Source organism: Sander vitreus, chromosome 7 (genome assembly GCF_031162955.1).
Source record: "Sander vitreus isolate 19-12246 chromosome 7, sanVit1, whole genome shotgun sequence".
In the NCBI taxonomy this organism is placed as follows: Eukaryota; Metazoa; Chordata; class Actinopteri; order Perciformes; family Percidae; genus Sander; species Sander vitreus.
This window is the reverse complement of record NC_135861.1, coordinates 19,119,090-19,232,246: the sequence shown is the minus strand read 5'-3', so window position 1 is coordinate 19,232,246 and position 113,157 is coordinate 19,119,090. Positions and strand designations below refer to the sequence as shown.

Here is a 113,157-nt window from a genome sequence, read left to right as displayed (position 1 = left end):
TAAAAGAAAAATGTTTTCCAAAATGAAGTTTGAAGGCTGAATTATATAATTATGTACAGTTAGTCTATATCCTTGACGTTCCACTTACAGGATTTCTCCGGAAATTCCGCCAGATGCATGTATTTTCTGTTTCCTTCTGCTTTTTTCATGTTGGAATTTTAAATTCCAAAATGAGGACTATTGCTAACTGCTGCCTCTCCGGGAACCATCACCTTATCGTGGTGGAGAGGTTTGTGTGTCCCTATGAACCTGAGGGCTGTGTTGTCTGGAGCTTTGTGCTCCTGGTAGGGTCTCCCAAGGCAAAGTGGTCTCAGGTGAGGGGCCAGACAAAGAATGGTTCAAAAACCCTATGAGTGACCGAGGAAGAGATGGAGTGACCCCGTCTGGAGCCAGGCCACCACCACCCAACCACCTGTGGGAGGAACCGCTGGGGTCGGGTATGCTGCCACATGGGTGGCAGTGAAGGTCAGGGGCCTCGACGGACCAGACGCAGCAGACGCTGGCTCTGGGGACGTGGAATGTCACCTCTCTGTGGGGGAAGGAGCCAGAACTTGTGCGGGAGGTGGAGCGCTACCGGTTAGATCTGGTGGGGCTTACCTCTACGCACAGTCTCGGTTCTGGAACCATACTCCTGGATAAGGGTTGGACTCTTTTCATCTCTGAAGTTGCGAACACCGTGGTGGATACCAGTGGTCAGGGAAGTCGTCCGACTGAAGAAGGAGTCTTTCCGGGATATGTTATCCCAGAGGACTCCGGAGGCTGTTGCAAGGTACCGAAGGGCCCGAAGGCAAAGCAGCGGGTGTGGGAAAAGTTCGGAGAAGACATGGAGAAGGACTTTCGGTCGGCACCAAGGTGCTTCTGGAAAACCATTCACCACCTCAGGAGGGGGAAGCGGTGAACCATCCAAGCTGTGTACAGTAAGGATGGGACGCTGTTGACCTCAACTGAGGAGGTAATAGGGCGGTGGATGGAGTACTTTGAGGAACTCCTAAATCCAACTAATACGCCCTCTATGGTAGAGGCAGAGCTGGAGGATGATGGGGGATTGTCGTCAATTTCCCTGGTGGAAGTTGCTGAGGTAGTTAAACAACTCCACAGTGGCAAAGCCCCAGGGATTGATGAGATCCTTCCAGAAATGCTTAAAGCTCTGGGTGTGGTGTTGTCTTGGTTGACACGCCTCTTCAACATTGTGTGGAAATCTGGGACGGTGCCTAAGGAGTGGCAGACCGGGGTGGTGGTTCCCCTTTTTAAAAAGGGGGACCAGAGGGTGTGTGCCAATTACAGGGGTATCACACTTCTCAGCCTCCCCGGTAAAGTCTACTCCAAGGTGCTGGAAAGGAGGGTTTGGTCGATAGTCGAACCTCAGGTTGAAGAGGAACAATGTGGATTCCGTCCTGGTCGTGGAACAACGGACCAGATCTTTACTCTTGCAAGGATCCTGGAGGGAGCCTGTGAGTATGCCCAACCGGTCTACATGTGTTTTGTGGATCTGGAGAAGGCGTATGACCGGGTGCCCCAGGAGATACTGTGGGAGGTGCTGCGGGAGTACGGGGTGAGGGGGTCCCTTCTCAGGGCCATCCAATCTCTGTACAACCAAAGTGAGAGCTGTGACCGGGTTCTCGGCAGTAAGTCAAACTCGTTTCAGGTGAGAGTTGGCCTCCGCCAGGGCTGCGCTTTGTCACCAATCCTGTTTGTAGTATTTATGGACAGGATATCAAGGCGTAGTCGGGGTGGAGAGGGGTTGCAGTTCGGTGGGCTGGGGATCTCATCGCTGCTTTTTGCAGATGATGTGGTCCTGATGGCATCATCGGCCTGTGACCTTCAGCACTCACTGGATCGGTTCGCAGCCGAGTGTAAAGCGGCTGGGATGAGGATCAGCACCTCTAAATCGGAGGCCATGGTTCTCAGCAGGAAACCAATGGAGTGCCTTCTCCAGGTAGGGAATGAGTCCTTAACCCAAGTGAAGGAGTTCAAGTACCTTGGGGTCTTGTTTGCGAGTGAGGGGACAATGGAGTGGGAGATTGGTCGGAGAATCGGCGCAGCGGGTGCGGTATTACATTCAATTTATCGCACCGTTGTGACAAAAAGAGAGCTGAGCCAGAAGGCAAAGCTCTCAATCTACCGGTCAGTTTTTGTTCCTACCTTCACCTATGGTCATGAAGGCTGGGTCATGACCGAAAGAACAAGATCCAGGGTACAAGCGGCCGAAATGGGTTTCCTCAGGAGGGTAGCTGGCGTCTCCCTTAGAGATAGGGTGAGAAGCTCAGTCATACGTGAGGAGCTTGGAGTAGAGCCGCTGCTCCTTCGTGTCGAAAGGAGCCAGTTGAGGTGGTTCGGGCATCTGGTAAGGATGCCCCCTGGGCGCCTCCCTAGGGAGGTGTTCCAGGCACGTCCAGCTTGGAAGAGGCTTCGGAGAAGACCCAGGACTAGGTGGAGGGATTATATCTCCAACCTGGCCTGGGAAACGCCTCAGGATCACCCAGTCGGAGCTGGTTAATGTGGCTCGGGAAAGGGAAGTTTGGGGTCCCCTAATGGGGCTGCTACCCATGGTACTATCTGTCCAATCTGAGTTTTCTTTCGCACAATGATTTTGCAGCTGTGTGGAGCTGTGTGGAGTTTAGCGCTGCCCATGACGATTCTGATTGGTTTAAAGAAATGCCAATAAACCAGAGCATCCTCCCATCCTCGAATGCTATCTGGAGTAGCCAGACCCTCCTTCAGTATGCTTTGGAGGAGGTTCTGGCAAAGCGAGACTAATGTACAGTTAACTGTAGGCACACTTGGTTTCAGTTTTTTCCTTTTTCTTCAACTGAGCTAACGAATGTATGTATACATATCCCAGTATGTGTTATTTTGCTCTTGTAAGTTTACTGCTATTGAACACTGTGGTCACTACATTATAAATACAAAACATTAGGGGCATTGGGTTGTTCCTATAGCAGAATAGAGACTCTCAGATGGTGTTTGGTTGCAGATGTACTAGGTACTGAATGGCTTTGCTATATACGCAGAGGTCTTTCTTCTCCATGTTGACCAGTATCTTGTATCTAATGTATTTTAGCGGGTATACTGTACTATATAAATATATGGGCCAGAATGGACATATTAAAGTGCATATTTCTTCTTTCTGATACACTTTAATGCACCAATTTACGGTGGAAATACCTTTATTTGGCCTATGCGAAGGAAAACACAGATGGCAATTCAAAATATATTAAACATATAATGGAAAGTATGTTGTTACATGTCATGCATTTTTAAGTGGGTATATGGAAATCCTGGAGCTTTCTTAGTGGGTATACCTGCGTATCACGTAGACTACACAACTGGTTCCACCCATTAGCAGCTGGCCCACCAACTAACACACTAATGGAGAAGACACTGTCAGTGGGTGTGCTAAACATACACAGGTCAACTCACTGCAGGCAGACATGCACAGACAGTCAGTTCAGAGTGTGAGCAATAGCATGTTAGCATGACTTTAGCTGAGCACATGCAGAAAACAGCTGTCATACCAGTGGTGTCCTGAGGCTATCCAGAGCCAGAATTCAGACGTTTCTGAATTAAGATAATGTCAGCTTTGATTTCTTAACATACTCTTCACAGAATGTTGTTGTTGTTGAATTTGATGGCTGGCAGGTCTGTCTTGTGTTCTGTGCTAGTTGCTGCCTTTGAGTAAGTTAGGGCAGTAGCATGCAAAAGGTTTAAAATAGACCAGCAAGGGGCAATCTCTAGCTCACAAGCCCCCAAAAATAAATCTTTAAAATAGACCAGCGAGTGCTACTGGTGCTGTTCAGGTTTCTATTTGTAAAGTGTAGATTCCATCTAGAAACTGCAAGAATGGAGGCATGACATTTACAGGTTGTTGACCTGTTGAAGAAGTAACTGATTAAATTATAGAATGCATTGTTACCTTGGCTAAACACACCCACTACCACTTAGATTGCATTCCATGTTCAACAAATCCCTTCCTGGAATCATTTTATCTGGTAATTATTCCATATTATAGTATGATTGACAGCAGATTTTATGGTGGTTATAGTTACTACTGATTGTGTGTCAGCAGCTCCATGCACATTTGTTACACTAAGAAATAACTGCAGCAAGCCTTTAGCGGTACATTTTATGGGGTGGCTTTGGACAAGTGATGAAGACCACAACTGAACACATACAGTCAAACATTAACACAAATGTATCCACACAAAGAACATGATTGTCATTTTATGGACTGTTGCAGGTCCAACAGGTCGCAGGAGATGGAAGGTGTGTCTGCTTTGTGGACAGGTTATTGGACTGGCTTAAATCTCCCTGCAGGGTTATTCAGGTTGTTTTCTAACAATATTTCCAGTGTAGCATACTACATTACACAGTATGAGCAAAACAAGGTGGTCCTTACAGTCTATAGACTGATTAACCAGTGACACTTGGTGTATGTATATATGAACTTGCCTCAACATGTGAAACATACTGCATCTGTCAGGGTCGTGCTGTCCTCTGTGTACAGAGCAGGAATCTGCATTTACAAATGAAGTGAAAGGACTTAAATTTCTTAAAAATGGCTAATTTGCAAATTGATAGTTTTGATAATACATAACCATTTACAATCCCAGTCCAAAGTTTGAACAAGCTTTCCCATTTAAATGAAGCCAGTGGCCATTTAAGGGCCATTTAATGGCACTTTGTTGACAAGTGTGCTTGAAAATAATAATCTTTTAATGTATGTCTGGTACATCTTTAAATTGAATGTGGCTGGTCCAAGCATCCAAGTACAATTTCTTAAGAATTTTCTTGATTTTATAACTTTTATATTGTATGACTGTTATACACTTAATGCTCTGTAGGCCAGCGTAGCTGTTTTTAATTTTTTAAATTATTATTTTGGCACTTTTAGTCCTTTATTTGACAGGACAGTTTAGACTTGAAAGAGGAGAGAGGGGAAACGACATGCAGCGCACATGGGGCGCACACCCCACAAGGTGAGTTACGGAGGCACCCCAAACCAGTGTAGCTTTTAAGGCAATATTGATCTATTGGTCAGTACCACTTTGGTCCAGACTGAATCTCAAAATGTATTCATGGTCCCAGAGGATGAATTATACTGACTTTGGTCCCTTGACTTTACCTCTACCACCACCATGATGTTGACATTTGTGGTTTTAAGTTAAATATCTTAGTAACTATTAGATGGATTGCCATTAATGTTTGACATCCATGTTCCCCTCAGGATGATAATGATTTGTAATAACTTTGATAATCCTCTGACTTTAATTTTTATTATTAACCAATACTTTGGTTTATGACCAAATACCTAAAAAATAAGGACATTCCCTTTAGCATCAGTTGTAATTTGTGTTTAGTGCTAATTAGCCAATTTTAGCATGCTAACATGCTAAAGTAAGATGGTGAACTTGGTTAAAAAATGTGCTAAACATGAAAGCATTGTTGTGAGATATGTTAACATGCTGGCTTTAGCATTTAGCTCAAACCACAGCCTCACAGGGCTGCCGGTGTGGCTATAAAATCTTAGCTTTGTTATATATTTTCATATCTGTTGAAATTCTATGTCCAGTCATTGTAAAACAAACATGAACTTTAAATGGGTACTGTAACAGAGAAATATGCAAAACACACAGGTTGATCCACCTCTATGTCTGGACTGAATTATTTAGGTATTAGGTGTTATTGTCAAAACTTGATGATTTATCTGGCTATTTAACTATTAATGACAGATAATACAAGAAGTGGGCAAAACAATCCTACATTTGGAAGTCTCACAAGTGTTAATGATGCACCAATGACAAGATAACAGTGAGTTTATTTTTCTGAATATTTGCCTTTGCTCAGCTCACGCATTTTGTTTGTTATCCTGTGCAGCACATATGTAGATTTCTGTCATAATGCTTTTGTATTTGTCAGCTTCAGCAGGTGTTTCCACTCTTCTCTGAGAGCAACAATGATGAGGCATCTGCAAATAACACACTGATTTACACTGTGCCCTCTCTGTTACCATAAATTCCCTATGTCTTTATATCTCTATAAAAACTGCACAAATATGTTGTTTAATTAAAAGTAGTCCTATGTTGTTTCATGAAAAGGTAATTCCCTAAAACAGATGGGCACTGTAGTGTTTTTAGCAGATGTTACTCAAATAGGAGTAAATAGGGCATTTTTGGGGAACTATTTTTAGTGGCGGATTCATACATATTTGTTACTCTATGCTGCAAAATAGGCTAGCAAATAACTTGTTTTGGTGGAACATGTGTACGTTTAAAACTTGTTTTAGTCGTGCAACAGAAAACTCAGATTGGACAGATAGTCTAGCTAGCTGTCTGGATTTACCCTGCAGAGATCAGAGAAAAGGTTAATCATAGTCCTCATAAATCTACCGGAGTTTAAAATACCAACACAAAGGAAGCCCAAGGCAACGTATATCCGGCCTAAATGAATGAAATCCAGCGGATTTTCTGGCAGCAACGGCGCGATCCCAGAAGTGGAACGTCAAGGATATTGACTACCCATTTGTTGACCGCTGCTACTGACATGTTGGTTGATTTAATGATTGTGATGGTGTTTATTCTTGTCTGTTTGTTTTTTATGTGACTGGTTGACTGCAAAATTGAATTGCCCTTCAGGGATAAATAAAGTTGTTTGAATTGAATTGAATTGAAAAATGAAGCCCAAAAGTGTAGTCCTGTAAATTCACACATTTGTGTGTTAGGACAATAAACACACAAATAGGATTTCATATGTCCTATTGTTTCAGGCCGGTCAGTATATTTATTGTAACAATAACAAATAAACAACCAGCTACGAAAAACATGACACGCCTCCCGCAACTGTGGTCAACTGTAACACTTTAACATCACACGCTGTATACTTAGCAAGCAAGCAGACAAGTCCAAAAACCTTTTTACTTTTGTGTGGTGGAAGTAGTAACATGAATACAAACATGAGACAATTTACTGAAAAAAGAGACCGAGCCCACACACTGACAATTCCAGGATCATTGATCGTCTTCTAACAATATTGACTTTTTTTTATAATATTGATACATTGTGTTGAATAACATTGAAATTAAACATATCAAACCAACCTATCAAATGTTTTTCGATCCAAAAGAACAACATGAATTTTGACTGAAATTTGTGTAACCTCATACTTATTCTGGGCTCTGATACATTCAAACACCTGTAAATAATCTGGTGCATTCAGTGATAGTCCTGTGGCAACTTGCATGCTTAATGCTTAGTGATTTGAGTAAAACAAGTTCTGTCTTTACTTACAAATGTATGAAATTGTGAGTGGAGATTGTAGAATGTTCCTGCAGTTCATGCTTTGTTATCCTTTTAGCTGTGCTTGGTCATCAAAACAGTCCATTTCACTTCATTTCATTTTTAACGGCACACTCTGTGCAAGAATGTTTCCTGTTACGTCAAACAATCATCCATTACTGCATGCAATTTCAGTCACAAAAGGGAAGGCTTTCCCTGTTAGCCATTTGTTCTTTTGCCTGTAATCATTAGAAAACATAAAAACCAGGAGAGGCTCAGAAGTAAACTAATTTATTGTTTACTTGTATTTAAATGTATTTTAAGCACAAAGAAAGACATTATGCACAGCATTGCTAAAGGAGTGAAGCATGTAACTTCAGTTTTGCTTTTGTAAAAAACAGGGTATACCATCAGCTGCTCCAAGACTAAAATAAAATACAGCTACACATCTTTATCTTCCACTGACATGGACATTTTGCTTCAAATTCAAGCACTTGTCAGTAAATGGACTGTATTTATATAGCGCTTTTCTAGTCTTAACAACTACTCAAAGCACTTTTACATAGTACAGGAACCATTCACCGTTCACACTGTGGCCGAGGCTGCCATACAAGGTGCCATCTGCTCATCAGATAAACATTCACACACATTTACAATGTCTTGCCCAAGGACACTTCAACATGGGACACCGAACCACCAGGCTTCCGATTGGTAGGCGACCGCTCTATCACCTGAGCAACAGCTGCCCCAGTAAATAGAATTTAAACATAAAACGACATGTTAATGATATCACAAAGATATGTCTGTATGTGTCCTACCAAGTACGTATCACTGATATGCACGGTGCAATCTAGCAAACATAGTAATGCTAGAAAGTTTTAAGATTACAATTGGAGTAGAAAAATTGACTTTTGTTAAAAAAACAAAAACAAAACAGTTTATCCTTCTCGTCTCAAACCTTCATCCCCTCTTTGGTCCACATTTGAGCATACACTGCCTCTTTCACACAGACTGAAAAAAAGATCAATAATGAAAGACATTTTGACAAAGACCCTATAAAACGTTAACCAGCTCAATAAAAAACATAAAATAAATTATTTGAAGGAACCCTGTCAGGAGTGTGACTGATACATTTGCGTTATAAGGTTACCTAGTTCAAAGGTAAATTGGCTTTCATTTAAAAAGTTTTGAAACTAGAGTGATATATTGGGCCCTTTTTAAATAGATAGAGAGACATATTGTGTATTATACTTCATCCATAATGTTTGAGTTTGTTCAGCTAATTTCACCTCTTGTACCGTTTTTGATTTTCAGTGTCTAGTAAGACACATTCATTCTGTTTAGTACCTTTTATTTCATTTTATTTAGTACTGACACTTAACATGTTATATGAGAGAGAAGGTGACTGTATGTTAAAGAGTGTCCCGCATTTAGAAAAATTGCAAAAATTTGTACATAATACTTCTGTTGACTCGTGATGGTAGGAGGGGGTTGCACTAAATTTTGATTGGTCTCTTTATTCACTGAAAACAAGAAGAGAAAATGTTTAGACAGTATAGATGCCACTCAAAGGAAAGTTTTAATTAAATAAAAAAAATTCTTGACTAGCCACAGAGATTTCAAACATGTACTAAGCAAAATCTGCTAGTCTCCATTCAGTCATAGGTTTTATTGGGTTTATGTAAACAACCTTTAAAAAAAAAAAAAGACTGCCAAATTCCATAAAGTGGCACAATGTGTCACGACTTTCCTGCTGACAATAAAAATATTGTTACTTCATATCCTGAATGAGAAAGGTTATTGCAGCCATAAAGATAAGCATTTTCTTTTAGTCAATCTAGCACATACACACAAAATTAACCATCATACAGTTTGTCCATAAACGAGTGAGGCGCTTCATCAAAGAAAAACAACAATACAAACTTTAATTTTGAACATAGAACTAAATAATGATCACAACGTGTTTTTCCATTATGAATTTAACAATTGTTGTCAGTTGCAGTGTTTCTGTGTGACTCTGTTTACCAGTTTTTCCAGTTTGACATGCGTGAAATACTTGTGTTATTCCATATGTGTGTGTGTGCATGCAGAACAGGGACATCTGGGTGATTGGGCAGGAAATACACAGTCACTCCCACAGTCCTAAAACACACACTGTAAATCAGTATAGAACAGCGAGGAGGCTTTGCTCTCACAAACTGTGGGAGCTCAAAGGGAAGGAGGTCTGCTAAATTTGGTCTAACAGACATGGACATTGAGGAGAGGGACTGTTCAGATGGGGGATATTTTGTGCAGAGGAAGGTTCTGGATGAGTTATGCCTGGATGAAGTGGCACAAAAAAGGACGTGGTCCACCAAACCAACCCTGAGTGAACGGGTGAAAGAGTCCCTGAGGTAAAGATAAAAAGGAGATGATTCTGGGGATGGAGGTGTGAAATACTGACGAGAAAACTTATTTTATTTAGTTGGAAGTGTTCATGATAACCTGTGACGCATCATATACGACTTCTAAAACCAATTTTTATGATATCACAATAACACTGAACATGTTTTAAGATCAAATATTCCCAATTAAATTTAAACAATGAGTGAATTGTTCTAATCTACATTTTAGCAGAGGAGGACAAAACTCAGTGTTATTGTAACAAGTTGCTAAAACTCTTCTTGGAAATATATTTAATATTTGTTTACCAAAGGCATTCTTACATTTTAATATTGAGTTCATTGCTACATTGTAGGCTATCTGCCATAAGAGGTGAACAGCAGCACATATGCCAGTGTTATCCACTGTGTCACTGTTTTACAGGGTCAGCTGATAAAAACTGTAGCAGGTGTTACAATTTACAAGTCTCATTTTATGATGAATAATTATTAATATGTGAATTATTAATATGTTTTCCAAGGATGAATCACTCTTCATCAAAATGTATTATTTTCTTCAAATTTCAAATTTCAAATAAAGTAACCTGAACTTGAACCTATAGAAGATTAAAGTTACAGGCTTTTCAGATAGACAATTCCATGGGTATATAATTTGAAAGTGAAACTGTGTGCTCAGTTATTTCATATAAATGGTTAGTACTACATTACTGGGATGACTGTTGCAGGTGTTCAGTGCCCAGGCTGAAGCGCACAGCGTTGAGCTGGGTCCCTGTTCTCAGCTGGCTGCCTTACTACTCCATCAGAGAAAACGCTATAGGGGACCTGATCTCTGGCTGCAGTGTGGGCATCATGCATCTACCACAGGGTTTGTATGATGAATGTGTACTAGGGCTGAACAATATATCATTTTTTTGTATCGTTATTGCGATATCATCTAGCGCAATATACACATCCTGAAAGGCTGCGTCATATCGTGAAAGACAGAGATTTTTTTGTCTGTATTTCTGTTAGCTGAAAGAAAATCAGTAGCAAACTGCTTTAAAATTTAACTGTCATTCTTTTTCATGTCATGTCTTTTATATTTATTTCAATGTTCAATTTGTTAAACAAAATAATGTTGGAAATTATTTGCTTTTGATTTGTTTCAAAGTAATTTGTTGTATTTTAGCAGAATATTGAAAGTAGAAGAAATGCAGAACTGAGTGCACTTTAAGAGCTGTTTATTTATTGCAAGTAATATCGTTATCGCGATCTTCAACAATGTTATCGCATTTTGCATATTTTCCTCATTTCATGCAGCCCTAATGTGTAGCCTACAGTGGAGGGAGCTCAGAGTTTATCCACATCACACCTCACAAACCTAGCAAATTTGTCACGTCAAAGGATATTCAACATTTTGGGAAATGCATCTATTGTCTTTCTTGCCAAGAGTGAGAAGAGAAGATTAATTCCACGTTCATATGTGTCTGTTCAATATGAAGCTAAATATAAAGTTCTTGTTTTTACACTTTATTTAAATTTTTGCACGGATTAAACAAACAAGATTAGTGAGCTTTAGAAGTTCTGGTAGGTAGGCACATTTTGTTACTTAATTTAATTAATTTATTAATTATTATTTAGTTTTTAATAAAGCTAGGGTGGCTTTTTCCCAACGCATTCTCATGAACAGGTTAGTATGATATCAATGATATCAAAACGTATAATACGAAAACTAGGAGACCTTCGACTGCTCATGTGACATCGGCTACAGAGCGTGCTACAGAGCGGCAGTTGCTAGCTGTTTACTAATAATAATAATAATAATAATAATAATAATAATACATTTTATTTATATAGCGCTTTTCATGGTACTCAAAGACACTTTACAGTAAAAAACAGCATTTATATCACATTAAAAACAGATAAGCAATGAAACAAACACATAAGCCGCTGCAGAACTTCGTGCCACCGACTACGGTGCTCCGCATTGTGCTCCGTCAGGTCTGTGGTAGTTGGTGGTTCAGTTACCCGAGAATAGGTCACTGTAAGCCGGGTAAAGAGCACCGTAAGCTGCCGGTTGAAGTGCTCCGCAAGGTCAGCGGTAGTTGACTGTCTAGTTACCCCAGAATAGGTGACTGTGCGCTGGGTACAGAGCACCGCGAGCTGCCGGTCGTGGTGCTCCGTGAGGTCAGCGGTAGTTGGTGGTCTAGTTACCCCAGAATTAGAGATGCACCGATTACAACTTTCTAGGCTGATTCCGATTTCCGATTTTCTTTGAGTTAGGCCAGCCGATACCGATTTTAGCTGATTCCAATTTACTTTTTTCTAACCACTTTACAGCACACACAAATATTTATTTTCTATCTTTTCTTTAATAGAAACTTTTACATTTTGCATAGAACGTAGCACATTTTTTAAATAGATAATCGATCGCTATAAAATACAACTATATAAATTACTCCTGGTGGGAAATTCACACACATCTAAAGTGCAATGTTATGGAGCTGCCGGTCATAGTGCTCCGTCAGGTCAGCAGTAGTTGGTGGTCTAGTTACCCCAGAATAGGTGACTGTGTGCTAGGGTACAGAGCACCGCGAGCTGCCGGTCATTTCGGCGGAGATTAGGGTTAAGTTTAGGCAAGAAAAAGTGAGTGTTATGCAGCGACAAAAGTTACGTTTAGGAAAAGAACATTGTTTGTATTAAAACACTCCCAAGGAACATGCATTTATTGGATGAAAGTCTTCTGTTTTCCCCAGAAAGCGAACTCCACTCTCTGGCTTGCGAGTCCTGTATGTTAACGCCAATCCTCCCTACGCGACCTGCCGCATTGTTATACAGAAGCAGTCAATGTAGTGCACACAGCATAAAAACCGTGTAAATCATACGACTTACAGTGCTTAACTTTTTGTAGCTTTTCGAAAGTATGGTTCATGAGAACAGGCTGCTTTTTCCACCTGCCTCCTGTCTTTGTTTTAAGCTAAGCTAATCGTCTCCTGGCTAAAGCTTCGTATTTAACAAACAGATATGAGAGTGGTACTGTATTGATCTTTTCATCTAACGCTCAGCAAGAAAGCAAGTTTGTAAATTCCCCAAATGTATTAAAATGTTTTAAAGAGCAACTCTATCACTGAATTTGTGAATCACTCGTTACTTATTTCTTTGTTTTTACCAGGCATGGCATATGCCCTTCTGGCTTCCTTACGCCCAGTGTTTGGCCTTTACACTTCCCTATACCCAGTGCTGGTCTACTTCATCTTTGGTACTTCCAGACACATCTCAGTAGGTGAGTAAAAAGATGTCTGTGAAGATGGCAGTTACTACAATTTACTGAAAGAACATGAATAAACATGCTTGTATTTTGTATGTTCAGGTACGTTTGCTGTGATCAGCATCATGATTGGGAGTGTGACGGAGAGGCTGGCACCAGACAGTAACTTTATTGTAAATGGCACTAATCAGACGGGAAGTGTGGACCTCGATGCACGGGACGCAGACAGAGTACAGATAGCATGTTCCCTCACGGTCTTGGCAGGAATCTTTCAGGTATTTTGGTCTTTCCATTTTTACCAAATTGAAAACTTTTAGTCACTGTATCGACGAACTGAACAACCCTCTCTCTTACCATTCTAAGATCTTGTTAGGTGTGGTGAGGTTTGGTTTTGTGGTGACCTACCTGTCTGAGCCACTGGTCCGAGGCTACACCACAGGATCAGCATGCCATGTATGCGTCTCCCAGCTCAAGTATCTTTTTGGTGTCACGCCAGCTCGCTTCACTGGTCCGTTCTCTCTTATTTATGTGAGTATGTTATGTATTACACCATTCGCATATGGATACTGACAAGAGATTGATAGACTTATGCCTCATTTCAACTGAATAGTTCCGCTTGACTTGACTCAACTCAACTCACTTTTGGTACCAGTACTTCTACCAGTAATGCTCTGCTCAGGACGCCATTACTCCACTATATCTTTACATAGCAAATATTTGTTTGCTGCTATATCAATCTTCTGAACAGGGGCGCCACCAGGAATTTTGGGCCCCATGTCAAAAAATCAAATTGGGCCCCCTCTGCGCAGCTGTTGTCACCACATCTCTAGGACCTAACTGTCCCATCAAAAGCTTTACATAACTCTAATTAAAGGCTTGCAACTGTCTTGCTTCTTGTAGTTCAATACTAGTACTAGCACAATATTTACTGCTTGTGATTTGTACATGCATGCAAGTCTAGTATGCAGTTCACTATTTGATGCAAGATTAAAAGAAATCATAAAAAATGTGCTGAAGGCCATCTTTTACAGTCTCAATGTATTTTTATTGTAAAATTTGACAAAATGGAAAATTCTCTTAACAAAATTATTATTATTAATTATTATTATTATAATTATTAATGAAAGATAAAAAAAAAAAACTTAAATATATATTAACTTTTCAATCAAAATAAATTATTATTATTGAACACAATGTTGCTCACCTTCTTCACTGGAACAGGGAGGGGCACAGTTAGGGGGAGACTGGGGTGCTGCTGACTCATCTGTTATTAAGTCTGCTAAAAGGGGCAGGGACAATGATTTAATATGAATATCTTGCTAAACGTTTCCCTGCACTGATTAAATGGTGATTAAATGTAGGCTAACACTAGTCTGTAGCTAGCTAGCTTATTTCACTATGGACATTAAGCCAACAGGTTAATACCACTCACAGACTATAGGCTACCCACCTTTCTTGGTGAAAAACTGGGTTACAGTTTGACACCCTTTCCTTTGTCTTTCCTCTCTCTCTTTTCTCTCTTTCCTTTTTTGAAAACCAGATTTTGATTTAATATTACTTGGCAACATTGTGGTCACTGTATTTCTGGCGCATCTACTGACTGCAACTAACTAACTGCACCGTCACTGAGTGCGCTAAGGCAGGACCAAACCATTTCACGCAGATACAGGGGGGTGGTCGGTCAATATGGATGTTTACTTTTTGGTCAATGGGGATTTTTAACTTTTACTGCTAAAAACAAGTAAAAAACAAAGAGATCAGTAATTGTATTATTATATATATATTATATATATTTGAAATATATATACTGAATGATGATGGTTTAATAATTTTATATTAGGTTTTACCTATTTTTTGGGGCCCCTGTCAGTCATGGGCCATTGGAATTGTCCTAACTTTTCCGGTGCCCCTGGTTCTGAATGTTGAATAAAGAACCTCAGTAAAGGAATAGTTTATCATTCTGGGAATGACTGACAAATACTCATGTGTCTGTCTGTTAAATATGAAGCTAGAGTCAGCAGCTCGCACATAGGTAACACAATCCACCTACCAACTCAATAATTAACACAATATTCAGTAGTATTGCATTGCCAGACCTATCTTCACAGCACTGTGAAGAGTAGCCTAAGCCACACATTCTGGGATAGGAGAAAAAAACGCGTTGGGTTGGGTTGGGTCATTTCTTTAAACCAATCACAATCATCTTGGGCGGTGCTAAGCTCTGGACACAGAGGTGCCTCTGCAAAATAGTCTTGGGAAGGAACTTGTTTTGGTGGAATATTTGCACCCCGCAAAAGAAAACTCCACATACAATATTACACACAATGAATACAGTAACGTGATCTATTTAACATGGTTAAACATCATTTTCTTATACCAGTGAATCGCCATATGTTTAGAGCAAAAGAATGAGGCAGGCCTGCCTTGTTGCACGATCCAAATTTTCTTCAAAACTTGCCATTTTCAGCTTGCTAGCTGGAGGTTTGTTGTTTCCCAAAGAGAACAGAATTTGAGAACGGCAACACACAGAGAACGGAAGGTGAGGGATGTTAGGCAGTTATCCTGGAAATGTACTTCCATTGGTCTGGACTAGCTAATGAGTAAAAAAAAACTCGTCATTTTACAGACTGGACTATTTCTTGACCAGGACGCCCATTTGCCACGCAACCAGCAGCATTGAGCAGTTAATGCTCCTATTAGTGTACCAAGAAAACACTTTTGTACAGATTAAACAAATTAGATATAATGTGTTGGTAGAGGGATTTTGTTACCTTGGAACTGAACGAGGCTAGCTGTTGCCACCTGAATCCAGTATTGTGCTACGATAAGCTAACTAGCTGTATCCTTTTATTGACACAGCTCATATGCGAGTGGTATTGATCTTCTCATCTAACTCTCTGCCAGAAAGCGAATAAGCGTTTTTTTTTGTTTTTTTTTATCCCTTTAAGATACTTTTCAGAACTAATACTTGTTTACTTACATTTAAAGGCCCAGCACACCTACACAGGTGTTTTCAGTTACATTGTTTATTAGATCTCTGCTTCGGTTGAAGTTGGGTAGAGGTAGGCAGGGAAAACTAGGTACCATTATATATAATAAACTGTTCTTCTCCCTGCTTAAGGTGTAATCGAATTATCCTTCTGGTGGGGTCTCAAAAATATGAATATCAGAGTAGAGTTGAGTAAAAACAAAAATACACCTGTGACAGTCTCTAATTAACACAAAACATTACAAGCTTTGTATTTAGATTCACTGCAGGGGTGTATTGTATTGTTAGACATTTTTTACAATTGTGTTCACCCCTTCTACTTAGGAACAGCATGGTGGCAAAGCCAGTGGGCCGACCACCTAAACCTGTGCACACTGATTTCCAACTTTCTTCCTCCGTTCCATCCTTCTCTCCTCCACTCTTCTCCTCTCCAGACTCTGGTGGATGTTTGTCGGCTGCTGCTGGAGACTAAAGTGCCAGAGCTGCTGGTCAGCCTGGTTGCGCTCTTTGTTCTTATTGTGGTCAAAGAAATCAATGCCTGCTACAGACAGAAGCTGCCTATGCCCATCCCAATAGAAATCGTAGTGGTACGTCTCCTGCTTTGCTGCTCTCCCCTCATTGATACAATAGGTGTGTTCATTTAATAGTCCAGCAGGGGGCATCTTTACCACAGTGATCATACTGGACTGAGGTACTGATGACCTTGTTTACACTTGCCAAAAAGAGGACTTGTGTGTTCTTAATGTAATGATTTACCCCACATACAGAACCAACATTCCTTGTGCCCTTTTGCAACAGATCATAGCAGCAACAATGATCACCCACTTCTGCAGACTGACGAGTAAATACAGCATTGATGTGGTTGGAGAGATTCCCAGTGGGTAAGGTCATCTTGTGTGTTTGAAATGTGGTGTTAGTGCAATACTGTTCACAAGATCACAGACACAAAAGTACAACATTTTGTGGTTGTGGAGATATATTGCTGTTGATAAGACAACTTTACACAGCCTGCAAAGAAACAGGGTCACAGTGTATCTGAAGCTCCTGTGGTGGAAATTGTTTTTTCCCTAGGCATAAAACATGGATGTGTAAACAAACGGTATAATAACAGATCATTGTAATGCATAGACAAGCTAATAGGAGCTTTTGATATTAATGGAATTCTAATTTTTGTCATTTTTGGTAAAAAAAAAAAAAGTATTGAAGTCAGGCAAATACCATATTATATGTTAAATAATAGCTCCAAGACTGAAAGTCAGTAACAGGTCACACATGCTGCTGGAGTTTGAGACATATCACATCAACATTTAGGTCAATAGTCACAATTTAAATTTAATGTCAAGAGTTTTTAACAACCTGATAATAATGTTAGCTGTCCTAATGTCCTGTTTGTGGATCTGCCTGTGTCAGGACTCTGTACAAGATAAAAGTGCTAAACACCTGTACCTTTCCTCTTGCTGTAGGCTTAAGGCCCCTCAAGCTCCAAATGCCACATTTTTCTCAAAAGTGATAGGTGATGCTTTTGCAGTGGCCATTGTGAGCTATGCCATCAACATTTCTCTGGGCAAAACATTTGCCCTCAAACATGGCTACAAGGTGGATAGCAATCAGGTGAGGAATACCCCCCCCTCCTCCCACACACACACACACACATTTGAATATACAAATATGTGTATATTCTCTGCTTGTTCACAGTTGATCATGACTGTCACATCAGTGGTAAAATAATCCTGAATAAAGCTGCACCCCGACAACAGAGCCATGAATAACTTCACAGACCTATGTTTCTTTTTGTACTTATTTGTTTCAGGTGCTTAGTTCATTTCAAATAAGTTCAATTCAGGTATTCTATTGCCATGAATTATAAAAGCATACAATTCATCTTGGATTGAGATTGAAGTCACTGCAGTGTGTCAGAAGCAACAACATTAGTTTTATGTCATACTAATCCCTAACTAAAGATTTAAAGAACAGATCAGCACAGTTTCCAAATTATAATTTTTCATTTGTGCACTTTTTCTTTTGTTTCTCCAAGCCATCCAATCTACAAGTCATTTTATGCAACATCAGTTTCTGAATTATATCCTAATAGTACTGACAGGCTGAAATTTGATCACCTAAACCACTTAAGGAGTTGGCCAAAGAGGTATTCAAGCCAATAATTATACTAAACCATTTCTAAATGTAATAATGTTTTAAACAGTGCATGACATCATGTTACAAAGCCATCTAGGATCACATCACAGTTGAACACATACATATGTGCTACAAGCATTGTTGCAAAACTGAATAAAACGTAGACACGTTTCATGAAACAAGCATGTAGAAAAGAGATGACAGGTACTACAGAAGAGTATGTATCGTGGAGATGATCTCTTTTGTTTATTTATTCTCCTCTGATTATTCATTCTTTATGCCAAACCATTGCCTGATATTGAACTACACGTTCTTCCCTTTGCAAGTACATCAAGCCATGTCATCGCTTTACTGGAAAAAAACTATTAATATACCCCTGGAAATAGATACACACACAAAGGAAAAACCTCTAACAACCTGTGCTTTCTCCACAATTCTGCATGTGTTGACATACAGAAGTTTTTTTTTTTTTTAAATCTGTCTTTATTCTCAACACGCTTTATGTAATCAAGTGTCTTAAATATGCTACATGGCCATAAAGTTAATGAATAAGTACACTGTGTTATTAACTGTGTTATTAACCCAAAGGTTAAAGACCTATATATTATATATATATATATATATATATATATATATATATATATATATATATATATATATATATATATATATATATATATATATATAAGATAGTGCTACAACCAGGACGAGCAACAAAGGAGGTAGCGAAGCTAGTTGATAGATTAAACTTTTGCCGTATCCGGTCGGCAAAACTCCGAACACATCTTCCTTTTTTAAGAATAACTTCAGTGCCGTTCTTTGTTCTTTTCTCAAAGAAAAGCTTAACTCTAAGTCTTCCAAAAGACTGCTGTTCCCAGCAGCAGCAGCCATAAGCCCGCCCACCGACCCTATACGCAATGTGATTGGCCTGACTAGAGTTTAGTTTTTCCAGCTTGCAAGCCAACAGAGAGTGCCTAGACCCCCCCTGGCTGCAAATTAAATTTGCTGCCGCTAGGGTGCGTCTAGATTTCTAGGCTAGCATGTTTTTACTTTAAACTAAAACGTTGTGTCTGTTTGCTGTTTCTCTTTTATCCAGGAGCTGGTTGCCTTGGGTCTTTGTAACACTGTTGGCAGTTTTTTTCAGTGTTACTCTGTGACTTCCTCCTTGTCTCGCAGCCTCGTCCAGGAGAGCACAGGGGGCAAGACACAAGTAGGCCTAAACACACACATGGACATTAAGGGTGGGAATCACCAGAGTTCTCACAATACAATATTATCACAATACTTATTTCACGACACAATATTATTGCGATTTTAAACATATAGCAATATTCTGCGAAATTTATTACCTTTTTTCCAAATTCAAATTATGTACCCAAAGGAAAACTTTGTCAACATCTGTTTTATCTAAAAATATTTTTAAAAAGATATCTCAACTGCACCATCTAGTGGACTGAAAAAGCAATTGATTTTGGTATTCTAGTACCAAAAAGTTAAATTGTCATGTGCAATTTATATAATTAAAGATTGAAGATGATGACTTGGCGTCCATGTATCGATACAGTATTGTCACGGAAAATATCACAATTCTATGCTGTATCGATCTCCCCCCCAATGGACATATGTGCACACACAGCACAAATACCTCAAATAACATGTAAGTCTTATGTTGACCACAAGACCATTTATTGTATAATAAGTTTGTGTTTGTGTGTGTGTTTATGTTTTGTCAGGTTGCGGGGGTGATTTCGTCCATCATCGTGCTCATCACAGTTTTGAAAATAGGTTCTCTCTTTTCAGACCTCCCCAAGGTTACACTCTAATGCTGAGTATCTTTCTCCACACAATTTTTAACAATCAATAAGGTTGTGGGTATATGCCAATACATCTGTGTGTTTGTGTTCCTCAGGCTGTCTTATCCACAATAGTGTTTGTTAATTTGAAAGGAATGTTTATGCAGTTCATGGACGTGCCTATGTTGTGGAAGACCAACAAGGTTGATCTGGTAAGACTTTTTCCTCTATAAGACATTTTGCTCAGTTATATATTGTACGAACCTTATAGCACTTTGACTGATCTGCTAACTGTCAGTGTTCATGCTGCCCTCTAGCTGGTGTGGCTGGTAACGTTCACAAGCACACTCCTGCTCAACCTGGACCTGGGTCTGGCTGTCGCCATTGGCTTTTCCATGCTCACTGTCATCTTTAGGACACAATTGTAACTACATGCCGCTAATTATTAATTGTTGATTTAAACACTGATATATTTTGATGAGATTTTCACAGAGCTGCAATAACGATGTCATTTAAATACCTTTCAGACCCCGCTACTCTATCTTGGGCCATGTTACAGGCACCGCCCTGTATCTGGACACAGACACCTACAAGGAGGTAAGAGTCTTTTAGTGAAAAATTAAAGATGCTCAGTAACATATTCATCCACAGAAAATTAAAGGGTCAGTTCACCAAAATCATGAGAAGATATTTTCTCAGTTACCACTTGTAGTATTTAACCATGTAGATAGCTTTGGATTGAATAATTCAGAGTCTAGGTTGTTTAGTAATGTATAGAGTTCACTGTCAGCAGTGTTCATTGGAAATAATTCCATATTGCTGTTGAATTGCAGGCAGCCTGGCTAAGTATGGCACTGTTGTTCAGTAAATCCAGCACTTTGGTCCAGATTTAAATATATTAACAACTATTCGATGGATTGCCATGAAATTTGGTGCAAATATTAATGGTAACCTAATGACTTTGGTGACCCCCTGACTTTTGTAGCGCCACCAGCAGGTTAAAGTTTTCACGTATACTGAAAGATGCAAACATTGACCAAATGGATTGGCAAAAAATGTTGTACAGACATACATCATTCGCAGAGGATGAATCCTAATGACATGATGATCACCTAACTTTTCCTCTAGCACCACTGTGAGGTTGCATTGGGGATTTTGAAATGTGTTTATTGAAAACTATTGCCAACTATGAAATTTGGCAGAGACACTGCTATGAAATCTGGCACAGACATTCATGTCCACCTCAGGATTAATTGTAATACTATTTCCATATAGCATCAGGTCCAATATCTTAACATTTTTTCACACAAAATCAAAACTATCTGTGTTATGAGATACAATTAGGGGTAAAGGGTAAATGAGAACATATTCTTTCCCCCCTTGAAATTTTGGTGGACTGACCCTTTATAGAAACACTCTGCGGAGAGAGTTAGCCCAACCTTCAGTCATTAGGTTGTAGAATAATTCCATTTAGTTACACAATACCTGGGGGAGGTACATAGTGCAAATAAAAACAGAACAGGGTAGACGTTTCTGAACCCTTCTGCTTCATGATGTATCCCTACAGGCTAAAGAGATTCCAGGAATTAAAATCTTCCGTTCATCTACAACTATTTACTACGCAAATGCTGAGATGTACTTGGAGGCCCTGCAAGAGAAGGTGTGTTTGCATTGATTACAAGATGTGCTTCCATTATCACTCTCACTCGTCTAACTTTCCCTGTTCTCTCTTTAATGTGATGCTTGGCTTTTTGTGCAGAGTGGACTTGAAATTGGGAAGCTGCTGACTGCAATGAAAAAACGAGACGCAAAGCTGAAGCGTAAACAAGAAAAAGAGAAAAAGGAAGCTAAAATGGAGGCGAAGAAACAAGTATGATATCCTAAATGACACATTAGAGATACCTGAAGTTACACAAATTATGGATTTGAACTGATAAATCACTAATAGTTATTCCCATTTTTATTAACCTTTTGGCAGAGAAAAGCAGTCAGCCACCTGTCCAATGGCACATTCTCAGAGGTGAACGAGAGGAAAGTCTCTGCAGGAGTGAAGGGACAGAGCCAGGGGAATGTTGTAGCCTTAAGCCTGACAGAAACCTCTACACATGGCCATAGTAAAGGCCAAGTAAACAGGGCTTACCAAGATGACACAACCATGTCAGACTCAGATTCAGACACGGGTAGCCACATTTTTAACAGCATCACCCAGATATCGAAACCGGGTGGTGAGAAAAAGGGAAAGGCCTGCGGATTGAGTACGCACAGCATCATCTTGGATATTGCGACAATCAGCTTTGTGGACACAGTCACTGTGAAGACCTTGAAAAATGTATGTGTCTGCCAGGTGTTCATTAACATTACTGATCAGTTGAACAATCAGTTGTTTAAATAAGTGAATAAAGAAGTGTCCATCTACATTTTTAAAAGAATGAAGACAAAAACAGACATAAAGTGATATTTGTCTTTTTCTACCAGATATTCAGGGACTTTGGAGAGATTGATGTGGACATCTATCTAGCAGGCTGCCAAGGTGAGTGGCACACCAGGCGAAACAGAGATTAACGTAATGTTCTTAATGCGGAGTCAAGGCACTGAAGCTTTAGATAATGTATGCGTCAAGTTCTCAGCCTCAGTGCAGCCACATTGTTGTGGGACACATCAGTCAAACATAAATATTTATTTCTATAATCACAAAATGCTTTCTGTCTCATGCATTTATAAGACCACTCATTGTCATGCATGTTTTCCTGTGTGGTCAAATATTAGCATGTGTCGTGGAGCAGCTGGAAATGGCAGGTTTCTTTTCAGAGTCCATCCCAAAGAGCAGGCTTTTTGTCACAATTCATGATGCAGTGCTTCATAGTCTCAAGAAACTGGGGCAGACTGACTTCATGCTTGTGAGTTCATCACTCTGAATATTAATTACAGTTCGGAGCGCTCTCAGCTTCACTTATCACTTGTCATTGCTGTAATATATTCTGAAATGTTCCTACCTTCAGCCCTGAATCTCCCAATTTTTTCCAGGATGTGTCCTGCAGCACTCGGATGTAACCAGCAGGGGTCGGACTGTTCCAACTCTCACCATCTTCCTCCTCCTCTTCTTAGACTGCTGGCTTTTCTATTGCTCACTACTGCTCATTGTCTCCTCCCCCTTCAGCAGTGGAGAATGCAGCACCTTGACATGGTGGCTGGTTGCCATGGAAATACAGGGAGCCGTTTCTGTGGCAACAGGCTTTTTATGATATCTTCTAATGAGACAGCCAGCAATACGTCATTGCAGCTCTCTAGCTCTGTGGTGTGTGTGTGAGAGACACAGAGAAGGGGCGGGGGTTGAGTGGGAGAATGTAACACTGGACTAATAGGAGTCTGTATTTATAGCCTGTGTGAGAGAGTAGAGAGAGAGTAAAAGGTTCAGGGGAAACTCATATGTGAGAGGTGTTGTTGTCAACAGTTTGTCTGTCATTCTATATTCCTGAACCAATGCACGTCTTCCACGACAAATCAGTCAAATGTAAACATTTGTCATTGATATGGTCGGACCATTCCCTCTGGGAGGGGTTCTCACTCATTGCAGATAATAGTGTAATAGGTATTACATTGAAAATGAGCAGCAGCTTTTAAACACAACGTGAGTGTATTTATAGTCTGTATTCACACGTCTGATTCCTCTTGAGCTCCCTTCTATTTTTGGGATAGCCCACCCAAAGATATTTTCTCCCAGCCATAATCAACAACAAAGGTCCATAAAATGACTTTCCTAAAAAACTCATGAGTGTTATGGGATGTCAGGGCTTCCCATCACAAATAAATTCTCAACCTGCAGAAAACACTGAAATGTGTGTCAGGGATCCTCAAATATTGGTTACTTGGATTAGTGACTGCAATGTAAACAATGTCAAGTGTTGTAAATTACAGAACACATATTTCCTGGAGAGTGCTTATAGCTCACAATTATTCTAGCTGATTGTTTACACATCCAGTTGTATATTTGACTAGTTTTTATACAGGTGGAACATATTTAATGTGATTTTTAATGTGATTGAAACAGAATCGTGTTTGTGCACATCTAGAGTTATGCCTTATGAATTAAGTATGAATGAGCCAATGTAAATAAAGAGTCATAACAACACATTGCATCCATCTTTATCTGGTCATTTATTGCTTCTTTTCTGACATGGCATCAAGTCTCTTTCCCCTCCCCACAACCCAGTCTCCTGCTCTTTGCACAATTCAGTCTCAAGTTTCTCTCCTACTCTTAAGGTGGAAATACTGATCATAATCCCCTCCAAATATTGTTAACACTGATTCACAGACCCTACAATACACTGGATACTTAAGTTAGTTCATAACACACAGCTGGAAGTGGTGATGCATTGTCATGTTTTGATTTTTCTTTTAACAAATGGAGGTTGTTTTTATACAGTTAATTGAGAGAATACCGTTGGCAGAAAACAATGACCAAAGACAATGACCCATGGAAATGAAGACAACACTGCCACGGTCCAACACACACAAGTACAGATATACACAGCCACACGTGCATACACACACACACACACACACACACACACACACACACACACACACACACACACACACACACACACACACACACACACACATGCGCACACACACTTATTCAGACCATGGCATATCAGCAGCAGATATGGCGTGCATCCTCACACACACACAAACATTCAGACCATAGCATATCAGCAGCAGATATGAGGTCTTTCATTTTTTAAGTTTCTGCTCATTCATCACAAAATGGCATGACATGTTGGGACGGATGATGTTGTTGAAAGCCTGGCAGACAGGCACAGAAAGGGAAGATATTGCAACTACACTGGACACATCACACTCACAGAACGAGACGGGACGGGACAGCACAAAGGCAGGGAGCAGAAAGAGGGGAGAGTCAGCGAGGTAGAGTCAGAAAGCAGAGCAGAGCGTGTATCAGCATGTGATGACTGTATGGGTGCGGGTGTGTTTCAGTTCTTCTCCCATCTTTTTCTTTGGTCCATTTGTCCAGGGCTTTTCCAATCTGCACTTTGCTTTTACCAGGCCTGTGTGGTGTGCATGTGTTTTGTGTAGTTTGTGTGTTGATGTCATGGGCAACCTTGGCTCTGTGTTCTGTGGGGCTTAGCTCATCAGATGACACTTTCAAAGAGAAGCGTGCTCTTGGTTTCGGCAGGGGGCAACAGTTTGGCCTCGCTCTCCGGGGCCAGGTACTCCAGGTGATGTCGACCCCAAACTGGGGTGGTTAGGTGCTGCCACCGCTACATGGAGAAAAGACAAGGGCATACAGATGATGAGCTGTTTATTAGACGTATGCTTCAGCTTTCTCTAATGAGCCGTCTCTAATGAGTAATGATGAAAATCAGCAAACCAAATAACGGACAGGAGAAGGAGGGCAGTATCCAAGGAGACACATTACAAACACCACATGCACAAGAGAATGTGTACGACCATGCACACCTGCAACCAGGCATACTGACCTCCCGCAACGATCCTTTGCAGCGCAGTAGTTTGTAGATAACGGTGACAGGGATACAGAGCATGGAGGACAGAGCCAATGCCCAGCCAAGCACTTCACCCCACAAGGGGTAAGTGTACACTGTGTTGTAGGTCAGAGGCTTGTAGTTCACCACGTGGAACAGGAACACTGCCTATATACACACAAAAGAAAAGTCAGCCGTTTGCAACTAGCAGGTAAAACTTATAGAAAAGCATACAGAGGAGTCCTTACCACACAGACAAAAGGTGTGATGTAGGACCAGCACCACTTCATGTAGGGTAGGGGCTGATAGCCGATCATACGAGCCACGTCATCCATGAAACGGTCTGCGCCTGACAGAAATGACAGGATGTTGTGATAATGCATTGAATTGTGCGATTTGTGTTGTTTGTACTGTAATTGTGTAGAATTGTCTTACCATAGACCCATGCAATCACCACACACTCCCAGAAGGCCTGCCACAGCAGAGTGATGCCACTGGCAGAGTAGTAGTCAAACAGCTGGAAGACATACATTCCTCCCTGACAGAAAGAGAGATCATCCTGTTAATACTTTATGTGTGACCTATTTCTAGCTTTGTTTCCACTGTTTAGGCTTTCGTCCCAGTTTATTCCTGGCAATGGTTCATTTGAAAGAAACATATCAAATAATCTTCTGCTACAGTAGCAAAACAATCTCAAGCTCAGGTAACAGACTCTGACCTTTGATCTAGTTTCTGAATGCCATTATAATCTGCCAGCCTCAGAATAAAACCAAATAACGTCTATAACTCAAGGAAATCCTCACTGTACCTCAGTGACCATGGACATGTCGATCAGGAAGCAGATGACGCAGCAGATGGCTGCCACCACCTCTCGCCGCAGGGCAGATTTAGGTGGTAGCATGTCCATGATTCCCGTTATCAAACCCTCTACCCCAACAAACTGAAATAGAGCGTACAGAGATAGCAGAGAGAACAAGAGAGGTAAAAAGGAAGTGAGTGAGTGAGCAAGAAACAGAGGGACACAAAGATGAGGAAGTAGAGTTAAATCTGAAACATGCTTCTGACTCTGTGAACATGACTCTGTGTTGCACAAAGGCATACTGCATGCATGTAACTTTAATGTGTTCACTAGGTGACATTGTTGGATACACCTAATAGAGATATCCAGATGAGCCAGACTCAGACCCAGACCCAAACACCCCTCCTCAGTCTCCCTATGCAAGATTGTTTACGTGTATCTTTATGGAAACATATTTCAACCATGAGTTGAGAGGACAACAGCTGTGCGGCTATTTTTTATTTATTTTTTTTACATCATTTACTAGAAACGTCAGCATATGCATGGCTAATGTGGCTATCGTAGGAAAAAAGAGAGAGGTGGATGGAGAAGAAATGAGGGAGAGAATGGAAAGTGAGTGTAAATGAATGGATGGGAGAGTAGAAAGACGCTCTCTGTGTGAATCAGACAGAAGCTCATTCACAAATCCCTGGGCTGTAAAACAATGGATGTAGGCACCAGCTCACACAACAAACAGGCTGCTAAGAAATGCAATGCTAAGACTGGGCAAGATGGGTCTAGACTGTTTGTGTCACACTTGTGTGAGAGAAAGTAAAAGACAGAGTAAAAGAAATGTAGATTAGCTACCTTTTCTACATAAAGTGCAAATATAGAAGCAAGTTATACCTTACAGTTCCTCTGAGCTAAAGGTAATCCTTTTAAAAGTGTATGCAAACAAACTAAAATGTGTCAGAAATCAGTTTTACCTGGCTATCCAGGCCTAGTATGAGCAACATAAAGAAGAAAAGTGCTGCCCAGAGCGGCGCCATAGGCATCAGAGTCACAGCCTTGGGATAGGCTATAAAGGCCAGGCCTGGACCTGCACATTAATAGACAGAGTCAGAAGCATAAAGTATCAAGGGCATATAGCTCTTCTATCACTGTCAATACTAAGCTTATTGCACTGGGTTTAAGGCAGCCATTCAATGCATGGGGAAGCTTTATTCTTACCACTCTCAGCTACCTTACTGATGTCCACGCCTTGCTCTGCAGCCATGAAGCCCAGCACAGAAAACACCACAAAGCCTGCAAAGAAACTGGTTCCACTGTTAATGAAGGCCAGCAAGAATGCATCCCTACAGAGAAATACAGAGAGAAAGAAAGAGGAAGGAAGAGAGAGAGGGGAAACAGAACAGAGAATGACATTGTGAGAAAAAGATCCATTATAAAATGCATATAAAAGGCTCACGTAAGGTACTCAAGACAAACATTGGCAACAGACGAGATGGGCTGGGATGGTGAATAGGGGATTAATAGCAATTTCTCTGAAAGCTGCTGTTGTCTTTGTAGATGGCCGGTAGAGAACAGACAGCCAATGGGTCTGTCAAGTCTGTCTCAAGGTCTGAGAGAGGAGAGAGTGAAAGGAAAACCCCAATGGACTTCTAGCTACAAATAAATATACCTAACATAATAATGCATGCATGTGTAATCAAATTATGTTGGAGATCTAATTCTCATTTAAGTCTGAAGTCAACGTTATTCCTGTTATCTGGTCTACATAAGAAGATATGACCTTCTGTATATCCTGACAAGTGAAGTTTAGCTGGCTAATCCTTTTATGATATAAAGAATGTATAAACAACTGTTGCATTGTAGCAGCTGTGTTGAGCAGCAGCCTCAACTCAGTCAGCCGTCAATACGGTTTATTAATCTGAAACAGTACTCAGAAGAATGCTTATGAATGCATAAAATTTAAACAATTGAGAATGAGTGTTTGGGTTAAGAAAGCAGTCTATATCAATTAGTAAACAAGACTAAGGGCCCTATCTAGCACCCGACGCAGCGTGGTGTAAAGCCCGACGCAAGTGTCTTTGCTATTTTAAGACCATCCAGCGCCCACGTCATTTAAATAGCAAATGCACCTGCGCCCATTTGTGCGCCCATGGGCGTGCTGGTCTTACAGGGAGATGTGTTCAGGTGCATTCTTGGCGTATTGCTATCTTGAGGCAGCGGGAAGTGATCGCGCCATTGACCAACAAAAACCTGGTCTAAAGTCAATAACGCAGCATTTCATTGTTATTTTAAAAGCGCATTAGTAAAATGTGCCTAGGCTCGTGCACAGCGCCCACACACTATGCTTGTTACACACACACACAGGGAAGCGCAGCAGCACACAAACGTGCAAAAGATTATCCGCCATCATAATAGCAATAAGTCAGGGTACAAATTTGCCTGGCTTTCAAAGGGAATGGGAGATGACACTCTGATTGGTTTATTGCATGCTACGCCCAAAACAAACCTATGAATTAATGAAGACATTAAGTACAACCCTTTTGAACAATGCGCCCGGTGCACGGACCCTTTTTTCTGCCGTTAAACTAGCAAAAGTGGATTTGGACGCCCTAAACGCACCTGCGCCAGATGTTTCACGCCGTGCGCTTAGATCGTTAAAATAGGGCCCTAAAAGTCAATAGCCACTCTAGCAGCCCTATATGGCTGTAATGCTCATTACACACCAGGAAACAAAGATGATGGACCTTACCAATGGTGGTGCAAACATTTTACATTTTGTGAGGATTTTACATAAATCAAAAGTGTTGCAGACTCTAGCTTGTTAGGCGCAGCTCTACACTGCCAGACCTGGCCCAGGTTTCATCAGTCTGAGGGTTAGGGTTATAATAGAAAATAAGTAGTTCGTACGACATGTTGTCAGACCACGTCGGATATCAAAAGTGTTTATCCAAGCGGCCCCAATCTAAGGTGGAATAAAAAGCGGGACATAGAGAGGGTTGAGATGCGATATTGATTAAATATGGGGACAACGGCACACATTTCAGACATCTCTCCTGAAAAGCATTCATAGCATTGCACTTGGTTGTACACATGAAAAATAGTTGTGCCAGTAATGGAAAAAGAGAGAGAAGCTAGAGAGAAAGGTTCTATTCATCTGTGTAGCTTTGAATGTCGGATCATCAATTTTGGAAAATTAGAGAAATGGTCGGACATATACTGCCCTAATCCGACATCGGAAAGGAGTGTTGGGAGGTGGCTTCCCGAAGCTATTTGATCAACCGACAAGCACTTATGACAGAAGTATATTGGCCCCTTAGGTGTACTTCAGCCTCAGGTTACTTTGGCTCACTTCTGCTTTGAGCTGAATGCTAACATTAGTGTGATATTAATTAAATATTACCAACTGTGTCAACAACTATTGGATGTTACTGTTCTGACATTTAGCATGCCATGTAACATTTAACATTCTGGCATGCAATTTTAACATTGTAAAGTTAAGCATGTAATACCTAGCTACATGTTAGTACATTAGCATGCTACATTAGCAATAGTCATGTAACGACAGCTAATGTATCAACATTCATGGCAATCTATCGTAGGGGTGGGAATCACCAGAGGCCCCATTATACAATATTATCGTGATACTTATGTCACGATACAATATTATTGCGATTTTAAACATACTGCGATATTCTGTGATATATTGCAATTTATTACCTTTTTTCCCAAATTCAAATGATGTCCCCGAAGGAAAGATTTGTCAACATCTATTTTATCTAAAAAGATAAATTTCTCACTAGAAAAAAAAAACTTAACTGCACCGTCTAGTGAACTGAAAAAGCAATTGATTTTATTATTCTTATTCCTAAAAGTTAAATTCTTATGTGCAATGTATATAATAAAAAGTCAATACTTGCTGTCCGTATCAATACAGTATTGCCACGAAAATATTGCGATACTATGCTGTATTCCCCTCCCCCACCCCCCCACACACACACCCTTACTAGCCAGTGGTTCCAGATAGATTTTACTCTGGACCGGATGTCTTAGACAAACAAATGGAAAGACTGACATTGTGATCAATACAGCTACACTGCTAGCATGGCTAAAAAATGCATATGAAGTCAAGCTATGGGGTTTGTAAGCAACTGAACAAGACACAAGAATTTAGTCCTGAGCCCTAAATGTACTATACATTGGCTTCTACGGGCAGTTTATTTTTTCCTAGCTATTCCTGGGCTACTCCAAGTTTGTGTGTGAGAAACAGAGCTGAGCTGACATACCTCAGAATCTGGACTCATCTTTTAACTTCCAATTAAGGTCAAGGCAAAGAATAAGTCAGATGGCAGGATATCCATGAGGCTCCTCCTATTATGGGCATTCCAAATATGCAAGCAAGTGCTGATTTACAAAACAAATATCCCTATTACTGCTATGGAGCTAACTACCTCGTAAGGGCTTTAACATGTTTACATATCTGACTGTGTAGGGTAAACACATGCAAGCTCAACAACCAGCCTACAAAACCAACATAAGTGAGGACAGCGTTTAGTAGAAACAGACAATGTAACTCAAGTCTGCACTCTAATCTTCATTAATTAACTGGCCCTCTATTGCACAAGTTCATTTCTACAGCTTTGGAATAGAAAGATTTCCTGGAAATAAAAAAGAGCTTGTTACATATTCAGGGCTTAAAGACACTGCAATGATTCTTCTTGGCAACCTATTAAGTTGTATTTCTTTTTAGGAAAAAATGAACTGATCTTTTGGTACTTAATATTATTGTTAAGACAGACTAAAGTTGCTGTCTTTCTGCCAGAGTGTCTGTAGTGAAATAAATCTAGTGGAAACAGTTTGTTTCTGGTTTGTTTGATACTAAGTCTACAGTCAGATGCGGCAGTGTGTATGAGTCTAGGCTAATGGTGTTTGTGTTGATGCTGGCCTCCTTTCAGTGACAGTGATGTCTGATTTTATGTTGTGTATAAACTCACTGGTAACAGTTGTTATGGAAGCGATTGTAGCTGCCCAGCGCAGTCAAAGCGCCCAGTCCGATGGCATAGGAGAAGAAAATCTGAGTGCCTGCATCAATCCACACCTATCACAAACGGAATAGCCTGAGTAATGTTTTACAATCTGTTGACTATTTATAGTTTCTTAGATGTTGATACACAATATTTTATTGTCACAACACTGCTACGAACTAATGTACAGGGACACCCAAATGCAAGCTTACGCAAAACTTATACCTGTGCTTCTCCAAGTTTGGACCAGTCTGGTTTCAAGTAGTAAACAATCCCATCTAAAGCTCCCGGAAGAGTGACTCCATGGGCCAAAAGAACGACCAGAACCAGGTAGGGGAACAGAGCTGTGAAGTAAACAACCTAGAGAAAGATGTAAAAAGAGAGCTGTGAAGTACATTTCTAGATACTGTAGGACCAATTTATAAAGTAAACTTGGGGGTAGGGAGGTGAAGTTCGAGTGCTATGCATTAAAACTTGAATTAAGTGAAAGTAGAAAACTCTATAGTAAACCCTTAAAACATTTAAACTCCTCACATTTACATGAAGTAAGTACATAAAAAGATGCAGTTATATGATGGATATAACAGGCTAGTTGTAAAAGTTTAGTGCTTATCAACATGGTTCATCAGCTATGGTCAAATGTTTCAATGTAACTGCACCTAAGTATGTTTTCATCACTTTGATTAAGCAATTACCTGCTTTGCAAATACTCAAGTCTTAAGTAGAAGCCCATTAGGTCCTTCCTGTAGTAGATGTGTAATGGGCCCTGTCATGTTACTTTGAAGAAAAGGTAGCCTGTAAATGGAAAGCCAGACAATTTGTAAACCTCCTGCAATAGCAGGGGTTTTTGGCAGACCTTTCCAGAAGGTAGTCTTTGTCAAGTTATGCTGAGAAAGCCGCCCCCTGTTACCTACTAGAAGCATCAAATCCCAGCTAAATCAGTATGGTAGAAGCAAAGTAGTGAGAAAGCACATATTTGCCTTGATCTAGGGCGAACATGGGCATAAAAGCCCCTCAGACATCTACATGGTGGAAAGTTACTAATCGGCTTACAGCTGGCTGACTGGCTCAATCTCCTTCATTATTTTTTTCCCTTGGTCTATGAGCTTTGGCTACTCTGGAGACACAAGTATGCAAACACAGACATCTCCATATGCTAGACAATAAGGATGCATTCATTATCCCAATGTATCAGAGCACACACATTTAAAAGAATGAGGAGTGATATTTTTTGTTATACTACTAAATGGAAGTCATTCTGAACAAGGTGTATGTAGAGTATAACATAATTAAGATAAGATAATGAGAATGGTGCCTGACTGAAACATTACGCTGCATATATACATAAATACATGTGAGAAAACAGGAAAAAAAGCGACTACACAAATGAGTTCAAAGAATACACGTGCGTGCTTATATTTGTGTTGATATGTGTTTCAGTCTAGACACTGATCCTCTCACTTTACCAAAGCTGATTTGGGTTCAAAGGGCAAAATGCTGCAATTATTTAAATCTTTGCATAAAACTCAATCACCCCTGACAGTGGCATATAACGTTTCACAGACAGTAAACGTATTGAGCCATAAATATATTCACTCCATAAACCCAAATAGTGACATGTAACATTAATTGTACAGCCAGAAAATACTTTACCTTGCCAGTAGATTTAACTCCTTTCCACATGCAGAAGTAAACAATGATCCAGGTGACTATGAGACACAGCACCATCTCATAGCTGATGTCACCAGGCTCGTGCAGCCCACCAGACAGACGGAGCACTTTCCGTCTAGGAGGAAGAACACAAAGCAGAGTCAAAGACAAAGTAAATAAGTGAATATCTGAATATCTGTCAACAGGGTGACTGCAAGTTGAATTGCTTTTTGTCAAATCAGGCTTTTGTAGGTTTTGCAAATGCCAGATAGATACCAGAACAATTAAATATAAGACCAATTTTGTAACTGACATCAGAACGATCTGAATAAATGTCTGCATGACTGGAAACTCTGGGTGCATAGCACACAAACACACAGCATTAAGACCCCTAAAATGCAATTTGGCAGTGTATTCAAGTCTTTATGGCTTTGAGTTTAGATATTCAAAATGTATTTTTAAGACTGCTGACACACTGCTTTACTCCTTCATGACAATTCTCAGACAAGGAATAACATACTCCCAGAACTCGATGACTGGGGAGCGCATGCCCTCAGCCTCTGGGCAGCTTCCGTTGAGAAGGAGCTGGGCTGAAGACAGGTTCAATGGGGACGTGGAGGAGAGGAGGTTGGCAGAAGACGATGGCAGAGCCGCCTGGGCAGCACTGCGGTTGTGGCAGGCCCGACGGAAGTCCTGTGTACAGTTGGGGGTGTTCCAGGGGTGTCCACAGGTGGCCCACGGCAGCTCGTTGGTGAAGGAGTGGAAGAGAAAGTAAAGGGCCCACACAAGAATCATGATGTAATAGGTGTTACAGAAGAACACTATCACCATTGAGGCCAAGCCCAGACCTAACAGAGAGGGAGAGAAGGAAGCAAGAGGAGGTATGTTGAGATGTAACTTACAAATCAGATGTGATGAACAGCTTTAAAATACCTTCTTTAGGAAAATATAGTGTTCTCAGTATGTCAGACACACTAACATACAAAGGTACCTTTGAAGAGGGGTGCGATGTTCCAGGCAGAGACCCCTCCCTGCTTCATGAATTGCCCCAGTGCAATCTCCAGGAAGAAGACTGGGATGCCTCCGATGAACACAATGAGCAAGTAGGGGATCAGGAAAACCCCTGCAACACAAGAGATGCATTTGCTGTACAAGTGTGTTCTTTGGTGATTGATCATGGTTGGATCCCACCCTTCTATTTTAGGTTTAATGGTGTGAATGGACTCTGAATTTGTATGCATTAAATAGATGGTGTTCAATATGTTTAACATAAACCATTTAGTTGCTTATCATTAACATATTTAGTGTGAACAATTAAAGGAGAGAGGCAGAGACAGAGAGAGACAGCAGAAAAAAGAGGTGTGTAAATTTAAAAAGAGAATTATTATGATACTCACACATGAGAGTTAATTAGTATTACATTAGGCTATTCATATTAAAACCAATGCTGAGTATTTTATTGTTTAATTATTAGAACCAGGCTGACTCATTTAGTATGTCCTGATCTTTTTTCTAGCAACACTTTAGCAGCAGAAAGGTAAAAGTGGTAAAAGTCATGTTTTGAAGGACACAAGCTACACAAACACTGGCATGGCTCTTACTAATCAAGCACTCCACACAAAAAGGAACAGTTGAAGAGGAGGAAGCAATAAAGGGCAAAAGAGTGAAAGCCAGCGAGGGGGATGGACAAGGCCACAGATAAAAGATGCAGTGGAATGGTTTGTGGGAGATAATCGCATTGTCTCCCATTCCACAGGTGTTTGCACAGTTTTGTTAAGTTCTGTCCTTGAACTTGAAAGCTACATGGAGCGGAGGAAGACGAAGGACTATCAAATGGATAAAAAAGACAATAGCCCAGGGCAAATGGTTCATGCTCAGTGTTTTCTATAAATAATCTCCCTTTTGGCTTCTCATACTGTAGGAGAAGCTTGCTGTGATCACGAATACACCGCAGAAAAAGATATGAAAAATAAGGCATAAGACATTCACCTTCTAAAAAATACAATCGCAACAATTTGGTTTGAATAATAATATAACTGGGTGATGCCACCAGAGTCCGCAGATGGGAGGGAGTCACATGACCAGTTATGACGCAGAGCAGAGAGAAGAAGAAAGGAGGGAAAGATGGATACATCACAGGACTGGGAGGCAGAAAATCTGGGACAATGCTGTGGTAGAGGAGGTTCAACAAATACAAAAATGACACACCAATGCATAGACTTGGTTGGCTCCACAACAGTGCTATTGATTAACAATTTGTGCCTCATTCAGTCGATCATTCTTTATGTCATTCCCTGAGAGCAGAGGGCTGCAGCCTTATAAGGAAACATTCATGAGTGTGAGTCTATGAGAGAAAGGGGTGGAAGAGCGAGAGAGACACAGAGAGAGAGAGAGAAAGGGAGAGAGATCCAATAGGAGGCGAGAATGGAATGACTGGAAAAATTGCTTGTGCTGACATACCCCAACCTATTGGACAGATCATGGAACCAAATTCTTAATAGGCTTAAGTAAATCCTCTCTAATCATAACTGGACCAGACACATCAGGCCTAGCAGTTGAGATTAAAATAAATAAATGAGATTAAATCTACGCATTTACAGTACATTCATCTATTACTGTCTCCAATGGAGTGTGTCCTTGTTTCAGTAAAAAACAGGTCTGACTAACAGCCATAGCGCTTATCTGATAGCGTTGTTGTGTTACGAGGTGTACCTTTGGTCAGTCAAAGTCGCAAAATGAAGTACTGAAGCGGATGTAGCTGTGCTAACGCTAAGGGTGAGGAAAGAACAGGCACGGTCACAGGACCGTAATTGTGTAACATATGCCTCCTTATCAGAAGGAGAAGGAGAGAGCACCTTTGTATGCGACATGAGTGCTGGGCAGGAGCACAGGGGGTGGACTGTGTGAGGCAAGCCATTGTTATACGATACCAGAAGGTGGGTATCAGAGCCACGGGTCACAAGACACACACACAAGAAAGAGAGGGAGGGCTGGACTAACACACACACACACACACACACACACACACACACACACACACAGCCGCACATTGAACTCTATTTTGACGAATCACCTCATAAAAAAATATAAAAGTGGGCAGGGCAGAGATAAGAGAAGTCAAGGCCAAAAGCTGCAGCCAGGGTAGGTTACTATTGAACAAGTTGGCATAAATAAAAAAGGAGAGGATGTGGGAAAAGGCATACAACAATGCAAATAACCTTATATGCCATTGAAAGAGCAGTGTGAAACAACTTGTTCTAAGTCTGCCTGTTAAGCAAATGGCTACAGTAATACTGTAATAAAGTGAAACCACGTGGGTGGGCATGGCTTTTCAGCTACGTGCTCACAGCCACGCAGGCCTGGCTATTTCTGACTATGTCTACTTCACTTTCACTGTTGTCCTACAAATTGTCAGGAGTAGCTGAGTTGATCTAAACTGTTACAAATAGACTTGAGTAAAATACCAGAATGAATCATCAATTAGGGAAACCTATTCTAAATTTACATTTTCTTTTTGAAAATTGCTTATGGTATTCCAATAGCTAGATAATTGTATCTCTAAATCTTTTACATTTTTTTTTTCATTGTATTGCAAGAGTGCTGAAGAAGTCACAATGTTTTTTGTTAAATTCAGCTCAGCATTCAACACAATCACTGCCATGAAACTAGTAGACAAGTTCAGCACTTGTCTGAGTCCCACCATCTCTTAGTAAACAGAGCCCCCAAACAGTTGGGATTGGCAGATGACACCGGAAAAGGAGAGGTTCTCTGCACGTTGATATTGGCAAGCTTCCAAAATGAAATACCTACTGAGGTGACCCTCAGGACTGTGTTCAGCCCCCTTTTGTTCACCGTGCAAAACTATGACTGTATCTACCGACATGTAAGAAAGCAAGCAACTATGATGGATCATACTGGGAAGAAGTCATGAACCTTGCAGAGTTGTAAACTATATCAGAGGTTCTCAATCTTTTTTCAGCCAAAGACCCCTTTCGAAATAGCGAATATACCAGGGACCCCTCATGTATCTCCCTTGGAATAATTTACCACTATAGTCTTACTATACTCAAGAGAATTGTATTGAACATTGAATATGTATTAAACAGATTTGAAGATTCTAAGAGGTATAGATTTGTTAGATTACAATGTAATCTGAACTAAGACTAAGAAGAAAAATTAAATATTATACGTTGAACTATCAACCCTTTTGTAAAACAAAAAAAAGAAAGGATATTTTAAATAAATGAATCTGAAAACTCTTCACGGACCCCACTTTGAGAATTACTAGACTATATGAATAGTTTGAATGATGAGTTCATGCACAAAAGAACTTTAATACAAGATAAACTCACTATTTAATATAAAGTACTCCATGACCTTTGCTTGTACATCAACATTGCACTGTAGTCATCTGTAGTTTTGGAATATATCCTTCATAAGTACATCAATGGGTCTAAGAAATTAAAGAAAACGTGATACTCCTAATATGTTCACTACCTCTGCGGAGGTTATGTTTACAGCTTCTTCTTTGTCAGCAGGATTATGGAAAAACTACTGGCCTGATTTTCATGAAACTTGGTGGAATGGTGTAGCATGGGCAAAAGAAGAACCCATTAAATTTTTTAGCAGGGCAGATATACAAATTATTTTTCACTTTTGTTAACATTGCGAGATAGGGCATTTGTGCGGCATTCAAGTGGTGATGAGTTCCCGACTGGGAAAATTTACACTGCATTAACTTTGTGAAATAGGGCACGCTATGGCGGAGGTCTGCGCTCTCAAAGTGCCCCTCTAGTTGTAACTGGGTTCATTTGTGTGTGTGCATACCACAGAGACCTACAGTACATTAACTACACAGTGCTCTTGAAGCTCACCTCCTCCGTTCTTGTAGCAAAGGTAAGGGAACCGCCACACGTTGCCCAAGCCGACAGCAAAACCCACGCAGGACATGATGAAGTCCATCTGCCTGGTCCAAGTTTCTCTCTCCACCACTGGTACTGCTACAGCCCCATTTCCATTCCCAGCTGCAGACCCGTCCTGGGTCTGCAATGGGTCAGCCCCTCTGCCCTCACCACACCCAGGGCCCGCTCCAGGCACAGCCACCAGGGGGCGAGCTGACCCCCCGCCCTCCTCCTCGGACAGGCTCCCTACCTCCAACTGGGGGAGGCTGATTTCACCTGGACAGGAAAAAGATGTACAAGGATCAGATGAGTAAGAAGAATAGATAGCCAGAAGAAGGAAGGAGGATGATGAATGGAAACAGATATGACAGCAGGAATCGAAATCTGATTGACACTAATAAAATATCCACATTCTTATCACAGAGGACTGCAGACAATAGTCTACCACCACTAATACCTAAAGTATACACATTCACAACGTCACATCACACGTCACCACTGGAGATAGATGAACAACAGTCTCCTGGGCCAGACTTGCACTGAATGGAAGCATGTGACGACACGTTTTCCATCCAGTACATTAAAGGGCCTGTACAACCTTAGCCAATTAGTACACACCTCCATTTAGCTGTAATAGCGCTTAAATACATCTCAGCATATATTTTGTTGTAACTGCCCTCACACAGTTAGTATTTGGGCTAAAATTCGGTTGCACATGTCATCATCACTATGTCTCACAGACATTGATTAGTGTGCTGCGGTAGCAGAGAGCCGGTTCAAGGTATATCTCCAGCTCCTCTGTCACGTACAACGCTTTCACTTTCTTTATCCCACATACACAACACTGAACAAATGCTTGTAGACACTCAAACACAAAACAAAAGCAATGTGTCGCTTTTTGTTTTGTTTTAGCAACGTGTCGGTTCATTAGTGCCATTCCACGGCATCAGCCGCTCTGTGCTTGATGCAAAGCAAGGCAGCTGAATCCAGATCAGAGCAGTTAGAAGGGGGTGTGGGGGGTGTGTGTCAGCATCTATAGAGCAACTTCATAAGAGGATACCTGTGGTTTAGGATAATGTGTGTGAGGAAATAGCTACACACAATATGTGATTATTTAAAGTGAATGCAAACAGATCGCTTCTTAGGTTAAGACAACAACAAAAAGCTATTGTTCTTGAGCATTTATGTCAAAAATACAGAGCTAAATAAGTTACTCGCTTCTTCTTTGGAAACACACTGATGTGCGTACACGAGTCACCTAATTTTACAAAATAATGACGGTCTCGTGATAGTGACGTAAAACCTGACAATGATTGAGTAGGCTATCTTCTGTTTTGTATTCACCAGGAGTGACAACATATAAGCTTCAGAATAACTTCTGTGCAGTTGAGTCAGCTCTGGTGAAAGGTGTTTATTGATATTTACTATTATTTTGTGGTGAGAAATATAGCTGAGGCAGGTCAAGCGCAGTTAAGTGTGTGGGTCTGCTCTCATCCATAAAGAATAAGGTCAAAGCGGTGGCTGAGGTAGGCATGCTCTAATTCATCAGCATGTGGTTATGTTTTAGATAACGTTAGTGCCAGTGGTTGATTACTTAAGCAGTCATTAAGCAGTGAAGGTCACACGTCATACTCACCTTGGCTATTCTCTTTCAACTCTGGTGACATGTTGTAGGGTACCTGCACAAAAACAAATCTTGTTTTTTTTTGTAAAGCAAGCTGGCTGATTGTTTGAGCCAGGGGCTGCTGAAGTTTGATGAATGTGCCTGGCTAGCAAGGCACCCCGGTGGGCTCAGAGGGGCAGACAGAGAGATGTAGCCTGGTATGCAGGTAGGGCTCCAGTTGTCTTTTTGATTTGCTGAGATTGTTATTTCGCCTTATCGAAATAAAGAAAGAAATCGCAGTTTTTGTGATGATCACACGTTGGAACCCCTCAGCTCAGCCAAGAGATGGACAATTTCACAAAGCGCCGCGGTCAGTTCAGCCGTTGACAAAGGAGATTCAAAAGCAGTCGACGAAGCACTTGAAGGTAAGCCTGAAGAATCTCATGGATAACAGTTAAATGAAAATGATACTGCGCCTTAGGGTGAAGCTTTTTTTTGTGTGGTTTAAACAGTCCAGTTAGAAGTCCATGAACCTTTACGCGATGCAGTGGTTTGACGGACGAAGAATGTGATCTGCTCCACGGTCAGTTAGCTGTGACGGACACTTCCCCCGCCTCCTCCAGCCGTCGGCTGACGTGATTGGCTGAAGCCAGCACAGTGCGGCTCGCACAGCATCAGCAGCACCGCTCAGTGTCAGTGAGACAAGTCACTACTTTATTACACTGACTGCATACGTCCTTGACCTGAAATCACACAAATAACTGCAGATAAATGCCCCTAAAGAAGCACTGGCCGGTGGCGTTTTGCTCTGCTTATTTGTTCTATATCTCGAGACGACGGGAACCGAGAGGGGGAACTTTGGGCTCACGGAGCCCAAAGGCGCACCAAGGGGCTCCAGGTGGCCCCCAAACATATTTACTGTTTTTTTACGAGTTTTGAGTATATGGTGTAACTTGTATCTGCATATTCTCTTTTCCTTCTATCTACTTACCTTCAGTAAGGCAATTATACTCTCACAGGGGTGTAGAATTCTGGTGCCCACGTACTAAGCCTGAGCAACTGGATCCTAATGGGGCTTTGGGGCCCTCTCTAGTCCCTATAATCTTCACCACCACCCTTCCCACTAGTAAAGGACGCCTAAGCCACTAGCACTGTGGCTGTGGGGGAGTAAAAACTTGTGTTTATGGTTTAAAGACTGTCTGTGGGCGCCCAATGTGTCATTTACACATATGCTTCCAGATAGAGTGGACCCATAGGAACCGGTGCTAACAGGAAAGGAGCGCAGCACTTCTCAAATATAACACAATCATGAACACAATGAGAACAATTTCTGAACTAGCTCGTATTCAACTCACAGAAATTGCAGTGCTGTATTTGACGTTGGGCGACATCTAGAGGACAAAGTCTATTTAACAGGTTTGCAAGAATGGCCAGTCACAACACCACAAGTAAAACATTGCTTTTTATGTTTCTTAACATAGAACAAATACATTAAAATACAGTGAAAGATTCAGTGCAACATCAAGCTGTAATAAATATGCATTATTTATATAATAATTAATAATAAATAGCAACACTCAAATACTCTGACAATTAAATAGTTTTGCGTTGTGAGGATAAGAGTCAGTTTTTCCAACGAGCGACCATTTTGTCCAGTCAAGAACAGTCCTGCATTTGCAGTAGATGTGGCAAAGCCTTATTAAATAACAGTTCATGATAACAACTCTAGAAAGTCTAGAAAAATGAAGAACAGAACAGACAAATTCTGTTACAAAGATTTTCCTCAGGAACACATTCACAGATTAATATTTTGATATGGCTTGTAACAAAAGGCTTTAATTCTATAACAACAAATAACACTGACCTGCAACAGTGCAGCTGCCTAGTAAACTTAAATGAAAGGCAGGTAAGCAGGCCTAACTCTTAAACATGACTGCATCTTTGGATGGCCAGTCAATATTAAAAAGTGTAATTCATATGTATTTGTTTATGTATTAGAAATGAATTGTGACGAAACCACATTTTTATATCAAAATCTATATTAAAATTCACTAAACCTTTTTGATGAAGTTTACTTATGTAATAAGTAAATGTGGATATCCAAGCAGTGGCTCGAGAGACATAATAAAGCAAGACAGATTTACTGAAAAGGAGAAGATATCTGGTATGCTATTTTGTGCAATTTTCCTTTTGACTATAGCATCTGACATTACAGAAAGGTCTGTCAGGTCTCACTGGCCTCATAGATGCAAAACTTGTAAAATCATGGGGCTTTGTCTTGTCATTGAAAAAGCCCGGGCTATAGATCCTGATGGAGGTCACTGTGTGAGAGAGGTTGGTAATGCTCCTCCATGCCCGACTTAGCTCGATGCTTTTGAGCAACTAGTCTCTGGTAGCGGGCCTGCTGCTGGTGATCTGGGTCCACATTTACCCAGCTGTTGGCCATCCACTTCACCCCACGCCTGACTGGGCAGTCACCGTGGAGGGAATACTCATCCAGCTCACCCATCCAACCTAAGGAAGGCAAGGGAGAAGATGGACAGCATTTGAGGAGGATTGAAACTCTCAGAGATAACACTTGATGATTTAAGGACAAAAGAGGACTTTCTAAGCTAGAGTACTTCAATAAGAAGAAGAAGAAGAAGACATACTTTATTGATCCTGCAAGGGATGTTGTTACAGACACACACATTACTCACAGGCCCGAAATACACACACATGTCCAGGACCTATACATGCACTGATGGAGAGATGTCAGGGTTTGGTGCCTTGCCTTGGTGGTGCCCAGGAGGTGAACTGGCACCTCTCCAGCTACCAGTCCACACTCCATACTTGCTCCGTACAGGGACTTGAACCAGTGACCCTCCGGTTTCCAAGCCAAGTCCCTACAAACTAAGCTACTACCACCCCCAATCAATTTAGATACATTTTGATTGTTGAAATGGGTTAATCCTGGTCATAGGAGTCACAGAGTCCCGATGAGTTACAGAAATAAATAACCAAGAGAGGAGAGAAAAAATGAAAATTGAGAGAACAGAATACATGGAAAAAGAGGGTGCAGAATAAAGTGAAAATGTAATACTTCTTACAGTTTTTTCCTCAATTGCTAACACACTAAAATGACATGCATAGCACAATTATTTAAACTGACACACAGAGAGCAAAACCTCTTCTCAAGTCTCCAAAAGTCTAAACACATTTTCTGCTTTACACACATTTTGCAATTCGAAATGGCACTTTTTAAAAGCACTGAACACGGTTCTCTGCATAAGACACAACAATCTGACATAAAGTCACATGTTTGCCATTTCAAAACTCTGCCATTCAAAATAACACTACATGAGCTAATTGGCCAACATATGCACCACCTGGCCAAACACCTCAATGCTTAATTGTTACTACTTCAATCAGGAAGTAAGCACTATAAAAAGACCACATGTGAGCACCTCTTTTTTTTTTCTATATATTTTTTCTGCAATTTTCTTTTTCAGTTTACTGTTTGTTGTGAGCATATTTCTGTTCAGTCCTATGTAAATATATCTGCTGTGCATATGTTGCACTGACTTGTTTGGTTAAAAATAAAAACATAAATGTTTCAACAGCATGTGTGTGTATCTGCTAATATTTAGATAGATAGATAGACAGATAGATACTTTATTCATCCCGAACAAAATTTTAGGATCCAGTAGCTTAGACAACCTTACACAACAAACACATATACACACATATATCACACATACATAAGAATAAAAATGAAAATCACACACAGAAATGCAATGACCATGATAAGGTCTGTGCATGTGAACAATCTGACAAATTGTCTACAATTTGAACTATTTTAGTATTATGGCAAAGCATACTAAAGATGAGAGTGCTTTTCATTATGTCCAACAGTGTGTAGTTGGTTAGACAAGAATCTGGTAATATGAATGAAGTGTGTGCCATTTGGTGCAAAACTTTGATTTTGATAATGCTATATGTAGTTTTGGTTGCAGTGCTTCATTTAGCAGGATATATGAGGTATTTTGCAGTTTGGGTGTGTGGTTTTGTGAATTGTGTTGAGTATTTTGATAAAACCACACTAGTTTGCAAAACTGTGTTTTAGCAATTGGAAAAAACTGTAATATCTTGTTCCCCCACAGGCTCTAAGTCCATCAGCTGATACTGGCAACTTTGTTTTCCAAATTCTGAAACAGATCTTCCTTTCCCACAAGTAATTTTTGCACTAGGTTTACATAATGGATGTGGGTGGCACATTTTGGGATTCAAACAGAGAATATAATTTATCAATTGTCACCTCTGTAAAGTGTGTGCAAATGATACCGCTAAAGCCTTCAGTTCTTACCTCTACCATCAGATAGATGGTTGTACCAGAGCAGAGCTGTCCCAGCAGTAGGTTTTATTCTCATGTTCCCTCGGTCACATGTCTCCCGGGTGTCCGTCAAATCAACTCCAACCTGTATCAGTGCCTAGGACACACACAACTGTAAACAGCTTGTGTCTAATCATTTATTTTGGCAAACTGTGTTCACTTATGGGTCAGATTCCTTGTCATGTGACAGCACTGTCTGCATGTTATTAGCAGCATTCAGCTCATGTGTAGTTATCATCATTTCACAGTAGTAAAAAAGAAAAGAAGCTTTGCTGGTTTATGACTGAGTTGTTAAAGCACACTCACCTGCTCTTCATAGGTACGGTTGTCTGCCACAGGAAAGGTGGTCTCACCACCTTCCTCTACAGAGCTGAGGTAGAATAACATGGTAAGATACCTGGGATAAAACAAGAAAGGAATTGACAAACACAGATCATTATGAAACAATGTCTCCTCATACCCAAAAGAGATTTTGTTTTATGCACCAGTACTTCGTATCGCTGTCTAAAAGAAATGGCAATACGTCAGCAATAAAATTAACAGGTGAGAAAGCAGAGAAGTTAGGGCCCAACAGTGATCATGACACAACTTACTATAAAAATGTAATGAAAAGCTAAGCTAATTTGGATAATTAGGTTGTGTGTGTCCAGTCTTTGATATGAAATAACTACTAAAGTATCAAAACTAGAAAAGCCACTGAATATAACAGAATATACATATCATACAAACCTGCAAGAGACCTCTGTGAGAGCTGATGTGTTTCCTGCCAGTCGTGTGTGCGCGCAGGTAGTCTCTGAATGAGAAGGGCTGCTATCATGGTGGGCATTACTGAAATCTCCGTGATCATAGCGAATCACCTGCATTGGCTCACTCAGCTCAACCAATGTGGAAGGCAGACGTGTCAGACTGATTAGTCTAAGCAAAAGACGTAAGAGAGCAAAATACAAGTAAATAACAAATCATGAGTGTATGGGCTACTATTGTAAGAGCATGACGATGTGTGTCTATGTGTAGTTACCTGGTCCTGAGTGTCTGCAGCACTTGGTGAGATCCCGGGCCTTGGTAAAGCCACGTATGTTTGTTTCTCTGTTTGAACTGACTCTGGAGCTTCCCGCTTCGCTGTTGTCCTGGGCGCTGGGACACATCATAAACACGCCTAAAGTCCTCCAAGGTCAGCATCCCTGACACAAACACACACACACTTTAATAGACTATTTATATTCCTTAATGCTGCTGGGAGTACAGTTACAATTTAACCTCATAGCTAGAGAAATGAATGGAGCCCTGTTTAATTATTATTTAATAGTCTTTTAGTTACGCGGTATTACAATTCTAGTTCAGTTTTATTGAATCTTTAATTCTTGGACAATGTAATGAACAGTAGGCTATAACAGCCTCCCTACTCTCTTTTACACACACACACACAATCTTTAATTCTTGGACAATGTAATGAACACTATAACAGCCTCCCTACTCTCTTTTCCTCCATTACTTCTTTCTTTGTCCAACTGTATGCTGTTACTCTCAGCTGAATGAATATCTGTCCCCCATCATGTCTCCTGGGAGACCGCACCCCAGCCGCAACAATAGCTCTGGGGTGCCAAAGAAGAGGTGGCCGGGGAGGGGGTTAACGTTAACGACACGAGTAGTGGACGAGGGAGTGGGGGGGGGGGGGATGCAGGGGATCCGGGGGGAAATTGAGAAAAGTGGTTCGAGAGTAATCAGTTTTTAATGAGATAGGATCAGGCACATCCAGACTGGGATGTGTACAATGCCTGGCACAATGGCATCAGGTCAAAACGGTGTCACCTCTCTTCCGGCTTTGCCACTCACAAAGACTTGCACGCAATCACAGCAACATGTCAGCTACTTACTCTTACCAGTACACAACCACTGCAAAAACACTCAAAAGTTCTCTTTTGGGAAGCCAAGAAATCAAATGAGGACAAACTTCGATGAGCTGTTAAAAGTGAATAGTAGCACCAGTCTCTGTGTTTGAATCTTTGCTATTTTTTCTGACTTTACTTGCGTTTGGATATCCGTGTCTCAAAGAGCTCAAAATTTTGAAAGTGACATTTCGAGTCACATTCAGTTTATCATGGTGTCATATATATATATATATATATATATATATATATATATATATATATATATATATATATATATATATATATATATATATATATATATAGTGGCCCGGCTGTTTGAACTGGATCCATATTTAAATACTTCCTCAAGAGTTTCGTGCCATCCAAAGTTATGTATTGATTGATCTCCCCTTTCTTTGAGGAACTGGTTGGAAAAGGCAATTGTCACACTGGGGGATCTGTATCTCGGTGGCATATTGAAATCCTTTGAGGATGTAGTACAGCATTTTGGTATCCTAGGTCTCAATTTTTTTGGGATATTTGCAACTTCGCCATCTGTTAGTGGGGATTTTTAGATCCAGTTCTTCAGCCCCGAAGGCACCAGAATGTTTAGTTAAGGTGTTGAAATATGGGAACGGCCATGAAGCTTCTGGGTGTTATTCTATGCTTATGCAGAACCTGGGGTATGGAGCCTGGACAGTCCTCAAAAAGACATGGGAAATGGATCTAATTATTACACTGGATGATGAGGAGTGGGACAGAATCTGTAGGAATATTAAAACTATGTCACGCGATGTGAGGGTGCGCCTCATTCAGAGATTTTAAGAGGATGGAAGAATGAAGGGCTGCCGTCAATCCAGAAGGCGGCTTGTGAGATGGCTATGGTGGTGGTGTTTGAAATAATGTCATAAACGGTTTGCCAGATTGGATGTCTCTACTAGAAAATGGGAAAAGTACCTGAGCTCTCTGGAGGGCTCCTAAAAAGCTTTGTGCTGGGAAGAGCTATGTATGATGGGCTTATGGTGTTGTCATTTTTTTTTACACGTTTATTTGATTTATTGGCTATTTTGTTACCATTTTGTTGAATGGTTTTGAATATTTATTTATTTATTTCAGGTTTATTTAACAGGGACAATGCACACTAATAATACATAAAAATGTAAAATGTGCCAGAATTAGCCAAAAGGCTATTTTACATCTGCTGTCCCTGGACAGATCGTACAATGTCACACCTAAAAAGATAAAAGGATTATAATAGTACATACAGGTTTAGCCCAATACAAGTAAAACTGACTATAAATGTAAACATTTAAAAAAAAATGACAAGATCAACATATAAACAAGAACTGATGGTCATTATCAACATCAATACCAACACACACATACACACACAAGCTAAATGTTCAATCCATGTAACAGACAACCTCATAAGCATAACACAAGTGGCACAAACAGGCAGGACAGTTTTGTAGTTATTGTAGTTACTGTGACATCTTTTCTTGATTTTTGTCTTGGTGGGTGGTGATGACGAAGGGGGGGTGGATGTGTTCATGTTACAAATTGTATGTTTGTGTTGTTGTTAAAAAAATTAAAATTGTTATAACAAAAACAAATTCATTCAAACTTGTATTGTATGTGCCCTAAAACTCAACTAATGCTGCGCTCCGTGTGGCATCAGTCAGAACAGTCAGAAATGTACTGACACACACTCAGGCAAACACACACAAGCCACATGGGCACTACTAACCCGTTGGGCAGACTTCCAGACCAGTGAGTATCTGCCGTAAGTTGTCTGGGTTCAACCAAGTTCCATCTCGAGAGTGCGAGTGACTCACAATCTGAAGGAGAGACACACGTTTTTCTTATTTCAACAAGAAGCGTAACACGTTCTGACAGTTCATCTGATTTTTCATTATTTAGAGCAGGGGTCTTCAACGTTTTTTAAGCCAAGGACCCCTTAACTGAAAGAGAGACAGATCAGGGACCACCTATACATATTGTATAAAATGAAGTTGCATATTAATCTGGGCCTACAATAACGTGTGGGCGGCCTTAAGCCTTAATACATACCTCTTTTTGCATAGAGTACTAAACTATTCAAATAGCCTAATAATTATTGGCATGATTTTATAAATCACGTTTTAATGTTAAGCATACATGTTGCACAGTAAATCTTTAGGATGAACTGTATCTATGGATGGCTATCTTAGTGACTACCATACCTATACGCCAATAAGCAGTAGGGATTTATGTTTGCTAATAATATGTTGGATTCATGTTAAGACTTTTTCCCTTTTTTTTTTTTATTAACAATAATTTGGAGGCCCCCCTGCATTGACTCTGAGGACCCCCTGTTGAAGATCTCTGATTTAGAGTACTAGAATCGATTTTTCTAGCAATAGATTTCCCTCCTACAGCTCTATGGCCTATGGATACAAGATATTTCTCTCTTGTCACCTCCTGTTTCTGCAGCAACCCATCCTGGTTTAGGTCCAACAGACTGAAGACCTCTTCTGTGCTGAAAGTAAGTAGTGGCTGGTTTGACTCCACTTGTCCCTGGCTTGGCGCTGTCGTCTGGCTCTCCATCAGACCCTTGAGCTGAGCCAGCTGTACCACCACACGGCCCTCCTCCTCTGACAGGAAGCCAGGGATCTCTAACAGGAACAGGATACACAATCATGTAATGCACAAAATTATTTTTTTCAATACAAATTACATGGTGGTGGAGTCTGTGGAGTCTATATTTTCCCCAGGAGAGATTAAAGAAACTCTCAGTCAATTTATGTTAGTTGCTGATTTTTGAAAGCACAAATTAACTGCCACACTATGTAGCCAAATACACAATTACGGAAATGAAAGGCCCATATTATCATACTACCAGCAGGCTCTCTGTCTACCCAAGATTAGAGTGAGGATCAAGGATATAGGTCTACAAGCTATCAAAGAGAGTGCCTTAGAGATTATGCAACAAAAATATGCAAAGCGTGGCTGACATTCTGGGTTTCTTCACAGGTTAACGGTTTGTTGTGCATAGTGATTCACACCTTCACACGTGAAGATTACACACGATGATTAGGCAGCAGTGAAGACGCTAATTGATAAAAAACCTTTTTTCCTTTTCAACTGCAGATTCACAATCACAGTCTATGCCATCACTTCCATCACCAAAAATGTCTCAAGTCTGAAAATTCTCACAACCTCTGCACACGTGGAACTTTATTGCACACCTGAGACAGTGAGTAAGTGATTTAACCCTTGTGTTGTCTTCTCGTCAACCTTCCCAATGTTTTTGACGCCTTTTCACAGTTTGTTTTTGCTTTTTCCAACGTTTTAAATTGTTACATTTTTCTTCTACACATTTTCAGGGCTTATTTCTACGTCCCATATTTTCTGATATAAAACAAAAATTTAAAATGGGTCAATGTGACCCGAAGTCAACACAAGTGTTAAGTGGATTAGAACATCTCTGTTGACATTACAGGCTTAATCTGTCAGACTAAATGGATTACTTTAGATTGCTTAACAAAACCTTTCAGTGTGAAGGGGCAATTTCGAAATAGTTTGATCAGTGTATGCTAACAGTAGTATAATTAGAATGTGTAGGCCCTAAAAAGCAAGACAAATCCCATAAACTACTTAGTATAACACTTTCTCATTGAAACACTGATTACAAACAAGCCAATTGTTATAACACCTCTTATTTTATCTGTGTTCAGAAAATAAAGATCATGTGGAATGCTACATTAAATTATATGTTGTAATAAAACAGACTACGAGAACAAAGAGTTAGAGAGTTAGAGTTAGATATGACCCTACAGTTAACTGTGTGAAAACCACTCAACTTTGGAGTAACAGCTTGATGCTAATTCATTATACCTTTCTTTCTTGCATGTTTTAGTGGGTGTTTAAGCACAGGAACTCTTTAGTGAATGTATACATAGACTAGTGTGTATATAATGAGTACAAGCAATTCCCCTTTGTCACTCCCCAGTGAGCCATGTGTGGTGTAGCCTATCCCACGGGCAGGTTTAATGAGTGACAACACTGGACTCAGTGTGGGCTTCTGAGAGACAGTAATTGCTAATATTAATTAGTACAAAACAGTAAAAGAATCAGATTTGGTATTCTCATGTCCAACTAATATATATATTAGTAATGTTGTTCCAAGACACTCTACGTCAAAACAGGCTTCTCCATATTTTCTCTGATTTTGAGATGTCTTTAAATATTTCAGGTCCATCTGCGTTTCTAGTTTTCCTAGAAAAATAAGTACACCAGCAAAGAGTCCTGTTCTATTAGATCCATTTATTGAACGCATGTGTGAAGGTGCAAATGCCACTTTCATGGTTCCCTCCTGTTCTCTTCCAAAAATCCATCCATGCCCGTCAGTCATTTCCCCTCTTAATAAAAGGCTTCCGGCAGGTTGGCTGCCTGTACAGTAGAGACCTTGTTTGTCACCCGTGTCTTCTACACTGTACTCACTTGGTTAATCCCTATTGTCCAGTTTAGCCTCATTAATCTGGATAACTGATATGAATGAAGGGGGACTGAGCCTTCCTCCTCTCCCTCCCACCACTGCCCTTTCTCCCCCGGAAAGGAAGTGACCTGCTTGTCTGAACAGGAATCAGGCCATGGCGACGCAGCAGGACGACACCAATTTTGTTTGTGTGTGACTGACACATGCACTCACGCACACACACACACACACACACACACACACACACAGATTTTTATTCCTTAATGCAGCTGAGAGTACAGTTAAAATATAACCTCATAGCTATAGACATGAATGGAGCCCTGTTTAATTATTAACCAGTCAACTGATCATTTTCAGTATTGGGTAATCTGCTGATTCTTTTTTTTTTATTAATAGATTTATCATCTGGTCAATAAAACGTAAGACGATAGTGGACAATTCCTATCACAATGTCTCAGACCCAAGGTGATGTCATCAAATGTCTTTTAGGACTAACACCAAAACAAACCCAAAATGTTCAGGTCCATATAATGTAGGACAAGGAAAAACAGCAAATCCTCGCTTTTCTTTTTGGGCATTGTTCCTCAGAAAATATTGATTAGTCAATTATCAAATTACTTGATTAATTTTCTGTTGATCAAGTAACCGTTGCAGAAGTGCCTGCACACAAGTCTCACATGTTCTGTCACTTAGAGAGTTTCTGGATGTTGATTACCTTCTCTTGAAGGGTTTTAGCTCTGCAGTGATTTCACCTTGTGGACAGCCAAATTGTCTCCTTGCTATTATGGGCATCTTTTGTCTCTCATGGGCAATAAGTACTAATAAAAACATCCTTTCCCTTATAGCAGCAGAGGGAGAGATAGATACAAAAAAATGAGTGCACAAGCAAAGAGGTCAGGGCAGGACAGGGTAGTTAGGTGTGGGTTGGAGGAAAATGCAGGATGGAAGGGGTGGAGGAGTTTCACTACATGAGGGCCAGTCTCTTCCTCAATTCAAGCTGTGGGGACGAAAATGGCAGACAGCCAAAAGTACCCAAATGCCAAATCATCCACGTTACTGGTCTTGAGCTCTGTCAAACACACTTACATCTTCTCATAAATGCAAGTGGATCCACATCTCTAATAACACAATAATGTGTGCCCCACCCCTTTTCCCTACTGTCCACACCTCCCCTTACCCCTTCCTATTCAAATCACCGCCCACTATAAATACACCTATTTTGCCACCCTCTCCTGCACTGTCACACAGGGGTCTTCATTCACTCAAGAGACAAACTTCAGGATTTCTCCTCCTTTCCAACGTCTGTCCCAGTAGAATGACTGCAGTGTTCTGCCCTCATTTTATCAGAAAGTCCTCCCATTCAGCCTCCCTACTATTTCTCCTTCTGCTTGCTGGGCAGAGCAGTACAATAGTGGCTGGTCCTGGTAGAGTAAGGGCAGGGCTGGAGGGACGAGCGAGGGCTGAGGGCAGGATTAGATCTGGAGTAAAGGACAAGGGCGGGAACATTGCAAGTATTGAGGGCAACACTGAAACTGGATTTGGAGATACTCGTGTTTCTAGACCAGGAGCTGCAGCAGGAGAGGATGGTGAGGGGTGGGGGGATCCTGGTACTACTACTGGCTTCAGGTCCATGCTTTCTATAGGTGAAGGTGGACTGTGGGAGCCCCACAGTTCCTCTCGCTGTGTCCCTATCCCGTCAGGCATGGCCTTGTGCCAAAACATCGGATATGACACCATGAGGATGCCCAACTTGCTGGGCCACGAGTCCCCAGCTGAGGCTGTACAACAGAGTGCCAGCTGGTTGCCACTACTTGCCAGAGAGTGCCACCCTGATGCCCGCATCTTCCTCTGCTCTCTCTTCGCACCCATCTGCCTTGACAGGTAAGTTGACAAAAAAAATAAATAATCCTTTTTCGATTAACATATATTGTCAACCTTTTTATGTTTTACTTTTTGTAGGAACTGTAATGTTCACAGGCCAGTACTCGCAAGTTGTTGTTTAGAAATTTATAAAAAATAAAAAAAGTAAAATAAATATTAATAAGATGAATGACAAAGTTAAATAGGAGCAGGGTCATCAAGGGTTAACACCTTTTGAAAGCTATGCAAATTGATGCTGGTATCTGGGGAGAGGCCAGAAACCAAGCCATTTTTGTCAAATTAGCACCTCTCAGTTTAGAAAAAGAAAAACAAGCAACCAAATGTGATTTACTCTAGTCTTGTTTGTTTCCCACCACTACACTAGAGTCATATCCTTTCATCTATTCAATGCTGACAATGTTCCCCTCTCCATCTTTTCGTTATCAGGTTTATATCGCCCTGCAGGAGTTTGTGCGAATCTGTACGGGACAGCTGTGCACCAATCATGAGTTGTTATGGCTACCCCTGGCCAGAAATTCTGCGCTGTGACCAGTATCCTGCAGACCATCTCATGTGTATCTCCTCTATCACCAACAGCACTGTTCCCACAGGGGGGCGTAGAGGTAAGAAGCTGGCTACATAGACACATTTGCTTGAGTTGACCTCATTCAACAAACAATTCAATTAGTGGTTTGACCATTTCAGTGCCTCAGGCAAGCTGTCGGGATTGTGAGCTGGAGGAGGAATCCTCTTCAAGAGATACACTGGAGACCTTTTGTAGGAATGATTTTGGTGAGTATCAATATTGTTTAATCTCTTCTCTCCTGTGTTTTCCATCAATTCTGGACAATTAATAGACACAAAGAGCACACTGAAGTCAATGCCAATCAGGGTTTTGTTTATCTGCTTTCTTCCCAGTTGTGAAACTGCGTCTAACACGGCTCAAGTCTAGCCCAGTAAGCCTGTCTCAATTCTCGCTGGCTGCCAAACTGGACGTTCTGAAGCATGGACCCCTGTTAGGTGGGCAGATCCGCTCCCGCATACAGCTGTGGCTGGAGAGGGATGCCACCTGTGTAAGGAACATGACACGACTCAACCCACGAGGCGGGACCTTCCTAGTGACGGGTACAGTGCAGGGGGAGCGCCTGGTGGTCAATAAGGCTTATGTCTGGCAAAGACGAGACAAGAACCTGATGGCAGCTGCGCGCAAATGGAAACATCACAGATGCAGGAGCTAGGATTAGGTGCTAGGTTTAAAAATTCAAAAGAACTGAGATGTGAAACAAGCATCAAACAGATATGCATAAACAAAGGACAGGCATAGCATTTAGAATTTGACTGTAAATGATGCTCGGTCTAGTCTTTTCAAATCATTTCCAAACGTGTTTGGTTATGGAAGAGATAATATGCGGTCAGCTGGTCACAAAGGAGCTCATAAAGTACCAACACTGTCTCTCAAGCAGCTGAGGTCAAAGAAATAAAAGATGTTTAATAGAAAATGTCAAATGTACATATCTGTGAATGTTAAGTAAATATCGCTGTCTATATTTGTATGGCTTTGAGAAAGATTAAATGTTGTGTTCTAAATCCTAATGAAATGTCCTTGTAGTCAAAGAAAACAGTGCACTTACCAAATAGCAGAGGTTTCAGGCTGATTGTCCTCATCTCATGTGTTCTGTCTGGCACAAGGGACACCTGCTGAACGTGACCCACCTACAGATGGACAAGCAGCATCAGCAACACAATCCGGACATCAGGGTTTAAATGCATGGACATTTTTTATAGCAACTCTATGTCCCATTCAATTCTAATGAATTTGAAATGTTTCAGGTCGGGCAGCTGCTAAATTAAGCTAGGCATATACTGACGATTTGTGAGTATTTTACAAGATTACTTAAAGTGTACTTTTAATATAAAATATCAGTAACGTTAACCATACTTTTACTTGGGTAACATTTTTTGCACTGTAGGGTTTTCCCTCAGTTGAGTTAAATTGCCATATTCCTCGTACTGAAATGATGGCAGTTTTCTTACCCGTATCCCCTCAATGCGAGGAAGACTGAAACTTTGAGTATAGTCCTCCTCTACGTGTAACGGTAGGTCTCCTGCAGCTGGGGCAGGATGGGGCAAAGGGGTTTCGCTTTCGCCGACTGATGCTGAGCTGGCCCCGTCTCCACTGACAAGATCCCCGGGGCCGTTGTTGTAGTGCACGTACAGAAGCAGGCCAATAACATTCAGGATATACACATGAAAGAAGACCATGATCACCACAAAATAAGCCCGAGAGCAGACATTACTTCTCTGGATGTTCAGTCGAGTGGAGCGCGAAGGGGCTTTGAGGGACGATGGGGGTTTGTTGCTGGCGTCGTGTTCTTCCTGCTCCATTAAATCTCCCTGATCGTTTTCCATTTTCGCACCAAACAATCGTAATGGAAACTGAAGCTATCCGTTTACAAGGTAATGTTACTGTCGATGTCTTTCGCGTTACGTCTGTTGGTTTGATATCATTAGCTGGCTGCTTGACGTTAGCAAACCTAGCTAGCTAGCTAACTAACTAGCTAGCTAAGGTTAACAGTTAGTTTGATAGAACGTTAGCGAACGTGGACACAGTAACGGCAAATCCCTGGCTATTTAGATAAAACTCGCCGCTGTCGTCTCTGCTGCTTTTACCCAAAGACACAGGGCAGCACCGAGTGAAAAAACAGGTATGGCGACAGTCGTTTTCTTTGATAAATAAAGGTGTCATCATTAACTAAATCCCGTGTTAGCTAGCTAACGTTAGCTTAACTGGCTAGTGCCATGTTGCGCTGCCCCTGACAACCTGCCTAACAACAAGGCGGGGCAAACTAACGACTACAGATGAGCCGCCATTTCAGGTCCCACAGTAAACCTCTAGCGGCCTCTAACGGATGAACGCCAGAGCAAAAATATCGTCTTGACCTGACTGACTTTTCACACTAGAAGTGGTGGAATACCGTATTTATATCCTTTACTAAAGTAAACGTACAATACAGCACCTACTAGGCTACGTTACAAGGAAAAGTTGTGCATTAAACACTCTAGCTAGCTATTTTAGTCGAAGTAGCCGTCAAACATTTAGTGGAGTAAAACGTTGCTACTGTATGCCTACATTTAGCCTAGGTAAGTTACCTCTAAAATGTTAGTAGGCCTACAGTAGTATTACATTGAAATACTCAAGTAAAGTACTACTTTCCACCACTGCACCGCACAGGAGGTGAACAGTTACCATGATTTTACAAATAGGCTACTGAGGTCATAAACCAAATCCCACCAGTGCAGTCCCAAACCCCAAGTACTTTTGACTAGCTATAGTCACCAAACCATTTTTGTGATTAATTAGCCTAGGTTTTTATTCATTCATCATTGCACTAATTCATGTAATTGATATTCAGGGTTATATTCACTTATTATAGCCTACTATAAAGTTGGGGGAACTAGTGTCAGATTTAAAACATTAGACTGCCCTTGTTCCTAAATGTAGGCTACTCTTTATTTCCAACCCTGCACCCCTAGTTTGTAACACAAGCCTAAAGTTAAAGATGTTAAGCCTTGAGCCCAAACTGAGATAACCCTAATGACATCATGAGTAGCTCTTGCAGACACTGGATAGCTTTTCTAAAGCCACAGAAAATATCATAATTGGTTTATAGGCTGCATACTTCACATGTAAAAGCAGCAGAGTGCCCATTTAATCCATTGGTTATATTTTAATTTATTTGAATACTAATTGAATAGGCATAGTATATAAATACCAGAATCAGCTTCCAAAACCCACCAGGTATCATTTTTGTGTAATAGAATATTAACTCAAACACTTAAACATTCTCAACAAAATTGAACATATTTGTTCCTACAATTTTTAAATGGGCTTTTATTGATTGTCACTTATCTTAATACATCCATGATTTCATGGGGTATTGCATTATTGTACAGGTTTTGCCTTTATTGAGTTGTATTTTTATGGCTACGTATACAGGGACTATAAACTTTGCTCTAGTGAATGAATTGAGTCTATGAATGGAAACATGCTGCTGTTGTTTAAATGAACCACACGGTGGCAATAAAGAACAGCAGGCAGACTTCTGAACAGCGTTTGCTGTGTCATCTGTGATTTCTGACGTAATTGTTGTGGATCCAGGTGTTTCCCAGGAGAAAAAAGGGTGATCATTAAGTTTAATTAATTTGTATTTTATTAAAAAAATATTTAAAGCACGTTATGTGAAAATATTGGCAGTAGTCATCCAGGTGGCAGCAATTGTATATCAAAGGGAGAATATGCTTGTTACTTTTGTATCTGGGCTGTATTTAAATGTAATCCAGTTGACCCAACTCGTATTCTCGATTCTGATGTGTTTCCGATCACATTTCCAGCTTTGGGACCTTAGGAAAATTTATTTCAAAGGGGCAAGCAAAACATGGGCAATTATCCTTATAAGCAGTGGAGGATCATACTTTGAATTTCCATAATTTTCAGCACATGCATTATTCACAAGGAATTTCTCTGAGGTGCATATTTACAGATGGGAAAGGGGCTTGGATAATGAAGGCTAATTTCCCCGGTGACACTACCCCCAAATTAATCTGTCTGACCCCTCTCCCTATTTTATTTTTATAAAAGAGAGAAAGGGTTGGGGGTGGAGGTTACACACACACACACACACACACACACACACACACACACACACACACACACACACACACACACACACACACACACACACACACACACACACACACACACACACACACACACACACACACACACACACACCCCTTGCGGTGTTTTCCGGGAGCACGCCACTGCTTCCACTGGGATCCACACAGCAGTAACGATTTGGTTGCTCATCACCAGACGGAACGGTACTGTTTATAAGCGAAAGTTAAGACAAATAATGCATTATTACAGGTCAACAATGCACGTACTCAGGCGACGGGACACTGCGACACACCGTATAATACAGGGATAAGGTTTACCTGACGGGTAATAGGCAATCTGCTGTGTTTTACAGCAAAGTAGTTGGAAGAACTTGTCGCAGTGGATTCATTCCAGCGTGCTGCCTGGATTACCGTAAACAAGTGGAACAATAGTCTCCTGCAGCAGAAACACTAGCAGGTCAGTGGCAGCGGTATTTTTGTTTATGTTCAGTCTGTCTTCACTTGATCCTGTAGCCTAACGACAATGTTGGGATAACAAGCGAGCATAACCACGGTAGTCCTACCACTTTACATTTCAGGTGGAGTTTTTTTGTCTTCTCCTTTTTTTAAACAAAGATATTCGGTGTTTTCTACTATTATACTGCATAAGTGTGCGTCTGATGTCGGTACTACTCTAGGCTAGGCTACTCTTCAAATATCACTGTAAAACCCTGAATCGCAATAGGAAAATTAAAGTGACACCATAGACGTGTTAAAATAGCGATAATTGCACCAGAGCAACTGGAATTTAAGTCCCTAGAGCAATATATTTAACATAGCCTATAGCCTACAATAGTTCCAGGGTCCTAACCCATGTACATTCGCAACCATAACGTCGAGATTCTCTCAGGGATGGTTCCAGTCCTATTTCAATGGAGTTTCTGGGCCGGGCCGGGTGGCTTTGTAACTTTTCTTTGCCCTGCATGACTCTCCTCCTCCCGGATGCTTCCGTCAGGAAAACACGGGGAAAGAGGAACTGACCGAAACGCAAAAGGCCTGGAAGGTAGAGGAATCTCTGCCAGGCAGGCCCGACACGAACTGCGTTTTTGGATTGTGGTCCGTGATATCGTAGTAGGCTGCTTGCTGCCTACTTATGTGCGCTCTGCCTACAGTCATGTTGCATGGGATATATGTCAGGACCCTCGCTTGTCCGCAAATGTGACAGTCCAATCCTACGGCCATGCAGTGTTGTCGATAATCTCGTGGGTGTTCGCCGATGGCAGTGTACGTGTACTAACACCAAAATAGGTTGAGCAGGTATTGCCTGTCCATCTCAGTGTGGGATGTCCGGAAAAAAAGCCATGCCTTTGCAAAAAAAAAAAAAAACGATTGAAAACCAGCACTAATCATTTAAACTCTGTGGTATATATTTTATGGCATATTTATTACTAGACAATTGGACCACAGTTTTCGTAAGGGGCTCGTTAGCAGTCTTTAAAAACACCATACAGAATTTAATGACTTTTGTAAACTATTTGTATGCTTTTGGGGCTTCCTGCCTGGTCTTATATTTTTGCACAGTGTAATGTCCTGAAACTATGTGCAGTTGCACAGGATGCACCTGTATCTGTGTGTTCTGGTTTGAATGTCACACAGTTGTACACTATTCTGTGGTCTAATAATGACGTTTTTAATTAAGAAAGGGACTCGCTGAGATTAAATTCTGTCTGAGTGTCCTGACCAGTAACAATAATAATGGCACTAAGTAATTAATCATTTTCGGCTGGCCAATTATTTAATGTTATCATGTACCAACTTTTAGTGGAATCATCATATGAATGATCATATCTTGAGATGTTAAAAATGATGTTACCAAAATGAATAATTTAAAGCAAATTGTACATGAATACATTTACATGTGTTAAAGTTTTGTCTGAAGTAAAAGTTACAAAGGAACACAGGTCATTGCATTGAACAGCAGTTTGATGATTTAATATGTCATTTTTGCATACACAGGGCTCCAGACTAACTTTTTTCACTTGGAGCACAGTGGCCCCCAACTGAATATTTTAGGGGTGCAACCAGAAATCTTAGGATGCTACCTTTTTTTTGGTACTTTCCCTCTATAATTACAAAACAATTATTTCAGTTGTAAAAATTATTGTCAAACCTATTTATCCTGTGTACTTAGAACATTATTTTATTAATTAAAAAAAATCCTCCTCCTCCCAAACCCATCCCTACAACCTTAAATTGAATAATTATTCATTTCTTACTCAATGTAACTTTTATTCTTGTATTTGTATATTCTTTTTTAGCCTGTTTTATTTTCATGGCCGTTTTTAATTGCTCTTTAATGTTTCATATAAAGCACTTTGAATGGCCTTGTTGCTGAAAGGTGCTGTAGAAATAAAGTTGCCTTGCCTTACAACCTCAGCCTGTCAGTCAGTCACCACGGCAAGAAACCACTGTTGTGCATGCTTAGGAAGTGTAACGTCAATAGCACCGCGACCGCTTTCGGCTCTCCATTAATGTCATATCGCAGCAAACGCTGTCTGCGTGAAGTTTTGAAAAACTGTAACCACACTTGAAACCACTTTATCGGCATTTCCGTGACTCACTGTGACTGCAGAGCAGTGTTTGTGTCAGAGCTCCGCTCTCTGTCAATTTTCAGAGAGGACAGATAAGCTTGAGCTTACGCGCTCTCAGGTAGCCTACCGAAATTTCGACGTTTAACGTGTAAAACAGGGGGCAAATTTACTGGTCGCACATGTGCGACTGGATGTAAAATTCAGTCGCACACTCTCAAATTTTGGTCGCCAATGGGACCATTTGGTCGCAGTCTGGAGCCCTGATACATTTGCTATATACGTTATGTTTTAATATTGTGATATTGACTTCAGCCACATCATCCAAGTGACGTGACGTTAAAGCAATGTTTGTGTGACCCCTTTAAACCTAATCCCCCCTGAAATCATATGAGGCAGACTTTGGCTATGTTCAGACTGCAGGCAAAAGTGGCCCAATTCTGATTTCTTTTTTGGTGTCAAGTGACCAGGTCAGACTTCTTCAGAAGTAGTGTGAACACTCAAATCTTGCCCAGATCAGATTTTTTCAAATCCGATTTAGACCACTTCCATATTTGGTCCTGAATCAGACCCAGGTCTGATTTATTTATTTATTTATTTATTTTTTTTTCCAATGCGGCCGCAGTGTGAACAACCAAGGCGGATTTGATGCGACTTATACGTCAATCTACATCGACATTTGTCACAATTATGCTCCGGCGAGAGTTAGCCCTAGACACAGACCGTAAAATTAAAAACTTGACTAGGCCTACAAAATGGAGAACAGTGATGGAGCAAGTCAATGGAGGGAGAGTGAGGTGTTAGACCTAATTAGTGTATGCTCATTAATGTTGTGGCTGCCATTACACAAACATTTTGAAATAAAAGCGAAAATGCTTACTTCCTCCATAACCTCCCTAACGTTAGTGCAACAGCGTGCTGTGTCTGATGTCATTGTTATTGTTCTTCTGCACATGCGGGTCAGTTCGAAACCGCAAACGGTTCACACTGGAATCTGATCTAGGCCACATTTTAAAAGGTAATGTGAACAGCCAAACAAAAAATCGGATCTGAGCAAAAAAATCTGAATTAAACCTTAAGACTTGGTGTGAACGTAGCTTTTCTATTCTCCTTCCTCCTTTTGTGGCCGAAAATGGCATTTCAGATTTTTTGCCTTGTCTTTTTGCAGTCTTGTGCTTCTGCTTATTTATTCTTCTTCTTTCCATAATTCCGTCTCCTCATCTAACGCGGGAGATTTAGGTAAGGCCAGAAGAGATGCTAAGGAGGGACCACTGGCTTATAAGGAGAATGGTCAACCTTTTGGGTTATCTGTTGGATTACGTGTGTGTTTGTGTGTTTGTGTGGATGTGTGTAGGATTCAGTATGTGGGCAGATTTGTGCATTCCTCATGCATCCTCAGGCCTCAGCGCCAAGCATTGTTCGATGTGCCACTGAGTGCCTATTCCACTCTGCCACATTGCATGTGAGTGCATTCATGCATGATGTGATCCATGTGCCACTGAATTTGCAGAAGAATGCTTGTTTGTTTGTGATGAAAAGGAAAGAAAGAGACATACAGTATATCTCAGGTAGGACTATATCTGGCTGAAACTAAATCAGATCTTGGCCTCACTCTTGGCCAAGCTGTTGAAAATGCTCCTTCTGTTTTGATAAAAGTAATTTCTGTCTGTGTGTGTCAAATTTGCAGAGTGTCTGTGTATACTGCAGACTCAGGTCCTTAGGTCCATTCATTAATTTGCCTCCTAAAGAGGCGTCAGGCTATTTGGCAGAGGAATCCCAGAGCAAGGCTGGCAAAGATGACATGCTGCAGCACTGTTTGGCATCCCAAGCACTGGAGGGCTGGAAGTTTTTAGCTGACGTGTGTGTGTGTGTGTGTGTGTGTGTGTGTGTGTGTGTGTGTGTGTGTGTGTGTGTGTGTGTGTGTGTGTGTGTGTGTGTGTGTGTGTGTGTGTGTGTGTGTGTGTGTGTGTGTGTGTGTGTGTGTGTGTGTGTGTGTGTGTGTGTGTGTGGTGAAGATTTTCGCCTCTCTCTGTCTCCCTTCTTCTCTTCACCTCAGACAGAATCTGCGGTTCCAGCCTGGGCCTGTAACCTAGCAACCAAAGTGGTGTGTGTCTTGAATAAATCAGACTTGTTCCCCCTCTGTCCTCCTCAGGGATGTGTCTGTTCACCTCACCTCCATGCTATCACATCCATGCAACCACACACACACACACACACACACAGAAACAAATGTCCACATTCTCACAGGCTATACACAGGCACACACAAATAACTTAGTACAAAGTTGGAGAAGGTTTTATTTCTTTACTCCTGTGTATCATTTACCCTATTAACATCCACTCTTTTTGTTTTATTCCACAGCCCATACTATACTGCTCGCAAATTCATCAATAGTGCCCTGTATTGCTTTCAAACTAAACTAAAACAGCAGAAGTGCTTGTAGTGTCTGATTGAGAACTGCCTCCGTCATCTGGAGTGGGTCCCTCCATTTAGTGGGAGTTATGTATCAGAGTTGTTCATGGTTTGCTGGGTGTCTGGTGAGTGTGGCCTGCACATGCTGCAGCCTGGAGCCACATGTTTCGTCCCGCCCACTGTTGTGCCTCTGCCAAGCTCTTCACACTGCCACGTCCATCTGCACCAGACAAGACTCAACATCCAACGCACATTCTTAAAAATGTTTTTTTTACAAGTTGACCAACACAGATACACTCAGATATTTTACACTTGAAAATGTCTTATACTTTCTTCATATAATATAAAGTGTAAAAAGTATCTTACTGACTGCAGCCTAGTCCTTTGTTTATATACACAACGCTAATATGGCAACATTGCAGCAAAGATCTTAATTCAATTCAAATCAATTAAATTTTATTTATAGTGTCAAATCATAACACGAATTATCTCAGGACACTTTACAGATAGAGTAGGTCTAGACCACACTCTATAATTTACAAGGACCCATCGATTCCAGTGATTTCCCCCAAGAGCATGCATGAATGCGTAATATTAACATATTAATACAGCATCAAAAAGTAATAAAAAGATGGAAGTAATTAAAAGTTAGGCAGACATGTTTATGTTACTGCATGAATTCAAACAACAGATTAAAGAGAAGATATATTAGATGTACAATTATACTAAAGGTTGGCGGGTAGATATTCTTTAAAAAGCAGATGGGTAAAGTTTACTAAAGTTATTAGTTAAATATTCCCATTAAATGAATGTTTGCTTATTTTGCACAATTGTTTACAAGGCAGACTGCACCTTATTTCATCACATTATAAATAAAATTGGAAAACTCAACAACATATATAATATACAGTGGTACCCTAAAGTGTTTCCCTCTGAGCTGCTGGGTAATGAGATTCCCACTGCATTACTGTTTGTGCGAGTGTGAAATTAGTCATTGTGTGTGTGCATGTGGGCATGCCCGGATGCGAACGTAGGTGTGTGTTAATGATAACACTAGTATGTATTTATCTGGATAATAAGCAGTGCATTATATTATCGGCTGTTCCCCCGTAATGTGAGTCATTTGTTCTTGAATATGTGTGGATGGATGAAGGTTGCAAGGTTGCATGAAGAGAACCCAATCTCCTTGTCTAAGCAGGCTTCTTATCTAGTGAAGTCTGGGAAAACATGCAAATGATGGGGGAAGGAGATTCATTCTATAATCCATGGGTGACGGATGATATGAAATGAATGTGAGTTGCTCCCCTTTTGTTCTTTTGTTACCCTTTTAAACTTTTTTTTTTTCGTCTTGGAGAAACGCCTCCAGCTGAGGTGAATCCAACTGGGCTCATGTAAATTGGCAGAGGCAATGTTGTTAGCAATGGCTACTCGCCTCAGCGCATCTTCTACTGAAAAAAATCTAGTCGTCCTGAGTGAGGATCGCTGGGTTTGAATTCCCTCAGAGCACTGGCTGTCTCTAATAGGCCTGAAAGACTGAAAGTCTGAAAGGATGAATGGCTTTTGTTGAAGCATCCAAGGTTGGACACAAAGAGAAAGGCAGTGGGTGCCGTGTGTGTGCACTTTCGCATGTCAGCTCTGGAGCCCTTATGGGTTAGATTGAAGTAGCAGGAAGTGGAAGGGAGACCGAAATACTACCTCCAGGCCAGTAAAGCAGAGCATAGAGGAACACGACACACACAAAATGACTTCAGCACACACAAATACACTCATGCAAAGACACATACTGGACATACACACATAAACCAGATTTACAATATCTGCTAAGGGGCACTATAAACAATATATAACTTTGAAAGCTCAGTAACGTTAAGAGTTATACACACGCAAATACACAATGAACGTAGGTGGGTCACCGTGAATATCAAGAGCATTTTGCTGGAGAAACAATATGGGCTTTATCTCCATTTATTTTAAGGATGGGATGCTTCTCCTGTAATCATACACAGTATACAATATATGAAACCAGCTTTCCATTAGAGTTGTTTGGTTGCTGTCACATTGACACTAGCTTAAGTTAGACTACCGTAGAATCAGCCATAGAGTGTGTATATAGAGTATGAAGAATTTTATTCTTATTTATTTAATTATGTTTTGGGCTTTTACGGCCTTTAACTGATAGGACAAGAAAAAGGGAGAGAGGGGGGACGACATGCAGCAAAGGGCCACGGGTCGGATTCGAACCCGGGCCGATGCCAAGGACTCAAGCCTACATGGGGTGCACACTCTAGTGGGTGAGCTTGAAGTCGTCCCAAGAACTTAATTCTTGTGTTATGCGATACTTTCGTCTGCCATTTTTGCATTGGAATACAGTAGATGTCTACTGTTCGAATACCACAACTTCATGGATACTTGATGAAGGAGCCAGTGAAATGTATGTCAATCACAGCTCATCATGGAGAGCTGCTCTTGTCTGAAACCTCTGCTGTCAGCCTTTTACATGCTTTTTTGTAAAAATGTTGTTTGTTGCTCTCTTTTTCTCCCTTTCTCTCGGTCTCTCTGTGTCTGCTCTCTCAGTCTTTTATTCTGCAGTATTTGCACTTGGGATACATAACAATGAGAACACACGCTGCGTGAGCAAACACAATCATCGGGAGCCCAAAGAACTGTAGAAAATGCGCCGCGGCTGCAATGCAGTAGTTTCACTGTACAATGAAGATTAGCGGGGCAGAGTGGATCTAGCTGTTGATGGTTATAATGAGAACGATGACTGATGAATGATTATGATGATGTGGATGCAGGTGGGGATGATGATGATAATGCTAATTAAGATGTTGGTGGTTGTCCCTCCCCTCTTAGGCCTGTGGGCCACGGTGGTGCGTTTGAGAAGATGGACAGGATGAAGATAATCAAGCGGAGGCTGTCCATGTCTCTACGCAGCGCGCGGCCTGTCGACGACTCCCTGTCAGAGCTGGCAGAACAGATGGCCTTGGATGAGCCATCCGCAGCCAGGGAAAATGGTGAGACACGGGAACAAGTGCACTCGCACACAGGTATACACAAGCACCTTATCCGGCGCCATCACACAGGCATCCAATATGCATGAGGGGACCTATTTCAAACTTTACAGCTGACACAAAAACTTTAGAAACTTTCTCTGGAATAACTTTATATTTATATTATTATATCTGTATACTGCATGTCAATACTGCATCTCAGCTCATAACAGAAGAAACAGAAGAAAGCTTTTAGCATGGCAGCGAGTGTTGTCATTATAATGAAGAGTAATTGTGTCCCCTCCATGATCCTCCTGGGAGTCCCACAAAGTGATTAGTTTGACTCCAACATTTGTTATGGCTAGCGTCTTACAACACAGGAGCAGCCACTTTATTAAAGAGTAGTTTCTCATGTGTTCCAACAGTTCAACACCTTACGACTTCATTTGGAGCTTTTTGAATACATGAAGCATTAATCAATGTAGTTGACTTCAAATGATGGTGTAGGTGGAGATAATCAAAATATAGGTCATAACTGATCATCGCAGGACGTGCAGGAAGCAAAATGATGGTAGCAGATTTTACACTGTCCTTTACTCTTGTATGACTTCCATTTACAATGGACTCCCTGAAATAATGTATTTGTTAATGGAAGTATCTCATAAACCTTTATCATCTTCACCTCATCATCAGCTTCATAACTATCACTTCACTGTGTGCTTCACTTTACTAGTTAATCATCAAGACTGGAAGGAGTAGTATACTGGAAATGTATTGTGAATTCACAAAGCTTTGTTATGAATTTACATTCATTTGTGTATCCACATGAGCAAAAGAGATTAGCTCCAAGATGAAAGGAAAAAAAAGCAATGTCATTCTTAGAAATTCTGGGAGCCATCTGCTGGGCATCCTCCAGGATTGCAGTTCCCCTCTTTAGAAAAATCAGAGACCTCACCTGACACAAACGCCGTGTACGTGTATGATTGGTCGTTGTGTGTGTTCGCCTCCTATTCTGGCTCCATACTGAAACCAGGTCAGAAGACCGAGCGAGGCAGGTTGCCTCATTTTCAGCAGAGGCTTTGTCTCAGAGAAAAAGAAAGAGAAAAGACAGACAAAAAGTGAGAGAACAAGAAAAGGCTCAGTGTTCAAATATAGCTGCACTGTTTTTTATGCAGGAGATGTTGGCTGCTTTGCAGTTTGGATACAAGGAGTAATGATGTTTGTTCTGTGTTACTAGTTGTTGTTATTCCAGCTCCTGGGCTGCAACATCCATACATCTACCTTATTAATTTCACTCCCTGCCATCTCTCTCCTCCTCCTCCTATTTTTACATGCCTCTCTTTAGTCATAGCTCGAGCTATGTCGGTTCATTTCCAGAGAGCACACAAAGCAAGGAAGATAGAGTTGGATGGAGGAAGTGATGCAGAGGATGAGGAGAGGGACATTAAACTTTAACCACTGCACTACATCTTGTTCTTATCAAATCCTCTCTTGCCCTTTCTCCTTGCTGCATCACCCTGCTGACCCCCACGTCTCTACGTATCTTTAGTCAGGCTTTGCAAAAGAGTGGTAAAATAATACTCACATTTTTCAAAGTGCTAATTAGTTGCTGACCTCAGATCTGTTCTTTTACTGTGTTCTTGGAGGACCTGTGCAGGAGAGACTGTGAGGGAATCATGGAAGGATTTAAGAGGAACATGAAACCCTAACGCTTAGGGATCTCAGGGCAATTTACATGGCAATGTAGTGGAAATTGGGGATTATTTGAAAGACAGGAGATGTGGCATGTGGGCTTCCACCCATATTCTGCACAAGGCATTCAATGATACTAATAAAGGTGAAAAGAAGGTGACTGTACCTGTGTCCTACACATTGGTGAGGGGTTAGTTTAAGGTATTTTACTTTGAAAAAGTTAGTTGTTCATTCATAACTTAAATGACCTACAACAGTCAGCTAAATAGCTACTCTCGTCCTTCCATCAGTGTTTTCGGTTTTTCCCTTACCTTTGTGGCCTGGCTTCTACAATACGTCTGCTAATTTACGTGTGCATGTCTCTTTTTCTTTGCTCACTGCTCTTTTAAAATCAGTCTTTATCCGCTGATGACTCAAAAATATTTTCCACTATGCATGCCTCATTCCTCATACACTTCCCAGGGCTATTTCTGTTACTGTGTGCCACAATGGTTTCCTCTTCTAACATGAGTACAGCATCTGTATGAATTCCCACCATTTTATCTGACATATTGTACTGTTCCTAAATGTTCTGCTACCTTTTAGTGTCTGGTCTCTGTGTGACCTTGTCGTCTTTTTTCCCTCTCTCTCTTTTTTCTCCTGTTCCTTCCTACAATTTCTGTCATCTGCCTGTCTCTATTTTGTCCTTCTGAGCTGTGTCCTCACTTTCTCGCCTTTTTCTCGCACTGTCTTCTTGTCGTCCCTCATTGTGTCCCTCTCCCTGGTTGTCTGCCTGCATCGTGTGTCTCAGAGCCCATGGTGGTGTGTGCCGTGCACCCTCCCGCTTCACACAGTGCTCCCTCCTTCCTGCGTCAGTATGCCGGTCACCTGGGCCGCACCGCCCTGCGCAGAGATCCGGGTGGGGGGCTGGAAAGAGACAGAGCCTACCTGAGCCTGCACAGGACTGGATCTCTGGGTACACACGCATGCACGCACACACGCACGCACGCACACACACACACACACACACACACGCACACACACACACACACACACACTTGCCTGTAGCACATTTTATTCCAGTCAGTAGAAGAATAACTTAATATTCAGCTGTGCATTTGTATAATTGTATGAGTGTTTCACCAAAGCAACGTCATGCTTGAGCAATACTGCCACCTGTGGTTGGAAAATCACGCACACACTGATGTGCATGTGGGGGTGTGGGGGTTTCAGTGTAAAACCGTATTTACTGACACAACTCCCAACATTTACTATGAATCTGGAGGGCTAAAACTCTAATTCAAACTGTCACAATACACACACACACACACACACACACACACACACACACACACACACACACACACACAACGTGTGGTTTGTTGCTATATGGATCCCAGTAATCTCATTCCCCACTGTGGCAGGACGGCTTATATCAGGAGCAGTGGGATGGAGTGGAAAAGGGAAAGTCAAGGATGGAGAGAAATGGGAGATGCTGAACACGTGGATCTTGGAGATGGGTTGACAATGAAATGGAGCTTAGAAAATGGCGAGAGATTGATTATAGGAGACTAAGCGATAGAGAGGGAGAAAGGAGGGAGGCAGCGACGTGGTAGGAGAGCGTTAGTTCCTCGTCTCCTTCAGGAGTCATATTAGCTTTGTGCTGTGTATCCCCTGAGTCCTCGGCTGAGTGAACTGCAAACAAACCACAACAAGACTCTTCGCATCCATTGAACAGTGGCTGACAAGAGAACTAGTCTTGAATCAGGAGCTTACAGTTCATTGTGATCCTGCCAGCTGGGAATACGATAAGAATGGGTGGATGAAATTTAGATGATCCCTGTAAATGAATAGGGACAGCAGCGTAGGGCTGGGTATAGTTTGAACATTTTCAACATATTGGTTCGGTACCAATACCAAAACAATACATTTTTGACACCGTACTTTTACGATTATAAACATGTTTTTCAGCTATCTCAAATGTAAAATGTTGTCTTAACACAAGCTGTAAGAAGAACTTAACTGCCTAGAATAAAATTGTATACATTAAATCAAATAAATAGTAAATTTGGTTACGAATCAAACCAGACAATTGATGGCAACTTTCAGGACTTGATGGTTTTCAATACTCTACTGTGTACGGACACATTTTAGTTAGTACCTAAAAAGTGTTTGATGCAAGATACTCAGCCGTGCAGTAATAGGATGCAACAAATGTTAATCTTTGGAGTTAATGTGGGGTGTTAAGGCCCGGACACACAGAGCCGATAATCGGCCGTTGGACAGAGGTCAGTGACTCGAGTCTGTTCGGTGTGTTCCGTGCCGTCGTCCGTCCGAGGGGCCGTCGGCCTTCATTTTGGCCGATTTGACTTGTATAATCGGTGAGGCGGGCACTGCCGGAAGTCGGACTCAAATGACCAATCTGATTGGTAGAGTGCTAACCCGGAAACGGGGAGCGGAATGAAATCTTTTTAAACTGACCTTTGTTGATCTGAAATGAAGACAGATTCAGCAACTGCATGGTCTATTTCTTGCTTAAAATGTTTTCAGAAACACGTTTCGGTGAACTATTTTAGTACAATATGAGATCGTATTCTGAACAAGCCGCCAGGAAGCAGAATTTCCAGAGAAACAAGACCCACGTGACGCATTCGTCCAATCAGCTGCCTGTTTTCATTTATGGGCGACAATACAGATTAGCGCCGCCTGCTGTTATGGAGACGTATTACGTCTCGTCTCTTCCATGTGTTCTGAAGCATTTTTTTTTACCAACTCAGGAGACTGATCAGTCCAACTGCCTTTTCTGCCGATGGTTGGCCATCTGGTTGGTGTGTAAGCAGCTTTAAAGGAAGAGTTTGACATTTTGAGAAATGCAACTATTCCTCATGTTCCCCCTGCTTTGAGTCTTTGTGCTAAGCTAAGCAAACCAAACCGTGTCTTTCATATTTACCGACGGATACAGTAGACAGTGTCCGATCCCCTCATCTTACACAAATAATTTCCCCAAACCTTTTCCCAAAACTTCTTTCAACATGACAAATGTTAGAACACAAAATGTATCTGAACTATCCACACGACAAGGACAACACTCCATGGATATCAAAATCACTAGAATGTATTGGCATAGATTAATGGTGTTTAAGAGATGAGGAAAGTGAAATGAATATGGAGAAATACCAGTAATAGCCTATGTAAGAATATGGTCTTAAGCCCACAGACTACATTTGGTGTGGCAAAGTGACTTCATTCTGTGAAATCCACAGCTGTCTTTGAGCTCAGAAAACCCAAAAATGGACGGAGGTTGACTCTGAACCTAGAATAGAAATAAATCGTGATAAGGTGTAGTTTGAAATGTTAAGAGGTACGCTGTGTGTGTGTGTGTGTGTGTGTGTGTGTGTGTGTGTTTCACGCTGGTTGGTTTCGCTGACTCATTTTGTGCCACTCAGCAGTCTGAGCACGTCACACTCTTTAATAGAGCGACATGATGATGCAATTTCTCTTTCCTGCTGCACTAAAGAGCTTGCCCTCTCTCTCTCGTTCTCTCTCTCTCTCCCCCTTTCTCTGTCTTTCTCTAACTTGCTCTATCCATCTATAGGAAGATTCAATTAAATTCACTTTTCATCTGGGCAAGTGGGCTTGACTGCAGGGTTTTATGCGAATGTTAGAGTTGCCAGAGGGAGAGAGGGCTTTTACAGGTTTGTGATTCATCTGTTGCTAACTGGGGCCAACACCCACTCCCACCACACTGTACTTACAGTGAGGAAAGATGAGCACTGCACTTTTCGTTTTTGCTTTTCACCGCTACCTCATCTCTTTCCCTCTGTGAAGATCTGTAGTTACACTGTTGAGGATTAGTCGGCCCTCCCATCTGTTTCACTGAGACAAAAGACTCTGCTGAAAGCGGCATACTCTCCTCAAAACCCGTCGCAGGCTGCTATTTCTGATACTGTCACAGATGTCTCCTCATGTTCTTTTCTCCCTTCTGTCGCTTTCTCCCTACATACATCAAAATACTAAATTTAACCTCCAGATAAAAGCACATTGGGGTAAAGATAAAAGATGGAAAGCTTTTCAGACAACCCTTATTTCCCTCTGTGTATTGCACACCATGAGAGACCTTGTCTGTGCCATGGATTTAATGTAATGCATTAACACTGCATTAGTCGCTGTAGCCCTCTCTCTCGCTCCTTACACTCTCAGCCATTAGCTTTGCTAACCCTCGTCTCTCACTCCCAGATTGGATTTAATAAGAACAATGGAGTGGGCTCCTTTTTATGTAGTTGGTCTTGTAAGCTTCTTGTGTGTGTTAGGGCTTTCTGTTACATTAGTGTATGCTTGAGGCAAAGGAAAGATGTTGCTAAAGAATGCTGGGAATTTTCAAAGCTATATATAGGAAAGGAAGGGGGGTGAGGCATTGGGGACCAGCGCATACAAACCGGTAGGTGACAGTAGGAGCTCTGGTCCCAGTAATTGGATAATAAGATTCCTTAGATGCAGATAAAAGGTTTAGAGGTAATTACTGCAGTCCCCCCCATCCACCTTCCGGCCTTGTAAGTGTGTTTCTCTATGTGTGTGTGTTCCTCAGGGATGTTAAATGCACTTTGATTTTTATTCTCTCACTACTGGAGGGTGACTGTGGTATTTATGGTAAAACAAAATTATGTAAACAATATATTTTAATTGGAAGGTCAAATGTAGCCAAGCAAATGTGACAATAAAGAGGTTTCAAACAAGTTGGCAAGAAAAAGTGACAGTGAATAAGACCTTGGAGGGAGTAAATGGCAGTGTGAAAGTGGCTGCGGAGCAAGAGAGAAATCCTTGATGTATGTAGTTGCACTTGCACAAAGAGAAAGGGAGACAGTGATGGGTGGAGGGCTGAGCGGTGAGCTTTTGTCCTTGACTTTTTAAGCTCAAGGATAAAGCACTCTACATCAATACATGTCTGTCAATGCACTGTAATGTAAATGGACATTATTCTTTACTTCTAATTTAAAGTATACAGTAGAGTAATGGGCCCAAAGAAAATAATAATAGTATGCCTCATGTAGATAAGTTGAAGTGAACACTGCACACTTACCCAAATATTTATTTTAATACACCTTCCACATGTAGCTAGATAAAAAATGTTTTCAAAATGTGTTAGGTATACAGTACAACTATCCCATACAGTCATGTGAACAAATTAGGACACCCATGCTAAAGTTGACTAAAAAGAGGAATAAAAAAATCATCTTTAGGAAATTGATCTTAATGCCTTAATACCTAGAGATTGGCATGGTTTTATTTCAGTTAGCCTAATAGCTGGTTTGATTTGCATTGAGAGATGATTTTATGGAAAGTTCCCCATGCCAATCTCTAGGTGTGGTGAAGGGTATGTGATGATGTGGGGCTATTTTAATTCCAAAGGCCAAGGGAACTTTATCAGGATGCATAGTATCCTGGATCCATGAAATAACTGGCCTTTAAAAAATAAAAATCTGCCTGCCTCTATGGGAATTTAACATAGAGGTGTACTTACTTATGCCCCCTGTATTTTAAGGAAAAACATGTATTTATTTAAGATACATTATTCATTCACAAAGAAAATTGGTGTCCTTAAAGATTGGATTTTTCCTAATTTTTTTAATTAAGGCATTAAGATCAATTTCCAAAAGATGATTTTTTTTTATTCCTCTTTTTAGTCAACTTTAGCATGGGTGTCCTCATTTTTTCACATGACTGTATATTTACTTATCTAAGCTAATAATACTATTATGTTTTAACTGTTTCAAGTATGGTTGTGTGTTTGTGTAGGTAGAGTTATAATTAAAGGCATCATTTATTATTGACATGTCGGGTGTGAGAGCTTTTCTGCATGAGCGTGTTTTGTCAGTTAAGGCCGACAAGACAACCTGACTATTGACATTGAAGTGAGAGGTGAGGTTTATTCTCACAGTTGTCACACACATTTTTTTAAACGTGTTAATCCTTGAGAATATTATAAGGAAATGTGGCATTTTGTTTAATCTTGCTGACATTTTAGATGGAGTTGCCATTCAACACTTCTTTTGGTTACTCATTAGTTTCTATGGTAGGATTGTCCATGGTTCCATAGGGGGAAACAAAGTTTTTCTGATGTCGAAGAAAAGAGCTAAGGCCGGCTACACACTGCCTGCGTGGCGTGAGCGTGGCGTTTCTGTTGCGTGTCAGCTGCTGGATTTATTTTTATTTATGTCTTTACAGACCAGAAATGTGTCTGACGCAGCGCTGCTGCTGCTAGCCTTGTCTGTACACATGTATGTTTCCCATAGATAAAATGAAATACCATGTTAAACATAAATATAGACTGATTTGATTACAGCAAAGACAACGTCGGCAGTTTTGACGGTAAAATAGGCTACAGAATATTTCGTTCTCTATTGACAGGTGCAATATTAGAAAATTGATTTTTTTTTTTAAATTACATTTATATCAAAACCTAGAGACTTTCAAACATCAACATGTCATTTATTAATATGTATTAGTGTCAAAATGAAATATAAACATCTTTTCCTATTCTAATTTGCCTGGAAACGCTTCCAACACGCTTGCGTGTCGTGTGAAAAATAGGCGTTGGTTCTATTTCCAGCATGCGTGCGTTTTTGGCGCGGCTCAAGCTGCGCCTGAGACATGCGTGTCACGCAGGCAGTGTGTAAGCTCTAACCTGTTAACATGGGAGCCAAAATATAAACGGACACGCCACGCAGCTGACACGCTCACGCGACGCAGCCAGTGTGTAGCCGGCCTAACAGCCAACACACTGGTAGTGGAAAAAAGTGCACTTGAATGTCCTGGACCTGCTATTTCCAGTGGTGGAAGACTGTTTACTTCTCTTCAGTAAAAGTAGCAATAACAGACTGTGAAAATAAAAGTTCTGCATTCAAATTTCAAAATGATACTATGCATTGTCATTAGCAACAAAATGTACATAAAGTATTAAAAGTAAAAGTACCCATTATGCCGAATTGCCACTTTTTATTATTATATTGTTGGATCATTAGCCAAATATTTATGCATTAACATGTAAGCATTTATTGAATGTTTTAGTTGGTTGAGGTGGAGCTAATCCTAACTGCTTCATATACTTGTTTGGGTTATTTAATCTATAACAAGGCATCACATTTTGTAAATTGATCATATGTTTTGTATGTAAAATCCTAATCTGATATTTAGTAGCTATCTATGTTACATAATGTAGTGAAGTATAAAGTACTAAAAGTAAAAGTACAAGCACCTCAAATCTGTACCTAAATACAGTACTAGGGTAAATGTACTTTCTACCTCAGTTTTTTCCTAAAAAAAACACTTAAGCTTCAACTGTCAAACATATCCAACCAGTAAAGTCTTCACAAAACTATATAATCCCGCCTTTCTGTCTGTCCACCTTTACATGCTTGCGTTGCAGCCCCCCTCAGTCCATCCTGTACATTATATTTGGAAGGAACATTTGGGATCTGTACAAAGAAAACACAGGTGTTTTCAAGTACAGTGAAACATCCATCAGGATTAACACTTCTGCATCCTGCTATATAGTTCCTTGTTTGATATTTCTATAATTAATGTGTATTTCTTCATAATGTGTTTGCTCTGCAGGTGCAGTGTGTGTGTGTGTAGTTTTTATAGGGATGCACAGTTACCGTGTGTGCAGTGCCATTCATAAGGGATAGTGCATGTGTATGTGTGCACAGGTTGAGAATGAATAATGGCCTGTGCTTTAGGTCCATGGGGAAGGACGGAGGGAGAAAAAGAAACAGGAAGGTGGAGAGAATGTATGAGAGGGGGAAGATGGGAGCTAGAATACTAGAGGCGTCACTCAAAAGCCTCAGGGTTTCAATTTCTGTGCTAGAGAGCGATAAGGATGAGGAGGCAGAGGGTGGAGAGGAGGGAAGGAGCAAGAGCGAGAGAAAGCGAATGAGATGGAGCGATAGAGATGGAGTGCAAGAAAGAGGGTGATCAGGCAGAAAATGTTATCATTGGCTCCTGAATAAAAAGAGAGGATTGTACTGTATATTCAGAGAGAGAGAGAGAGAGAGAGAGAGAGAGAGAGAGAGAGAGAGAGAGAGAGAGAACAAGGTGAAGGGAGTAACAGCACTGATAGGGGCGCCAGAGGCAAGGAGGGAGCAATCGACAGAGGGGAGTGGAAAGGAAGCAGCACAACAGCCTGAATAGAGGGTTGTGAATAAGAGTTGAAGGACAGGGAGGAGATCTGACAGAAGGAGAAACACATCAGGAAAAAGAAGAAGACACTGGACTGGAAATGAAAAAGTAAAAAGAGAGAGAACGTCAGTTGAACACCAGACAGATGAAAGTGTTTTTCTTTCTTGGAGGAGCTGTAAGTTTGGTGTGTGTGAGTGTGGGTGTAAACTATATAGACGGAAACAGAACACCTGTTATTCTGAGTTGATGGGGCGTTAACAGTTTTCAGCTTGCGTGTTTAGGACCGTCTCTGCAGCATTTTGCCTACCTGCACGGGGTTTGACCTTCCTCAGTCAGCAAGCAGAGTTTGACTGCAGAGAGAAAAAGAGCGAGAAAGGAGGAGAGGTGGAGAGAGGGAGTGTCTACTGGAAAACAGGCAGAGGGAGAGAGAGCGTGTTGAAGTGGAGTAGTAGCCGAGGGAGTTATTGCATTGTGATTAGTGTGCCTGTACAGTCTGCACTGTCCTCCCGATGTAAGACCTGTTCTCTACTACATGGGACTGTCCTGGAGATACATAGACAGCCTGAAGATTGGATTTTGCCCTTAAACAGCTACAACTCCTGAAGCCTGAGTCCCACCCAGACCCAACCCAGACTGGACTCAAGTGATTTTCACGCCTCGAAAAGGCCCAGATTTCTTTTCCGGCTCTTTCTGAAATGTCTCTTTGAATTTTCACTTGCACTTCTAACTGTAGTGTTTTGAATCCTCTGGAACAATGGATATGTCAGGCACCCCACAAGGGTGCAGCTCTGCACAGGCTCCCAGAGGTGGAGACTCAAAGATGGGGGAGGCTAGAATGGGAGAGGGGATAAGAATGGGGGAGAGAGACACCCCACTCAGGCTGTCACCTTTCCGTATGCTTCGAGTGCTGGACTCATGCCGTCCTCCAGGAAATCGTATTGGTGAGTCTCATCACTGTCTTCATCATCAAGTTCATCTAGATCCTGATTCTCCATTTCATCACATCGAGACTATAGTGATGACATACGATTACAGCAGTTTTTGTAACAATATATACGAGTTTGATAGATTTTCAGAGGTAAAATGTTTAATAGATGATACAGTATGTAACTCTACATCTTTGTGCCATACAGTATGTGTATTCCCAGTGCATTAACACGTGCTATGTCTGAATATACTGATTCCACTCTGTGGGACATTAAATTAGGATCAAACGTGTGTCCTGAGGTTTTATTAGATACAAAGACATGGATTTATGTTAAGTAGCTTTCTTTCAGAATCTGCTGATCCTACAACTTTGAACATCTTATTAAAAATATTGTATTTATTATTCATATTATTTACTTTTTGTGGCTGGTTTTAAGATTAGAGATGCAGTATGTTGGCCCAGGGCGGGTTGGTATCTTAAGGGACCCCACAGACTCTGAGGAGAAGTGAAGAGTTCTCCAAGTTCATCTTTTGAATTTTTTATCCATTTGTTTGTTAGCATAATGGCTGCGGTATCCCTATTTCTGCCGCTCATGCCAAATTCAGACAATATGCTGACATTTATTTTAAAAAAGCTGTTTCACAACCTCTGGCCTGAGAGCAAAAATATGTCAAATGGTTCAGTTCAAAGTGCAGTGGCTATTCATTCTACCAGTGTACCCCCCTTGAACAACCCACTGTACTTGATGACCGCCTTAGCCCAGCGAGGGCTTATGACAAAAAAAAGGGCTCTTGAAGTGAATCTTACACTTAGTTTACTTTTTTTTAACATCCTTTCCACTGGCGTTTCAATCATTTTCTGAGGCACTCCAGCTAAGTGGAGAACATGCAGAGTTGGGTTAAGAATAGACCTAAAAGCAGCCCACTCACTCTTCTAAATGTGCTAGCAGGGAGTCAGCAACCCTAACTGGGCCAGACTGGCTCCACACAGGGAGGCAGTGGTAGCTCATGACATTTACTGTCTGCTCTTAGTCTGCTATGTAAATGGAGCAGAAAGAACCTGCAGGAGACTGGAAAAGAATGTCCCGAGTGATCAGGAAGTACATGATCCACCCGCATCTCCTTGACTGTTTACGGAAAGAGACAAGATCAGGACCTCTCCAAAAATAAGACAGACCTGTGACATAATAGCAGTACTGGATACTCACTCGTCGTGAGAGTGTGGTCATGTGTGTGCGTCTATCAGTATGTAGATATCCTGGATCAATTTCCCCTCACTCTGGTATCAGTTAACTTGAGTTTAATGTTTCACCATCAGGGTTGATTCCTGATATGACTGCTGACTGCTCAGTTTTCTAACAAAGCTATTCTGTATGCATACCCTGTATTCTTGTGTCTGGCTTTGAGGCCACAGGCTGTACATCAGACTTGTGTTTTGCTAATGAACATATGCTGCTTTTGTCAACAGATAGTTAGTTAGACCGGTGGACAGGATGTAGGCTGAAATTAGCAGCTGGGGTCTACACAGGTAGATGACTGCTTGCTAGCTTAAATCCGCCTACACATGATCAGAGGTAAAACCGCGAGGTAGGGCGCAGAGCATATTGCAGGCACCGAGGCAAAGTGCAGCGCAGGTATATGTCATCATTGCGTCTGGCTTTGGTAGCGCCTTGAAAGGTTAGTGGCAATAAAGTCAAAGTTGAAATAATTAGAACTTTAAGCGCAGCGCTCAGTGCAATTTCGATCGGTGTGCCATGCCAAGCGAGTTGTCTCCACTGCTCTCCTTATAGGAAAACAATGGCACAGCCATCAAAGAGGCAGGGGACATGTGATTAGCTAAATGGTTAGAGGGCTGTGACTTCACCACACAATGTCATGAAAAGTGACATTATGAAATAAAGAGTGGCATGACACAAAAGTGTTATTGGGGAAAATGCCATTATGAAAGAACAAAAGTGAACATTGAGTCCATATTCTATCTTTTCCATTCTTTAGCCCGATGGCAGAACCCATAGAGCAGCTTGCCTTTTTCAAATCCTAACCTTGGCTACATGACAGAGACACACAAATGACATAGAATCAGCCTATGTGGTGTTGCCCCTTTCCACAGCTGACAGACAGTGCACGATAATAAATAGCTTCACCTATCCGGCTCTTAATCGCTCTATCTCATGGCTGACGTGTTATAGTTACTCAAGGGACTTATTTTTCTTTCCACTTATTCCTCTTCTTCTTCCCATCCTCGATCCCCTAATATTCCCTCTATCAGACTCTTCTGGTGGCTGTTTAAATGTAAACAGTAGATGATGGTAAGGTAAGATGTTCCAAGCATTAGGACTGAGCTTTAACATCTGACAGTTCCTCTCATGAGGCAGTTTCTTCCACCAAACACAAGACACACACACACACACACACACACACACACACACACACACACACACACACACACACACACAGATGCACACTGTGTGCTGTGCATGACCCAGACTTGAAAGCTATCAGGCACCATACACTGAAACCCAAAGAAAGACCCTTCCCCCCCACATTTATTCACACATCTTTGATGGAAGTAGTCCTGTCTACTGCACCGTGACTCATTAATCAGATGGACTCTGGAGCGAATGGAGGTGTGTGTGGAGGTGTGGGGGGCGGCAGGCAAAGATGGGAAAGCTCTCATTGCATGCAGGGTGATATCGATCGCTGACCTCATCTTACCAACAGCATTTAATACACACTCGGCTAACACCCCTGCATACCTGGTGGTACAATCTATCAACTGGGGATTGGGACCCTACTATGGTTTTCTCAGACGGGTAAATGAAATCTAAAGAAAGACAAAAGGGTTGTGTTCTCTGATGGGTATATGGAGAGAGTGAGGAGGAGAGGAGAGCGAAAGAGACTTTGTGCAAAACAACAAAACAAAAAAGCAGTCCAAAAGACCTGAGTTGAATGAAAAAGTGCAGCGCAATTCCTGACAATAACAGTCTGTTTGTGTCTCTGTGTGTTGTAGGTATTGTTCATGAGAATGTGAAGATGGGTTCAGATGGGGAGAGCGACCAAGCATCTGGGACGTCCTCTGATGAGGTCCAGAGTCCAGTCAGGGTCCGTATGAGGAACAACCACCATCGACGCATCTCTAATGAGGTATTGGAAGTCAGAGACACATCTCACAGATAACACCTTGGCTCTATCCGCACACACACTATTTAGGGAATTTTATGCAGAGGACTATGTGTGTGTTAGATGGTCGAGCTAGACGCCCATTTATCAGCCGATATTAGCTTATGCAGATATCGGTTTATATGTCGGCCAATAAGTCACAATAAATTCCAGAACAGTAATGCTAAACTATGGTTTGAGGTCATTTAGAAAGTGTCATCATTGCATGGTTTGTCCTACAATTTGCAATGTAAAATGTCCTGTTTAATATGTATATTGGTCACAATTTAAAAACAATTCTAAAGCATTTTTATCAAGATTGTTTGTTTATGACTTGATAATGTTTTTAAAAAACTGTAAACTCCCAAATATCGACATCAGTATTGGCCTAAAAAAAAATCCAGTATTAGTAGGGCTTTATCAGATGGCGAAAAAGCTAATTCGAACACTACTCAGGTCATTTCTTTTTATCTGGCAGCTATCTAAATGTACTTATTTCCCCCTGTCTGTGCAATGTATGATGGTAGTTAGCTCATCTCATTCATCCATATAATCTATTGCCTAACCTTTTGTGTTGTTTATTCAATTCAATTCACTATTCAATTATTTTCTTTCAATAATTCGGGTATATAATGTGGTGATCTACTGTATATAGTCAATAGTGAACAATTTGGGACAGCTTATTGTGACCAGCTTTTACATACAGTAAGTCACTTGTCTATGTGAGTGCACCTGTACTATCCGTGGACAGGTAATGTTGCTATTTGTTGCTTTGTTTTGCCACATCCCTGAGTATGTGCTCATGTCTCAGCCAGAGTGTGCGCGCGTATGTGTGTGTCTGTTTGAAGGAGTTGCAGAGTGATGAGTGCAGCAGGATTACAGGAAATGCCTCTGGACACATAGGCTGCTGCCCCTGATTGCTGTGGAAGGGACTAATTTAGACCATTTTTATCACAGAGAGAAAGAATGGAGGGGTGGATTGGGGGGGGTAAAGGAAAGGAAAATGTTGGAAGGAGAGGGTAATTATGGAAGTAGGAATAATTATTGGTATGACAAAGAAAGGGGAGATCCAGAGGAACAGGTCTCAGGAGGTGATAAGAGGGAGAAGGAGAGATGGAGGACAAAATGATGGGAGAGAACCAAAAAACAATGTTTTCTCTCAGCCATCACCCTCTGTTCACCCCTTCCCCCCCATCTGCCTTTCTTCCCTCAGGAATCTGTCCATTCCTCTCTTCTCTTCTCCGCTCATACTTTCCCCCTCCTCCTCTTTTTTCCTCCTCCTCCTCCTCCTCTGAGCATGTGGATGGCACTCTACCACAGTGCCAGCCCCTCTCTCTCTGTCAGTGCGCAGTCATGTGGCAGGTCAGAGACATGCATCGTGGAAAACGTTTGTGTGTGAGTGTATAGAAAGACACGTTTAAGGAGGACAATGAGGGAGCTACTAGAGCTATTCTGCATTGTGAGTATGGGGACACGTGTGTTTGTGTGTAAAATTTTTGTGTGTGGGTCTTTATTCAACCAGTGAATAAGCGGGCTTGGGTGTCATTTTGTCCATTGTTACCCTTTTGAAAAGGAGTATAGATAGTTCACGTGTGAAAATCTGTTTTGTTTTTGTCATCAGAAGTCACTGGCTTTATGATTTGCTTGAAATATGAAGTGAATTAGTTGAATTTTTCTGGGAATATTTTGCAGTTTTCACGTGTTCTCATCGTGAATGCTGTTGCGGTGCTTGTCTTCTGTTTATTTTACTCTTTTATGATTCAGACATTCAGTGGAGCTTACAGTTGTGCAAATTACTCAGGTCAAAGTCTGCAGGTCATGGTAGTACATGTGTTTTTCACTTATTTTTCACAATACACTATGCAGTCTCCAGAGCATTGCCGTCCTTAGGGTGACGGCTTGTATGTAATACTGCATGTTGTTATGTTAGCCAGTGAGCTTCAGGCATACTTACACTTCTTTCCCTCCCACTAACGCTCCGATGTAAACACACATATCATTTCACACACTTACATCGAGGACACATACCATGGGGCTGTTGGGACTAGGCCAGCCAACCACTGCTGCCATGGAAACAATGTGTGATTGGCACCTTGCCAGTGAACATGTCATACATGGATAACACATAGGAGCAGGAAAAGTAGCATCACAAAAATGTATGTTCTGTTGAAGCAAGGGCTGGGAAGGGAAAAGTTATTCCAGCTGATTAGTGTAGTTGGTAGATCAGAGGTATTCACTCTACGTGAATTGTACTACGTGGCAAAATTCATCAATAACAAAAATAAATTAATGACGACCCAATTATAATCCTCAAAATAAAATTTTTAAAATGGGGTCATCTTCAGCAAATAGTTTGCAGAACAGTACGCACACTCATAGAAGACTATGAAAATATCAAGTATGTTTAAAAATAATTAAAACTGTTCCAGATGTTTCCAGATGAGTTTGTGAGCTTGGGAATAGCGGTGTGCTAACCTTCTCACTCTGCCTTCAATGTATTCTAAAATGTAGCCTGAAACTTTCCAGGAACGTGTCTGGAACTAGTCCCATCACATAGTACTGGCCTTTCATTAAGTCTTACAAGACATACATTTCAATTACACCATCATTCATCAGTCAGTCACAACAGCAGATGGCACCTGTAGACCAATAGTGTATGTTTGAGCTGCAGTCACACTTGGTAAACTCATTGCCAGGTGACAGATGGAGAAAAATGTTTCTTTAAGTGGCACAAAAGTTGGCAGAGCAATCAAGGCTTGAGAGAGACGTTTGATGCCAGATCACCATCATCAATTTAGGCACAGTCATCAAAGAATTGTCAAACCACCAAAAAATATGGTGTCCCATAATGTCAGGTGAATATAGGTGATGATCACAAAAAGACTTGTCAATGATGTGGTGATAATGGTTGGTTAATACACTAATCCACTGGTCTCTTTGAGATGGTCAAAAATTTTACTATTTTTGCTTCATTTATGTGCATGTTACAGAACATTTAAAAGATGCCAAATAACATAAATAATACATCAACTTATATTCAGGCCTCAGTGGTATACAATTGTAAATGGACAGTTTTTTTGAATGTGTAGGATTAGTGTTTCAATTTAAGAAAATAAATCATGATTGATTTATTTTAAGCTCTTATGTGTGATTTATATTTTAACCTATTTTCTTCCCCTTGAATACCCCCCTCTTTCTTTCTCTCTGTTTCAGGACATAAACAAACGTTTGTCTCTCCCAGCTGATATCAGGCTACCGGAGGGCTACTTGGAGAAGTTTGCCATGAACAGCCCGCCCTTTGACAAGCCCATGAGCCGCAGGCTACGGCGCGCTTCATTGGTCAGTGCTCAATGTGTCTGTGTGTTTTTTAATATATATATATATATATATATATATATATATATATATATATATATATATATATATATATATATATATATATATATATATATGGAACCCGAAGCAAGGTTCTTTGAGTTGGGGTCAGGGGAATTGGAAGGGAGGTGGGCACCTCCAGCTCCCTTCCAATGCCCCTGAACAGGCCTAGAGACCCTGCCATCAGGCTCCAGAGGTGGGGGTCGGGCGCCAGCTGCTTTGGTGATTTGTTGGTCAAAATTGCATGGGTACTTTTGTAAGTACAGCTGGGTGAGTGCTGCTCTTTTGCTGCTTTGTTTCGAAACAAAAGTAATATGAACTTTCAATGCTATTGTGGACAACTGAAATGGTTGACTAAGGACAATATTCCTTCTGACACACTCACACACAGGAAACAAGTAAATATAGACTCATTTTAAACACTTTTCTTACGAGTTATGCTAAAGAGCTTACATTGGCTCAGTAGGGGGATGAATTATGGATTAATTTTGTATTATGTATCCAGGCCAAGAGCATTATGGGTATGAATCTGCGGGTGGGAGAGAGGGGAGGGGTTTGCTACTGGATGGATAGAGAGGGGGATGATGGGTAGAAATAGGCAGACATTCATGAATATGCAGCATGTCCCTTTATACCTTTGTTTTGCTGCTGAAGAACTCCTGCTCTTTCACTTGGTTTTATTTATTATCACACTTTATTTCACATTAGCCTTTTGTTTCTTTTTTGTTACAGTGCACTCTTAAATAAAGCAAAAGTGCACTGCTCTCTGTTTCACTTATTCTCTCTAACATGCTCTGCTTTCTTTTCTCAGTCTATTGTACTGATGCGTTTAACTTTAAATACAATTACCAAAAGCCTACTATGGGAAAGCATAAAGGATTTGCCATCCATCAACCATTTTTGCTGTAATTATTGAACAGGGCCGGTGCCCTGCCTCCGGCTCTCTACTTGAAGCGATTTGATGAAGCTGCTTTTTTGCAGGAGTCTCACAGAGATGAAAAGAAAGCGTCTTTGACGAGAGGTTTGCAGGGAAGAAGGGAGGTTTATGGTGTAAGGGTGGATGAGAAGAAGGGGATAGACTTTGGAGATACTTTACAGTGTTAATGAGTGACGGACATTTTCTAACATGCTTGGGTCCGTCCACTTGTGTGTGTGGCTGTGTGTCTTTAGGGTTGTTTTATGCATGTGATGTAATAGATCAATCAATAATTCAGCAGCAGTGTCAGACTCATCTGCTGCAGCTCCTCTCCTACAAGGATTACACACCGGGACACCTTGAAGTGAGCCAGAGAGGAAGTAAGGAGGGATGACAAGAGAATTTTAAGAGAGTAAAAGACAAGATATGATTTAAAGTGTGGGAAGATGTTGATAAGAAGGATCTACAAATATTTGGAGTGATGGTAGTGTAAGAAAAGATAAATGGCATCTGAGATTAAATTGAAAACCAGTCTGTACATAGATTTCGGTTGAATAGCAGGAAAGGAAACTTTTTTTTAATTTTTTATCTTGGTCACCTTGCTGAGTGTATGTAGAAAGCTACAGCACAGCTAGATTTCTTTTATTATAGAGCATAATATTGTTGACTTTATATAGTGTAGTGCACCCTTTCAGAAATATGTTTTTTTTCTGTGCAGTACACTATTTGCACTGTATGTTTCAGGCCTACTTTTGACATGACGTAAGCTGGAGCTTTGTAGTTATTTAGGTCACCACTTTAATGCATTCTTCATAGAGTTTAACTCTGCCCTTTAAGTTAGTTTAAAACCTGTAGCTGGAACTAACAAGAGGTTTGATGGGTCACAACCCAGACCAGTTTGGAAAATGTTGGCATAGAAACGGAATGTCTTAACCCCCAAGTCTCTCCAAATGTGAATATATATATATATATATATATATATATATATATATATATATATAAATATACTGTATATATAACTGTGTTACAAAAGAACGAAAATGAATAAGTGAAAGCTTAAAAGTGACAATATGTTTGTAAGCACACTAATGTAATGGCGTTTGGGCTATCAGTGTCTTGTCATTTAACATAGACCATGCATCAGGTGTCCCATTACAGATTGAAACCGTGTATTTTGATCTTTGAATCGCTTCCAATGTAATGTAAGTGAAGTTGGTTGGTATCAGTTTTCTCCCTTTGCTGCTGCCCATTGATAATCAATTATTCAAAGGGGTCCAATGAGATTCAGTGTTCCATGGTGCTGAGGAAAGAGATGTCATTTTATATCAAACTAACACTTAACCATGCTTTGCAACACTCACTTTTTTCTAGCCCATTCAACCCTGCAGTGACAAAATATTTGTTAATGAGTGATGATATGACAATAATGTCCAATTAGGTAAGACATCATTTTAAGTGCCCTGTCTCCTCTTTGTTGTATTATGCTATTTTATATCATAATTCTTTTTTTATATGTGTGGGCCGACACTTGAGTCAAATGTCGGCCCACTTCTTTGAGTTAAACCTTGTCTGTTGCTATCGGCAGGTTTTACAGTGCAACATGTTTATTGCTTGATTGATTGAAGCACTGAGGATTGGCTACATCATTCTAATGAAAGTGCTATTTGCACCTCCCCTTGCATGCCACTTTTTTTTATCAGAGGGCTGTCATTTTCTCTCTTCCACTTAATACTCTCAATCTATCCTCTCTCTCCCCATCAAGCCTTCTTACAGGCAGCACAAGGAGAAACCCTATTAAAAAATGAAATGTTGTCGAGGTAATGGACTTTCTTCTCAATACACATTAGAGCTCAGCTGCAGACATCTCTCTTCTGCTGTCAGTCCGTCTATCTGTATGTCTTCTCGGCTCCTGTATAGGCTGAGACAGAACACACGTTTTGTTTTATTTTATGTTGCTTTCATTTTGTCACAAAAACTTGGTCTGACCTAGTTCTGCTGAGTAAGCTCACTGGAGCGTTGGGAATGAAATGAACCCGTTGCCATCGAAAGCATACGCAGGCACATGCACGCACGCACGCATGACACACACACACACACACACACACACACACACACACACACACACACACACACACACACAGGGATTGTAAGGTACATAGACAGAGTGCAGTTGCATGTAGTAAGCAGAGTGGACTGCAGGTAAAGACGCTTCAAAAAGGAGAGAGGCCACAGATTTATTGTCTGGAGTAGGGTTCATGTGGGGGAGGTGAATATAATGTGTGTGTGTGTGTGTGTGTGTGTGTGTGTGTGTGTGTGTGTGTGTGTTGCTTATAAGACCGACTCCCCTGCCAAAAGAACAGCACAGCTCAGCAACAGCTCCTGACAGCTCTTGTCATAAACACAGAGATGGGAAGTGTGTGTGTGCGTGTGTGTGTGTGCAGGGCTGAGTGTGTTTACATTTGAGCATAGGCTGCATGTCTCATCACAAATATACATCATATATGTACAGTGCATGCCCCTGCACATACTATATGTATATGCACACACATCTCAGCAGTTTGTATAGATGTTTTTTCATAAGATTATTATTATTATTATTATTATTATTATTATTATATATATATATTTTTTTTTTTTCAAGCATTGTAAATGACCAGATACAAAACTAGATATTGATTCTAAAACATAAAGGAGATAATGCCTGCCAATTAATTATGCAAATTAAAATGTGTGCATACCCATGCGCACACACTTATTTCAGTGTGTAAGTGTGTCATCTTGTGTGTGTGAGCTCGTTTTGATGTTGGCTTTTAGGCATGCCTTTAAAGAGATCACATGCTTCATCAGCTAACTTGGTCACTGGAGACCCTCCCCCTCATATGCACATATATGCGCGTAGACAAGCATTGGCCTGGCATTCATATTAGCATTATGACGGGACGGGCCAGAGCAAGATTGAGAGAGATGGGTAGATAAATACAGATAAAACATGGCTGGAACGACCCTGACGTAGGTAGACAAATAAGTGAGGGGAAGTGACAGGGAAAGGGATGAACACTAACGTGGGTATCACAGCTTGACATAGCTACATCTATGTATAATTCATGACCTCGAAACCCAGGGGCCATATACATTATTCAGCTAGACCTTTATCAACTGAGTTCAGGATTAATTCAGAATTTACCATACACCCAGAGATTTAAAGTATGCCCGCTATCTATAGAAATGTTTATAAGTAAATATTCCCATTAAGTTATCCAGAAAGGAAGAGCCATATTTGATTGTCTTTGTTACACTGACTTCCTGTGGCCAAATAATTCATGTGCAACAGAAAATTACATCACTTTGTAGCGTTAAAGAGGCGAAAGTAGAGGGCACTTTGGGGACAAATAACATTTTGTTCAGATTAGGCCAACATTAGTCTCACTTTGCCAGACCTTCCTCCACAGCGCTTTGGGGGAGGGTCTGGCTAGTTCACACAGCATTCCGGGATGGGAGAAAAACGTGCTTTGGCTTATTGGCATTTCTTTAAACCAATCACAATCGTCATGGGTGGTGCTAACCACTGGCCAGAGCCACAGTGCCACTGCAAAATAGCCTCGTAAAGGAACTTGTTTTGGTAAAACATGACGTTCAAAAGTTGTTTACGTCGTGCAACAGAAAACTCAGATTGGACAGATAGTCTAGCTAAGTGTCTCGATTTACCCTGCAGAGATCTGAGGAGCATACTGTAACTGTTGGAGAAACCAAGCTAATATTTTAGCATAGTGACACACACACACACACACACACACACACACACACACACACACACACACACACACACACACACAAAATAACAAGGCCTGGTGACTCAGACCCCTGCAGTTGTAGGCCAAATGTCAACAGCAATGGGACTGAAATGTAAACTAACAGCCGTGGCCTACCGGACTTGATTCTAGAGATAGCTAGCTTAAACATGGTGGCTGGCCTAGCCTGACCTACTATCAGGCTGTAATCACAATGAATGCAAACTGACTTAGTGATAATGCACATTGATAGTGTTCATAACTTCCTCAACTGGCCTCTTTCTGTTTTCTCTAGTCTGAAATCGGCTTTGGGAAACTTGAGACCTACATCAAACTGGACAAACTAGGGGAGGTGAGATCAATAAAGAAAATCAGTGAAAGGGACATTAAGCAGATACAAACTCCTCAAATACTTGTTTGCTCTATTTCACACTGCATTCACATGCTTTCCATCTGCAGGGGACCTATGCTACAGTGTTTAAGGGGCGAAGCAAGTTAACAGACAACTTGGTAGCTCTGAAGGAGATCCGACTGGAGCATGAGGAGGGTGCACCCTGCACAGCTATCCGGGAAGGTACTGAACTGCTGTTTAACTCATGTGATTTGGAAGTAAACAACTTACAGGCCAACACGGGACCAGATTGTCAAGAAGCTTGTAAGGTTTTTACAGTGTTATTGGGACATACAGTAGTTGCTAATCTGTATTGCCTGGTAGCTCCCTGAGCTGTATGAGCAGTATGAGCTGTCTCACATGTTGTCTGTGTTTGACTGACAGTCTCTGATATTTCTCCCTCTTCTAGTGTCTCTACTGAAAGACTTGAAGCACGCAAATATTGTCACTCTCCATGACATTATCCACACTGACAAGTGCCTGACACTCGTGTTTGAGTACCTGGTGAGTCTGTACTGTGCATGTGTGTGTTTATTGTGTGTGTCTTTAGAGAGCATATTAAACTAATCTAAATATCTGCACTGCATCTTTCTTTCTTTCTTTCTTTCTTTCTTTCTTTCTTTCTTTCTTTCTTTCCCATCAGGAAAAAGATCTGAAGCAGTACATGGATGACTGTGGGAGCATCATGAGTGTTCACAATGTCAAGGTAATGCAAATTAATACATATTTTCAGTACTGAGGATAATCCTGTAGTGATGTAGTTGATCAACAATTGCAATTTAGAATAATCTCTGGTTATAGCTTCCATTTTGTTTTGATTTATTAGCAAAGAAATGGCAAGCAGCTTGGCTTCTCAATGATAATTCTAAAAAATTTCTTTGATCACTGTGTGGAAATAATGGCACATTTTAATGACAAATATGTAACAATAAGTCATACTTATGTCATCTCCTCTCCAGATATTCTTATTCCAGCTGTTAAGAGGTCTGGCGTACTGCCACAAAAGAAAGGTCCTCCACAGAGACCTCAAACCCCAGAACCTGCTCATCAATGAAAAAGGAGAGCTCAAACTGGCAGACTTTGGTACATCACCACATATCCAACTAGAAGCACAACATCAGTCTTATACTGTATATTGTTTTGACACTTCCTGTATTCATTTGACTTGTCATCTTATTTTCCTTCAATAATAGCTATAATTGCACAATCTTCAAAGCTAGAATCAAAACAGCGATTACTGTAATTCATGCTTCATACTGGTCTAAACTGAAAAAGAGTTGACACAAGAACAAATTCACCTGCTTACACAGATAATAAAATCATGTTTACATGCTAACCATTTATCTTGGAACTTAAGTTGGAGATGGAGCCCTCATTTCTACATTTTTCCTAATGCAGTTAGCTGGTAATTTACAGAGAGTTTGTCATTTATTTTGTAAAAAACAATGCTTTATAAAACAGTAGCAAGCGTCTGAAAGCCCCACTAGTGCCTCCTAAAGCATACTGCTCCAGCTTGAAGTGACTAACCACTCAACACTGCCCTTGTTTAATAATCAAAATATGGCATGGTGTTGTATACTCTAGTGTTGTGTAATTATTAGGGTCAAAATACAAAAAAAGTGTTCTTACTTCTGAAGTTTGATGCTGGTATGATGAGTTCTGGAGTGACCTACAACACCCGCAAAAATGAAATGAACAAAGCAGTATTTAAATAAATTAATGTAATTTTCTGTGTTTGTGTTAAGGTTTGGCACGAGCAAAGTCTGTTCCTACAAAGACCTACTCCAATGAAGTCGTGACATTATGGTACCGGCCACCAGATGTGCTTCTCGGAACTACTGAGTACTCTACACCTATTGATATGTGGTAAGTAAACACACATCTATAGCAAATACACAGTTTTATAGAAAAGCATAAAACTACCGCTGTTTGTTCTTTTGCCGTAGTCACTGTTTTGAAACTCAACAAAATGTTATTCATAGTTAAGGTGCAAAGTTTGAACTGTGGGTTGGGAGGACATTTGGGGATTTGGGGGTGCTATTGGGTCCTATAACACAGTTTTTTTGTTGTTGTCATTGTTAACTTCTGTTATTCCACTGTTTCTGTCCCTTTGTCTAGGGGTGTGGGCTGCATCTTTTATGAAATGATCACTGGCAGACCTCTCTTCCCTGGATCAACTGTGGAGGATGAGCTTCACCTCATATTCCGCATCCTCGGTGAGACGACATTGCTTGTATAACATTCATGCTTTTGTGTGTGTGTGTGTGTGTGTGTGTGTGTGTGTGTGTGTGTGTGGGTCTGCACTCTACATAATATGTCGACTGATCCTCTTTATCTTCAACAGGTACTCCGACAGAAGAGACTTGGCCTGGTATCACCACCAGTGAAGAGTTTAAGACGTACAATTTCCCCCGATACCACGCTGAGCCCCTTGTCAACCACGCACCCAGGTGTGTAGTTGTGTGTATATGTTTGTGTTTTAAAGTCTGTCTTAAAAACAATAGTGAGACAGCCATATGAACATTGAAACAAGTTTCGCTTGCTGTAGTCTTTCCCCTTGTTCATACTCTCCATTGAAAGATCCTATCCTAATTCACTTTCAATAGAAGTAAGGGGGAACAAGCTCCACAGCCCTCGTTCTGTGCAAAAATACATTCCATAGTTTATCTGAAGCTAAAATGAGGCTTCGGCAGACTAAGTTAATCAAATCAAGTGGATATTTTGCATAGTTACAGTGGGTTTAGTTTGAAATCCCCCCTTTGTGTCTTTCCCTGCTGAGCTCGGGTGGAAGTAGTCTCACACTGCCCGACCTGTCTCCACAGCGCTGCGAAGTAAGGTCTGGCTCCTCCACAGATACATTCTATCATAGGAGAAAAAACGCTCTGGGTTGTTTGCATTTCTTCTACTATCGTCGATCCAGACTAGGGTGAAAGTGTAGTAACATAGAGAGGGACTTTTGTACTAAAAAGAATGTGATTTTGGAAGGTAAACACTTTGTCTAACTCAGACTGCTGAAGCCTCATATTAACTTTAAAATGTATTTTTACACAGAACAAGGACTGTGGATTTTTTACCCCATCACTTACATTGAAATTGATTTGGGATTGAATCTCTTAACTGCCAGTTTGGGCAGGAGGAATGATTACAGCAAGCAAAACATGTTGCAATGTCCATATGGGCACCTGAGTATTGTGAACCTATCCTTTAAGTTGGGGATCTTCAACTGGGGGTCCGGGACCCCTAGGAGGTCCTCAGAGTAAATGCAGGGGGACCTCCAAATAAAATTACTGTTAATTTTGGAAAGTTTTTTAACATGAATCTAAGCATGAATCCAACAAGTCTTAACATGAATCCAACATATTATTAGCAAATATAAATCCAAACTGCTTACTGACCCAGGTGGTCACTAAGGCAATCCACAGATACATTTAATCCTAAAGATTCACTGTGCCACATGTATGTTTAACATTAAAACATGATTTATAAAACCATGTCAACAATTATTAGGCTATTTTAATAGCTTAGTATTCCATGCGAAAAAGGTATGCATAAAGGCTTTTGGCCGCCCTACACGTTATTGTAGACCCAGTTTATTATGCAACTTTATTTTATACAAAATATGTAGTAGGGGGTCCCTGCTCCATCTCTCTTTCAATTAAGGGGTCCTTGGCTTAAAGAAAGAAAAAAGTTTAAGACCCTTGCTGTCAGTGACTGTGATACGTTAGATGTAATAAGTTAAGGATTGATCAGTAGGAACTGTGGTCAAGCATTACCGCCTCTGTTGAAACAGCAGGAACCCCATATGGCTTTGGTCAGCATTTGACTACACTTACACTCAATTCTCCCTCTCTGCCCCTTTCCCTTCCTCCCTCTCCCTTTTTCTCTTGCTTTATGTGATACAGGATAGACAACGATGGTCACGACTTGCTCTCAATGCTTCTACAGGTAACGAGCAAGGCTCATAACGATGAATACTTTTGATATATGTTCACCTAATGCATTGGATTAAAAACTAACAATCCTGTCTTTATATCCCCTCTTTGTCTCTACGTGTCCCTAGTTTGAGGCTAAGAGGCGGATATCAGCCGAGGATGCTCTCAGACACTCGTATTTCAAATGTTTTGGGGAGCAGGTTCAAACACTGGCTGACAGTGAGTACACACAGTCTGACACATTAAACATACACTGTACTCTACAAACACTGTCTCACCAACCATCTCTGTTGTTTTCAGCTGCATCCATCTTCTCTGTAAAAGGCATTCAGCTCCAGAAAGATCCAGGGAAGAGATCATCAGTCCACCCAGAGTCAAGTAAGTCCTCCAAGATAGAAAAATAGAGGGGGAAAAGCAGAAAATGAGGAATTCTCCCTGTCCTCTTCCTCTTTGCTCTCTTTTTCTCTCTGTTTGCTTCATGTCGTCTCTCATGTCACTGTGGTCACACATGTCACACACAGTTTCCCAGTCTATCGCCAGGTTCGTGCTTCCACTACATACAGATCCCCTACTCCCAATATTTACAACAGCTACTGCAATACACTTAAGTCCATGTCCATGAAATTTTGTGCATTACAATTTAAACATTTACATGTAAATTCAACAATTGGATGTAAGACGCTCACCAAAATAAGTAACACACCCAACCATTGAGTTAGCTACATTACTTCGAGTTTTACCCTTGTCTGAATCCTTATACATTACTTGTGCATACCTGATGTGCCCTTTTGACATTTGCTTAGATTTACTTAAGTGTTTCTGTTTCTATCACGATCTCAGTCTGTGTTTCTCTTTCTGCTTCCGCTGCCTGTCTGTCATGTTCTGATAAACTGTCCCTTCTCTTTCTTGGTACCCATGCTCTCCTCTTTCGCAATGTTCATCTTCTCCTGATTCCTTTCTATATCCCTTGTGTGCCCTACTCCAACTCCTCCGTAACACCTCAATATTCCCATCCTTCCCCCCTTCTCCCAAAACCCTAAAAGCGATGGCTCATAAGATAGGCTCTGCACCCTCGCAGTACTTCCAGAGAGAAGCAACCAATCCCAGGGCTCAGAGTCACAATCTCTCCTCCACTTCCACTGGCTGAGTGGCCCATACCGTTCTGGTAAATACGGTCTCTTTCATTCTGTCTGTCTTCTGTTCCATCCCCCTTAGTTGTCATCTGGTCTCTTTTCTTCTGTCCATTTGCACTTTGTCCCACTTAATGTATGGCTCTCGCGGTTGCTGAACTGGACTAAATGCTGGTACATTTCACTTCTCTTGTGCATTCCCTGAACCAAAACAACACATTAGTTGTTCCCTGTTTAAACTCACTTCATTTTAGTCTTTTTATTGTTATTTTTTTTCTTTGTCTCTTTATTTTGTTAATTTCTCTCCCCATTCTTGCTTCTGCCAGCCTTCCCTCAAATTTCAAGCCATGCACCTACCTGCATCATCTCAGCTTTCACTTACCTAATACTCTTTTTCTCAGAGTGAGCCACTCCCAGTGTTTATGTCAGGGATGAAAGGGGCAATGTCATATTCATAAAAAAAAAAAAAATTATGTGATCAAAGAACATGGATCGAGTCATTTGATTTTTTTCATTTGCAGTCCTGTTTAGGTTTCTGCAGCGAGAGATGTAGCCTTTTTGTTGAGTCTGTAAGTGAGGGTTTGGTGTTGTGTGCGTTTGGTTGGTTGTGTGTTATAAATGCATTTTTCTATCAGCATGGATATACAAAGTAGATTGCTTGTTTACTGCAGTGTGTTACAGTTACTGGTAAGTATGAATCAGCTTCAGCAACATGAGATTACACACAGTATTACAGGTTATAGAACTATATGATCCAATTGTTTAAGTCTTGGCACTGATAACCACCGCTACACTAAATGGCCAAAAGTATCTCTCCACATACTTTTGTGTACTTTTCGTCTGGTGCTATCAGACATTAGCGTGCAATAATTTGTGGAAAGCCCTTTCCGTTTTCAACATGAAAAGTTTTGTGCACACACCCAGATCTATAAACACTGTTTTGGAAAGTACTTACTATAACTGGCCTGCACAAAGCCCTGGGTCCCTTATTTATCAAACCTCTAAAAATTACACTTAATTATGCCCTAATGCTTAACTTAGGAGTAGAACATTTCTTTGCTGTAAGTAAAGAATAAGACTCATTAATCAAGTGACTCACCCCTCTTTTCAGCTTAGAGTAACTTTTAACCTTTAGCTCGCAAATGATTACATGATTGATCTCAAGAATGCTCAGAGAGGAAGTGTCTCAGTGACAGTTATTCCCTAAAAGGCAGAAATAAATATTTGTGTAATGTTGATTTAACCCCAGTAGCAATTAACGTGTAACATAAAAAACAATCTATTCATAATAGGTTAATATATGAAATGAGATGAAATAATAGAGAAATGTCTGAAATGGGAACAAAAAGAAAATAATAGATAATAGATAAAATACGTTATAAGGGGATATTAGTATCACATTGATAAGTGCAGACAGGGAAGATGCATGAAAGATACAAAATAATTGCCAGTTTTGATCCTGCTGTTTGCATCCATGACAAAAAACAAATAACAATAAATAAAAGTAATTTATATAAATGTTGTACAATCATTTCGAAACACGTCTTAGAAGGTGTGTGCTCTCTTTTCTGTACTGATGTCGTCAGGCTATGATCTACTTTTACCCAACTTTAGAGACCTATAGAGTATTTTTTAAATTAAAAGAAATGTGATAAATAGGTTTTATTTTAAAGTTTGTGTAAAAGTAAAGAATTTTTACTTTTATCATTCGCCAAAATCCAAGTCCAAAATTTCACTATTAGCAGTTTGCCAAATATGGGCCATGAACTCAACCCCATCAAACACTGTTTGGGTGAAGTGGATCGCCTGCTGTGAGACAGACCTTATCACCCAACACCAGTGCAAGTCCTCACTAAGCTCTCGTGACAAATGGGAGCAAATCCCTGGAACCAGAAAATCTGGTGGAAAATCTGGATAGCCTTCCCAGAAGAGTGGAGGCTGTCATTGCAGCTTATTAATTAATGCACATTCAACAATCACGTGTGTGCAATGTTTAGTCGATCGACAGAAGATTCATTGAACTATTTTAATAATCGGTTAATCATTTACGTAATTTTTAAATACTTCAAATGTGACCATTTGCTGCTTTTGGCCATATAGTATATATTTTGTGTTGCTGGCATGGAGTGAAATTTTTGTTTGTGTGTTGGTGTGGTAAATGAATCCATTGAATCCAAACCGATCCCCTCTCTCTCTCTCTCTCTCTCTCTCTCTCTCGCTCTCTCTCTCTCTCTCTCTCTCTCTCTCTCTCTCTCTCAGCCCAGGGGAAGAGCAGGAGGCAGAGTGTGTTGTTTTAGTGCTGGCAGGGGCGCTGAGGTGAGGAGGACAGTGACACGTGGAGCTGTCCTGTCGGACATACATTATTCACTGACCCTGCCACACACACACACTGAAGGAGAGACACACACACCCTGCCACATAAACACACACAAACACATTGAAGAAGAAAACATGCACATACAGCAACATGGAAGCAAAACCACGCAGAATTTAGGCTGAAGAATTTGTACTTGACAAAAAAAATAATTAAGACTTAGCCCAATCCTAAAGACAGAAACAAATTAAAAACGAGAGAAGTGCGCAGATGCTGGAAGAAAAGTGGGAGAGTACAAGATTCTCCTTGCTGCTACTACTGCTGCTGCCCAGAAGAGGGCAGCGTTTAGGAGGAGGGCTGACTCGGTTTTTGAACAGAGCTTGCTGCATCAGTGAGCTGTGAGGAATGAGGAGTGAGAAGTGGACGTGATTCAAAGGCAAAGAATGAAAGAGGAAACCGGTCACTTTCTCTTTTCGCTTTTTTGTTCGGACTGTTCCTGTGCATAAAGAGACTGAGCTGTAGAACTCTGCTTTTTCATAACACGCCTCAGCCTGAATCCAAACACTGAATATTGCACCCAACCTCGCCTAACCTCTTGGCCCTTTATTACATGATCTTTAAAACAACACACAGACACAATCTCTCTCTTTCTTTTTCTCTCATTCTGTGTCTCTCTCAATCTCTCTTAAATACACACACACACACACACACACACACACACACACACACACACACACACACACACACGATTCACTTGAAAGTTAAGTATGTAGATCAATGGCGTTTACAGAGATAAACTTTAGCACCTTATTGTCCAGTAGAGATCATGTTGGCTGTCATTACATTACCTCATCAGTCACTCAAGCAGAGTAGGATGTAAAGTACATGCTAGGTATTAGAATGAAGAAGAATCAAAATAACAAACCAAAAAAACAGAAACAACAATTAATTAACCATATAGGACAGATGTATTTACCTTCACTGATAGAATTGTACCCTATGCTACACTTCAATTAAAAAAAACACTCTCAAACCAGTAGTCAGCAATACTTGCATTTGTCACATGCTCACACGCTGTAAAGAACACTATGCTGCAAGATGCTGCTGTCTCAGTACCCAAGAAGGATGACCTGTATGGACAGAGTTTAGGAAAATGTACAAATTCTCACCTGCTTACTCTTAGACACCCCCTTGCTTTTTTGCCTTGACTCAGAAGTTGTCTTGATTTGTTGTGTGATGTACAGGTGTTGATGTTGAAACCTTCTCTTTGCACCTGATTTTACCTCTTTAGATCATAGACAATTGAACAACCCCAAACCTCTCCCGCTCAACTTTACTTGCATTTATTTTTACTAGTTTTTTTTCTTTTCTTCAATCTGTATATATGACCATATGTTTTACCTGTCAGAAGCAATGATACTTCTAGGATGCTGTTCTCAGTCTTTACTGTGTTCCCAGGGGAACAGTGTGGTGACTGGCTGGGGACGTGTTGCACATTCCTTGAGCTCAGGACTTATTGCTAGTGTCGTTTTCGTGGATGCTTTGAGGTACAACTGGTCTCGTATGTCTCCCTAGTAGAGCAGAGTATGTCTTACATGGCTTGAAACCCTTTTGCAAAGCTAATTAAAACTGTATGTGAAGGAGAAGAGTCATTTCTCAGCATCAACCTGTCAGTCTTCTGTGTCATTCGTACTCTGTTAATTTGACCATAATATAGCTGTTCTGTGACTACCTTACCCATGTCTTTACTTGTCATTTACTTCAAGCATGTTTGTTTATTAAAAACACTTAGTTGGTTTGTGAAATGGCTGCTGCTAGAAAAGGAATACCTCCATTTGTTTTTTTTGTTTTTTTTTACACCAAACACCCCATTACCTGTAATGGCTACTCAATGAATCTGGAGACTGTACTCTTAAATAAGATGAAGACAATGACAACACAGTATTCAGCAATGGCATGTGCTGTCAGTATTGGGACCAGAAGGTGTGTTTGACAAATCTGACTCAACTTCAATGTGTATAGTATAGTATATAACTGTTACACAGCCTGTATAACTGGGCGCTAATATCTTTGAGTATTTAGCAAGACTTGAAGCACTCATAGACCCATAGCTGTTGTTTCCTGCTGATATTGTCACAAGCTGCCAGAAACAACAGGACCAATGTCAATCCTCCAAGCACCAGGTGTTCAAGCACACAACTGTTTCACACACCAATCAGTCAACATGTACTGTATCTTATGAGATGAGTTCATTTTCCTCAGGCACCAACCTTGGGTGACTTCTGCATCTTTTTCTGAAATGGATTCACAAAGGGTGAAGTGATCCCACGTCTTGTCCTGTCAGAAGGACTACTTATTTACCCAGAGTGTGACAGTATGTAGCATGTACATAGATGATCCCTCACTCTGTGTGTGTGTGTGTGTGTGATAGATATATATGTGTGTATATATGTATATATATATATATATATATATATATATATGTAGTACAGGTTTAATACAGCTATTCACACTCTGGCTTTTTTTGTTGCTTTTCCTTAATGAAAGTCATAGCAATATTTCTGTCATCAATAAAAAGCCAAGGTAATAGGATGAGTATGATTACATTTGTGTTCCTTTGGAGAGAGAATAATGACTGTGAATGATCAAACTGTGAGACTTGACTATAGTGATGACAGGCTTTTTTTTCTTGCTGTTTAAAATGCTGGATCCAAAAGGCTTGAGTGAAGTATCATGTTGCAAAGGAGTATAACACACTGATTATTTTCGATTTTTATCAATGAAAGCCATAAAGGTGACAAAGGTCTGTTTGTGTGCGAGGGTTGTGTATACCATGTTTGAGCAAAGACCTTAAGAAGCACCTAACAAAAAAAAATAAAAATCATGTAATTTCTTTTTTGTGGTTGTCATAAATTCTTTGAAAGTGTGATAGATTACAACATCAACTAAATTTTTACATTTGCTTTGGCAGCTTGCTGCTAAACCTTATTTAAATGTTTTCTTATTTTGCTTATCAATTTTGGGATACATGTGTATCAAGTCAGAAGAACAAATGCTGACTTGTGCGAAAAGAACATTTTAAGATCTGTAAAATTGTATATTTCACAAAAGAATACCAAATGAGTTTGTATGTGTTTTCTTTTAGTGTACACTATACCTATATGTAAACTTCTTAACCCAAGTAATCCAGCCACTGACTAAAAGACTTAAGGAAAGGTATTTTAGTCTTTACTGGCACTGTGTTTTAAATGATATCCATAAACAGACTAAAAATGTGCATCTGTAAACGCCCACACTGAAAATTTGAGTGAACGATTCATGGACACAAACTTTCCTCAGTTCATGTGTATTATGACTGGATTATCAATAACCACATACTATGAACACAAATGCCACTACAAATGTCACAATGTGTACAGTTTTCCTGCTAAATATCTACAGTACTGAAATACAACCCAAGAAAATGTAGCCTACATCAAGACAGCAATCTACAGTAGTATATCATGATGGCCTATAAGGGAGCGAGTTGTCCCTTCATGTAGAACACAAGTTCTATGCTCCCCCTGCTGGAGCCCTCCAGAAACTACTTCTACTAATTACTGCTGGTGTTCAGATGACTTTATGAACATAAACCATAGGAAAACACAAACACACTGTATTGCAATTGCTGCAAGTGACAGTACACTTTATAAACACATAGCATCCTATACATAAAAATAGTTAGATATGTATTTGTATTTGTATTTATTAAGGATCCCCATTAGCTGACGCCTAGACGACCAGCTAGTCTTCCTGGGGTCCAACACTACATTTAGTCAAACAATATTAAAACATGTCATAACGTATACAGAAAAGAAATAGAAGAAAATAAAATAAAACAAACAAAACAAAACTAAGTAACAAAAAACTAAATAAAAATTACAAATAAAATTAAATGAAAACAATAACAAACCAAGCAAATAGAGAAATATCTTGAAAACGAAGTTATATATTACAATAAATTACATGGCTGACATTAAGGTTGCTTACATTGACGAAGACACACAATCAGAAACCTCATAATAAATAATTTAAATGAAGATAATATTTGACTTTCTTTTTAAAATGGTCCTTTCCTGTGATAAGATGAATGTTACTAGGGATTTTATTCCACAAAGAACTTGCTCTGTAATTAAAAGTTTTTTTCAAGTTATTGGATTTTGGTAAAGGTAACATCATCTGCCCCCTACTGGCTCCTCTTGTTAAATAAGTGTGGATATCTGAACTGTAAGTTATGTTATCAAATATAAATGATGGTGTCTGACTTTGAATAACAGAGTGCAACAAAGTAAGCACATTGGCTAATAATCTTTTTTCAACACTCAACCATTTAAGACATTCATGCATTTTAACTACATTGGACCTAAAAGTGCACTTTAGAACAAGTCTTACAGCTTTGTTTTGTGCTACTTGAAGTTTTCTAAGTAGGGTTTTTGAGGCAGATGACCAGATTACTGAGCAATAATCTAAGTGGCATAGAACTAAAGAGCAAACAATTTGCCTTAGTAAAGAAGATGGTAGAAATGGTGAGCATTTCCTTGTAGTAGCAACTGCTCTTCCCATCTTAGTAACCATATAGTCAATGTGATCGGACCACAACAACGCACTATCAAGCCGTAGTCCTAAAAGCTTAACTTTATTTACTTGTTTTATAGATTGGCCTGCAACTTCAAGATTCAATTTAGGCCCATGTGCTAATTTATATTTAGAGCCAAATACCATGCAGACTGTTTTTGATGCATTTAGCACAAGTTTGTTTGATTTTATCCAATTAAGTACAATGTTGAGCTCCCTAGATAGAACCTGATTAAGCTCAGAACATGTAGATGCGGCATAATAGAGGGTAGAATCATCTGCATACATTGTTAAACTTGCTTGCCCAATTGCAAGCGGCAGATCATTGGTGAAAACTGCAAAAAGAAGAGGCCCTAGGCAACTCCCCTGTGGAACACCACAGTCTAACGCCTTGCTGTTTGAGAAAGTGCCATTGTAATATACTCTCTGTAATCTACCGGACAGGTAACTTCTTAACCACAAAATAGCTGAGTGTTTAAAACCATAACAAATAAGTTTACCAATTAAGAGATCATGATCAACCACATCAAAAGCAGAACTCAAATCTATCATAACTGTGCCCACAAGCATCGATCGGTCAATTGATGTCAGCCAGCTATCAGACATTTGTAACATAGCGGTACCAGTAGAGTGACCAGCTCTGTATGCATGTTGGAACATAGATGTTAAACCATTTATAGAAAGATAATCTTGAATTTGTACAGACACAATTTTTTCTAAAAGTTTACTAAGTACAGGCAAGATGCTAATAGGCCTGCTGTTTGGACCATTAAAAGTTGACTTTTTATCTTTTGGAATTGAAAAAATCTTTCCTTCTTTCCATAATGTTGGACAAACACCACTGATTAAGCTTCTATTAAAAATATGACAGATTTAGAAATGTATGAAGCAGATATTTTTTAACAGTTTACAGTCTAGATGGTCTATACCTGCAGGCTTATCAGCTTCCAGAGAGTTCAACAATCTCTCTACGTCATCAACATTAATCTCATGAAATTCAAAAGCACAGTTTTTTCCCCTCATGAAACCATTTCTTATAAGCTCTTCTGAATTGTATTTAACAGTAGTGTCCATGTTTTCACTGAGCTTGGAGTTCTTGTCAATGAAATAATCATTAAAATAATTCGCAATATGAAGAGGTTTGGTTAAATACGCACCATCTAGTTCCACAAAGGAAGAAGTCTGAGCTGTTTTTTTACCCATGATTTCATTCAGAACTTTCCATATTTTTTTACTATCTTGACCACTTTCAGAAATTCTCTGTTGATAATAAGTTCTCTTTTTTTCTCTATTCATTTTGCAGACCTGATTTCTTAATTTGCGATAATCTTTTATATCATCATGTGCACTTGATAAGACTGCAACATTCTCGGCATCATTTCTCAAAATCATTAGTTTCTTTAATGAATCATCTATCCACGGAGCACTTTTGGCTTTAACAGTAAATTTCTTTAAAGGGGCATGTCTATTAGCAATTATCATAAAATAGTCCATGAAAATTTTTAAAGCAAGTTCAACTTCCTCAACATCACATACATTAGCCCAAGGAATGCTATTAAGTTCCCCAAGAAAAGCCTCTTGATCAAATTTCTTATAGGATCTAGTAAAAATTATTTTTGCATTAGCTTTAGGCAACTTCGTTCTCCTAGAGACAGCAACAACATTATGGTCACTGAAACCCACTGGAATAGACACAGTTATGGAGCACATATCTGGAGCGTTAGTATAAATATGATCAATGCATGTTGAAGATTGGACCTCAGTGTGATTAACAGTGATTCTTGTTGGTTGAAATATTAATTGAGATAGTCCGCAGGTATTAGCCATAGACAAGAGCCGATTCTTCAGTGGGCAATTCTCAGATAGCCAATCAATATTCAGGTCACCTAGTAGGTACAATTCTCTAGTTTCCTCTGTAGCCCTATCCAACATGGCACATAAACCGTCCAAGTGCTGTATTGTCGAGCTTGGAGCCCTATAACAGCAACCAATCAAGATAGGCTTCAAGTGCGGCAGTTGCACTTGAAGCCATATAGCCTCACTGTCAAGTAGGTTAAGGTCATGGCGTGTTTTTACTGGAAAGTGGTCACGTATAAAGATTGCCACCCCTCCACCAAACCTATTTCTATCCTTCCTATACACAGAAAAGCCATCCAAAGCCACCTCTGAATCATCAAATGAACAGTCCGATATGAACACGAAATATAAAAAATACTCAGTATGAGGCTTTTAAATGTTACTCTACTACCCGTCACTATCTCACTTGCTAGTAATGCACATTATTCCATCTGTCACACATGCATGTCATTTTCTTTTACTAAAACACGTATGAAGTTAACAAAAAATGTTTGTGTAAATGTGGATTTGAATCTTCAATCTTTAAAACTTTTAATCCAAATTTGACTCATCTCCTCATGGTGAGATGATACATGATCAACAATATCCCATGACAGAGATTAAGACAAATGGCTATATTGTTAGAATACATCAAAAGTTGTGACAGCATCAGCTTTAATGTGTTTTAAAATGGGACTACACTTAATTAGTACAGCCTCCATCATTTCAATTACATTCTTCAAGTTATAAAATTTGTTTACTTGCAGTCCAATGCAGAGGGGGATACCTAATGTTTGAAAGTAGTTCTGATAGTGCTACCACGGGAGTGAGATCAAAAGGATTCATGTTCACTTTTATTCTTTCAAAGATTCTTTAGTTGAGACTCTTTGGCTCTTGATGAAAGAAGCCATCGTGTTTTCGCCTTCAGTAATTTCTGAATCCGAGGCCCACGGGTTCCATCCACACAGGACAGTGGGAATAGTGTATCCTCGAAACTGAAAACACACATACAGTACATGGTCAATAATAGTCTATGATTATGCTATACACATACATTCCTTTTCTTTGTGTGTGTGAATATAAAGGTGCATGATGGAGGATTACCTGTCTGTTCATGAAAATATATATGATGGGGTTGTAGACGGTGCTGCTTTTAGCCAAGTAGACAGGTATGGTAGCGATGATGGGGTCAATATATAAACTTGAGTCCATTATGACAGCAAGTGCCATGGCAGCATATGGCAGCCAGGTCACTAGGAAAGCCAACACCATTACCACTATCATACGTACCACCTGCACCTCCACATGATTTGTGCTGCCAGTGTCAGAAATCTGCAGTTTGGTCACCTAGGACACCAAAATACAAGCAAAAAGATCTTATTGTAATCTTAGTGCAAACTGCCGAATTCCACATGCCCAACTTTTACATTGCTTACCTTGTGGAGGGTCCACAATAGTTGTGAGTAAGACACAATGATAATGGAGAAGGGAATGGCAAAGCAAAGTGAAAAGTATATGATGATGTAGGACATGTTCCCGACATCCCGGCTGTACCAGTTAGGAGAGCAGGAGGTCTTAACGCCCTCCAGCTCAAAACTTCCCCAACCAAACAGAGGTGGAGTGTTCCACACAAACGACCACAGCCAGGACAGCAGCACTCCAGCAACAGCGTGTCTGAGGACAGAGATGGCGTGTTGGCGCTGTTGGAGCAGTCAAAGTTTTGTATTCTGGGTGATGCTGCCCAGTGAAATATTGATGGTCATTACTGTACCTGGTCTGGAACAGGACAGCACCCATGGGATAGCACACCACTATGTAGCGTTCAACAGAAATGATTCCTACTGTGCACAGACCCGCTATACCTAAAAAATAAAGGTATATGGTATTTGTAAAGACTAAATTGTTCTTGTTTGGGAAAAAAAAAAAGTCCTGCTACTTAGCTTGCAACAATTATTGAATGGTTATATCAGTTGTGGGAATTCAAATTTACTTCAGCACTATGCAAAAGGCACAATAAGTACAATTTGAGTATTTCCATTTTATGCCAGTTAACATTTCAGAGGGAAATATTGTACTTTTTACTCTGCTTCATTTATCTGACAGCTATAATTACTCATTACTTTTCTCATTAAGATTTTTCTATGAAACATACATGATAATCTTCCAAAATGCGAAACACTGTTAAAAATGTAGGCTACTGGTTCCAGACATTTTTGGCTTCTAACATCTTACATTAAAGCATTAGTTGTGGCTCCTTGTCACATTTCAAATGTCTATGAGTTGTTAGCAGTTCCACCAAAGAGTGATTTCCTTTATTCTAAACGTCTTAGGTGACATAATTCAGTCCAAAAAGGCAAAATTATTAATTCATTCACACACACAAAAAAGCAGAAATTAGACAAAAGTAAAAAAAATAATAATACAAATTTCTGTAATAGAACTTTGTTTTTTTCTTCTTAAACTCATTAATCATCTCCTGACATCCCCAAATTTATTTCGGGCACTATTGTAGGGTTGATTGTAGGGGGCCCAACCCTTATAGGTTGGGAAACACTGGACTAAACTATGTAGGTGTATAAACTAGCTCTACCTCAACCAGCTACAAAATGCTACCTGTGCATTGATGCATCACTAACAATTGAATAATGTAATGTATAATACATTTTTGTTTTCCAGCAGAGCAAGTACTTTTACTTCTGATATTTAGATTTAAGTACATTCTGTTGATAATACTTCTGTTATTTTACTTAACTAGGATTTTGATTACTTTACTAATGGTGTAATTTTACTGCATTGTTATTTTTAACTCTAAAACTAAAACAAAAAACGTTTTTACTTTGACTAAATCCTTCCCCACTCTGCAAATTAGATCATACCAAGTTGTAAGTAACACTTTAATGTGCAAACTCCTCTTTTAGACAAAAAAACAAAGTGTGCATACTGACTATGAATTGACTCACCAAAAAAGGAAACAGCAAAGCCCTCTAACACACAGCCCACACGTCCCAGGCTGAAGTATCCCATGGCATTGGTTACTGTGGTGGTCAGACCTCCAAATACAGCACAGCCCAGGTCACATATGGCCAAGTTCACCAGGGCATAGTTGAGTGGCTGCCTCAGCTTTCTGTGTCTTATTGTCACCACGATCACCAGGACATTGAGGACGATCCCCGTCACAGTGAACACACCCATGATAACGGCCAGTACTGTGTAGCCAGTCCGAGACATGAGCTCTGTGTTGACTGAGCTGTGAGACGATGAGGAGTTTCCATCATGTAGGTGCTTCATCTTGCTCAGTGTAGATTAAATGAGTGTTCTGACTTGAAAATGAAGTCAGCAGCCCTTCTACAAACCTAACTCAAAACAAATCCATCTTAAGTTCAAAATATCCACAGGTCAAATACAACAGTTTCACACTATTTAAAACACAAGAAAATCAATATAACCAAAAAGTAAATTTAGTTATCCAACAATATCATCAACCATTGAAGTCTTACTCTACAGATGCTGCATGTTTGCTGCTCTGGTGCATCTCAAGAGAAGAGAGGGAGATTGGACCCTCTTAATAAGCCCAATATGAGGAGGTTGGCCCTACACATGGTATTTAATTCTTGAAAACTAAATCTGTAGATCCGGATTGTGAAGACAATCATTCAGTCTAATAACCTATAAGACGGCACTTTCTGTGATTGCTGGTTTTGCAGCTGTTTCTGAGTAATGAAGCAGTGATTCAGGAGCACAACCTGTGTTTATGATCAGAGTTATAAATGCATGCCTGCTGGCACACATTTTTGTATACACTGAATGACTCAGTACGCAGTGGCTTAACATTAATTCTGTGCAGTATGGCACTTCTTTTGGATTAGCTAATTATGTCAGCCAAACAAACGGAATAGGGTAAATGTAAATAGGTAATTGTTTGGTATTCAATCAATCAATTAATCAATCAATCAATCAATCAATCAATCAATCAATACATTACTCAATTAATCAATCAAGTAATCAATTAATAAATACATTAATAAATCAATCAATCAAAGTCAGCTTTAGAAAAGAGTGTTTGAGACTGATTGTGTTGCTCAACACTATAGCAGGGTAGATACTTGAGCATCAGTTCAGGCTCAGCGTCTCTAACCTGGGCTCCACCTACTGTCTCTGATATCTATTATAATTGCAAATGAAAAGCTCATTTACATTTATTTCCTTTTAAACAGATCCAGAATACCATTTCTGCACTTTTTTCTTTTCTTTATTTCCTTTTCTTTATATGTTATTGTTAGAAAAAATATTCACTTCTTTGCCTCAACAAACTATTTGAAATTACAGTTTTTTGTTTTCTGAATAAAGGGTTTGGGAGTTGTAACTAACAACCCTGTCATTAGTTAATACTGGAGATAATTTATAGATCATCATAAGTCATTAATAGGAAATTATTAGCAAATTTGGGTTACTGGGTGGCAAGAAATGTCTTCACATGGACACATTTTATATTTAGCTCTTTAATCATTTGGATCAGCCCCTTTGATTAACCGTTTCTGGAAAAACAATGCACCAAAATCCATGTATTAACAATTCAATAATTGACCAGACAACTTACCAGATAAACATCACCCAGATGGATTTTTACCAACCTGGCAACCAAAAAGTTGTTCTAATTGATTGTTAATAAAGTTATCAAGCCAAACAATGTGCACCTCTAGACCACAACTTTTCCTTCATCCTCTCTTTAACTTTGCTTTTTTTGGTCCAGCAGAAAGAAGAGAGCCAATTTCAGTCTTTCTCTGCAATTGTATTCACATGTCAAAAAACAAACAGTTCAATTATCCTCCCAGTCACGAGAGGGCAGTAAAGACTGCAGCTGCAGCGCGCATTAAAGCAGCTGAGTTAGATCACTGGCGGTGAAAAAGTCCAGTCAACATGGCTGCCTTCGCGAGGAAAGCAGCCCACAATATAGAAACGCGAAAGCGGACAGATGATGTGATTCTTTCGGAGGGAATCGACTTCAGTTCCCTGCTGCTCTCCCAGGCCGTGCTGGACGGACTGTCCTCCGCAGGCTTTCAAAAACCCTCCCCGATCCAGCTTAAGGCAATCCCGCTGGGCCGCTGCGGACTTGGTGGGTTCATGAAACTGCGTGGGACGCTCCACATGTGTTAACGTTATCTGTTTCATAGTTTATAGATGCATATTTAGCAGCAGAAACTCTGCAGACTGACTGGATGTGCCCTCTGAATCTGCAAATGTGATGTTTTTGTCTATTGGGTTGCAGACTAAATGGAGTATTGTTATTGCACGGTAGCACCAAGAATACAAATGAAGCTCTTTGGAAAACTTAGGCTAACGTCAACGTTACATGACATTGTGTATTAACCACACTCTATGGTATGAACCCACCAATGTGCACTTCTATTATTATTGACATGACACAATAATAACAGGTTGCTTTTACCCTCCTACAGACTGATCCTTCCCATTAGGCCTACTGAATAATGTAAAAGTTAACGTTAGTGCTAAGAGTTTTTATCAGGCTGATAATGATGACTGACAGTGCAGGCTTGTTCAGTCAAGAGCCAAGAAGGTTGGTTGATTAATCGATTGACAGTATAATTGGCAACTAACGTTATTGTGATACATGCCAACCTATTGTGTCTTTAGCCTACTATTTCAGTAGAAATGCCAACAATGTAGTTTATTCTTCTTTGATAGTAGACTGAATAACTTTTGGTTTTGGATTGTTGCTTGGACAAACCAAGCAATTTGATGTTAACTATTATTTTCTCGATTTTAATCAATCGTTTTGTGTATTTAAATGTCAGAAAATTGTTAAAAATACCCTTTTATAATTTACCACAACCCAAAGAGATATGTCTTCAAATGCTTTGTTTTGCCCGAAAAACTGTCCAAAACAAAGATATTCATTTTAATATCTTATAGCCTATGACAAACTAAAGTGAAACTGGAAAAGGTTTGTGATTTTTGTTTGAAAAATGACGATTATTCGACTATCAAAATAGTTGCTGATTGAATTTCAGTTGATTGATTAATAGATTAATCAATTAATTGTTGCAGATCTAATTGTGTTGGAGCTTGTCAAATGTGAACATTTGCTGGTAGTCATGTTCTATGTCAGTAAACTGAACATCTTTGGGTTTTGGACTGTTGGCCGGACAAAACGAGCAGTTTAATGTAGAGCTGCAGCTAACTATTAGTTTTTTTTAATTTATCGTTTTTTATCAATTAATTGATAATCCTTTTCTCTATAATAGATGTTTGGGAAATGGTTAGGAGGCCCATTTAATTGATTGATTATTAATCAGCTAATTGTTTCAGCTCTAATTTGATGACATGTTGTGTTTTAGGAAACCTTAATGGCCATTTTTCATAGAGCAGAAACATTTAAACAATCAATTAGTTGACAGAAAAATGTTATAGTTAATTGCTCGCTTTAACCTTTTTCTTTCAGCAAACGGGCCAAACATTCTCTGGTTAAAGCTTGTTAAATGTGAAGATTTTCTGCTTTTCTTTTAGATAAAATATTAAATATTGCCAGATTTGTACATTGAATATTAAAACAATTTGTGCCCTTCAATACTGAATATGAATGTACATATGAATTCAGTCTTTTCTAGCATTAGGATTTTCTGAATTTTATTTACTGAAATTATACAACAAGTGTTGTGAAAATAAATTAATATATTTAACTGTACTTTAACTGATGCTAGATTACTGAAAGCTGGAGATATCAGTCTTTTGTCTTAATAATTGTTATATTATCCGTCTAATATTACAGGGTCAGCTGACAAATGAAATGACAACTGGCACTTTACACTTCAGTTATTGGTTTAATCCAAGTTTTGATATACCCATTTATGCCTCCAGCCCAATACAATGGAGGCAAATTTAGTTTCTTGCGCTTACAGCATTGAAAATTGACATTTAAAAATGTAACAGCAACCTACAGTATAGTATTGTTCCAGAAACGGCGCCCCTGGTAGTCCGCATAATCCTCTCTCAGAGCACGTTTTCTTAGTGACTATTTTCGGTATAAAGTATTTCCATTGAAAACATTAACCCTGGCTGATATCTCAGATCCTGGCAAAATTAAAGCAACACTGTCTGCATGGCTTTTTTTGTATCTGGGTGAACTGACCCTTTTACTTTAGGCTGCACCATGAAGGCTAACGTGACAATCGTTATTATGATCAAAATGTATTAACGTTGATTCTAAATTTTTCTTGAGGAATAAAATGGTTAATTGCATTTTAATGTTTTACTTTCAGGAACAAACCAGATAAAATCATCAATCATCCATAGGAGATATACCTGTAGTTACTTTCCACTTGCAGGTTGTCTGTGTAGCGGAACTGCTCTCCCCTGTAGCTGTGGAGCAGAGAGCGGTTAATCACAGTGTACTTGAAGTAAACACCTCTGATTGGTCATACAGATTAACTGTGAATAGGAAGCACTTGATTTGATGCAGCAGGTTGGGCACTCTAGATGGTGAAGCATCAGTATTGAGTTTAATTAACTGTAGAAGCCCAAATTGTGTTTGTGATTAGTCAGACTAATTTTGCAGCCCCACATTGTCCATTCGTTGTTTCAGATTTGATAGTACAGGCCAAGTCTGGCACGGGGAAGACATGCGTGTTCTGCACCATTGCCCTGGATTCTCTGGTCCTGGAAAATCCTGCAACTCAGGTGAGCGGATTTTCTCTATTCGAGGTCAAGATGATTGGTGGAATATGGAGACGTGCATCTTTCCCATTCTTTTAATCTCAGGGATGCGTATACTTAAAAAAAAAAGTAATTATCAGTCTTCTAATGAATAATAAAATTCTGAAGGGAAAAGAAATCCTATTTGAAATTTACTTCTGCTCAATTTTGCCAACAACAGATGGTCATAAGAAGTAATCACTTTAGTTTTCAGGGTCTTAATCTGATGAGTTTAAGCCGCTTAGTGTCATGTCAGTGTAAATGAAAAGAGGGCAATTATTAATAAAGCAGAGGTACAGCTGTTCTTATTGATGAACTGGCTGCATTCAAGTACAATCTTATTAGCTGTGGGGTCTTGCAGATTGGGAACTGACCCACACGTGCTTATCTGCTCCCAATCAAATGTAAGTGGTGGTTGACCTTTTTAAAGTTTCTCCACAAACAGTCTTTTCTTCCTCCTGCAGGTTCTTGTCCTGGCTCCTACACGTGAGATAGCGGTGCAGATCCACTCAGTAGTGATGGCCATAGGCTGTGCCATGGAGGGCCTCGAGTGCCATGTTTTCATTGGGGGCAGGCCTGTGAGTCAGGACAAAACCCATCTGAAGAAGTGCCATGTAGCTGTGGGCTCACCCGGTAAAAGGCCAATGGCCAAATTAATAGAGAGCCATTACCTGTTTATGTAAGCCTCATGCTGTCATTTGTGTTTTTGTAACTGTGCTTCTGGTTATGTACGCAGGTCGTATCAAGCAGCTTATTGAGCTGGGGATGTTATCCACCGCCAGCATCAGACTGTTTGTTCTGGATGAGGCAGACAAGCTGCTGGAGGAGGGCAGCTTCCAGGAACAGATTAAGTAAGATGGACAGAAACACCTATAATCATACTCCTATTTAATTATATGATACAGCAGCAGGATGAGGATGTTATTCAACCAGAGTTCTTAGACTGGAGCCCTTCATAACAAATATGTATGAATGTAATATCATAAATTGCATGCTCGTTTACAAAAACGCACACGCTAAAATTCACCCACTTCCTCCACTTGTTTCTTCAGCTGGATCTTTTCCTCTCTGCCCGTGAACAAACAGATGCTCGCACTCTCAGCCACCTACCCAGAATCCCTTGCTCAGCACCTTACCCGCTACATGAGAGAGCCCACTTTTGTCAGACTCAATCCCAGTGACATGGGCCTTAAAGGTAAGACACTGGTTAGCTGTGCTGCTATTATTGTTACCATAAAAAGCTGATGAAAACAACATCCAATTTAAAAGGTTACACTTTATATCAGGCAAATTACTTGGCCTGTCAGCTATGTCTAGGTAACATATGTAAACCGTACAGTGTCAGCAATTAACTGCTGTGCTGGCTAACAGAGACTCCCTATAATAACACATCGACAGTATAATAAAGCTTGTAATGTGACATGTTTTAATGTTCTTTCTTCCTAAGGGTGTGAGGTGATTGACAGTAAGCAAAGAGTGACAAAAGGCCCGTTCTGAAAACATGGGCCTTAAAACACTTAACACTTATCTCTTTGACAGAATCAAATTTAGGCCTCGTGTTTTACTTTGAAGTTTGAAACTGACTTTTGTTATTGGTGGAAAATGTTGTTTCAGAAAACAAGCCTTGATTTTGACAGATACAGTGACTGTATACACATCCCACCAAAAGCACTTTGATGATTCCTCCGTACCCTACAAAAACATGCGTATTATGCTTTTCAGTCAGTTATGCTTGAATTGATATTCCCTCATGTATGTTGATCTTGTGTTCCCCCCTGCCAGGCCTGAAGCAGTATTTCAAGCTAGTGCAGTCCGATCCTTTACCCCACAAGGTTTTTGAGGCGAAGGTGGAGCACTTGCTAGAGCTTTTCAGTAAAATCCCATTCAACCAGGCACTAGTGTTCTCCAACCTACACACAAGGTATTTTAATGTTTACCCTTGTCATCGTATGTGCTCTTGATTATCTTTATTACCAGCAAGAAAAATGTATCTTCTTCTTTAGATCTGAAACTTGAATATATGGTATCTCTAAAAAATGGTGTGGATTGCTCCCACAGGGCTCAGCACCTGGCAGACATCCTGTCCTCCAAAGGCTTACCTGCTGCTTGTATTTCAGGTGAGAGGGCCTTTTGGAAAAACAGTGATGTTTAGTATTGACATGATAAATCAATCAACAGAAAATCTGTATTGATGATTTTGATAGTTGAGTATTTTTATAAGTCATTTATAAAAATGGAGGTTGTGTAACTTGGCATAGGCTCATCCATGCATAGGCCTCATTATTTTTGACATCTTCATAGACTTAACAGTTAATTGATTAAATGAAGAAATAATTGATTGCAAATGATGTTGAAGCATTCATCATTAAGAAGTGATTTGGACTAGTTCTCTCTTTTGCGAAAGAGAAGACAAACGTATCTTTTCTATCATAGGCTGTCTTAGCAGAGCTGTTGTGATCTGATTTGATGTGACTGTGTATAATGATGTGTACAGGTGGTTTGAGTCAGGACCAGAGACTGGAGGCCATGTCAAAACTGAAGCAGTACCAGTGCAGGGTGCTCATCTCCACTGACCTGGTGAGACACACATTGTGCTGCTTTCACCCATCACTACCTTCTTGTCTTTATGGATCTCTCAAAAGTGTTATGCAAGGCTTTGGTTTTGGTATCAGCTTCTGGTTTTTCAATTCTGCTTGTTTTCTCTCTGTCCTTTCCTTCCCATCAGACTTCCAGAGGTATAGATGCAGACAAAGTGAATTTGGTGATAAACCTTGACCTGCCACAGGACTGGGAGACCTATATGCACCGTATTGGACGTGCTGGCCGCTTTGGTTAGTCTCCAATACTGTTTGAATTAACAGCAAGTAGTGTTATGTGATGTTGGGCATTTACACATTTTGTGAGATCACCCAAGATGGTCCAAATTTGGATGGAAGCAATCCAGATGTGCACTTGTGACTCAAAACCCAAACTAAAATGGCTCAAATGTAATTTTTGCTTGCAGTTAAAACAGAATATGCAAATGTTTTGTTTTGCTGCATTCGTTCATGCTTATTCAGAGGGAATGTTTCGAAGAGCATGCATTTTGAGTTTCAACTTTTTCTTAACATTTGACAATTTCAAATAAAGGCCAATCATATACCAACAGACACAGTCGGTTGAAGATCAGTATTGCAGCCCATGCAGATAATCAGTTTATATTCTGGTAGTTCTGGTATTTTTTGTATAAAAATAGTGTAAAAAATGTTGCTCTAAATTAGACTTGATTTGCTTCCTGACACTATTTTGAAGATAAGCTCGGGTTTCTGGAGTATTATTAACAAGTGTGACCACCTAACAAGGTCAACGGGTTCCTAATCATCAGCATTTAATTATAATTATCTGGACTTAACTTGTTGTGTGTTGTCTTGGAAACAGAAGGTATTTCGATCTTTGCTGTGTATGTGTGTGTTTGTACCTGCCATCCCTGCACAATCCCCTAATTTGAATGGGTTTTCATCAGGATTACATTTTGTTTGCAGGCACTCAGGGGCTGGCAGTGACCTACTGTTGCCATGGTGAGGAGGAGAACAAGATGATGGCCATCGCTCAAAAGTGCAGCCTGAGGTTGTCTATGTTGCCATGTGGGTCCTGCCAACATGTCTGTCATGATTTTTACATGCAGCACATGTAACTTTTTCTTCTTTTTGAAACTAAGCCTTTAATTTAAAGGGATTGTGGAAAAGTAATTCCAGTCTGTCTTCTGTCCTTTTAGCCACCATAGAGCCTGGGTTGATGGACGAGCAGTGTGACTGGGATGTCTGCACTGAGGCTTCCACTCCAGGCCCTATACCCCAGCTCTCCTCCAGGACAGAGAAGAAGAAGCGGCAGCATGCCAATTCGGTCCCAAGTCAAGCTCTGGAGCACAGCAGTCAAAGGAAGCCAGAGAAGACCCATCCAGCGCCCAGGCTGGGAGCACACGATGAAGGCAATCCGAGAAGAGCTTCTCCTGCAAAGGACACTCTACCACATGGTCCTCCACTGGCGGTACCGACTCGAAAAGAGCAGCAAGACGCTCTGCCCAAGATCTCTCCTCTCAGCTCGTTCAAGAATTGTAGGTCAAGGTTTTTGGCCTTTGAGGAGGCTGAGCGAGACTACCACAGCTTCATTACCACAGGGTTGGGGAGATCAGTGGAAGTGGTTAGGGAGTTCAGAGGTGGAGAGGACGGTGAGCTGAATGGGCATAGAGAGTCTTTCACACTTAATGATGATGGAGGTCAAAGTTTAAAACAAAACGGAGAACAGTGGAAATCTAACATTTCACCTCCAAGGTCAGTTTCTGCTTCTTCAAACTCGCAATCTGACGAGGACGATGAGACAAATCAGACCAGAGGACGTAAATACAGAGCAATCACTAAGCCTCAGACTGAAGCTAGAGAATCACCCACTCTGTCCAAACCCAGAACGTATCACCAGACAGCCTGTGCGTCAAGTGCGAGAGTTTCGTCTCAGCCTGAGACCTATGATCCCATACCAATCGTTAAATCTAGCTGGCATCCGAGTCAGACGGCTCCAGCACATACTGACAGAAAGGAATCCAGAAAGATTAAACAAAAGACTGTGAAACCAAGCAAAACTATTTCAGAGAAGATGAACAGAGAGCAAAAGAGGGAAAGGGATGAAGGAGAACATGATTATGATGATGATGATCATGATGAAGAGGAGTGGAGT

General features: G+C 40.4%; 7 protein-coding genes across 18 annotated transcripts in view; 4 read left to right on the top strand and 3 right to left on the bottom strand.

Moving 5' to 3' along the window:
* Nucleotides 1–9,518: 9,518 nt before the first annotated feature.
* Nucleotides 9,519–22,868, top strand: LOC144520314 (solute carrier family 26 member 6-like). Its single transcript, XM_078253983.1, has 19 exons — nucleotides 9,519–9,664; nucleotides 10,378–10,517; nucleotides 12,804–12,914; nucleotides 13,002–13,174; nucleotides 13,263–13,427; nucleotides 16,323–16,475; nucleotides 16,687–16,769; nucleotides 17,352–17,499; nucleotides 19,121–19,234; nucleotides 19,758–19,835; nucleotides 19,934–20,029; nucleotides 20,135–20,241; nucleotides 20,345–20,414; nucleotides 21,385–21,477; nucleotides 21,577–21,687; nucleotides 21,796–22,146; nucleotides 22,293–22,347; nucleotides 22,584–22,714; nucleotides 22,842–22,868. Exons 1-19 carry the CDS (start codon nucleotides 9,519–9,521, stop codon nucleotides 22,866–22,868), a joined length of 2,352 nt encoding a protein of 783 aa, XP_078110109.1.
* A 1,075-nt stretch (nucleotides 22,869–23,943) lies between these two features.
* On the bottom strand, nucleotides 23,944–39,864 carry LOC144520987 (sodium- and chloride-dependent creatine transporter 1). Its single transcript, XM_078255140.1, has 14 exons — nucleotides 39,317–39,864; nucleotides 37,654–37,956; nucleotides 33,771–33,902; nucleotides 33,300–33,627; nucleotides 32,783–32,915; nucleotides 31,355–31,489; nucleotides 31,100–31,203; nucleotides 27,327–27,451; nucleotides 27,083–27,195; nucleotides 26,127–26,258; nucleotides 25,754–25,856; nucleotides 25,567–25,667; nucleotides 25,316–25,486; nucleotides 23,944–25,096 (listed from the first exon to the last, which is right to left on the bottom strand). The coding sequence occupies exons 1-14, from the start codon at nucleotides 39,345–39,347 to the stop codon at nucleotides 24,968–24,970; spliced, it is 2,040 nt and encodes a 679-aa protein (XP_078111266.1). The 5' UTR covers nucleotides 39,348–39,864; the 3' UTR covers nucleotides 23,944–24,967.
* An 868-nt stretch (nucleotides 39,865–40,732) lies between these two features.
* On the bottom strand, nucleotides 40,733–54,269 carry LOC144520985 (transmembrane prolyl 4-hydroxylase-like). Its single transcript, XM_078255138.1, has 9 exons — nucleotides 53,895–54,269; nucleotides 53,492–53,573; nucleotides 47,981–48,177; nucleotides 47,271–47,361; nucleotides 44,674–44,836; nucleotides 44,385–44,570; nucleotides 43,962–44,052; nucleotides 43,629–43,752; nucleotides 40,733–41,797 (listed from the first exon to the last, which is right to left on the bottom strand). The coding sequence occupies exons 1-9, from the start codon at nucleotides 54,267–54,269 to the stop codon at nucleotides 41,583–41,585; spliced, it is 1,524 nt and encodes a 507-aa protein (XP_078111264.1). The 3' UTR covers nucleotides 40,733–41,582.
* On the top strand, nucleotides 51,479–53,432 carry LOC144520986 (secreted frizzled-related protein 5). The gene is made up of 4 exons (XM_078255139.1): nucleotides 51,479–51,881; nucleotides 52,308–52,483; nucleotides 52,566–52,652; nucleotides 52,779–53,432. Exons 1-4 carry the CDS (start codon nucleotides 51,631–51,633, stop codon nucleotides 53,096–53,098), a joined length of 834 nt encoding a protein of 277 aa, XP_078111265.1. The 5' UTR covers nucleotides 51,479–51,630; the 3' UTR covers nucleotides 53,099–53,432.
* Nucleotides 54,200–95,007, top strand: LOC144520983 (cyclin-dependent kinase 17-like). Of its 11 annotated transcripts, none has more exons than XM_078255127.1 (18): nucleotides 54,200–54,317; nucleotides 56,891–56,994; nucleotides 64,373–64,566; nucleotides 66,992–67,156; nucleotides 78,293–78,426; nucleotides 81,655–81,780; nucleotides 86,816–86,872; nucleotides 86,980–87,094; nucleotides 87,321–87,415; nucleotides 87,555–87,617; nucleotides 87,871–87,994; nucleotides 88,657–88,777; nucleotides 89,030–89,127; nucleotides 89,256–89,361; nucleotides 90,814–90,856; nucleotides 90,972–91,062; nucleotides 91,144–91,221; nucleotides 91,887–92,480. In XM_078255127.1, the coding sequence occupies exons 3-18, from the start codon at nucleotides 64,404–64,406 to the stop codon at nucleotides 91,988–91,990; spliced, it is 1,683 nt and encodes a 560-aa protein (XP_078111253.1). In that variant the 5' UTR covers nucleotides 54,200–54,317; nucleotides 56,891–56,994; nucleotides 64,373–64,403; the 3' UTR covers nucleotides 91,991–92,480. The 11 variants fall into 11 exon arrangements, with proteins under 11 accessions (XP_078111253.1, XP_078111254.1, XP_078111252.1 ...); XM_078255126.1 differs by lacking the exon at nucleotides 54,200–54,317 and adding an exon at nucleotides 56,645–56,741; XM_078255128.1 differs by lacking the exon at nucleotides 56,891–56,994 and having other exon boundaries at nucleotides 54,231–54,317; nucleotides 91,887–92,481.
* Nucleotides 95,008–101,591: 6,584 nt separating this feature from the next.
* Nucleotides 101,592–104,007, bottom strand: parapinopsina (parapinopsin a). The gene is made up of 5 exons (XM_078253982.1): nucleotides 103,698–104,007; nucleotides 102,509–102,599; nucleotides 102,174–102,411; nucleotides 101,842–102,084; nucleotides 101,592–101,732 (listed from the first exon to the last, which is right to left on the bottom strand). The coding sequence occupies exons 1-5, from the start codon at nucleotides 103,963–103,965 to the stop codon at nucleotides 101,592–101,594; spliced, it is 981 nt and encodes a 326-aa protein (XP_078110108.1). The 5' UTR covers nucleotides 103,966–104,007.
* Nucleotides 104,008–105,629: 1,622 nt separating this feature from the next.
* Nucleotides 105,630–113,157, top strand: part of ddx20 (DEAD (Asp-Glu-Ala-Asp) box polypeptide 20) — a 7,885-nt gene continuing 357 nt past the window's right edge. The window contains exons 1-12 of one of the 2 annotated variants that reach the window (XM_078255122.1): nucleotides 105,773–105,850; nucleotides 106,004–106,116; nucleotides 108,338–108,432; nucleotides 108,912–109,080; nucleotides 109,184–109,298; nucleotides 109,500–109,642; nucleotides 110,230–110,368; nucleotides 110,506–110,564; nucleotides 110,942–111,024; nucleotides 111,173–111,278; nucleotides 111,969–112,070; nucleotides 112,202–113,157. The exon at nucleotides 112,202–113,157 is cut by the window's right edge and continues 357 nt beyond it. In XM_078255122.1, coding sequence (XP_078111248.1) covers nucleotides 108,966–109,080; nucleotides 109,184–109,298; nucleotides 109,500–109,642; nucleotides 110,230–110,368; nucleotides 110,506–110,564; nucleotides 110,942–111,024; nucleotides 111,173–111,278; nucleotides 111,969–112,070; nucleotides 112,202–113,157 — 1,818 coding nt within the window. In that variant the 5' untranslated portion in view covers nucleotides 105,773–105,850; nucleotides 106,004–106,116; nucleotides 108,338–108,432; nucleotides 108,912–108,965. Of the gene's footprint in view, nucleotides 105,851–106,003; nucleotides 106,117–108,337; nucleotides 108,433–108,911; nucleotides 109,081–109,183; nucleotides 109,299–109,499; nucleotides 109,643–110,229; nucleotides 110,369–110,505; nucleotides 110,565–110,941; nucleotides 111,025–111,172; nucleotides 111,279–111,968; nucleotides 112,071–112,201 lie in introns of both variants that reach the window. The other variant, XM_078255121.1, reaches the window with a different exon arrangement.

Excerpts from the sequence above, each read along its gene's own strand:
- LOC144520314 (XM_078253983.1), top strand. The coding sequence starts at position 9,519 with ATGGACATTGAGGAGAGGGACTGTTCAGATGGGGGATATTTTGTGCAG. Across the intron at positions 13,428-16,322 it reads GTCCGTTCTCTCTTATTTAT|ACTCTGGTGGATGTTTGTCG; the intron begins GTGAGTATGTTA and ends TCTCCTCTCCAG. Across the intron at positions 20,242-20,344 it reads GTCATCTTTAGGACACAATT|ACCCCGCTACTCTATCTTGG; the intron begins GTAACTACATGC and ends AATACCTTTCAG.
- LOC144520987 (XM_078255140.1), bottom strand. The coding sequence starts at position 39,347 with ATGTCACCAGAGTTGAAAGAGAATAGCCAAG. Across the intron at positions 33,628-33,770 it reads CATCGCACCCCTCTTCAAAG|GTCTGGGCTTGGCCTCAATG; the intron begins GTACCTTTGTAT and ends CCTCTCTGTTAG. Across the intron at positions 26,259-27,082 it reads TACTAGGCCTGGATAGCCAG|TTTGTTGGGGTAGAGGGTTT; the intron begins GTAAAACTGATT and ends GCTCTATTTCAG.
- LOC144520986 (XM_078255139.1), top strand. The coding sequence starts at position 51,631 with ATGCTTTCTATAGGTGAAGGTGGACTGTGGGAGCCCCACAGTTCCTCT. Across the intron at positions 52,484-52,565 it reads TCCCACAGGGGGGCGTAGAG|TGCCTCAGGCAAGCTGTCGG; the intron begins GTAAGAAGCTGG and ends TGACCATTTCAG. Across the intron at positions 52,653-52,778 it reads CTTTTGTAGGAATGATTTTG|TTGTGAAACTGCGTCTAACA; the intron begins GTGAGTATCAAT and ends CTTTCTTCCCAG.
- LOC144520985 (XM_078255138.1), bottom strand. The coding sequence starts at position 54,269 with ATGGAAAACGATCAGGGAGATTTAATGGAGCAGGAAGAACACGACGCC. Across the intron at positions 44,571-44,673 it reads CTGCAGACACTCAGGACCAG|ACTAATCAGTCTGACACGTC; the intron begins GTAACTACACAT and ends TCTTTTGCTTAG. Across the intron at positions 41,798-43,628 it reads CCATCTATCTGATGGTAGAG|GTTGGATGGGTGAGCTGGAT; the intron begins GTAAGAACTGAA and ends TGCCTTCCTTAG.
- LOC144520983 (XM_078255128.1), top strand. The coding sequence starts at position 64,404 with ATGGACAGGATGAAGATAATCAAGCGGAGGCTGTCCATGTCTCTACGC. Across the intron at positions 64,567-66,991 it reads ACAAGTGCACTCGCACACAG|AGCCCATGGTGGTGTGTGCC; the intron begins GTATACACAAGC and ends CGTGTGTCTCAG. Across the intron at positions 91,222-91,886 it reads ATCAGTCCACCCAGAGTCAA|CGATGGCTCATAAGATAGGC; the intron begins GTAAGTCCTCCA and ends AAACCCTAAAAG.
- parapinopsina (XM_078253982.1), bottom strand. The coding sequence starts at position 103,965 with ATGTCTCGGACTGGCTACACAGTACTGGCCGTTATCATGGGTGTGTTC. Across the intron at positions 102,600-103,697 it reads CTTTGCTGTTTCCTTTTTTG|GTATAGCGGGTCTGTGCACA; the intron begins GTGAGTCAATTC and ends TTTATTTTTTAG. Across the intron at positions 102,085-102,173 it reads TATTGTGGACCCTCCACAAG|GTGACCAAACTGCAGATTTC; the intron begins GTAAGCAATGTA and ends TTGGTGTCCTAG.